The following is a 123,213-nucleotide window of genomic DNA, read 5'->3' on the forward strand; positions in this document are numbered from 1 at the left end:
TATAACCACATCTCCATAATGGCTATAAGATCATACCCACTAACCTCTATTTGTGCTGTTAATTAATTTATTTTGTTCCAAATACTACGCGCATTTAAGTAAAGAGCCATTAATTTTGCCTTTTTACCATTTTTTTCCCCCTTTGACCCTATTTGCTGTTTTATTTTTATGTTTGTACACTCTGTCCCTTCCTGTCACTCTCTGTGTATCAATACCTGCAATGCTGCCATATCCTTTTGCTTTGTTAGCCTTCGTATCCCCTCTCCAGAACCCTTCCACACCCACTATCAACATCCTGGAGGTTACGATTCCTACATGAAATGTTTGTCATCATTTGTGTTCAACAGCATTCATTTGCACTCATTTTATATCAATTGTGCTTAAAAGCAGTTATTAGCTATTATTTAACATCAATTGCACTCAAAAGCTATCATTTAACTATTATTTGACATCATTCAAATCATTGAGCTATCATTGAATATTACATGTACTATAATTGACATCAATGTCATCAATTGCCCCAAACCACAGCGCTCAAACATTTGCAATTAGCAACATCACTTAAGCATTCAGACACCAAAAATGATCAGAGTTTACTTTCCATCTTTCTGAAATTCGATACCATCATAAAACTGAGCTAACTTTAGAAAAAGCAGACCTTGTTTTGATTAGGTACTTATATGTTTTCTTTATACCCTATAACTTGTGCAGCATAACCGTACCCACACCCCCGCCACGCCACCCACCATGCTCACCCCCTCACCATGCCCACTCACCAAACCCCCCCGCCTTCCCCCGCCACCACCAGAAGCTCAGCGAGACCCAAGCCCTGGAAGGTCGGCGAGGCCCAATCCCCAAGGCCGGGAAGGTCAGCGAGGACAGAAGGTCGGCGAGGTCTGAGGCCCAGAAGGTCGGCAAGGCTTAAGGCTCACTAAGTCGGTGAGGCCCGAGGCCTAGAAGGACAGCAAGGCTCAAGGCCCAGAAGGTCAGCGAGGCCCAAAACCCAGAAGGTCAGCAAGGCCCAAGGCCCGGAAAGTCGGCGAGGCCCAAGGCCCAGAATGTTGGCGAGGCCTAAGGCCCGGAAGGTCGGTGAGGCCCAAGGCCCGGAAGGTTGTCAAAGCCCAAAGCTGGAGACTGCCAGGAAGGGAAGGTTGGGGGGAGAGTTTGGACATGGGTGGGATAGAGGGCAGAGTTTGGAGGCTGATGGGAGAGGGGAATGTTTGGATGCTGGAGGGATGGGGAGAGTTTGGAGGCTGGAGGGATGGGGGAGAGTTTGGAGTCTGAAGGGATGGGGGAGAGATTATACCCTGGTACTGGAAGCGAAGGGGGTGCAGGGGAGAGTTTAGACACTGATACTGGAGGTGGGGTGGGCAGGGGAGGAGGGGTGGAGAGAGTTTAGACCTTGATATTTTGGAGAGTTTAGACCCTGAGACCCTGGGAGTGAGTGGGTGGAAAGTATGGATCCTGAGATTAAAATGAATTAAGAATTGTTGGGGATCGGGTAGTGCTCTCAAGCATGTGCTGTATGGCGGAATAATTTTTTTAGACAAAATGAAAAACTGAATAAATTCAGAAATTGTTTAAGTAATTAACTTCCTTGTATTTTTCAATTCAGATTGCTGAGTGCACTTAATAGCTTTGAGCATGCTGGTTATAGGTTTGAGTGCACTATCAAATTTGATGTCAAATTCATTCCAAATTAGAGCCTTTGATGTCAAATTGTAATTGAGAGCATTCAGTACACTTGAAAGCAAAAAATTATGTTAAAATTTTCGGGTAGGAATTGATGAGAAACTGAATTGGACTAGCTATTTAAATACTGTGGCTACAAAAGCAGATCAGAGGCTTGGAATTGTGTGGCAAGCAACTCATCTCCTGACTTCCCAAAGCCTGTCCACCATTTACAAAGCACAAATCAGGCGTGTGATGGAATAATCTCACTTGTCCGGATGAGTGTGGCTCCAATAAGTCAAGAAGCTTGACACCATCCAGGACAAAGCAACCTGCTTGTTTGGCATGCTATCTGCCACCTTAAACTTTCACTCCCTCCACCACCGACGAACAGGGGCAGCAGTTCGCCATGAGTGGACTGGGAAAGAAGTTTAGCAGAAAAGATGGTTGATGAACAATGGCAAAAATTTAAGAAAATAGTTCTTGACTCACAGCAAAGATATATCCCAGTGAGAAAGAAGGATTGTAAGAAGGGGATAAACCAACCACAAATACTAAATACATGGCAGTGTGCCATTTACAAGATGCACTGCAGCAGCTCACCAAAACTCTTTCTGTTAATGTTACAGATGCCATGACAATTGAGTGCATGCTCCAATTATGATTAAGAGCAGCTGACAGTAGTTGGGGAAAGATTAGGGCACATATATGAGAATCAGTTTCCATGTGTGTGGGGGAACTATGTGGAATGGAGAAGTAGTCTGCACTTATGTTATCCTGAGCTTTGTGAATAAATCTATTTTGAAGACAGATGGGCTCCAGCTTCTTCTTTTGCCAGACAGATGCTCACTGGAATGACATGGTAGCAGAGTACCAATCTGTGGAGGTTTGAAGCTGAATGAAGGGTTTTTGTCACTTTCTTTTCTGACAAATGTGCTGCTCCCTACAACCTCTGGTGAGAAATGGCTGAGGCCCAAAGCTTCATAATTTGCATTAATTATCTACTGGTTTATTTGGAGTCTGAACCACATAGGCAGTGGAAAAATGACGTAGACATGTGGACTCGGGTCACCTCGTTATTCAGGAGGAAGCAAGGTATGGATTTGGCTTTGTCACTACCAGGATAAAGTAAGATGTCAGTACCAAGACAGAGTTGCTGATAGGTGGTCTGAGGAGGGTCACACTTTTAGCCAATTTGTGGATCAAGACAGAAAGCAGGATTGGGCTGGCAGTCATCGGCTTATGAATCCTAGAAATGCATAGGGAAAGATTAATAGATGTTTTTGTGATTCCAAATATCATTATGCAACTAATTGTCCAAAGCACAAAAAGTTGAATCTTTGAGGTAATGCTTGATATGGACAGTTGTGATGCTGAGAACAATGAGGGTAACTGTCCTGAAGGAGTTGTATTGGTTATTGGAAGCCTGAGTCTGGTTTTGGCTGCTTTTTAAAAAAATCATTTATGGGATGTGGGCATTGATGGCCAGCATTTATTGCGCATCTCTATTTGCCCTTGAGAAGGTGGTGGTGAGCTTCCTTCTTGAACTGCTGCAGTCCCTGTGGTGTAGGTACACCCACAGTGCTGTTAGGGAGGGAGTTCCAGGATTTTGACCCAGCGACAGTGAAGGAACAGTGATATATTTCTAAGTCAGGATGATGAGTGGCTTGGAGGGGAACTTCCATGTGGCGGGTGTTCCCATGCATCTGCTGCCCTTGTCATTCTAGATGGTAGAGGTCATGGGTTTGAAAGGTGCTGTCTAAGGAGGTTTTTGAATTCCTGCTTTAAGTTTGGGGCCAACAATTACCAAGAGTGGTCATCCCAAGCAAAATTGCTGAAATAAGTGTTTCTATGGTTTGAACAAAGCTTCCAGAATTTGGTGGTACTTAGTTGGTACTTCTCAGTTTTGTTTAAGTTGGGCTGTCTCCAACTGAAAGGGGAGCCTGCCATGTTTTATTGGTACCATGGCAGGAAACTCTCTGGCATCTTTGATGCATGTTGATGACTTCTTATGAGGTGGTACTAGAGAATTTGAAAAATTTTTACTGACAGGATTAGATCAGAATTTAAGATGTGGAGTCAGGCTTCTGGGGCCTTTAAATATATTGGGTTGGGAATAAGGCAGTATGGGTCTCATGTTACTTTACACCAACAATCTTACTTAAAGTGTTAGCCCTATCATAGTCAATTGTGCCAGGTTCTCACTAAAAGATTCAAATGCTTCCAAAGCTGAGCCAGAGCAACTGTGAAGCCTAGTTCGACAATTGAATTGGCTAGGCACACAAACAAGGCTGGATGCAAGTTGTGATGTCTTAGAACTGAGTACTGTAATAAAACAGCCAAAGGCTGAGGACTTATATGGGAAAACAAAACATTAAAAAAATTAATTCCAAAGCTGCGACCTCTACCAACTAGAAGGACAAGGGCAGCAGATGCATGAGAGCACCACCATAGAAAAGTTACAGTGCAGAATGAGGCCATTCAGCCCATGTCTGCACTGGCCAAAAAAAGAGGCAAAAAAAGATACTAGCAACTAGCTACTCATTTATAATCCCACTTTCCAACACCTGATCTGCAGCCTTGGCAGGTTACAGCACTTCAGGTACAGATCCAGGTACCTTTTAAATGATAAAAACAAAAAAGTACTCCGGATGCTGGAAATCCAAAACAAAAACAGAATTACCTGGAAAAACTCAGCAGGTCTGGCAGCATCGGTGGAGAAGAAAAGAGTCGACCTTTCGAGTCCACATGACCCTTCAACAGAACTGAGTGTAGTTAGGAGAGGGGTGAAATATAAGCTGGTTTAAGGTGGGGGGCGGGGGGAGAGAAGTTGAGGGTGGGGTGGTTGTAGGGACAAGCAAGCAGTGATAGGAGCAGATAATCAAAAGATGTCACAGACAAAAGGATCAAAGAGGTGTTGAAGGTGGTGATATTATCTAAGAAAAGTGCTAATTAAGAATGGATGGCAGGACACTCAAGATACAGCTCTAGTGGGGGTGGGGTGGTGGGACCTGAGAGAACCGAGTGCAGTAAGTCATCAACAATTTCCAGTTCCCTGGCCCCAACCACTTCCTCTTCACCATGGATGTCCAATCCCTCTACACCTCCATCCCCCACCAGGATGGTCTGAGGGCCCTTAGCTTCTTCCTTGAACGGAGGCCCGAACAATCCCCATCCACTACTACTCTCCTCCGTCTGGCTGAACTTGTTCTCACACTGAACAATTTCTCCTTTAACTCCTCTCACTTCCTCCAAGTAAAAGGTGTGGCTATGGGTACCCGCATGGGCCCCAGCTATGCCTGTCTCTTTATGGGGTATGTGGAACATTCCTTGTTCCAGTCCTACTCCGGCCCCCTCCCACAACTCTTTCTCCAGTACATCAATGATTACTTCGGTGCTGCTTCATGCTCTCGTCGGGACCTGGAAAAATTTATTAATTTTCCTTCCAATCTCCACCCCTCCATCATTTTCACATGGTCCATCTCTGAAACTTCTCTTCCCTTCCTTGACCTCTCTGTCTCAATTTCTGATGATAGACCGTCCACCAATACCCATTACAAGCGTACCGACTCCCACAGCTACCTCGACTACAGCTCCTCACACCCCGCTTCCTGTAAGGACTCCATCCCATTCTCTCAGTTCCTTCGCCTCCGTCGCATCTGTTCTGATGACGCTACCTTCAAAAACAGTTCCTCTGACATGTCCTCCTTCTTCCTTAACCGAGGTTTTCCACCCACGGTCGTTGACAGGGCCCTCAACCGTGTCCGGCCCATCTCCCGCGCATCCGCCCTCACGCCTTCTCCTCCCTCCCAGAAACATGATAGGGTCCCCCTTGTCCTCACTTATCACCCCACCAGCCTCTGCATTCAAAGGATCATCCTCCGCCATTTCCGCCAACTCCAGCATGATGCCACCACCAAACACATCTTCCCTTCACCCCCCCCGGCGGCATTCCGTAGGGATCGTTCCCTCCGGGACACCCTGGTCCACTCCTCCATCACCCCCTACTCCTCAACCCCCACCTATGGCACGTCCCCATGCCCACGCAGAAGATGCAACACCTGCCCCTTCACTTCCTCTCTCCTCACCGTCCAAGGGCCCAAACCTCCTTTCAAGTGAAGCAGCATTTCACTTGCATTTCCCCTAACTTAGTCTACTGCATTCGTTGCTCCCAATGCGGTCTCCTCTACATTAGAGAGACTAAATGCAAACTGGGCGACCGCTTTGCAGAACACCTGCGGTCTGTCCGCAAGAAAGACCCAAACCTCCCTGTCGCTTGCCATTTTAACACTCCACCCTGCTCTCTTGCCCACATGTCTGTCCTTGGCTTGCTGCATTGTTCCAGTGAAGCCCAAAGCAAACTGGAGGAACAGCACCTCATCTTCCGACTAGGCACTTTACAGCCTTCCGGGCTGAATATTGAATTCAACAACTTTAGATCTTAAACTCCCTCCCCCCATCCCCACCCTGTTTCTTCCCCCTCCCTTTTGTTTTTTTCAATAATTTATATAGATTTTTCTTTTCCCACCTATTTCCATTATTTTTAAATCTACAACTAATACCTTGTCAGTCTTTCCACCCCACCCCCACTAGAGCTGTACCTTGAGTGCCCTGCCATCCATTCTTAATTAGCACTTTTCTTAGATAATATCACCACCTTCAACACCTCTTTGATCCTTTTGTCTGTGACATCTTTTGATTATCTGCTCCTATCACTGCTTGCTTGTCCCTACAACCACCCCACCCTCAACTTCTCTCCCCCCGCCCCCCACCTTAAACCAGCTTATATTTCACCCCTCTCCTAACTACACTCAGTTCTGTTGAAGGGTCATGTGGACTCGAAACGTCGACTCTTTTCTTCTCCACCGATGCTGCCAGACCTGCTGAGTTTTTCCAGGTAATTCTGTTTTTGTTTTACCTTTTAAATGAGTTGAGCATTTCAGCCTCAACCATCAATCTAGGCAGTGTATTCCATATGTCCATCACCCTCTGGGTGAAAAGGTTTTTCCTCATGTCCTCTCCAGTACTTCCACTAATCAGCTTAAATCTATGCCCCTGATAATTGGCCCCTCAGCTAGAGTCTTTCCTGTCTACCCTATCTAGGCCCCTCACAATTTTGTCCACCTCAATTAGGTCTCCCCTCAGCCTCCTCTGTTCTAAGGAAAACAATCCTCGCCTACCCAATCTTTCCTCATAGCTGCAATTTTCAAGCCCTGGCAATTCTTGTAAACCTCCTCTTATACACTCTCCAGAGTAACTATTATCCTCCCTTAATGTGGTGACCAGAACTGTACACAAAATTCCAGCTGCTGCTTAACTGGCATTTTATAAAGTTCCAACATTACATCTCTGCTTTTTCATTCAATACCTCATCCAACAAAGGAAAGCATTCCATATGCCTTCTTTACCACCTTATCCACCTGTCCTGCCACATTCAGGGACTTGTGGACATACACTCCAAGCTCTCTCACTTCCTCAGCCCCTCGCAATATTGTCCAGTTTATTGAGTTTTCCCTTGCTTTGTCTGCCCTCCCCAAATGCATTACCTCACACTTTTGTGGGTTTAACTCCATTTGCCACTTTTCTAGCCACTCAATCAAACCATTGATATCATTCTGGAGACAGCAGCTATCCTCTTCACTAACTACACTGCCAATTTTTGTCATCTGCAAATTTCCCAATCATGCCTCCCAAATTTAAGTCCTAATCATTAATATATACAATAAACAGCAAGGGCCCCAATGCTGAGCCCTGTGGAACACCACTGGAAACCACATTCCATTTGCAAAAACATCCATTGACTATTACCCTTTGTTTCCAGTCACTGAGCCAATTTTGGATCCAACTCACCACCTTCCTCTATATCCCCTGGGGTCTCACTTTTCTGACCAGTTTGCCACGTGGGACCTTGCCAAATGCCTTCCTAAAATCCATGAGAACAACATCCACTACACTACCCTCATCAATCCTCCTTGCTACTTCCTCAAAAAATTTTATTAAGTGAATAAGTTATGATGTTCCCCTAACAAAAGCATGCCAATGATCCTTGATCAATCCATGTCTTTTTATGTGACAGGTTATCCTGTCTCTCAGAATTTATTCCAATAATTTGCCCACCACTGAAGTCAGACTGACCAGCCTATAATCATGTGACCTATCTGTCACACTCTTTTTAAATATTGGTACAATGTTTGCAAACCTCCAATCCTCTGGTACCTCACCTGTATCTAGTGAGGATTGGACAATGATCCTCAGAACATCCACTATTTCCACTCTGGCTTCCTTTAACAGCCTGGGATACAATCCATCCAGCCTGGTGATTTATCCACCCTCAAGTACTTCCTCTCCCACAATGCTTATCGATCTAATAATTCACACTCCTCCTCTTTAAATATATCTGCATCATCTTACTCCTTAGTGAAGATAGAGACAAAGTACTCATTGAGAACCAAGCCCACATCTTCAGCATCAATGCATAAGTTACCACTGTGAGGAATCCGTTTTTGGAAAATTTGAATGACATTGAATTTTGGGCATTAATTCGGAGCTGTGAATATGACATTCTTTAAGAAACCATGGGTCAACATAGATGTCCAGTGGGGAACACCTGCTGAGGGAAGAGATACTTTGTATATCTAAGTTAACAAAGAACTGCTGTTGCCAAGCTAAAGGCTCCTACTGATTGCTTAAAAATACCTAGCCTAAGAATATCTTCGTCTTTAAAAACGCTCAGGCAGAGTGTGTGTTGGGGTGCTTTGGAAGCGTGCTGCAAGAATAGACTCCTTCTTTCCTTCTCTCTGCCCCACCTGTGTGTTAAACTTGCCTCAGAAATGTCACATCAGGATAACCCAAATATTTTGTTTTGAAAATCTGCAAAGTTGTGACCAGTAAAAGTCATCAAGGACAGTTTCACCAACAAATCCATCTGAAAGAACTTCCAGATCTATTGTGACCAGAATTCTGTTAGATCAACAGCGTGAGATCCCTTTGAATTTTATCCTTTTTAAAGAAACTTTCCCATGCTCCAGCCTCTGCAGGGGATTGTTTGTTTGTCCTGTTTTGTGATGGTGTGAGTGTATAGTGGTTTAAGTGTCTTTTTTTAAAAAGGGGGGAAATTGTTACACTTCTAAACTATAACTTCTATGTTAACCAGTTTATTAACTTGTTTTTAAAAAGTAGTTTATTTTATAATAAATCAATGTTTTTTTGAGTTTACTGAAAGAAGCCTGGTTAGAGTTTTTTTTATGCTGGGAATAACAGTATCAAAGGGTAACAATTGGCCAGTTTTGTGGGTGAATTAAACATTTAATTTAAACTCTCTGCCTTCAGGGAGCTTTCATTCCGCACTCCCCCACACTGATTTCAGCACCCGCCCTCCTCCTGCCCTCTCCCAGGCAGCGCTATGCCTTTCAGCGTGCCTTTCACGCTGACTGGCCGTTAATTGGACAGCCATTGTGAAATCGCAGGCGGCGGTCCGTTCCTCAGCTGCTCCCGGGCCCGCCAATTGCGACTGCCCACTGACCCGAAAATCTTGCCCGGTGTCTTTGTTCCTGAGCGTCCCATTAAACCTGATTGGTTTCAGGGAAGGGCATTGGATCACATCACCACAAATTCTTTTGTGTTGGCCCATCCTTAAACAGGGAGATGTGTGAATGTCCATATTTCATTAGGTATTTGCTTGAGATGTGTTACTACCTGCAGCTCACAGGTCAAAGGTCACATGATTTGCAGCAGCCATTTTAATAGCTTGTTTGTGTGCAGTTTGTAAAAGTATCGGCTGAAAGTTTATGACACCTTTGAGAAATTGAAAGCTATTTTAACAAGTGAACCAATGTTAGCAGTCCCAAACTTTAACTGATCATTCAAGGTGGCTACGGACATGAGCAATGTGGGAGTAGGAGCTGTCTTGCTCCAGGAAGATGACTCATATCAAGAAACCAACTGGCTATTTTTCTAATAAGTTTGATAAACATCAGTGAAAGGATTCCACAGTAGAAAAGGAGGCTTTGGGAATTCTGTTAGCCCCTCAATATTTTAAGGCGATGTCAGTAATGCACACAAGGAAATGTTGATATTCACTGACTGCAATCCACTTACTTTCCTGGAGAAATTTAAAGTCAACAAAAGCTGTTCAAATGGAGTTTACTCCTATAGCCATTGAACTTTAAAAATATGCATGTTGCTGGGAAAAATAATGTAATTGCAGATGATCTATCCAGAATTTAAACAGAAAAAGTGCCACCAGTCATCTGTGAAAGGTCTAGTGACAGTGACCCTGAGGAATTTATGTGAATGATTGGGTGAAGGTCTTTGCTATCACTGCATTTTTACTTTTCTTTCCTTCTATAAAGAACAAAACGAAATAGCAAGGAATTTAATTTTTTCCCTTTTTGTAGGGAGGCATGCCACAAACTTATCAACTATAAATCTGAACTTATGAAGCATAAACTTCAAATGGTTGCTTTCCTCTAACACAAAATGGAGTTGCGGTCAGGTGACCTTCTTTCTTGCCAACCACTGAGCTAATTTTCATGTCTGGACAAGTCTTGCCAAAATCATAAAAATGTAAACAACCTTTCCTGTGCTACATTCTGCATTCCTCCAAAGAATTAAAAAGACTGGGTTCACAATACTGTTGCAGCCTCTGCAATTCCAAACTTGAAATCCAGAAGCAATGGGTGTGAAAAGCTCCATTTTGTCAAGATGGTATGCGGACAAGTGATATCTGGACGCCATTGCGTGACAATGGCATAACCATCAGAAACTTTGAGCACAACAAGAAGACATGAAAGATGAGGGGCAGAATCGTCACAGATTTGCATTAAGTGCAGAAGTGGGTGGGGAAAACGACATTTTACCCGCCAGATGCAATAGAAGCTTTTCACACCGTATCATCCAAGCCCGCTGTATTAATGATGCATTCCCAGGAAACACGCCGTTTCCATGGCGGGTGGACTCTCATTCGCCTGCCCCACCATCTCCTCACGACTTCATCACACTGGGCGCCGTATTTAAATTGCAGGCGCGTACAGACCTCTCAGTGCTTCCAGCCCACAACTGCTGCATGGAAGACATGGCCCCGAAAGGCAAACAGACTGCTGCCCCCAGGTTTAGTGACGGGTCCCTCGAGTGCCTTTTGAAGGCCCGCCGTGATATCCTCTACTCCCACTCTGGCTGCAGGAAGGGCAGCAACGTTACCAATCCAGCATGGGAGGTGGTGGCAGTGGTTGTCAGCGCCAATGCCCTGCAAAAGAGGCAGCCACCCAGTGCCATTACAGGATGAATGGTCTCATCCATTCTGCCAGGCTAACTCACTCTTCTCATCACACTTGACTCTCACGCTCACAAACCTATCACACATACACAGGGATCTCACACCTCAAGGGATAACACCACTAACTCTCACACAGACCCTCACATCTCCATTAGGCTCATACCCTCTCGAGCTTGCGTCCTCATCCCACCTATCTCCGCTCACCACACAAACATTCCACACAGTGTCATGCATCCTGCTCACACTCTCTCCATCTGTTTTTATGCAGGAGAAGCCTGCTCACAGCAGGAGGGAGATGTCCCAGACCTGGGGTGCAGTGGCCCACATTAGACCCCTCGCTCACTTTGAGGGACATGCCATTGCGCTGACTGATGAGGATGTGGACCCTGCCTGTGGCGATAGTGATGTCGGTGGTGAACACCCACCTGAGAATCCTGCACCATATCATCCCTCTCTCAATGCAGTGAGTGTTCAGTCTCCTGCTTTTGACTCTGCTGACATGCACTAATTATCTCTAGTTCGGTTCACAGGGAGCACTGCCAAGCAACCCTCAGCCAGCCAGTCCCTCAGCTCCATCCAGGTCCTCACCTCCAGCCAAGAGGACACCTCCTTCATTGAAGGGCTGGAAATAAGCAGCCTGGAAGACCTGTCACAGCACTGACACACACCTCGGTGGGACATAGATCTACAGCAGGCTCGTGTTCGCAATCTGGTGGTCACCCCACGGACACGCGACCGCAGCAGGAGGAGGCAGGTTCAGCAAAGCACCCCAGCACTCGGAGGAAGGGGCATCTGTGAGGTCAGATGACGAACCTCTGGATTAGGTCTTCCAGCTCATCCTGGAGAGTCAGCAGAAGGCAGGGAACATCACGCAGAGCTGTTGGAAGCCCTCAACAGAGTGGCTCGCGAATCGGAGGAGTGCGTCCGCCTGCTCTCTGATGAAGTGGTGCCTATATGTTTGCACATGGAGGTCTCCATGGGGAGGATGGCGGACACCATGGAAACCCCGGTCCAGCAGAACACAGAGATGTATGCAGACCTAAACTCCACTGCGGGAGCCATGGGTGAGTTCCTGCAGTGGCAACACGAGAGGGAAATGGGGCACCTCGATGTCCCTCCAGGTGCTCCTTCCCCTCAGTGAATCAGACTCAGGCACCTGAAGGGAGGGGGAGCAGCAACTAGACATGCCTGGGTCATCCACTCAGTAATCTCAGAGGCTATCCGCTCCCTCTGAGTCCCCTTTGCCCATCAACCTCGTCCTCTGACAACACAGAGGGAGCAGCCGATGCAGGAGTGATTCTGGAGGAAGAAGTGTGTGTGTGTGTGTGTGTGTGTGTGTGTGTGGCAGGGCCTTTCAGAGGCTCGTGCAAGCATTTTCCCATGTATATGGATCCTTCCCGTATCACACTCATCTCAATGTTCTGAGCATTTTCAATACTGCCGGCTGGCGTTCGCTTTCAGTTGCCCATCTGAAGGGGGAGGCGATGGTGTAGTGATATTGTTGCTGAACTAATAATCCACCTTGTTCGACCCTGGTTTGAATTCCGCCACAGCAGATGCTGGAATTTGAATTCAATAAAAATCTGGAATTGAAAGTCTAATGATGACCATGAAACCATCATCAATTGTTGTAAAAACCCGTTTGGTTCACAAATGTCCTTTAGAGAAGGAAACCTGCAGTCCTCCAGGCCTACAGCAATGTGGTTGATTCCTAAATGCTCCCTGAAATGGCCTCACAAGCCACTCAGCTGTATCAAACCACTACAAAGTCACAAAAAAGGAATGAAACCAGATGGACCACCAGGCACTGGAAACAACAACAGCCCTGTCGACCCTGCAAAGACCTCCTTACTAACATCTGGGGGCTAGTGTCAAAATTGGGAGAGCTGTCTCACAGACTAATCAAGCAACAGCCTGACATAGTCATCCTCACGGAATCATATTTTATAGATTATATCCCAGACACCACCATCACATCCCTGTGTATGTCATGTCCCACTGGCAGGACAGACTCAGCAGAGGTGGTGGCACATTGGTATACAGTCCGGAGGGAGTCGACTCTGGACCCCATGAAATCTCAGAGCATCAGGAAACCTTCTGTTGATTACCATGTACCGCCCTCCCTCAGCTGCTAAATCAATGCTCCACCATGTTGAACACCACTTGGAGGAAGCACTGAGGGTGGCAAGGGCATAGAATTTACTCTGGGTGGGGACTTCAATGTCCATCACCAAGAGTGGCTCGGTAGCACCACTACTGACTGAGCTAACTGAGTCCTAAATGACATAGCTGCTAGACTGGGTCTGCGGCAGGTGGTGAGGGAACCAACAAGGGGGGAAAAACATACTTGACCTCATCCTCACCAACCTGCCTGCCACAGATGCACCTGTCCATGACAGTATCGGTGGGAGTGACCACCGCACAGTCATTGTGGAGACAAATACCCGCCTTCACATTGAGGATACCGTCCACCATGTTATGTGGCACTAACACCGTGCTAAATGGGATAGATTTCGAACAGATCTAGCAACTCAAGACTGGGCATCCATGAGGTGCTGTGGGCCATCAGCAGTGGCAGAATTGTACTCGAACAAAATCTGTAACCTCATGGCCCGGCTTATCCTCCACTCTGCCATTACCATCAAGCCAGGGGATCAACCCTGGTTCAACGAAGAGCGCAGGAGGACATGTCAGAAGCAGCTCCAGGCATACCTAAAATGAGGTATCAACCTGGTGAAGCTATAGCACAGGGCTACTTGCGTACCAAACAGCATAAACTGCAAGTGATAGACAGAGCTAAGTGATCCCACAACCAACAGATCAGATCTAAGCTCTGCAGTTCTGCCAGATCCAGTCACGAATGGTGCTGGACAATAAGACAACTCACCAGGGGAGGAGGTTCCACAAATATCCCCATCCTCAACGATGCAGGAGCCCAGCACGTCAGTGTAAAAGATAAGACTGAAGCATATGATACAATCTTCAGCCAGAAGTATGTGTGGATCTCGGCCTCCTCCAGAGGTTCCCAGCATCACAGATGCCAGTCTTCAGCCAATTCGATTCACTCCATGTGATATCAAGAAACGGCTGAAGGCACTGGATACTGCAAATGCTATGGGCCCTGACAATATTCCGGCAATAGTACTGAAGACTTGTGCTCCTGAACTTGCCGCGCCCCTAGCCAAGCTGTTCCAGTACAGCTACAACACTGGCATCTACCTGGCTATGTGGAAAATTGCCCAGGTATGTCCTGTGCACAAAGAGCAGGGCAAATCTAACCTGGCCAATTACAGCCCCATCAGTCTACTCTCCATCATCAGTAAAGTTAAGAATGAGTTATCAACAGTGCTGTCAAGCAGCACTTGCTGAGCAATAACTTGCTCACTAACGCCCAGTTTGGGTTCCTCCAGGGCCGGGCCAGTCCTCTCCTGACCTCATTACAGCCTTGGTTCAAACATGGACGGAAGACCTGAACTCCAGAGGTGAGGTGAGCGTGACTGCCCTTGACACCAAGGCAGCACTTGACCAAGTGTGGCATCCAGGAGCCCCAGCAAAACTGGAGTCAGTGGGAATCACGAGGAAAACTCTCCACTGGTTGGAGTCACACAAAGGAAGGTGGTTCTGGTTGTTGGAGGTCAATCACCTCAGCTCCAGGGCATCACTGCAGGAGTTCCTCAGGGTAGTGTCCTTGGCCCAATCATCTTCATCTGCTTCATCAATGACCTTCCTTCCATCATAAGGTCAGAAGTGGGGATGTTTGCTGGTTGCACGATGTTCACCGTTTGTGACTCCTCAGGTACTGAAGCAGTCCATGTCCAAATGCAGCAAGGCCTGGACAATGTCCAGGCTTGGGCTGACAAGTGCAAGTAACATTTGCGCCACACAAGTGCCAGGCAATGACCATCTCCAACAAGAGAGATTCTAACCATTGCCCCTTGATGTTCAATGGCATTAGAACATAAGAGCATAAGAAATAGGAACAGGAGTAAACCACTCGGCCCTTCAAGCCTGCTCTGCCATTGAATAAGATCTTGGCTGATCTTCTTGTGTTTTGATTTCCACATTCCCATCTAACCCCTTTGATAATCTTTGATTCCCTTGCCTAGCAAGAAACTATCTACCTCTGCCTTAAAAATACTCAATGACCCTACCTCCAGCACCTTCTGAGGCAGAAAATTCAAAAGTTGCACAACCCTTAGAGAAAATTTCTCTTCATCTCTGTCTAAAAGGGCAACCCCTAATTTTAAAACAATGCCCCCTAGTTCTGGACTCACTCACAAAAGAGGAAACATCCTTTCGATGTCCACCTTGTCAAGGCCATTCAGGAGCTTGTATACTTCAATCAAATCAGCCTTCACTCTTCTAAACTCCAGTGGAAACGAGCCTAGTCTGTCCAACCTTTCCTCATAAGACAACTCACTCATTCCAGGTATCAATCTAGTAAACCTCCTTTGAACCGCCTTCAATGCATCTACATCCTTCCTTAAATAAAGAGACCAAAACTGCACAGACTGTTCGAGGTGCGGTCTCACCAATGCCCTGTATACCTGAAGCATAACATCCTTACTTTTATGTTCAATCCCTCTTGTAATAAAGGATAGCATTCCATTAGCCTTCTTAACTACTTGCTGTACCTGCCCTAGGATGTAGTCCATCGGGACCTGGAGACTTGCCAGCCTGCAACTCCTTCAATTTGCTCAGTATCATTTCCCTCGTGATTTCAATTTCACCAAGTTCCTTTCTCCCGTTCACCACCTGATTTGCAGCTATTACTGAAATGTTTTTTGTATCCTCTATAGTGAACACAGAAGCAAAATATTTATTAATTTCTTCTGCCATTTCCTTATTATCTACTATTAATTCCCCACTGTCATTCTCTAGAGGACCAACACTCACTTTACTTCCTCTTATCCTTTTTAAATACCTGTAGAAACTCTTGCTATTCATTTTTACATTTCTAGCTAGCTTCCTCTCATACTCTAATTTCTTTCTCCTGATTAACCTTTTAGTCATTCTCTGCTGTTCTTTATATTCTGTCCAATCGTCTGTTCTGCCACTCATCTTTGCTGAGTTATATGCTTTTTCCTTAAGTTTGATGCTTTCCTTAACATCTTTATCCAACCACAGGTGGTGGATCCTCCCCTTAGAAATTTTCTTTATAGTAGGACTGTGCTTATTCTGAATACTCTGAAATATCCCTTTAAATGTCTGCAACTGCTTCTCTATTGATCTATCCTCTAGCCTAGTTTCCCAGTTCACTTCAGCTAGCTCAGCTTTCATGCCCACATAGTTGCCCTTATTTAAGTTTAAAACACTAGTCCTAGACCCACTCTTTCTCTCTTTCAAACTGGATGTAAAATTCAATCATATTGTCATCACTGCTACCTAGGGGTGCCTTTACTCTGAGGTCATTAATTAACCCTGTCACATTACACGATACCAAGTCTAACATAACCTGCTCTCTGGTTGGTTCCAGAACATGCTGCTTTAATAAACTATCTCAAACTTTCAAAGAACTCCTTATCCAGGCTACTACTGCCAACTTGATTTTTCCAGTTTGTGTAGATTAAAATCACCCATGATTATTGCCGTCCCTTTATCACAAGCACACAATATTTTCTCTTGAATACTTTGTCCTACACTGTGGCTACTATTAGGGGGCCTGTAGACCACTCCCACTAATGACTTTTCCCCCCTACTATTCCTTATCTCCACCCAAAGCGATTCTACATCCAGATCTCCTGAACCAAGGTTATCACTAACTATTGCAGCAATGCCCTCTTTAATTAACAGTGCTACCCCTCCACCTTTACCTAGCTTCCTATTCTTCTTGAATGTCATGTGTCCTTCAATATTAAAGACCCAATCTTTATTGTCCTGCAGTTATGTCTCTGTAATTGCTATCAGATCATAATTATTTACTTCAATGTGGGCCATCAATTCATTTACTTTGTTATAAATGCTATGTGCATTCAGTTTTGTCTTTTTGTTACCTTTGTAACATCTAGTCTTGACTATTGATGTATTCTTAGGTTTTTTTCTCTCTGTCCCTTCCTGCCATTCTCTGACCCTCATTTCCCATATTACTATTTTGGTCTCCTGTCTGGGCTCTATACTTTGAATTGCTACCTCTACCCAAACTTAATTCCTTACCCCTCTTGTTTAGTTTAAAGCCTTCTCTACTTCCCTTGTTATGCGATTTGCAAGGACACTCGGTTCAGATGTAAACCGTTCCAACGGTACAGCAGCCACTTTTACCAGTACTGGTGCCAGTGCCCCACAAACCGGAAACTACTTCTTCCACACTAGTCTTTGAGCCATGCATTCGTCTCTCCAATCTTATTTGCCCTTTGCCAATTTGTATGTAACTCAGGTAATAATCCAGAGAGGTATCTTTGAGGTTCTGCTTCTTAATTTGGTACCCAACACCTCATACTGACTTTGCAGAACCTCTTTCCTTGTTCTACCTATGTCATTGGTACCTATATGGACCACTGGATTCTCCCCCTCCCACTGCAAATTCCTCTCCAGCACTGAGCAGATGTCCCAAACCCTGGCACCAGGCAAGGAACACAGCCATCTGGATTCTCGCTCTTTGCTGCAGACAACAGTGTCAATCCCGCTCACTATACTATCCCCTACTACAACTACATTCCTTTTTGCTCCCCCTGCTTGAATGGCTTCCTGTACCACAGTGCCATGGCCAGCCAGCTCATCCACCTTGCAGACTTCACTTTCATCCACACAGGTTGTAAGCACCTCAAACCTGTTTGACAATTGCAAAGTCTGAAGTTCCTCCACTACAGTCTGCTTGGTCCCATTACCTGCCTCACTGACCGTCACATCCTCCTGTCCCTCACTGCTGACCAAAACAGATGACCCTATTCTATGAGGTGTGACTGTCTTCTGGAACAAAGTATCCATGTATATCTCCCCCTCCCTTATGTTGCACAGTATCTGCATTTTGGCTTCCAGATCACTAATCTTGATCAGGAATTCCTCAAGCTGACGTGTTTGTCATAGATTGCCTTGGCATCCAAAAGCTCCCACATCTTACAGCTGCAACATAATACTTGTCCCGCCATTCTAACTTATGTTATTTAATTTACCTTAATTACTTTCTTCCTGTGTATGCTACAATTTACTGTGTTTATTGAATGCTGGTACCACTTACAGCTAAGGTTATATGCTTCTTAACTACAAGGTATGTCATCACGCTCTTTAATCCTGTGTCTCTGCTCTCTTTGTGCTCTTTTATCCTGTGTCCCTACACTCCCACCCTACTGCCTTCTCTGCCCTCGGTCATTCTCACCATTCCTTCATACCACACCCACCCTCGGTTTGCTCCCCAGAAGGCATTCATCAGACCACCCCCTTACACGTTCACCTTTTCATCACCTCCCCCCCCAGGAACCTCTTCCCCCCACCCCCCGTTTGGTCGCTCCCCCCTCCTGAGTCCTTCAGACACCATTACTGCTTCCGCCACCCTTGGTCCTTCCCCTCTCCCGATTCCTTCCTCCAGCATTACCTCTTCCTCCAGCCTTACTTTTTCCTTCAGCTTTACTCCTTCCCCCTTCCCAACTCCTTCCTCCACCTTACTCCTTTTCCACCCTTACTCCCTCCCCTGTCCGCATTACTTCCCCCCTCCGAACTCCTTCCCTTAGACTTTCCGCCCCCCTTATACCTACCTCACCAGTTGCCGCCATCTTCCCCCATTACCGCCTCCTCCCCCCATACTTCCTCCCCCTCGACACCTTCATTCCCCATATCCCAACCTCACTGACCACCCCCCCCCCAAAACCCCTTTCTCTCCCAGTCGATCCTAGACCTTCCTCTCCCACCCCATTATTCATTGTGACCACCAATGGTGACTTTCCAACTTCCGTGAGTTGCTTCACAGCAGAGCCATGTCCATGAGAATCCACCCAACATGCCATGGACATTCCTCCAGTGTGCTGTTGGTGTCAGGCTCCAGTGTCTTCTGCTCCTTGGATGTCTGCGATGTGAGCAAGACCCTGGCGGAAGTCCCGACTTCTGCACGGCACACTTGTCAAGACATATCTGCACCAGCATGTTTTCCTGCCGATGATCCAGCGGGGGTGGGGTGATGAGTCTGGCCGAATGGCCTTATAATGATATGCAGATGTATTACAATGAGGTTCCTGACGTCCGATGGCGGAGGAATGTGACCCACCATTGACAAGTTGAGCAGATGATCGTAAACCGGTTTCACGATATCATGAAATCAATTTTTGGCCTTCTCACCATATTGTCCGCTCACTCCACCAAACACACCCGATGGCAGTGGGCACAGAAAAATCCACCCAAGGTTTCTGCTAAGGGTTTTAATAAGGCATATTCTGGTCAGACAGACAAAACGTTTATGCCAACAAAGAGAAAAGACCCACCCTAAGAGCACCTGCTTTTAAGCCACATGAGTCAGGGACTCGAGTTGAACTCTCTACCTAATGGACCATACCAGGGCTCTGCTATTGCACCATGACTAGAATATAATAAGAGAAATCTGCTGCTGTGAACGTAAAATAACAGCGAATCCGCCTTTCTAAGCTGTGTTGCATTCCTACGACACGGAAATAAACCCAACTGTGTATATTCAAAACTTTATCTTTATTGATATTTTTTTAAACTGGACTTTTCTGCTGAACACAGGAAATTAAGATGGCTTCTGCAAGTCAATTGATCACAGGGTTGTCCCTCTGTCTGGGAGCCATCCCCAACAGTCTCAAGAACAAAATAATTATTTTTTCAACTTCTGGAATTTCACACTTCAATGTACAAACCCCTGCAATCAACAAAAGCAGAGGAAGTGCAGCCAAACTGGCTCCCCTATCCTGAACAATCACAAAAGAGGGAGACCGAAACTGGAAGAGATGTTATTAACCACCTTGTCTCTCTCCTCGGAAGAAACAATGGAATTCTGGCCATAAGCATAGAAATTGATTGCTAAGCCGCAATTAACCATTAATAGGCCATGTCACATGACCCAAGCCTCTGGTCTTTTGGACAATTTTAACATTACATCTTTGGGCCTCACAATCAGTCTGCTGTTTTCACATTGAACTGGTGAGCCAAGAAGCAGGCTCCTCCAAGCTCAACAACAACTTGCCCATCTAGCCTGGCTCTACTGGAAGAGTTTGTACCATCGCCTACAGAACCCATTCAATCTCTGCATACCTAATTCAACTGGTGACGTCAGCCCCAACTGGAAAGTGAATACTACAACTCCCCAGCTGAATTTGAATGCCTACATGAAAGAATTCCTCATTGGGCTCTGACTTTGGACTCTGGAACTCACATGAACCAATATTCATTTTTATGTGGTCCTTGTATTGTAAAATTCTTCCTTTCTATCCCCCCCGCCCTGTTCCCCCCACCTCCTTTACAGTGTGTATGTGTAGAGTGGGAGATAAAAGAGTTAGAGAGGAGGCAGGAGATAAAAGAGCGCAAAAGGAGCAAGGGAGGAGCCGAGAGATAAAAGAGCGAGCTGCTGAGGCTGGTGGTGGATCTCAGTGGACCGACCAGATTTGGAGAAAATCAAATGTGACATCATTGAGAACTAGGTAAGTGATTGGTGAGTATTTTACTTGTTTTGCTTATTTACCTTTTAAATACTGGTACAATATATTCATAAAAGTAAGGTTTTCTTCATAATAAGGTTTTTGTAATAGCAGTAGTAAAGCTTATTGGGAGTAGTAGAATTTATTAATTTAAATACATTTTAAAAATTAAAAAACTAAAACTTTAAAACAAAATAAATAAAATAATTAAAATAAATACCTAAAACACATACCTGTTTATTGTTAAGTTGAGAATGTTAAGTAACATGTAACTTTTAGTTGTAGGTGGTTCTAGCTTTGAATACACACAGTAAATTGTAGTATATGTAGAAATTATTCTAAGTTATCAAGAAAGTAATTAGCTAAATAACATAAAGAACAATGACAGAACAGGTGTTATGTTGCAGCTGTGGAATATGAGTTCTTCTGGACACCAAGGCGATCCAGGGCAAACATGTCTGCAGAAAGGGTGATTGCTGTAAAAACCCATCAAACCAGATAGGTTTTTACAACAACGGCTTCATGGTCATCATTAGATTTTTAATTCCAGATTTTTTATTATTGAATTCAAATTCCACCATCTGCCTTGATGGGATTTGAACCCAGATCCATGCCCTGGGTCTCTGAATTACTAGTCCAGTAATAATACCACTATGCCACCTCCTCCCCTGATGAATGTGTGGCTCAAAGACTGGTGTGGCAGAAGTGGTTTCCGGTTCGAGGGGCATCTGTACTGGAGAATGTGGGGGCTGTACAACTGGAACAGTCTACACCTGAACCATGCAGGGACCAGTGTACTAGTGAGCCACATAACTAGGGAAGTAGAGGGGATTTTAAACTTAAAAAGGGGGGACGGGGCGAGGGGTCAAGCTTGGGAAAATGTAACAAATCAAGTACAGTCAAGGCACAAGACCAAAATAGTAATATGGAAAATATTAAATAAGGGCAACCATGTGGGCATGAAAGTTGACTGAGCTGAAGTGAACTGGGATACGATGCTAGGCAATAGATCAATAGAGAAGCAGTGGCAGACATTTCAGAGGATATTTGAGAATACACAGAGTAAGTATATTCCTACTATAAATATAAATATAAATATAAAGGAAGGACCCACCCTTGCCCTGTTCTGAAGGCTAGAATTTCCTTCAGTGTGAGCTGTAGCTAGTCAGGCTTCAGTCAGTGTCAAGCCTTTGTCCATTTAAAAAATAATATAGTCGCCTGGATGAGTATCTTGTTTCCATTGGAGTTTAGAAGAATGAGAGTGATTTGATTGAAGTATAAAAGACCCTGAGCAATCTCAACAAGGTCACTTTATCTTTCTTTTAAATCTTACAAAAACTGTCACTTGCCCGTTCCTGACAATTAAAGCACTCAAGAACAAAAACACCTTTCTTCAAAAACACTGTCTTTGCTCAGTGGATAGGCGAAGGAAAAGGGGACCCTTGCCAATTAGCTCTCCCAAAGGTCAGTAGATTTTTGTACTAGTGGAATCAATCGTTACCGACAGGGGAGATCTCGTTATCTCTAAAGAGGTGCTAATGCCCCCTAGGACTGCAGAAATCAACTTTCAAGGAAATATGCAAAGACCCTTCACATTTCTAAGGCTGCGTTCTGGCCAATGGAGATGATGGGCAGAATTTTCCATGCCTGCTGTCGTAGGGCGTGTTCGGGCATGAGCGGACAATATGGCGAGGAGGACGCGTTTCCATCATCGGACATCGGGAATCTCATTGTAATACCACTGCCTATCATTATAAGGCCAGCCCACTGGAATCATCCCCCCACGCTGGATCATCGGCCCACATGCTTCACACTGGTGTAGAACACATCTTGACAAGTGTGACGTGCAGAAGTTGGACTTACCACCAGGGCCTTGCTCACATTGCGGACATCCAAGGAGCAGCAAATGCTGGAGCCCGACAGCAATGGCACACTGGAGGAACATCCATGACATGCTGGGTGGATTCTCATGGACATGGCTCTGCCACGAAGCAGCTCACGGAAGTTGGAAAGTTACCGTTGAGGGTCTGCTCACAATGGATGATGGTCAAGGGGGCAGCGAGGAAGGTCCAGCTGTGTTTGGGAGAGGAAGGGGTGTCGGGGGTTGCTGAGGTTGGGAGGAGAGAATGAAGGTGACAGGGAGGTGAGTTTGGGGGGGAAACCAAAGTGTTGGGAGGGAGGAACGAAGGTGTCGGGGGGAGGTTAGGGGGGATGAGGGGGTAACGGGGGGAGAAGATGGCAACTGGGGAGGTACTTGTAAGGGAAGGAGTTCGGAGGGGGAATGAGTGTGGAGAGGGACGGGAGTAAGGGTGGAGGAAGGATTCAGGAAGGGGGAAGGACTAAGCAGACAAGGGGCGGTGGGGGGGAGGGGTCCGAGGGGGGATGTCCAGGTGAACATGCAAGAGAGGGCTCTGATGAGTCCATGACTGCCTCCTGGGGAGCGAACTGAGGGTAGGTATGGTACGAGGGAATGGTGAGATGACCAAGGACAGAGTGAGGTGGTAGGTTGGGGGGGTGAGGGTTCAAAGGTATCGGAAGAAGGGATGGTGAGGGTGGTTGGCGGAAGGTTGAAGGCAGACACAGACCCTGGGGCTTGGAAGGAGGAGGTTGGGGAGGTGGATGTGGATGGGGGTGGGATTTTCAGGAAGGAAGGGAGCATGCACCTGGACATCCCTGAAAGAAAAGGGTTGTGGCTGGTAGGTCAGGGAGGGGAGGTGGAAGGTGAAGCCAGGGGGGTCAACAGTGATGGGGAAAAGGAAATGGGTGACTGGGAGAGTGGAAAGGACGGGGGAGTGAATCAAATACTGTAACGCCACCATGCTGTCTAAATCGAAAGTGAAACCAGAGCCGTGGTGGGCGAGATCAGGTGTTGCAAGTGCATGTGATCAGTGGATGGGCGGAGATGCAGGTCAGCTCAGATGGACAACTGAAAACGAACCCTGGCACACAGCATTTAAAATGCTCAGGACATTGGGATGAGTGCAAGATGGGAAGGATTTGTGTGCATGGAGAGTGCTTAAATGAGGCTCCAAAAGGCCCTTCCACACATAAACCTCTCCCTCCAGAATCACTCATTAGCCAGTTGCTTCCTCTGCGGTGACAGAGGGTGCGGTCAAGGGGCTCACAGGCAGTGCCGACTCGGAGGGAGAGGACAGCCACTGAGATTCCCGAGTGGATGATCCAGGGGTGTCCAGTTGCTGCTCCTCCTCACTTCGGGTGCATGGGATCCCCGGCCTGACTCCTTGAAGGGAAAGAGCACCTGGAAGGACGTCGAGGTGCCTCATTTCTGTCTTGTGTTGCCACAGCAGGAACTCACTCATGGCTCCCGCGATGGAGTGCAGGTCTACACACATCTCTGTGTTCTACTGGACCAGGTTTTCCATGGCGTCTGCCATCGTCCCCATGGAGACCTCCATACACGTACATGTAGGCACCATTTCATCAGAGCAGGTGGACGCACTCCTCCAACTCGCGTGCCACTCTGTTGAGGGCTTCCAACAGCTCTGCGTGATGTCCCCCTGCCTTCTGCTGACTCTCCACGGTGAGTTGGAAGGCCTAATCCAGAGGTTCATCATCTGACTCGGACCTCACAGATGCCTCTTCCCCAGCAGTCTTTTGAGTACCAGGGAGCTCGGCCGTATCTATCCCCTCCTGCTGCAAACATGTGTGCGTGCGGTGACCACCAGACTGGGAACCTGAGCCTACTCTGGATCTAGGTCCCACTGAGGTGTGTGCCTCTGCGCTGGTGGAGAGTCTGGGTAAGCGCTGTGACAGGTCTTCCAGGCTGCTTACTTACAGCTATTCAATGAAAGAGGTGTCCTCTTGGCTGGAGGTGCGGACCTGGTTAGAGCTGAGGTACTGGCTGGCTGAGGGTATTGGTTGCTTGGCAGAGCTCCCTGTCATCCAAAGTAGAGATAATTAGTGCATGGCAGCAGAGTCAAAAGCTGGAGAGAGAGCACTCACAGTTGCATTGAGGGAGGGATGATGTGGTGCAGGACCACATAAGGGTGTTTGCCGCCGATCATATCTAAGATCTGCAGTCCTGCCATATCCAGTCGTGAATGGTGGTGGACAATTAAACAACTTGCTGGAGGAGGAGGCTCCACAAATATCTCCATCCTCAATGATGGAGGAGCCCAGTGCAACAGATAAGGCTGAAGCATTTGCTAAATCTTCAGCCAGAAGTGCCAAGTGGATGATCCATCTCAGCCTCCTCTGGAGGTCCCTAGCATCACAGATGCCAGACTTCAGCCAATTCGATTCACTCTATGTGATATCAAGAAATGGCTGAAGGCACTGGATACTGCAAAGGCTATGGGCCCTGACAATATTCTGGCAATAGTACTGAAGACTTGTGCTCCAGAACTTGCCGTGTCCCTAACCAAGCTGTTCCAGTACAGTTACTACAGTGGCATCTACCCGGCTATGTAGAAAATTGCCCAGGTATGCTCTGAACACACAAAGCAGGACAAATCCAACCCGGCCAATTATCGCCCCATCAGTGTAATTCTCGATCATCAGTAAATTAATGGAAGGGGTCATCAACAGTGCTATAAAGCGGCACATGCTTAGCAATAACCTGCTCACTGTCACCCAGATTGGGTTCTGCCTGGGTCACTCAGCTCCTGACCTCATTACAGCCTTGGTTCAAACATGGACAAAAGATCTGAACTCCCGAGGTGAAAGTGAGAGTGACTGCCCTTGACATCAAGGCAGCATTTGGCATCGAGGAGCCCGAGCAAAACTGGAGTCAATGGGAATCAGGGAGAAACTCTTCACTAGTTGGAGTCATACCTAGCACAAAGGAAGATGGTTGTGGTTTTTGGAGGTCAGTCATCTCAGCTCCAGGACATCACTGCAGGAGTTCCTCAGGGTAGTATCCTTGGCCCCATCATCTTCAGCTGCTTCATCCATGAACTTCCTTCCAACATAAGGTCAGGAGTGGGGATGTTTGCTGATGATTGCACAATGTTCAACACCACCCATGAGTCCTCAGATACTGAAGCAGTCCATGTCCAAATGCAGCAAGACCTGGGCAATGTCCAGGCTTGGGCTGACAAGTGGCAAGTAACATTTGCGCCACACAAGTGTCAGGCAATGACCATCTCCAACAAGAGCGAATCCAACCATGGTCCCTTGATGTTCAATGGCATTACCGTCACTGAATCCCCCACTTTCAACATCCTGGAGGTTACCATTGGCCAGAAACTGAACCGGTCTAGCCATATAAATACTGTGGCTACAAGAGCAGATCAGAGGCTAGGAATCATGCAACAAGTCACTCACCTCTTGACTCCCCAAAGCCTGTCCACAAGGCACAAGTCAGGAGTGTGATGGAAGACTCCCCACTTGCCTGGATGAATGCAGCTCCCGCAACACTCAAGAAGCTTGATACCGTTCAGGACAAAGCAGGCCGCCTGATTGGCAGCACATCCAGAAACATTCACTCCCTCCACCACCAATGCACAGTAGCAGCAGTGTGTACCATCTACAAGATGCACTGCAGGAATTCACCAAGGCTCCTTTTACAGCACCTTCCAAACCAATGACCACTACCACCTAGAAGGACTAGGACAGCAGATAGATGGGAACACCATTACCTAGAAGTTCCCCTCCAAGTCACTCACCAACCCGACTTGGAAATATATCGCTGTTCCTTCACCGTCGCTGGGTCAAAATCCTGGAACTATCTTCCTAAAAACACTTTGGGTGTACCTACACCACATGGGCTGCGGCAGCTGAAGAAGGCAGCTCACCACCACCTTAACGGCAACTAGGGATGGGCAATAAATGTTGGCCTAGCCAGCGCAGCCCACATCCTGTGAATGAGTAAAAAAAAAAGGCCTCACCATCACTGCAGGCACAATCCATGTCCTCACCAGTCAGCGCGATGGCACGCTTCTCAAAGTGAGTGAGGGATCTAATGTGGGCCACTCCACCTTGGTCTGGGACCTCTCCCTGCTAATGTGAGCAGGCTTCGCCTGCATGAAAACTGATGGAGAGAATGTGAGCAGGACACATGGCACTGCATAGAATGTTTGTGTGGTGAGTGGAGACATGGACCAGATGAGGAAACGGGCTCAAGAGGATATGAGCCTGATGGAGAGGTGAGGGTCTGTGTGAGAGTTAGTGGTGTTGTCCCTTGAGGTGAGATCCCTGTGGATGTATGATAGGTTTGTGAGCATGAGAGTCAAGAGTGATGAGAAGAGTGAGTTAGCCTGGTGGAATGGATGAGACCATTCATCCTGTAGTGGCACTGGGTGGCTGCCCATTTTTTGCAGGGCATTAGCGCTGACCACTGCTGCCATGTCTCCCATGGTGGATTGGCGATGCTCCCGCCCATCCTGCGGCCAATGCAGCGGTAGAGGACATCATGGCAGGCCTCCATGGTGTGCAAAAGCCGCTCAAGGAATGCGTCACTAAACCAGGGGGTTGCAGTCTTTCTGCCTTTCGGGGCCATCCTGTCTTCTGTGCAGCAGTCCTAGGCTGAAGCACTGAGAGGTGTGTGCACGCCTGGCATGATGAAGCGGCGAGGTGATGGTGTGGCGGACGATTGACAGCGTGACGGCGTGTTTCCTGGGAATGCATAACTAATGCGGTGGGTTTGGCATGATGCAGCGTGAGAAGCCGCCATTGCAGCCGACGAGTAAAACATCATTTTTCCCGCCCGCTACTGCTCGTGCTAATGTGGGACGATTCCGCCCAGTAGATTACAGAGCTCTGAGATTCAGAGGGATCTGGGTGTCCAAGTGCAAGAATCACAAAAGGTACAGTAGGTAATTAGGAAAGCTAATAGAATGCTATTATTTATTTGCGAGGAAAATTTATTACAAAAGTAGCAAGGTTATGCCTCAGTTGTACAGGGCATTGGTGAGACCACATCTGGAGTATTGTGCACAGTACTGGTCTCCTTATTTAAAGAAAGATGTAAATGCTTTAGAAGCAGCTCAGAGAAGTATTACTAGGCTAATACCAGGAATGGGCGGGTTGTCTTATGAGGAAAGCCTGGACAGGTGAGGCCTGTATCCGCTGGAATTTAAGAGTAAAGGGCGACTTAATTGAAACCTTTAAAGTCCTGGGGGGTCTTGACAAGGTGGATGTGGTGAGGGTGTTTCCTCTTGTGGGAGAATCTAGAACTAGGGGTCACTGTTCTAAAAACAAGGGTCGCTCATTAAGATGGAGATGAGAATTTTTTTCTGAGGGTTGTGAGTCTTTGGAACTCTGTTCCTCAAAAGGCAGTGGAAGCAGCCTTTGAATATTTTTAAGGCAGAGCTAAAAAGGGGGTGGGTGAAAGGTTATCGGGGATAGGCTGGAATGTGGTGTTGAGGTTACATTCAGATCAGCCATGATCTTATTGAAAGGGGGAGCAGGCTCAAGGGGCCGAGTGACATACTCCTGCTCCAAATTCGTATGTTTGTATGTAATATGTTGGAGAGGGCAAAGGGACTCTGATACCATTGAGATTTATTAATGGATGCAACATTAGCCATCTCAGGAATCCAGACCAGGAATATATATCCTTTGTTCAAGCCAAGGGATAGATGTGGGAGTTATGTCAAATGACCCCCAGCTGCTCGATCCTGTAATATTGCCTTGTGGAGCTGAACAAAGGCAGTCTGCCATCTTCCATCAACAAATTAGCAACAGAAACAGAGCTCTGGTCAGGTTTAAATTGCCTGGCCCTCATCTATACTGTTTTCTACTGGAACATCTGAACTTTGGTACCAGAGCCTACTGCAAGACTGATTCATCTCTAAGTGCTTCTCCCATAGTGGAAGTCAGCGCTACGGAAAAAAGTGGATCACCCCACATCAGTTTCAGCCAGCAAACCTCCCTGAAGGAATACACCATTAGACTTTTGATTCTGGACTCTGGACTCACGTGAAACAATAATTCTTATTTTGTCTGTGTTCTTTGCCCTGTACCCCTTTCTTTCCCTTATCATTCTTTTATTGTGCGAATGTGCCACGGGCTATGTTGTGAACCCCCTTCCCGCATTTTAAAAAATTCATTCATGGGTTGTGAACATCATTGGCTAGGCCGGTATTTATTACCCATCCCTAATTGCTCTTGAGCAGGTAATGGTGAGCTGCTGCCTTCAACCGCTGCAGTCCATGTGGTGTAGGTACACCCACAGTGCTGTTAGAAGGGGAATTCCAGGATTTTGACCCAGCGACAGCGAAGGAACAGTGATATATTTCCAAGTCAGGATGGTGAGCGACTTGGTGGGGAACTTTCAGGTGGTGGTGCTCCCATGTGTCTGCGCTTGTCCTTCTAGATGAAAGCAGTCATGGGTTTGGAAGACACTGTCTAAGGAGCCTTGGTGAGTTCCTGCAGTGCATCTTGTAGATGGTGCACACTGCTGCCACTGATCGTCGGTGGGGGAGGAAGTGAACATTTGTGGATGGGGTGCCAATCAAGCGGATTGCTTTGTCCTGGATGGTGTCCAGTTTCTTGAGTGTTACTCGAGCTGCACTCACCCAAGCAAGTACAGAGTATTCATCACACTGCCAACTTGTGCCTTGTAGATGGTGGAAAGACTTTGGGGATTTTTGAGTGTGTGTAAAATAAACTAATCCTCCAATTTTACCCTATGTCAAGTTTGCTGTGGGGTTATTAATAGAGGATTGGATAATTAAAAAAACTGAAGGGGTGGGGAAAATACACCACTACTTATAAAAGGGGAAATCAAAAAGCCAAAAACACCTTTCTGTTAATGGACGGGTGGTAAGAGGAGAAATCAGGGCTGTTTTAATTTAAACCGCCTCCTGTCTGTAACAATTTGAAAGAGAGGTGACAGTACTTGAGGACCCAATAGTGCTTTATGTGATCCAGCTAGATCTGTGGTGGATGGATAAACCCGTTGTCCACCATATACATACAAATTTGTGCTCTTTGAACTTAAGAGAATGGGGATGAGGGCTATGCAGGGGGAATGGCCTAGGTGAGAGAGAATATGGTTTTAATGGGATTAGGGCATCAAGATGAAGTTGAAGGTGTGCTTCAGCATATTGGAGCTGTAGAAATATCATGGTGAATGGAGACCAAAAGTTGGGATTGAATTGGGTGAGAATTTTTTCTTGGGTGACATGAGTTCATGGAATGTATTCAAGATCATTTTCCTGATCAATATTTCAAGAAACTAATTAGGGAACAGACTATTGTAGAATACATTTTATGCAGAGAGAGAGATGGAGTTTGAAATCACTGAAAGTAAGAAGTTGCTGGTTGCAGAGGCTCAGGGAGGAAGGCAGTGAAGATATCTCTCTGAGAAACTTGTATGTTACTTTGGGTAGGCAGTAGAGAATAATGATTTCTAATGGAAGGTGAGAGGTGTGGATCAAGGTAACACACTCAAAGTGTTATACTCCGGAAAGATGGCAGTGAAGGATCCAACTGGAGCCAATCCTTACACGCTTTTACACACACAAGCTTTTATTTACAGAGGTTAACATTACAAACATGCATCTCCTGACACAACAACCACAGTTTCAGTCTGTTCCTTTTTATAGGAGCACTAATGAATCTGCAGATATGTCCCCTACCTGCATACAACAAACACAATTCATATTTCCTTCTTCTTAGGCAGATCCCTCGGGATCGAGGATGACTTGCTTTCACTCCGGTTTAATGGGTTCTGAAATGGCTGATAAGTCCAATACACAATCTGCAGACACTGCAGGCAGTTTGTGCTTGAAGGGTTGGGTAGATGGGTTGTTTGGAGGTTTGTGCAATCCCTCCAACATCTCGACTCTGTCTCTGCACATTCCTGACAAAGCCTCTCAATGTGTTCAATGCCTTTCCAGATGCGCCTTCTTCACTTTGGCTAGTCACAAGCCAGGGACTCCCATGATTCAGCAGGGATGTTTGACCTCTTCAGGGATGCTTTGTGGCATCCATAAAGAGTTTCCACAGTCCTCCTAGGAATCTTGTCCTGCAACCAAGTTCTGAGTAGAGTAGTTGCTTTGTGAGTCTGGTATCTGGCTTACAAACCACGTGTTCCGCCCAACTGAGCTGGTTTTGAGTGATCAGCACCTCAGTGCTTGGCTTGGGAGAGGATGCTGCTGTTGGACCACCTTTCTTGTCACTGGATTTGGAGGATCTTGTGGAGGCACTGCTGGTGGTACTTCTCCAGTGCTTTGGGGTATCTGTTGTGGATTATCCAAGTCTCAGATACATAAATGAGCACAGGATCACTGCTGCCTGGTAAACCATGGTCTTGGTCTCGAGTTTGAAGTCCTGGTCCTCAAATATTCTTTTCCTCAGCCATTCGATGGCTGAGCTAGCATATGGGAGGTGATGAAGAATTTCATCAGCTATGTCTGCCTTCGTTGAGAAGAAGCTCTCAAGATATGGGCAATGGTTCACATTTTCCAGGATCTTGCAGTTGATCTTAATCAACAGGGGAGGGGTGAGGAACTTATGTACATTTAACACAAAGGAGAAGAAAGTTCCAGAGGAGTAAGGGGCAGACCAAAGTGTGATCTGTGGAAAGCAGAGGTTATAGCTGATCTCTTGGTCCTATGCAGTTGGAGGAGCGATATGTACATGGAAGTGATTGCCAATATTACTCCTCAGTGCAAATACTGGCGGGAATAATGGTGAAAGAGGAGAATGGAGCAGTTAGGATTGCTGCTCATAAGGATGCAGAGGAACATAGGAACAGAACAAGAGTTTTTCACTATCCATTGAGTCCATGGCTGATCTCCATAAAGCCACCTTTGCCCCATAATCCCTAATGTTTTAGGATAACAAAAATCTATCAATCTCAGATTTGAGATTAACAATTAATCTAGCATTAATTGGGGTTTGCGAAAGAGAGTTCCAAACTTCTGTCGCCCTTTGTGTGTCGGAGTGTCTCCTAATTTTAGTCCTGAAAGATCTGGTAGTTATCTTCAGACTGCACCCAAGTCCTAGGCCTCCCAACCAGCAGAAACAGTTTTTATTTATCTACCCTCTCGGTTCCCTAATATCTTGAAAACCTTGATCAAATCATCTGTCATGAAAGTATAATAATTCTCATAATATTATAGTGATTTATTGTAAAAGTAGGTTAATAGTGGGATTTGGATAGTTTGCCTGTTTGTGTGAGTGTGGGATTTAACTGAATTAGAGACAGCTGGTTTGGAGGCTTTGGTTCATCAAGAGAAGCTAGGTTTGAAATGCTAAATACCTAAACATGGCTGAAGTTTTAGAAGATGAGATGAGAATTTGCATTTCTAGATAAATACAAACTTTGAGGTTGCTCTGCCATTCACTAAGATTATGGCTGATTTTTCACCAACTTATGTTTATATAGTGCCTTTAAAATAGTTAAACAGCTCAAGGCACTTCACAGGACAATTCTAAGACAAAATATGACACTGAGCAATGTAAGAAGTTATTGGGCAGAATTGTCCCAGATTTGCACTAAGTGCAGTAGTGGGCAGGTAAAAGAACGTTTGACCCACTGGCCGTGATGGCGGGTTTTCAGGCCTTATTGTCCCAAACTCGCCATATTTTTTATGCACCCCCAGGAAACACACCATTTTCATGGCGGGCGGGCTCTCATTCCCCACTGCATCACGTTGGGTGCCATATTTAAAGTCCAGCCACAAGCACACATCTCAGAGCTTCCAGCTCACCACTACTGCATGGAAGACATGGCCCTGGAACTGAAGAAGACTGCGGCCCCCAGGTTCAATGACGTGTCCCTCAAGCACCTTTCAGATGCCTTGGAGGCCCGCCGGGATGTCCTGCACCCCAGCTCTGGCCGCAGGATGGGCAGCAACAGCACTAACCTTGCTTGGGAGGAGGTGGCAGTGGTGGTCTGTGTCAGTGCCCTTCAAAAGAGGACTGCCACCCAGTGCTGCAGGAGGATGCATGATCTCCTCCATTCTGCCAGGGTAAGTCACTCTTCTCATCACTTTCAACTCACACACTGTCAAACCCACCACACATCCACAGGGCCCTCACTCACTGCCGGTTCAAGGGACATCACCATTCACACTCTCACACTCACCGTCATTGTCCTCATCCCGTCAATGGGACCACTCACCACCCACACAGGCCAGGCATACTTATCATCTGGCTGGGCAGGCATCCTGCTTATACTTTCTCCATCTCTATTCATGCAGGACAAGCTGGCACACAACAAGAGAGAGAGATCACTGATCGGTGGCGGAATGCCCGAAATCAAGCTCCTCATGGACTTTGAAAACGGAGCCAGCCACCTGGCCGGCGAGGATCTATGCTGACAGTGAGGTCTTCCAAATGTGGGTCCAGCAGTGCAACTTCCATCAGACAACCATGCTGTGAGTGATGTTCCCTGTTTCACAGGATACTGCCATGCACTAATTTATCTCCCCTTGCTTTCACAGGCACGTCTACCAAACAGCCGACAGAGTCCATGACCCAGCGCCTCCAATCCAGCCCCGAAGAAACCCCTGAAGAGGAATCTGGAGGCACCCTCCCTGAAGTCCCATCAAAGCACTCACCCACACCTTTCACCAATGCAGAGACACGCATCTCAGTGGGACCTAGCTTTAGAATTGCCCAGGATCACAATCTGGTGATCACATTGCACCATCTGATCCACAGTAGGTGGAGGCAGAGACTTCCCCGGTTTCTGGCACTTGGGAGGACTGGTGGAGGCCAGAACTTTGAGTCCAAGTCAGAAGACGAGTCTCTGGACTTGGTCATGTCACAGTTGCTGGAGCTGCAAAAGCAAGCTCAGGAACATCAGGAAAGGATGTCTGCTGCACTCCTTAGATTGCAGGGCATGATAGAGGAGTCCTTCCACCTTCACTCTGAGGTGATAGCGCCGGCATGCCAATGCACCGAGGTCAACACTGGCAAGATGGCGGCCGACATGGAGGCCTTGGTCCAGGACTTCACTCCTGCACTGCTGCGCAGGCTCAACTCCATCGCTGATACCATAGTTGGCCTCCAACAGTGTATACGCAAGAAGGGTGCTGGGCAGCTCAATCTCACTCCAGCTACCCCTGCTCCTCAAAGAGTCAACCTGGGGCCCCCCGGCACCCATAGGGAGGAGGATCAGCAGGTGCGCACTCAAGCCCATCCATCCAGGTGATTCCGAGAGTGTCTGGCCAATCCGACTCCCCTCTTCCTGGGCCTCAGCAGCTCCAGCTCCAGAGGGCAGGGAGGGTGCCACTGCCACACAACAGGATCCCAAAAGCAGGCCAGGGCCTTCCAAGTCTCAGTCCTCCAGAGGACATCCACCAAGGTCATCACAGACAGTATGTTGCAGTCAACAGGCTGCCTCCACCTCTGCTGTGGGTGTCCAGGGAGCACCAAGGCATGGCAGCAGGTTTAGGAAAGTTAGGTAAAAGTAGTTGCACAGCCTGGCCATGGGTGTTGATCACCTAATGGGCCCTACCCTTTCCCTGGTTATCCTCTTCCCATTGATATACTTATAGAATATCTTGGGATTTCCCCTACTTTTACCAGCCAGAGCTTTCTCGTATCCCCTCTTTTCTCTCCTAATTGCTTTCTTAAGCTCCACCCTGCACTTTCTGTACTCCACTAATGCCTGCGCTGATTTGCTCCCCTTGTACCTGCTAAAAGCCTCTCTTTCCCTTCTCATCGTATCCTGAATATCTCATCCATGGTTCTCTGGGCTTGTTACTCCTTCCTATCACCCTAGAGGGAAATGTTGAGCCTGTACCCTCCCCATTTCCTTTTTGAATGCCCCCCACTGCTCTTTTGTAGATTTCCCCACAAGTATCTGTTCCCAGTCTACCTTGGCAAGATCCTGCCTTATTTTACCAAAATCCGCTCTCCCACAATCCAAACATTTTTTTTGCAACTTGTCTATTTCTTTGTCCATAACAAATCAATATCAGATAGTCACCAATTAAACTCTCTTCTCAAACAGTATGGGCAGGATTTTACGCGTCAGCGAGCGGGAGCGGGGCCCGCTCGCCGACACGTAAAATGACGCGCGGTGACATCAGGGGGAACTCCCGATGTAACCGTGCCCCACTTAAATTTTCAGGAAGGCGGGCAGGCAGGCCAGGAGCCCCGGTGCAAATTAGAAAAAGCATGAAACCTCGGGTTGAGGTTTCATGTAGGTTTTAAAAATTTTTAAATAAAGTTTATGTGAAAATTATGGACATGTCCCAACTCATGTGACATTGTCACATGAGGGGACATGTTAGGGAAATTTTACTTTTCTATTTTTATGTTTTGTACATTTTGAGCTTATCTCCCTGAGGCAGCATTTAGCCTCAGGGAGATGAGTGCGCTCTTTCGTGTGCATGCGCGAAAGATCGCACTCTCGATTTTGGGATTCCCCCCCTGCCCACACAGGGAGTGCATAGCGTTTCTGTGTGGATGACACGCTAGGTGGGCCTCAATTGGCCCACCCATGTAAGATGGCGCCGCACCTCCAATTGGGGACGCCGATCGGAAGCGCACCTGAGCACTCCCACCCTTCAACTTCCCCCCCCCAACGGGGGGAAAATTTAGTCCTATAAAGTTATTGCATCCTCTGACATTGCTATTCTTGTGATTGTCCTGAAAGCTGAGATAGACAGATGTTTAATCAGTAAGGGAATCAAGAGTTATGGGGAAAAGGAAGGAAAGTGGAGTTGAGGATTATCAGGTCAGTCATGATCTCATTGAATGGCAGAGCAGACTCGATGGGCCGAATGGCCTTCCTCTGCTCCTATGTCTTATGGTCTTAAGTGCAAGACCAAAAGCTTTGACAAAATGTCTTTTCTCAGCATACTCAAGTTCTGTACTACCAAATGACTATGTATAATGCATATATACATAATAAGTGTGTGTATATATCTATGTGTGTGTGTGCATATATATGTATGTGTGTGTATCTGTATATTTGTATGAATATATGTATATATGTGTATTTATATATGTGTGTATATTTGTATATGTGTATTTGTGTGTGTGTGTGTATTTGTATATGTGTGTGTATTTGTATATGTGTGTGTATGTGTGTGTATTTGTATATGTGTGTGTATGTGTGTATATTTGTATATGTGTATTTATATATGTGCATGTATATTTGTATATATGTGTATTTATAAGTGTGTGCATAATATATATGTGTGTGTGTACATTTGTATGTATGTGTATTTATATGTGGGTGGGTGTATATTTGTATATGTGTGTATTTATATGTGTATATATATACACATGTGTGTGTATATTTGTGAATATGTGTGTGTATATTTGTGAATGTGTGTGTATATTTGTGAATGTATTTGTGTATATTTGTGTGTGTATATTTGTGTGTATATGTGTGTACGTGTGCATTGTGTATATGTCTTTATGTGTATGTGTTTATATGTGAATGTATATGTGTTAGTGTATGTGTGTATTTATGTAGATATTTGTATATATGTGTATTTATATGTTTGTGTGTGTATTTGTGCATATGTGTATATATGTGTATTTATATGTGTGTGTATATATATACGTGTGTGTGTGTATATTTGTGAATATGTGTGTGTATATTTGTGAATATGTGTATGTATATTTGTGTGTATGTACATTTGTGTATGTGTATATTTGTGTGTATGTGTGTACGTGTGCATCGTGTATGTGTTTTTATGTGTATGTGTCTATATGTGAATGTATGTGTGTACGTGTATATATGTGAGTCTATGTATTTGTGCAGATATTTGTATATATGTGTATTTATATGTTTATGTGTGTATTTGTGAATATGTGTGTATTTGTATGTATGTGTCTGTATATTTTTGTGTGTATATATGTATGTATACATGAATGTATGTGTGCATTGTGTATGTGTCTATATGTGTATGTATGCGTGTATATGTGTATGTATGTGTGTATTTGTGCGTGTGTGTTTTTGAGCATATATGTGTGTGAATTTGTGCAGATATTTATATATACGTGTATTTATATATGTGTGTATATTTGTATATATGTGTTTGTATTTGTGAATATGTGTATATATGTGTAATTATATGTGTGTATATTTGTGAATGTGTCTGTGTATGTGTATGTATATTTGTATATATATTTGTGTATATTTATATATTTGTGTATATGCAGTTAATACAGTTTTCAAATTATCAAATGACATCTGACATTCCAGTGTCCGTTGAAGCCTCTTGTTCTTTTCTTACTTGTTCAGTCAGTGGAGCAATCACTTGGCTAAAATTTGGTACAAATTTCCGGTAAAACCCACTCATGCCCAGAAATCTCAAAACTTCTTGTTTTGTTGTAGGCACTGGGAAATCAACGATAGCCTTGAATTTCGCATGTCGGAGCCAGCTTACTATGTCCAATGGTATGGCGTAGATACGTAGCTTGCGCTTTTGCAATCTCATTTTTAGCCACGTTCATCACCAAATTAACTTCTTGTAGTCGAGTAAATAATTCTTTCAGATGCTGTAAATGCTCCTCCCACGTCTGACTGAAAACAATTAGATCAATATAAACTGCACAATTGCTTAGATCTGCAATTACTTTGTTTGTCAGTCTTTAAAATGTCACAGGTGCATTCTTCATACCAAATGGCATGTCTTTAAACAGATATAGTCCACCGTGTTACAAAAGCTGATACCTCCTTTGCTCTCTCTGACAATGGTACCTGCCAATATCGTTTAGCAAGTCAATCTTTGTGATAAATTTCGATTGTCCCACTTTCTCAATGCAATCCTCCAACCATGGTATGGGATATGAATCCACTTTTGTCACTGCATTCACCTTTCAATAGTCCACAGATAGTCTTTGTGTTCCATCCGGTTTCAGTACCAGTACAATAGGCGAACTCCAGTTACTGCAACTAGACTCAATGATATCATTTTGAAGCATGAAATCAATTTATTTTTGTACTTGTGATAACTTTTCCGGATTTAATCTATAAGGTTGTTGCCTTATTGTAGATGATATTCCTATACATACATCATGTAAAGCTAAATGTGTCTTTCCCAACTTATTTCTGCAAATAGGTTTGTGTGACTGCAATAGTGTTTCCAAATCACTATGACATTTGCTTAGAAGGTAACTCAACATTTCATTTAAATTTTCAAGCACCCCCTCATTATCAAATTTGATTAGAGGAAAATCAATTTCAGAGTCCTGCACTTCTACCTCTTTCTCATCATCCACCATCACTGATACCTCTTTTCGTTCCTCTTCTCTGTCAAAGTACTTTTTAACCATATTTACATGACACACCTTCTGCTTCTTTTTTCTATCTGGAGTATTTATTAAATAATTTACTTCACTCAATTTCTTTTCAATCCTGTAAGGCCCACTAACTCTTGCATTTAATGAATCACCTAGTACTGGTAACAAAACTAGTACATTCTCTCCAGAAACAAAACCGTGAGTTTTAGCCTTCTTATCTGCTTTCACTTTCATCACTTGCTGTGATATCTTTAAATGTTCCCTAGCCAGCTCACATGCTCTATTCAATCTTTTCCTGAAGTTGATACGTAATCCAGGAGAGTAATTTCTGAATTTTGACCCACCAATTTCTCATGAATCAATTTCAGTGGTCCTTTTACCTCATGACCATAAACTAGTTCAAAAGGACTAAAACCAATCGATGCATTAGGAGCGTCTCTAATAGCAAATAACAAAATTGGAATTCCTGTATCCCAACCCTGTGCATAATTCAGACAATTTGCTCTCGTTATAATTTTTAAAGTTTGATGTCACCTTTCCAAAGCCCCTTGTGATTCCGGATGATAAGCTGTTGACTTAAACTGTTTTATCTCCAAACTGTTCATTACTTCCTTAAACAACTGTGACATGAAATTTGACCCCTGATCTGATTGTATTTCTTAAGGTAAACCGCAACTTGTAAAAAATTTAATTAACTCCTCTACAATCTTCTTAGCTGTAATATTTCTTAAAGGTATCACTTCAAAAAACCTGGTAGACACATTAATTATTATCAATGAATACTGATTTCCACTTTTAGTCTTAGGGAGGTGTCTTACACAATCAATCATGACCCTGGTAAAAGGTTCTTCAAATGCTGGTATTGGGATTAAAGGCGCCGGTTAGTCACTGCTTGTGGTTTTCCTGTTATTTGACATGTGTAACAGGTTCTACAGAATTTGACTACAATAAACAATAAAACCCCTTTCATAGTACCAGTTTTATTAGTAATATAAACATATTGCTTGGTATCTGCTAGATAGGTGTGAGTTTTCACCCCATTTTTGAATGCTTTATTCAAAAAATGCAAATGCATGCTATCTCTCTTACATATCAAAACTAGTACACATCAAAGCACCCAGACCAGCTGGCTTTAACCCAACTAAGACACACCCACAGACTAAATCCCTATTTTAAAAGAAAAATATTTTCCAATATTATTATATACATTGCTAGCTTCATGACAGTGTATTTGTGCATTTATGTATGTATATTTGTGTATATGACTGTGTGTATGTATTTGTGTATATGTGTGAGTATATTTGTGTATGTGTGTGTGTATATTGTGTATGTATATATTGTGTGTGTATATTTGTCTATGTGTGTGTATATGTGTGTATATTTGTATGTGCGTATATGTGTGTATATTTGTGTATACGTGTATGTATATGTTTAATTGTGAATATGTGTGTGTATCTGTGAATATCTGTGTGTGTATATGTGTATATTGGTGTCTATGTGTGTATTTGTGTATGTTTGTAAATTATTGTGTATATTTGTGTGTGTGTATATTTGTGTGTGTATATGTGTATGGATGTTTATATAAACAAAAACAAAATTACCTGGAAAAAGTCAGCAGGTCTGGCAGCATTGGCGGAGAAGAAAAGAGTTGACGTTTCGAGTCCTCATGACCCTTCAGCAGAACTGAGTGAAGTTAGGAGAGGGGTGAAATATAAGCTGGTTTAAGGTTGGTGGCGGGGGGGGGGGGGGGGGGGGGGGAAAGAAGTTTGGGGGGGGGGTGTGGTTGTAGGGACAAGTAAGCAGTGATACAGATGATCAAAAGATGTTACAGACAAAGGAACAAACAAAGGATGTTTATATATGTGAGTATTCATCTGTGAATATGTGTGTGTATGTTAATATGTGGGTGTATGTGTGTATTTGTGTATATGTGTGTATTTGTGTATATCTGTGAGTATATTTGTGTATGTGTGTATATTTGTATGCATATATGTATATATGTGTATGTATGTGTATATTTGTGGGTGTATGTGTGTGTATTTGTGTATATGTGTGTATTTGTGTATATCTGTGAGTATATTTGTGTATGTGTGTAAATGATTGTGTATATTTGTGTATGTGTGTATATTTGTATGCATATATGTATATATGTGTATGTATGTGTATATTTGTGGGTGTATATGTGTGTATTTATGTGTGTGTATATGTGTGAGTATATATGTGTATATGGGCAGGATTTTCCCCTCGTCGGGCAGGAACGGTGGGTGGGCCAGGGAACAGCCGCGAGACAGACCTCCGCCCGCAATTGGGCTCCAACCGCAATTTCACACTGGCTAGCCAATTAATGACCAGCCAGCATGAAACGCACACTAAGCGCCTCAGCGGTGCGAGGGTGGGGGCAGGAGGAGCACGAGGACTGAGGTCTGCACATGCGGAGGGAAGCGGGCGCTGAAAGCTCCCTGAAAGCACAGAGCTGCTTCAGGGAGTTAAAGAATTTTAAATATAAGAATTAATTTTTCATGAATTATATGAATATGTCCCCACATGTGACTCAGTCAGATGAAGAGGGACATGTAAGAAATTATATTAAAAAAAAATTTTTTAGGCACCGTTAGAAACCTCATCCCGTCCATGGATGAGGTTTCGTAAAAAACGCAAAGGCCATCAGGCCAATTTGTCCACCCGCCAACCGAACAGTTGAGCGGGCAGCAAAAAATACAAATGAATTAATTGCTTCAGGGCCTTAATAGGCCTCTTAATTGTCGGCAGGCGCGCGTGAGAGGCGAAAGATCGCGAGAGTGCACAAGGACGTTTTCTCTCCCATTCGGGTCGTGCGAGTGCCCACCAATGGGATGAAAAATTCTGCCCTTTGTGTGTATATTTGTGTGTGTGTGTATATTTGCGTGTGTGTATATTTGTGTGTGTGTATATTTGTGTATGTGTACATGCGTTTTTAAAAATTAATTCAGGCGATGTGGGCTTCGCTGGCTGGGCCAGGATTTATTGCCCATCCCTAGTTGCCCTTGAGAAGGCGGTGGTGAGCTGCCACCTTGAACCGCTGCAGTCCATGCGGTGTAGGTACATACACAATGCTGTTAGGAAGCAAGTTCCAGGATTTTGACCCAGCGACAGTGAAGCAACTGCGATATATTTCCAAGCCTGGATGGTGAGTGACTTGGAGGGGAACTTCTAGATGGTGGTGTTCCCATCTATCTGCTGCCCTTGTCTTTCTCGATGGTAGTGGTCGTGGGTTTGGAAGGTGCTGTCAAAGGAGCCTTGGTGAATTCCTGCAGTGCACCTTGTAGGTGGTACACACTGCTGCTACTGTGCGTCAGTGGTGGAGGGAGTGAATGTTTGTGGATGTGGTGCCAATCTGGCGGGCTGCTTTGTCTTGGACGGTGTCAAGCTTCTTGAGTGCTGTTGGAGCTGCACTCATCCAGGCAATGGGGAATATTCCATCACATTCCTGACTTGTACCTTGTAAATGGTGGCCAGGCTTTGGGGAGTTAGAAGGTGAGTTACTCGTCGCACGATTCCTAGCCTCTGACTTGCTCTTGTAGCCACAGTATTTATATGGCTAGTCCAGTTCAGTTTCTGGTCAATGGTAACCCCCAGGATATTGATAGTGGGGGATTCCGTGATGGTAATGTCATTGAACATCAAGGGGCCCTGGTTGGATTCTCTCTTGTTGGAGATGGTCATTACCTAACACTTGTGTGGAGTGAATGTTACTTGCCACTTGTCAGCTCAAGCCTGGATATTGCCCAGGTCTTGCTACATTTGTACATGGACTGTTTCAGTATCAGGATTGCTGGGGCCTTGACAGAAATCTTTGTATCCTCACTGGTTACGGGTTAGGTTGCAGAGGACTGGAGAATGGCTAATGTTGTTCCATTGTTTAAGAAGGGTAGCAGGGATAATCCAGGAAATTACAGGCTGGTGAGCCTTACGTCAGTGGTAGGGAAATTATTGGAGAAGATTCTTCGTGACAGGATTTACTACCATTTGGAAGCAAATGGGTGTATTAGTGAGAGGCAGCATGGTTTCGTGAAGGGGAGGTCGTGTCTCACTAACTTGATCGAGTTTTTCGAGGAAGTGACATAGATGATCGACGATAGAAGGGCAGTGGATATTATATACATGGATTTCAGTAAGGCCTTTGACAAGGTCCCTCATGGCAGACTGGTACAAAAGGTAAAGTCGCACGGGATCAGAGGTGAGCTGGCAAGATGGATACAGAATTGGCTTGGTCATAGAAGACAGAGGGTAGCAGTGGAAGGGTGCTTTTCTGAATGGATAGCTGTGACTAGTGGAGTTTCGCAGGGATCAGTGCTGGGACCTTTGCTGTTTGTAGTATACATAAATGATTTGGAGGAAAATGTAACTGGGCTAATTAGTAAGTTTGCAGATGACACTAAGTTTGGAGGAGTTGCAGATAATGAAGAGGATTGTCAAAGGATACACTGGGATATAGATCAGTTGGAGACTTGGGCGGAGAAATGGCAGATGGAATTTAATCCGGACAAATGCGAGGTAATGCATTTTGGAAGGTCTCATACAGGCAGGAATTATATAGTAAATGGCAGAACCCTTAAGTGCATTGAAGGGCAGAGGGATCTGGGTGTACAGGTCCACAGGTCACTGAAAGTGGCAACACAGGTGGATAAGGTAGTCAGGAAGGCATATGGCATGCTTGCCTTCATTGGCAGGGTTATTGAGTATAAAAGCTGGGAAGTCATGATGCAGCTGTATAGAACCTTGGTTAGGCCACACTTGGAATATTGCGTGCAATTCTGGTCGCCACATTACCAGAAGGATATGGAGGCATTGGAGATGGTGCAGAGGAGGTTTACCAGGATGCTGCCTGGTCTGGAGGTTATTAGCTATGTGGAGAGGTTGGAGAAACTCGGATTGTTCTCACTAGAGCAACGGAGATTGAGGGGCGACTTGATAGAAGTTTACAAAATTATGAGTGGCATGGACAGAGTAGATAGTCAGAAGCTTTTTCCCAGGGTGGAAGAGTCAATTACTAGGGGACATAGATTTAAGGTGAGAAGAGAAAACTATAGAGGAGATATGCGAGGCAAGTTTTTTATGCAGAGGGTAGTGAGTGTCTGGAATGCACTGCCAGAGGAGGTGGTGGAAGCAGGTACAATAGTGGTGTTTAAGAGGCAGCTTGACAAATACATGAAAAGGATGGGAAGAGAGGGATACGGACCCTGGAAGTGCAAAATGTTTTAGTTAACGGGCAGTATGATTGGTGCAGGCTTGGAGGGCCGAAGGGCCTGTTCCTGTGCTGTACTTTTCTTTGTTCTTAGTTCTTTGTTCTTTGAGTCACGTATGGTGCTGAACATTGTGCAATCATCAGCGAACATTCCCATTTCTGACCTTATGATGGAAGGAAGGTCATTGACGAAGCAGCTGAAGGTGGTTGGGCCGAGGATAGTACCCTGAGGAACTCCTGCAGTGATGTCCTGGAGCTGAGATGACTGACCTCCAACAACCACAACCATCTTCCTTTATGCTAGCTATGACTCCAACCAGTGGAGAGTCTTCCCCCTGATTCCCATTGACTCCAGTTTTGCTAGGGCTCCTTAATGCCAGACTCAGTCAAATGCTGCCTTGATGTCAAGGGCAGTCACTCTCACCTCACCTTGGGAGTTCAGCTCTTTTGTCCATGTTTGAACCAAGGCTGTAATGAGGTCAGGAGCCATGCGACCCTGGCGGATCCAAAACTGGGTGTCAGTGAGCAGGTTATTGCTAAGCAAGTGCTGCTTGATAGCACTGTTGATGACTCCTTCCATTACTTTACTGATGATAGACAGTAGACTGATGGGGCGGTAATTGGCCAGGTTGGATTTGTCCTGCTTCTTGTGTACAGGAAGGATGTGATTGCACTGGAGGGGGTGCAGAGGAGATTCACCAGGATGTTGCCTGGGATGAAATGTTTAAGTTATGATGAAAGGTGGATAGACTTGGGTTGTTTTCGTTGAAGCAGAGAAGACTGAGGGGCGACCTGATCGGAGTGTACAAGATTATGAGGGGCATGGACAGGGTGGATAGGGATCAGCTCTTCCCTTTAGTTGAAGGGTCAGTCACAAGGGGACATAAGTTCAAGGTGAGGGGCAGGAGGTTTAGGGGGATGTGAGGAAAAATATTTTCACCCAGAGGGTGGTGACGGTCTGGAATGCACTGCCTGGGAGGGTGGTGGAGGCGGGTTGCCTCATATCCTTTAAAAAGTACCTGGATGAGCACTTGGCACATCATAACATTCAAGGCTATGGGCCAAGTGCTGGTAAACGGGGTTTAGGTAGGTAGGTCAGGTGTTTCTCACGTGTCGGTGCAGACTCAATGGGCCGAAGGGCCTCTTCTGCACTGTGTGTTTCTGTGATTCTGTGATTCTGTATGTGTGTGTATATTTGGGTACATGTGTCTCTATATTTGGGTATATATGTGTGCGCATTTTTTTGTGTATGTGTGTATATGGCCAGAATTTTCCCATTGGTGTACGGGAGTGGACCCCACACGCCGACTTGTAAAATGATGCAGGATGACGTCGGGCGAGCGTCCCAATGTCACTGCGTGCCATGCGATATTTAGGAGGGTGGGGGACGACATTCTCCGATGCGCGCCTACCATTAATCACTTAGTTAAGGCCCTTGAGGCAGCAATTGACTGCAATTTTTCGAGGCCCGTGCGATCTTCAGGACGTCGCACAGGCGCAACGGGCAGGCAAGTAGGAGACATTTGTATAAATCTCATCCATGGGCAGGATAAGAGTGGTGAGTGGGGTCGCAAATGTTATCTTTCAGGTATTTAAGTGTGAAAGTTATTGATACTTGCCTGTGTGAACAGGGATACTTTAAAACTCATACCAGGTGCTTGGACAGGAGTAAAAGCCTTCAGGTCAGGACTCTGCAGTAAAGATCATTTTTGGGGCCTGCAGCTTTCAGGAAGCCTTCCCTTAGCCTGGGAATGGGCGCTGTGCTCTTCACTGGGGCACCTCCTCCGAGGAGGAAGGCAGGGTTAGAAGGGGGAGGAGGCCAGGAGTCCACATTCAGCCTCCAGGGGAGCCACCTTTTGGAGGAGAGGCGCAGGCACAAGGGGTGCAGGGCCAATAGGAAGTCCAAGGAGGAAGGGGCCGCAGAAGACGCCACTATCCTGCTGCCAGGGTTTACAGGCAGTGAAGCAGCTACCTCAATATGTCTGAGGTGCAGTGCTGAAGGAGGCTCCATCTCTCAAGGGAGACAGTCAACTCCATTTGTCAGATGATAGACCCTGACATCTCTGCAAACTGTGTGGGTGGGCACCCCATGCCAGTGGCTCTGAAGGACACAGCTACTCTCAACTGCTATGCCTCCGGCTCTTTCCAGGGGTTGGTGGGTAATCTCTACGGAGTCTCCCAATCAGCTGTCCACATTTGTGACAAGCAGGTGACAGACGCTCTGTTCAGGCATGCATTGACTTTCATCCACTACCGCTGGGACCAGGCCAGCCAGACACAGTGAGCCAGAGGCTCCGTGGCAATTGCTGGCTTCCCCCACGTCCAGGATGCAATAGACTGTACACATGTGGCCATCAAGGCGCCAGCAGGTGAGCCCAGTGCCTTTGTCAACAGGAAGGGCTTCCACTCCATGAACGTGCGTGACTCCAGATAGTGTGTGACCACAGGATGCTGATTCTACAAGTCTGTGCAAGGTACCCAGGCAGCTCCCATGACGCCTACATCCTCAGACAGCCCCAGGTGCCGGGGCTCTTCAGTGCTCCAGTCCTTGATGGATGGCTGCTGGGTGACAAGGACTATCCCCTCAGAAGGTGGCTCATGACGCCTCTCCGCCATCCAAGAACAGAAGCTGAGCAGCGGTACAATAGGAGCCACGCCTCCACAAGGGTTGTGGTGGAGAGAACCAACAGTCTTCTCAAGATGCGCTTCCGATGCCTGCACCGCTCAGGGAGTGCACTCCAGTACCCCCCAGATCGTGTGACACTGATACTGGTTGCATGCTGCGCTCTCCACAATCTGGCGCTGGAAAGGGGCGACGCAGTGGACGAGGAAGACGTAGACGCAGTTGCTCCAGCTGCACATGATGAGTCCAGCAGTGAGTCCGTGGATGAGCACGCACAGGAGAACGCTGAGGGTGTAGACACTGACCCAGGCATACTCCAGGGAGGCAAGGACACCTGGGAGGCTTTAATCTAAAGAATCTTCAGCTAGCACACCACAAATGGACCTCCAACACATGCCAGGGCTGCAGGCTCCATACTCAAAACCTGAGTGCTAAATCTGCCTGGATAGGGACATTAATTAAGGCCCTTGTCAATAAAGCTCAATCTCAAACAACTCACTCATAACATCATGGGTTCCTGTCCATCTGCAGAAGTAAAGAATCACCCTGAGGCATGGCAACATATCAAAATTTATTGAGAGAACAAATGTAACTTCATAAACCAAAAAAAAAAAGGGTGTTGGACATCACACCAAGTCTTCAATAAACTACTATGGGCCAACATAAAAGCACCAGTGAGAAACCTGTGGTGTGCCTAAGGTGCCTTAAATTTACGTTTCCGGGTGCTACATCTAGGTGCTGTCCCCTCGCTGGCACTGGCATCTTAGACAGCCTGCTCACTATGCTGTCCTGTTGGCCTTGATGACGCCGTCCTCTGGCCCGTGGAGCCTGTGCTGGCCCTGCCTGGGTGGGAGTAGCCAGTTCCACAGCTGGCTTCTCCCCAGTTGCCGCAGCCTCATCGGATGCCACGGTCACTGGCAGAGGGGTAGAGGAACTGCAGCCCTCATCTGGAGCGCCCTGAGAGGAGCCCGCAGAGACAACAGGCAGCTGCTGCGCCGACATGAGGTCGCTTCGGACCTCCCTGCTCACCGAGCTGGGATACTTGGTGCCCAAACCATCTCCCACACGGGCAATGACCAGCCGAGGTCAATGCCGCTGTGAGGGCTTGCAGGTCAGAGCGCAACCCCAGGAGGCCCTGATTGTTCTCCTGGAGGAACCTCTCCACGAGAGTCGCCACTCTCTCCATGGAGGAAGCATGGCGCTCAGCCATGAAGCTCATTGCATCGGTGATGCTCCGCGTGGACTCCTCAAGCATGGGCACCATGCCACGCATAGCCTCGTGTATCTCTGCCAGATCCTTCCGCATACCCTGCTGCACTTCCAGCATTTTCTGCCTCATGGACAACTGCAGAGACACATCATCAGCCACTGACCAAGCATGTACCTGGTCCCCAGCCGTCCTCCCGCTGCCAGCGCCCTGGGCACACTCTGTCTCTGCCCGCACCTCAAGCGAGTGTGAAGTGCCCTCACTGCCGTGCCCCGGGCCACTAGCCGAATATCAAATTCCCACCAAGGTGCTAGTATCTGCACTGGTGCCTGCCAGGCAGAGGTGTTGTGATGCTGGTGAGCGGATTTCCTCTGGGCCCTCAGGTGTGAGAGGTGGCCCCTCTGCCTCCTCCACCCGGCCCTGCTCTGGTGCTGCTGAAAGGAAGAACAAGGACATTTGATTAGTTACAGTGCAAACAATGTCAATGTGCATGCCTGTCCCCTGTATCATTATGCCCTCATCGTTCCATAATCAATGGTCAACCCATATTGCTAACTTCAATCACTGAGCATTCAGCAGTGCCATGGCATTTGGGACACACATGGTGACCTGAGTGCTCGCCAAACATTCCTCCCCGTGGCACCCCAGCCTCACCGCCACCGGTGGACCTGGGCACATGGCGCCTCTCCAGATCCATGGCCTGCTGTTCAAAAGGAGTGAAGATAGCCAACTGGGCTTGGCCTCCGCCAGTCCGCATCTGCTTGGCGGATTTGTGCGCAGTCTCCTCCTGAAAAGGAGAGAAGAGCATTGATTAATTCACCCTGTACCTGAATTCCCATCGCATCCCTGCCAATCCAATTAGAGTGGGACATTGCAGGACTCCAGTTACTTGTTACTCCGCAACTGCTGAACACTCATCCAAAGAAGCCAGGGCTGACCCCCCACCCCATTGCCCAAATTCTGCCTCCTTCACATGTGGCACCACAAGGTGCAACTTTGCTAAGCAAGGAGGCACAAGCATGTGGAGCGCAAAGACCAGCTGATGGATTGGTGCCCCGCCACTTGGAAGCTCCCCTCCCAGCATGTTAGCACCCTGACTTCGACATGCTTCCCAGTTCCAGCACTCTGCCTAGGTGCAGATCCTTGACTTTCACTCCCATTCTATACTCTGGGTGTCAGTGTCACACATGCTGTGAGTGGAGAACCCATCCTAGCTCAGCCCTAGGCATGGGCAATATCTGCTGGCCTACCCAGCGAGGGATACATACTGTGAGGGATTCAGTGCAGTTAGTTACTGTACTCAGAGTTGCTGGGGTCGGGGGGGCGGGGGGGCAAGGGTGACGGCTGCATTAAATGACCTGAGCCAACATGGTATTCACCCTTCCCAAGCACAGGAGGTCATTGAATCTCTAGTGGCACCCATGTGCGCCGCACCACATCATGGGAGCTCACACTCTCGGCCACCTCCTCCCACGCACGTTTGGTCAGGTGAGGAGGCCTCTGCCTCCCGTCCCTCAGAATCAGGACCTCCCGCTGCGCTACCGCCTCCTCCAGGAGGGCAGCTAGGTACTTGTCGGAGAAACACGGGGCACACTGCCCCACTGGCCTACCCTCCGGTCTGGCCTGCCCCGCTGGCCTACTCTCCAGACTTGCGTGATGCACAGTAGCCCTCTGTTGTGCTCTTCTCCCGACCATTGTGAGCACCCTTAATATAAACAGGTCACCAGGCCACCATTGGACCCAGCGGTTTGTGCACGCCCACCACCACCCACCCACTCCTGCCATCGTTGGGAGTCGAGAAATACGCTGGGCGGGCCTTAATTGGCCCACCCGCGTAAAATGGTGGTGCGGGAGGATTGCGAGCGTAAAAGTCTGCGCATGCGTGTGGGAGCACGCATTGAAAGCTCCCTGGAGGCAGGGAGCTGCCTCAGGGAGTTGAAGATTTGTAGAAAAAGAAATAAAGATTTCAAAAATGAGAGAAACATGTCCCCATATAAGACTCAGTTAAATGAAAAGGGATATATTAAAAATTATGTCTAAAAATATTTACTTTTTAAAAATTACTGCTCGAAACCTCGTCCCGCCCGTGGATGAGATTTCATAAAATATCCAAGGCCCCCTTGTCCGCCTGCCAACCGTATGGTTGGATAGACAGCAAAAAATTGCTTTTAATTAACTGATTAAGGGCCTTAATAGGCCTCTTAATTATCAGGGGGCGTGCTGCCGACTCTCGCGTGCGCCAGCCAACCGAAATATTGCATGAGTGCGCAATGACCTATTTTACGCCTGATCGGGTCAGGCTTGCGCCCACCCGTGGGACGTAAAATCCTGCCCTATGTGTGTCTATATGGGTGTGTATGTCTGTGTATATATCTGTGTTTTTGTGTGTGTCTATGTGTATAAGTGTGTACATTTGTGTATACGTGTATCTGTGTGTAGATGTGTGGGTATATATGTGTGCACATATGTGTGTGTGCATATGTGTGTGTGCATATGTGTGTGCATATATCTGTAGATATCTGCGTATATTTGTGTATATGTGCGTGTTTCTTTGTGTATATGTGTATGTATGTTTGTGTGTATGTATGTTTGTGTGTGTGTGTGTGTGTGTTTGTATGTGTGTGTATATACGTGTGTGTATATTTGTGTAAAAGTGTGTGTGTGTATATTTGTGTGTATGCGTGTGAAAAATTGCTTTTAAATAATTGGTTAAGGGCCTTAATAGGCTAAAGGGGGCGTGCTGCCGACTCTCGCATGTGCCCTCTGACTGAAATATCGCGCATGTATGTGATGACATCGAGACGCTCATCTGACATCATTCCGCACTATTTTACACCCTATCGGGTCAGACGCACACCCGCCCGTGGGACGTAAACTCCTGCCCTAAGTGTGTGTATATGTGTGTGTATGTTGTGTCTCTATGTGTGTCTATATGTTTGTATATGTGTATAAGGGTGTATATTTGCTATACATGGGTGTATATGTCTGCATGTATTTGTGTAAATGTGTGTGTATATATCTGTATGTGTGTATAAGTGCATAAATGTGTATATTTGTGTATGTATGTTTGCGTATATGTGTATTTGTGTATAAGTGTGTGTGTATGTATGTGTATATTTGTGTATGTGTGTGTGTTTGTGTGTATATTTATGTGTTTGTATATTTATGTATATATTTGTGTATATTTGTGTGTATGTGTGTATATTTGTGTGTATGTGTGTATATTTGTCTGTATGTGTGTATATTTGTCTGTATGTGTGTGTGTATATTTGTGTATATTTCTGTTTATGCATGTGTATATTTGTGCAGTTGTGTATATAGAAACATAGAAGCTAAGAAACTAGGAGCACAAGTAGGCCATTCAGCTCTTCGAGCCTGCTCCACCATTCATTATGATCATGACTGATCATCCAACTCAATAGCCTGCTCCCGCTTTCTCCCCATACCCTTTGATCCCTTACGCCCCAAGAGCTATATCTAACTCCTTCTTGAAAACATACAATGTTTTGGTCTCAACTACTTTCTGTGGTAACGAATTCCACAGGCTCACCACTCTCTGGGTGAAGAAATTTCTCCTCATCTCAGTCCTAAATGGTCTACCCCATATCCTCAGACTATGACCCCTGGTTCTGGTCTCCCCCACCACCGGAAACATCCTTCCTGCATCTACCCTGTCTAGTCCTGTTAGAATTTTATAGGTTTCTATGAGATCCCCCCTCATTCTTCTGAACCCTCCAGCGAATATAATCCTAACCGACTCAATCTCTCCTCATATGTCAGTCCTGCCATCCCAGGAATCAGTCTGGTAAACCTTCACTGCACTCCCTCTATAGCAAGTACATTCTTCCTCAGATAAGGAGACCAAAACTGCACACAATATTCCAGGTGTGGTCTCACCAAGGCCCTGTACAATTGCAGCAAGACATCCCTGTTCTTGTACTCGAATCCTCTGGCTATGAAAGCCAACATACCATTTGCCTTCTTTACTGCCAGTTGCACCTGCATGCTTACCTTCAGCGACTGGTGTACAAGGACACCCAGGTCTCGTTGCACATTCCCCTCTCTCAATTTATAGCCATTCAAATAATAATCTGCCTTCCTGTTTTTGCTACCAAAATGGATAACCTCACATTTATCCACATTATACTGCATCTGCCATGCGTTTGCCCACTCACTCAGCTTGTCCAAATCACACTGAAGCATCTCTGCATCCTCCTCACAGCTCACCCTCCCAACCAGCTTTGTGTCATCTGCAAATCTGGAGATATTACATTTAATTCCCTCATCTAAATCATTAATACATATTGTGAATAACTGGGGTCCCAGCACCGATCCCTGTGGTACCCCACTAATCACTGCCTGCCATTCGGAAAAAGACCCGTTTATTCCTACTCTTTGTTTCCTGTCTGCCAACCAGTTTTCTATCCATCTCAATACACTACCCCCAATCCCATGCGCTTTAATTTTACACGCCAATCTCTTATGTGGGACGAAGGTCGAAAGCCTTCTGAAAGTCCAAATAAACCACATCCACTGGCTCCCCTTCATGAATTCTACTAGTTACATCCTCGAAAAATTCCAGTAGATTTGTCAAGCATGATTTCCCTTTCATAAATCCATGCTGACTCTGTCTGATTCTGCCACTGTTTTCCAAGTGCTCAGCTATTAAATCTTTTATAATGGACTCTAGAATTTTCCCCACTACCAACGTCAGGCTGACTGGTCTACAATTCCCTGTTTTCTCTCTGTCTCCTTTTTTAAATAGTGGGGTTACATTAGCTACCCTCCAATCTGTAGGAACTGTTCCAAAGTCTATAGCATCTTGGAAGATGACCACCACTATTTCTAGGGCCACTTCCTTAAGTTCTCTGGGATGTAGATTATCAGGCCTTGGGGATTTATCGGCCTTCAATCCCATCAATTTCCCCAACACCATTTCCCTACTAATACTGATTTCTTTCGGTTCCTCCCTCTCACTAAACCCTGTGTTCCCCAACATTTCTGGTATGTTATTAGTGTCCTCCTTTGTGAAGACAGAACCAAAGTATGTATTTAGTTGGCCAGCCATTTCTTTATTCCCCATTATAAATTCCCCTGTTTCTGACTGTAAGGGACCTACATTTGTCTTCACCAATCTTTTCTTCCTCACATACCTATAGAAACTTTTACAGTCAGTTTTTATGTCCCCTGCAAGCTTACTCTCGTACTCTATTTTCCCCTTCTTAATCAATTCCTTGGTCCTCCTTTGCTGAATTCTAAAGTGCTCCCAATCCTCAGGTCTTGTTTTTTCTGGCCAATTTGTATGCCTCTTCCTTGCATCTAATACTATCTCTAATTTCCCTTGTAAGCCATGGTTGGGCCACCTTTCCTGTTTTACTTTTGCGCCAAACAGGAATAAACAATTATTGCAGTTCACCCATGCACTCTTTGAATGTTTTCCATTGCCTATCCACCGTCATCCCTTTAAGTAACGTTTCCCAATCCATCATAGCCAACTCGCGCCTCATACCATCGTAGTTTCCTTTATTAAGATTCAGGACCCAAGTCTCAGAATCAACTACGTTACTCTCCATCTTGATGAAGAATTCTATCATATTATGGTCGCCCATCCCCAAGGGGCCTCGCACAACTAGATTGCCAATTATTCCTTTCTCATTACACAATACCCAGTCGAGGATGGCCTGTTCTCTCGTTGGTTCCTCAATGTATTGGTCCAGAAAAACATCCCATATACACTCCAGGAATTCCTCCTCTATGGTATTGTTACTAATTTGATTTGCCCAATCTACATGCAAATTAAAGTCACCCATAATTACAGATGTTCCTTTATTACATGCGTCTCTAATTTCCTGTTTAATGCCATTCCCAACATCACCACTACAGTACTCTATATACAACCTCCACTAACGTTTTTTGCCCCTTAGAGTTTCTTAGCTCTACCCATACAGATTCCACATCGTCGGAGCTAATACCTTTCCTCACTATAGCGTTAATTTCCTCTTTAACCATCAATGCAACTCCACCACCTTTTCCTTTTTGTCTGTCCTTCCTAAATACTGAATACCCCTGGATGTTCAGTTCCCATCCCTGGTCACCCTGCAGCCATGTCTTCGTAATCCTGACTATATCATACCTGTTTACATCTATTTGACCAGTTAATTCATCCACTTTATTGCGAATGCTCCTCGTGTTAAGGCACAAAGCCTTAAGGCTTGTCTTTTTAACATTACTTGTCCCGTTCCCACTATTTTTCACTGAGGCCCTGTTTGATTGTTGCCCTTGATTTCTCTGCCTATCACTTTTCTTAATCCACTTTCTGTCTTTTGTTCTTGTCTTTGATTCCCCTTCCTCTGACTCCTTGCATAGGTTCCCATCCATCTGCCAATTTAGTTTAAACCCTCCCTAACCACTCTAGCAAATTTTCCCCCTAGGACATCAGTCCCGGTCCTGCCCAGGTGTAACCAGTCCAGTTTGTACTGGTCCCATCTCCCCCAGAACCGGTCCCAATGCCCCAGGAATCTGAAACCCTCCCCTTCACACCATCTCTTCAGCCACGTATTCATCCGATCTATCCTGCTATTTCTACTCTGACTGGCATGTAGCACTGGTAGTAATCCTGAGATCACTACCTTTGAGGTCCTACTTTTCAACTTACTTCCTAACTCCCTATATTCTGCTTTTAGGACCTCATTCCTTTTTTTACCTTTGTCGTTTGTACCAATGTGTACTATGACCACTGGCTGTTCACCCTCCCCCTTCAGAATGTCCTCTAGCTGCTCTGAGACATCCTTGACCCTAGCACCAGGGAGGCAACATACCATCCTGGAGTCTCGTTTGCGGCCACAGAAACGCCTATCTATTGCCCTTATAACTGAATCCCCCATAACTATTGCATTCCCACACTTTTTACTCCTCCCCTGTGCAGCAGAGCCAACCGCGGTGCAACAAATTTGGCTGTTGCTGCTTTATCCTGAGAGGCCATTGCCCCCAACAGTATCCAAAGTTTTGCAGGGGAATAGCCACAGGAGATTCCTGCACTGCCTGCCTTGTCCTCTTGCTTTGCCTGGTGGTCACCCAGTCCCTTCCTGCCTGTGGACACTTAGCCTGCAATATGACCACCTCTCTATATGTGCTATCCACGATACTCTCCGCCTCACGGATGCTCCATAGCGTCCCCAGCCGTTGCTCCAGCTCCAAAACCCGGGTTTCCAGGAGCTGCAGCTGGAGACACTTCCCGCACACATGCTGGAAATGTGCCCGGCTTCCCACATAGAGCAGGAGGAGCACACCACAGCTTTGAGCTCTCCTGCCATGACTTACCCCTTTAAATTAAATTAAACCTTTTGGAAGATACTTAATATCAATGACTCTCGAGCCCTTCTTCCCTGCTCCTCGTTATTACAGAATAAAGCCCCTACAAATGATGAACCACAAAATAAGACCGTAAAAACTATAAGCAATAAAAGTAGTAAGTGCTTACCCAGCCATACTCGCGATACTCAAAGGATCACCCCGTTCGCTCCTCACCGAACTCCCTCAGTCACCCCTGCTCTCCCAGCTTCTCTTCAACTCCCGACTCCTCTCGCGCTCCTTTTCAACTCCCGACTCCTCTAGGTGCTGCTGACTGCCTGTCCCAGAGTCCTCCTCTCGCACTCTTCTCCACATATGTGTATGTCTATTTGTGTATGTGTGTGTATACGTATATATATTTGTGCAGTTGAATATATGTGTATGTCTATTTGTGTATATTTGTAAGCGTGTATATTTGTGTATGTGAGTTTGTGTGATATGAGAGAATTAGAATGTAAACGGAAAGTCAACTTTAATTTTGGAATAATAAAAAGACATATTTGTACTGATTCAAACTTATCCTGTATAAATGCCCATTCAACATAAAAGCACAAATGATTTTTATTCATTTGTGATATGTAGGTTTTGTACAATATATGCTTAGTTATGATTTTATTTCCTTCTCCAGGCCAAGCATGTTGGATGCTCTTTTGCTTTCAAAAGAAAACAGGTAACACGGCTTCCCATTCCTAGAGTAGAAAAACAAAACTGCTGAATTCCCATTGTTTTAATCAGTCAAAACCACATAGGCACCACAAATTATGAGTCAGGGAAACCTGTCCTGAGCTCACCTGAAGTTTGAAAGGTAGTCATCACGTACCTCGATTTCAATAACATTCAATTATTATTATTGGTCTGACATCGCAACGAAGGGTGGCCAATCCGCTAAGTGAAGGGCGGGACATCTCAGTTGCAGGTTGGGGTTTTTTCGTTGTTGGCTAAAACTTGCGTTTGGAGTGTTTTAGTCCATTCTGTTTGCAGGAAAAGGCCAAGCGGGATGAGAAGGCGGGTATGGAGAAGTGGAGGAATGTTGAGTGGAGAATGGGTTGGGGAGGGAGAAGAAGGTGATGTTAGTGTTTGGGACGGGAGAGGAGAGCAGAGGAGATGAGATGAAAGCGCTAAAGTTGAATTGACATTTTGCTATTTGTTTCTGCAGCTCCACCAATGGAAAGCGCTGTAGCCGAGCCTGGCTCAGCCTGCATCCGGGTCTCGGGTTGGCCAGCTCGCTCTCCGGGAGGGCGAACAACATGGCGGAGGTAAGGAGACGGCGGAGCGGGGCCGGGGCCGGGCCGAGAGACCGGCCGGAGGAGGAGCAGGATGGGCAGCCGAGCGGACCCGCAGCCTCTCCTCCTCCCCCTCCAGCAGGAAACGGCCGCGGCTCCGACAAGCGGCGGGAGTCGGTTGGATAGAGATGGATGCAGAGAGGGAGGGAGAAGCGGTACCGGCGGCGGCTGTGAGCGGGGAGGGGAAGGGGGCCGGGTGGGGTTGGGTTGGGGGTGGTGGGTGATGTGGAAGCTGGGCGCCGCAAGGCCCCGGACCCTCTCGGTCCAGCGCAAGTCCCTGTGCCGAGGAGGGAGTGAGAGTGAGCGTCGGACGCAGTTTGGCTGCCTCTCGGCTCCGGCTGCACCAGGAGGAAGCTCCGCTGGCGGCGGCCCCAACCCCAATAACTTTTAGTTTGTGGCCAAGATGCAGCGCAGCGGAATCCGGCCGGAGAGAGACTGGGGGATGTGGAATCTGCAAAGAGACGGAGCGAAAATAGGCGGTGAGGTGGAGGGAGAACGGGCAAAAGGAAGGAGGAGTGGCAGAGAAGTGGAAAGAGAGAAAACAGGTACTGTAGGTTAGACAAGAAAAGGGACAGAAGTGTAGACAAAACAAGTAGAGGAATCAGATGGGAGAAGGCAGATAGGATGGGGCGAGGGGCATAATAAATAGGAAGTACAACCCCTCCTGCTCCATCATTCAGTACGATCATGGCTTGAGCATCCATCGGCCTTAACTCCACTTTCTCGCCTGCTTCCCATAACCCTTGATGCCCCGAGAGAGCAAAAATCTGTCTACCTTAGCCTTAAATACACTCAATGACGGTGCATCCACATCTGTCCGGGGTGGAGAATTGGAAAGATTCACAAACGTTTCTCCTCATCTCAGCCGTAAACGATCGGCCCCTTATTAGGAGACTGTGCCCCAGTGTTTTAGATTCCTCAACCAGGGGAAACAACCTCTCAGTATCTACCCGGTCAATGCCTTTCAGAATCTTGTATGTTTTTTATTCTTTCATGGGATGTGGATGTCACTGGCAAGGCCAGCATTTCTTGCCCATCCCTACTAGGCCATTTCAGGGGGGCAGTTAGGAGTAAACCATTTGCTGCAGGTCTGGAGTCACATGTAGGACAGACCAGGTAAGGATGGGAGATTTCTTTCCATAAAAGGCATTAGTGAAACAGAAGAGTTTTTATGACAATCATTGATAGTTGCCATGGCCACCATTACTGAAAACTAAGTTCTATATTCCAGATTTTATTAATTGAATTTAAATTTCATCAGCTGCCATGGGATTTGAACCCATGTCCCTAAAGCGTTAGCCTGGGCCTTTGCATTACGAGTCCAGTGACATTACTGCTACACCACCATCTCCCCAATGTTTCAGGAGATCGCTTCATTCTTCTAAACTCCAGAAAATATAGGCTCAATTTACTCAGCCCCTCATCCCAGGGACCAATCTTTTGAACCTTCACTGTACTGCCTCCAATGCAAGTATATCCTTCCTTAAATATGGAAACCAAAACTGTGTGTATTACTCCAGGTGTGGTCTCACCAATACCCTGTACAATTGTAGGAATGTTTCCTTATTCTGTACTCCAATCACTTTGCAATAAAAGTCAACATGCCATTTGCCTTCCTAATTGCTTGCTTTGTTTGGATGCAGACATTTTTTCCTTGTATGAGTACACTAAAGTCCTTCTGAGCATCAATATTTACAAGTTTCATGCCTTTTAAAAAATATTTTCCGATTCTTACCAGAGTGAATAACCTTATGCTTTCCCCCATTATACTCCATCTGTCACCTTGTTGCCCACTCACTTAACCCGTATGTCTCTTTGCAGCCTCTTTGTGTCCTCCTCACAGCTTGCTTTCCAACTTGGCTTTGTATCATCAGCAAACTTAGATACGTTACCCCTATACTCTTCATTGAAGTCATTAATATAGATTGTAAATAGCTGAGACCCCAACACTGATCCTTGTGGCACTCCACTGGTCATGCCTGCCAACTTGAAAATGCCCTATTTACCCCAACTCTCTGTTCCCATGTTAATATATAATCCCCAACCCCATGAGCCCGTATCTTGGGTATGAACCTTTTGTGTGGCACCTTATTGAATGCTTATTGGCAGTCCAAGTGTACTAAATCTATTGGTCCGCCTTCATCTACCCTATGAGTTACATCCTCAAAAAAAATGAATAAATTTGTCAAATAAGATTTCTCTTTCGTAAAACCATATTGGTTTTGTCTGATCATATTATGAGTTTCTGAGTGCATTGTTAAACCTTCCTCAAGAAATTCTAGCATTTTTCCAACTGATGCCAAGCTACCGCCTAGAGTTCACTGTTTTGGGAATCAGGCAGGGGGAAGTGAAAGAAGAAATGGGTGAATTGGGTGAGCATAGGGTGGCAGGATGAATCAGGAGGGGAGTGAAATGGAGAGGAATCGGTAGGGGAGAGGGAATTGTGCGGTGAGGGGGAGGGAAATCGGGGATGGGTGAGGGGAATTCGGCATGGAGAATTGGGAGGGGGATAGGGAGAAAAACAACTATATTGGAGAGCGAGAGAGGTGAAAACTGGGCAGACAACAAAAAGGAAAGAAAATGGGCAGTGAAGGGAATGAGGGGGAGCATAGGCAGAGGGGAAGGTCAGGGGAACAAGGAGGATGGCAGGCTGGTACAAGGGCAGGGGATTAGGGATGAGAGGGAGAAGGCACTTGAGCTGGCAGGGGCAAGGAGGTGAGGGCAGTTGAATGGACAGGGGCAAGTGGGAGAGGAGACAATAGCCTGCATTTATATCAAGCTTTTAATACAATAAAACTTCCCAAGATGCTTCACAGGATGGTTATCAAACAAAATTTGACACCGAGCTACAAAAGGAGATAAAAGGACAGGAAGAGCTAACTATTGAGGAGAATCTTAAAGAGGAGGTGCAAGGCAGAGAAGTTTAAGGAGGGAATTCAAGAGCATAGGGGCTAGGCAGCTGAAAGTACGACTGCCAGTGATATTAAAATCAGGCTGGATGTGGAGATGCACAGTTGACTCTTGAGAGTTGTAGGGCTGGAGAAGGTTACAAAGATAGTGAGATGCGAAGTCGGGGACCAGTGATCCCTTTAAGCCTCATAGTAACCCAAAAGTTCCTGCACAGGCCGCACACAAGTCAACCCCTTTCACCACGCAAAAAATTTAAAAGCCTACACACTTAAATTGCTACAAAATAGAATTAGAGGATTCGTTATTATGGAAGAATTTAAAAACAATTTTAAAATGGAAGCATTACTGGGTCAATATAGGTATGCACAGGGGTGATGGGTAAGCAGGGCTTGGTGTGTTGGGTTACAGGCAGCAGAATTTTAGGTGAGCTCAAGTTTATTTAGGGTGGAAAATGGAACGCCAACCAGGAGAGCTTGGAAATAATCAGCTTCAGTGGTAACAAAGGCATAAATAAGGGTAGCAGCAGCTGAGCAGAGACAGAGTCTTGAGTCGGACAAAGTTACTGAGGTTGGAAGTAGTCTGTTTTGGTGATTGTGAATATGTGGTTGGAAGCTCATTTCAAAGTCAAGTAGGATGCAAAGCTTTCAATCTAAGGCCGTGGTCAGGGAGGGGGATAGAGTCGGTGTTGAGGACCAAAGACATGGCTTCAGTCTTCCCAATATTTAATTGCATGAAATTTCTGCTCATCCAGCACTAGATGCCGACATGCAGTTTAACAAATCCGACAGTAAGAGGGGCTGATAGTGGTGGTGAGGTAGAGCTGGATCCTGTCAGTGTGGATATGGAACCTGACATGCTTTTGACTGAAGTTGCTGAGATGCAGCTTGTAGATGAGAGATAGGAAGGGGGCAAGTGTATATCCTTGGGGGATTCCAAAGGTAACGGTGTGGAAGTGGGAAGAGAAGCCAATGCAAGTGCTTCTCGGTTGGGGATGGAGAGGGAGTAAGGAGAGCCAGTGAGATGGGCATGGGGAGGTAATTGGAGAGGTGGAGTGAGAAAGCAGCCAGAGGAAATTAGAGGTTGAGTAAATGTCCAGCTAGAGGTGGGAATTGGATATAAAATGACCAAAGAGAGAAGAGAGAAATATATAACAATTGGGGAAGCAACTGGGAGAAAATCATTGAGGAGAGGAGGCAAAAATAGTAAACATGGTGGGAGATATGAGATGGAAAACAGCATTGAGGGGAAAATGTGAGGTTACGCACTTTGGCAGGAAGAATAGAGGAGCTGAATATTACTTAAATGGAGAAAGACTGCAGAAAGCTCCAGCACAGAGGGATTTGGGGGTCCTCGTGCATGAATCCCAGAAAGCTAGCATACGAGTTCAGCAGTTAATAGGGAAGGCATATGGAATGTTGGCCTTTATTTCAATAGAGAAGTCTTGCTAAAACTATACAAGGCACTAGTTAGATCACAACTAGAATACGGTGAACAATTTTGGTCCCCTTATCTAAGGAAAGATGTACTGGCACTGGAGGCAGTCCAGAGACAGTTCACTAGTTGATGGAGGGATTTTCTTATGCTTGGGCCTGTAGTCATTGGAGTTTAGAAGAATGAGAGGTGACCTTATTGAAACATATAAGATTCTTAGGGGGCTTGACAGGGTAGATGCTGTGAGGTTGTTTCCCCTTGTGGGAGAGTCTAGGACCAGAGGGCATAATCTCAAGAGCGAAGAGTCACCCGTTTGAGACAGAGATGAGGAGGAATTTCTTCTTTCAGAAGGTAGTGAATCTGTGGAATTCTTTACCACAGAGGGCTGTAGAGACTGGGTCGTTAAGTGTATTCAAGGCTGAGATAGACAGATTTTTAATCAGTAAGGGAATCGAGGGTTATGGAGAGAAGGCAGGAAAGTGGAATTGAGGATTATCAGATCGGCCATGATCTCATTGAATGGCGGAGCAAATTCGATGGGCCAAATGCTCCTACATCTTATGGGGGAAAGAGCATTTCCTTCAAAGAAAGGAGAGAAATAGAAAACTGCCTAGAAAAGGATATGGGAGAGAGTGATCAAACTGTGAATGGAGTGGAGAGGGGTGGAAAGAAAGAGACAGAAATTATGAAGGGGGATAAAGGCAGACAGCAAACATCTGGGGAGAGGGATGGGGAGAGATGATAAACAGCTGGGAAGAAAGAATATAAAACAGAGAGGAAAGTAGCTGGAGTATTTGTGAGGCAAGGCAAGTTTTAAGGCAATGCATATGGGTGCTATCAAACAAATTATGACACCGAGCCATGTATGAAGATGGGGCAGATAACAAAAAGCTTTGCCAAAGAGATAAGTTCAAAGGAGCAAATAAAAAGAGGGAAGTGAGGAAGAAAGGGGGAGAGGTTTAGGGAGTGAATTTCAGAGCATCGGATCTTGGCAACTGAAGACACCAACTGTACTGTCATTGTTTTGTGCAACTGCCAGTATGATAGAATATGAACTAAATGGACCTTTGTCTTTTTATTTAGCATTTTCCTTTCCTAACAGCACTGTGTGTACCTACACCAGATGTAACAGTTCAAGAAAGTGGCTCACCACCACCTTATCAAATGCAATTAGGGCTGAGCAACAAATGTTGGCCTTGCCAATGGTGCCTCGTGTGCCATGAAAGAATTTTTAAAAAATTCTTGAGCATAACAGAGGTGTAAGGTGAGAGAAGAGAACTTTGGAAAAGAGGTAGAAAATATCAGGGACGAAAGGTAGAAAATAGCTAGAGGGAAAGAAAGTAAGTTAGAAAATACAGAGGGGTAAAGGATAGCAAATAGTGATGAGGAGCAAAGTAGTGAATAATCTGGTTGGAGGGAGATAAAACATTTGAAAGAGAAATATCGAAGGGAGGGTAGAGAGGGAGCAGGAGAGTGAGATGGCTAGAAAGCAATGGACAGCTGCCAGAGAACTAAATGGAATAGAAAATGGTTACTTGGAGGGGCAGGGAACAAGATCGATTTTTTAAAAAGTCCTCAGAGTGAAATAAAAAAATGGGCATAGAGAAAGTGAGAGCAGGATAATAAACTGCCAGAAAGCAACATGTGGGTTTAAGAGCAAAGAGAGAGAGATAGAAAAGAGCTGAAAATAGTTAAGAGGAAGGGAGAAAGGAAGAGAAGACAGTTGGGGAGCAAGACATAAAGCCTATGAGTGAGAAAGCAGCTGGAGTTTGGGCAGGGAGAGCATGAGCGATGGATAGAAAACTGTCCCGCAATAGATACAGGTAGAGAGTAGCAACACGAGAGAGGGAAAGAAAACAGCCCAAGGAAGAAAGAGCAAGTTACAAGAAGAACTGGGGAGGGGAGGAAACGAAAAGTCTTTGTAGTGTGGGAGAGCAGAAACAGCTGGGATAAAATATTCATACAGCAGGGGAAAGAGAGAGGATGGTTTGGGAGAGCGAGCAAACATTCAGAACAACTTGGTAAGAGACCATCAAAGCAGTTGAAAGCAGATTGAGAATAGGAGGGAAATGTGTTTATAACAAATGAGGGGAGATTATTCAAATCAGCCAAAGGGAGAAAGTTTTAACAGAAAATTTGTGGAAAAAGCATTTTTAAAAAACAAGGACAGTGATGGGGAAAGGAAATGGAGTAAATATTTTAATCTAAGGCAAAAATGAGGGAGGAATGTTTAAAATAGGGAGGGAAGAATGGGAGAAAATCTTTCAAGAGCTGTCTAGTCGGTGTAAAAAAGAGAGAAAAAGTGTTCTGAAAATATATATAAAATAGTGAGGAACATAGAGAAGGAGGAAGTACATTACAAACAGCCAGGTACAGGGAAATGGGGATGCAAAAACAACCATTCAGAAAAAGGTGAGCTAAACAATAGCTGGAGAGACTAAAACAAAAGCTGGAAACCTGAAATAAAAACATAAATTGCTGGAAAAACTCATCAGAAAAGGCAGCATCTGTGGCGAGAGAAGACCTTTCACCAGAACTGGAGAGACTAGTAGGGTAGTAGACTGGAGTTATAATAATATTGAACTATAAATCCAAACTTTAAACAGAAAATAATAGTGAGAAGAGTGAAAAGGCGAGATGATGTGGGATCATGAAGAAAATCTGACCAGAAGGGGAGATATTTTAAAACGAGGCTGACCAGAGGGATATTTTAAAAATGTCGGCCAGTCTGGGGTGGGGGAAGAGAGGGATTTTGGAAATGCAATCAGAGGGAGACGGGGAGGTGGAAGAGAAAGAAATGAAATATCTGGACTTGTATCCAAATACAATCAACAAACTATGGAAAAAGATGATGATCTGAAGTTTCTGCTAGGTTGCTCTGGTATTTGGTGCAATTTGACTAATGGTACCCAAACGGTACTAAAGATCAAGAAATTTCAAGTGCTAACCCACAATCTTTTATATGAATTAAAAAAGTTGAATGTGGGAGAAAGCGTGAAAAAGCATGTTCAAAACAACTTGGGAGGGGTGGGTGGGTGGGGGGCGGAGAGATTCAAAACAGCTCAAAGGCGAGAAAGATTTAATAGAAAGAGAATATGAGAAGATATGGAAGCTGGCCTGCCCCCAAAGTTGGAGCTACCCCCATACTAAATTAATTGTCATGATGAGTTTCTGCTAATTGTGCCAGTTTTCAGACCTTTGAAGGTGCTCTTTATAATATCTTTTCTCGACACAAGGGTACTAAAAGGTACCTTTTTTAAAAGCTTTAATTTTTTTTTAATGTATGAAGAACCTAACTACTGTGCACCAGTGAAGTTAATAAATGGTTTTGTATAGCTTTTTAAAGTCATTTTTAGTTACTTAAAATCAGATTTTTCTGGTGGTGGGCTAGGCATTGATTTTGTTTTGATAGACCTAATTTCAGCTGTATTAATACAGCATTCTGTTCCATTCTTAAATATATCGAAAAAAAATTTCAATACAAGTTTCTAAAAATTACTTTTACAAAGTATTGGTTCATGGAAGATTCTACTTTTGACAATATGCAAATGAGTTTGAGCAACACAAAAGTCACTTCTGAAAACCAGTGAAATTTTTTCACATTGCCAGTTGCGGCCAAAGGAAATCCTTGTCCCGTGTGTTCAGTGTTTGGCATATTTTATGCAGGAAAGCTGAATTTGTTTTTTTTAATTAATGCGTTCTAAAAAATTTTGTTTCAGGCTTCCTATGGAAGTTCGAGTCCAGGTATGTGCTGATCTACTTCACTTCCATTCCTGATCCTAGTGGGAAATCGATTTCAAGGTGTTTGGGTGCGACCTTTTGTTACGTAATATGGTTTTTACGTTTTACTTTTTAAAAATTGATTTGGAATAAGTAATTTAGACTGTTTCTGGCTCCATCCTGCAAAGTAGGAGTAAAACACAGGATTTGATCATATGCTATAACAAATATATTACAATTGAAGATCATGCATACACAGTTAAATGTGTTTGAGAACTGTTATGTGAGCAATTGTATTTTGATTTCATTCTTGAGCAAAGCCTTTTACTTTGCAATGACAAAAAAAATTCTAGATTTCATCAGATTAAGAATGATTGATTGTATTGTTCAGCTTTTGTTAAAACCCTTTCCGTTGTTTGGTAGTATTGGAGAAGATGTGCAGTTCTTTAACTTTTGAACATTCACTTTAATCCATAAACGCACAGACACTTGTTATCTTCCATTAACTCACTTGATGTCTAGACTGCTCTTAAAATTAGGGTACTTAAAACAGAATGGTGGGATAAGAATTAGAATAAAAATATTCATACTTAATATCTGAAAATGTAGTATAACAATGGCAACCTCTCTTTCAGGCAAAGCAACTCTTAAGCTTTTTATTAAATTTCTTGGCTGTGGCATTTAATCAGCATGTATACTGATTGCCTCTTGCAAATCTGAAAAAATTAAGATACTGTTCAACGTATGAGGGAGGAACAAGAAGAGATGCTAATTTAATTCACAAGAAGTTGAGGCAAGTGATGCTTAGGTTTATTATAAGATTTTATTTTGAGATGTTAATTAGACTTCATAGCAGAACACCGACTGTAGATACATTTGAGCTTGACAGGTTTGTCATGTTTGTGCCCACTTACACATGTACTATCCAATGCAAATTTAGTTACAGTTTGGGTCAGGCTGCATGTGCATACATGGGGGAGACAATAGCATACTGACAATGTCACTGGACAAGTAATCCAGAGGCCCAGGCTAATGCTCTGGTGGCATGGATTCAAATCCCACCATGGCAGCTGCTGGAGTTTCATTTCAATTAATAAACCTGGAACATAAAGCTACTCTCAGTAATGGTGTCCATGAAATTATCATTGATTGTTCTAAAAACCCATCTGGTTCACTTTGGGGAAGGAAATCTGCCATCCTTGCTCAGTCTGGCCTACGTGTGACTGCAGACCCACAATAATGTGGTTGACTCTTAACTGCCCTCTGAAGTAGCCTAGCAAGTCACTTAATTCAAGGGCAATTAGGGATGGTCACCAACCACTGGCTTTGCCAGCAACACCCGCATCCCATGAAAGAATAAAAAAGCTCTTCAGAGATGTGGTTTTCCCATTTTCGTCAATATTCAATGGGTATGTTTCTTGAGTAAACTGAGCATATGTTTTTAGGTACCTAATTCCCAGGTACAATAGATTTTCCCAGTTTCTTTTATATTACCCAAGCTAAATTAGAGTACAGAAAATTGATTTAATGGTGAAGCAACCCTCAAGATTTAAAGCTAGTTAAAATAACATAATATTAAGGCAGTGTAGAATTTTATTTCGTTAAAAAACCAAAAATGGGCCAGCATGAGTCCAGTCTGTTTGTTGATTAAAAGGGCTCTTCTACTATTACTGTCCACATATCACACATGTCTCAAAATGAATTTTAATGGTCATCTACTGTTCAAGGAACTTATTGCTTTTGTTTACATGTGTTTTTGTAACGTGCATGAACAGTGTGTGTGCATGTGAAGGGAAATTCAGTTCTTGAATAAGTGATAACTAAGTTGGGGATGTTGGGTTCAGACTGTAGAAACAATTTTGAGGTTTGACATTTCCTGAACACATTCTGCTGATTTGTATATTATTTTTTTAAAGTGCATATTCAAACTTGTTTGCATAAATTAGTTAATTTGGATCTGATGCGTTTTTACATATGGGAAGCACTCTGATTTAATGCTGTGCAGCCTGTAGAATTTAATTTGTATTGCAGGTTTGTTTGATGTCATCTTCTCTCTAAATTGAAGTAGGTGTTTAAGTAGTACAGTAGTCCTGGAACTTTGGATATCATGTCAGAAATTCACTTTACATCCTTGTGACTATGTAGTCATTAATGGCCTTTGCTGTACTTTCTGGCTTCAGAAACCTTTAAGCTGCTAGCATGTGCACAGTTGGGATAGCAGTGGCAGGCAAGAAGATAAAACTAGTTTAGCATGTAAAATGTTTTTATTATACCTCCAGATCACCACCCCTTACTTTTTTAAGCCTTGTGTACTATTACAGTTTTATGTGGTGGTGCAGAATCAACTGTGGAAAATCATAAGCCATAATGCTAGGCTTGATGATGGAGTGATGGATTCTTGCTTTCTTTCTCATTCTTTGAGAGGATCAGTGTCCTGAAGATGGGTATTATTCATAATTTACTATTCATAGTTCAAGCACTGAGTCTAACCTTTCTGGAACTGGAATGATAAATATCCATACATTTAAGTGAAACTCTTGCTTTGACTTATTGATTGAAGTATGCTACCACTCCAGTTCTTTCCACAATTGTAATTCTTTTGACCATTTTAATGCCCTGACTTGGTTTACTGGGTGAGGTAGAACAGGTTTGCTACCCAATTCTCTTATTTTGTTGCCTTTTTGAATGTGTTGCTCAGCTTCATAGCCAGGTTAATCCCTCTGCTCTGATTTTAATCGAGAGATTTCTCCCATTGCAACCAGTGGGAAATTCCATTATTTGTGTTTATTCCTTTGCCACTTTCAGACCTTAAGGATGGAGGGGGGATATATTTTAAAATTATTTTCAGGCTTCCCTTTTCCTTCCTCTCTGTAGACCTCCTTTCATGCTTTCCCTATGATGTAAACAATGAAGAAATTTTATGGAGTTCATTTGAAGGGGAGAGCTAACCTGAATTTCATTCTTTCCATCTTTGTGGAAGTGTGGATGACTGATTTGAGGATTGAAAGTTTTGGTGAGGATCAGGAAGCCATCTGCATGGAAATTGTTTAAATTATCACCTCAGAATTGTCAGAAAACTAATTTCAAAATTGATGTTTTTTCGCACCTCTGTCATTCATGGCAATCCAAGATCCCAAAACAGCACTCTTGGCATGCACTCTTAAATTTCCTGGGTATGTTCCATTATTTGTGACTTTTGGGCTGCGATTGGTAGAATTCAAGGCTGTTATTGGATCAGATTAGACTCCAATCCATTCATTCTTGTTGGGATTGACTGATAATTTCAATGGACTATATGAAGATGACTTTGAGCTGCCAATAAGAGGGGAGGGTATTGGCTTTTTAGCAGCTCAGTATTGTGCTCTAGTCCTCTGGCATAAAACAGTCTGAATTTAGAAGTCTGCTTGAATTGAGTTGTATTAGAATCATGGAAAGATAGTGCACAGAAGGAGGCCATTCAGCCCATCGTGCGTGTACCAGTTGATGGGAATCTATTTGAGGTTTAATCAAGCTCAGTTGCTAGTGACCTTTCTTGCCCCGCCCTCCATTCCCTACTCCTTTTTTCTTTTGATGCTTGTTTATAGTGTTCATTCTAAGGACTTTTAATTTTCTCTTAATTGTGTTAACCTTTTTTTGATTTGGGTATTTTAGGAGTTTTCTTTTGCATGTTTAAACGTTAATCTACCTCACCTCGCTCTCTTCTCTACTTCCTTCTGCCTTTGAATTACACCACTGTTTACTTAACTATATATTCATTTGTATAGAGAAGATTTTTTAAAGTACATTTTGGCACTCCTTATTTAATACCAAAAGAATTACACGTTTTTTTACATTAAATAAGTGATATCTGGATCCATCTAATTCAAACCAAATAGGTATATAGTTGCCTAGTATAAGTTAGCACAATACCTATTTTTGAAATGATTAATATGCTAGAAAAAAATGTAAAACTATATCACAGATTTAGTATGTTCATTTAATTGTTTTTACTTTGTAGTTGGCTCATTGTCTTCTGAGGATCATGATTTCGACCCTACAGCAGAAATGCTAGTGCATGATTATGATGATGAGCGAACACTTGAAGAAGAGGAAATGTTAGAGGGAGGGAAGAATTTCACATCTGAAATTGAAGATTTGGAAAGGGTATCTAAAGTTTTTTTCTTGAAGTAAATAAAGCTTAAATTCAAACAGTTGAAACAGTGCTGTTCAATGTAACAAAATTGATCAATAGTTTGTCTACTTTAAAATAAAGATTAATGTTGTAGGAGTGCTTTCTGTGATTTAGGGTTAAAAATGTGTGCAAAACAGCTGTTGGTCCTCTTGGGTAGCATTCAGACATAGTTTTTATAAAATAATTTGCCTTATACTCTACACACCTGTTGCCTTCATACAAGGCTAATAATTTTGTTATACTTTAAGTAAAAGGGAAGGCTAAGAGAGTGTCATTAGAGGAAACATTCGATACTTCCTACCTGTTCAGCTTTCTCAGTCTGAAGTACAAGCCCTCTCACAAATGGTTGAACATGGGCCAGTACTTAGTGACATGTCAGAGGAGTGGCTTTGGGTTTGATCAGATATGATTGATTTTCATTATTCGGCTAATTGCATTTAAAAACTGATAGGTAGTTACATGTTTAGTTTCTTTCTAATTGTAGATTGAAGAGTACTTTGTACAGAATTCCTTTTTCTTAAGTTTAACATTTGAGATATCTTTCCCATAGAGAGTATGAATCTTGCTGTGCAGGATAAGGGCAAGTGCTCACTGAGGAGAGGGAGAATCGGAGATCCAGTCACCCTGGGCTAAATGTATGCACTGCCTGTTCTCAAGCCAGGAAATGTTTGGAGCTGGTCTTCATGTTGTCCTTTTGGCAAAGCAAAGTACTGAGAGCTATGAACAGAAAAAGAGGAGAAAGCAAATTAGCTATTCCTCTTTGTAAGAAATTAGATGGTCTGTTGCTGCCTAGAACAAAGCAGTCCATATCCAAGTATGATGATCCCTCATGCTCAAATTTCAGGCCGGGGTTTCCTGTGAAAAGTTTGTGGTGTCAAAATTTCTTAAAGATACAAATGAAACAAGGAATAAGTGCCTAAAGTTCCTCTATTGCTGGAATCAGTGAGTGTACCAATCTCTATAAAGTTGAGACCCCCACCACCTGCAAGTCATAAAATAAGAACATAAGAAATAGGAACCAGAGTATGCGATATGAATGCTCGAACCTGCTTTGCCATTCAGTAAAGTCATGGCTGAACTTCCAAATCAACTCCACTCTCCCACCCTGTCATTTGATTCCTTTGGTGCCCAAAAATGTATGTCTCAATTTTGAATACACTGAGGGCTGTGGATGTTCAGCCAATGAACAAAGAAGTTTCTCCTCACCTCTGTCCAAAATGGCCGACCCTTTATCCTGAAACTGTGAACCTAGTTCTAGATGCTTCAGCCAGGGGAAACAGCCTCTTATCGTTTACGCTGTCAAGAGCTCTTAGAATGTTATACGTTTCGATGAATCACTCTTTCTCCTGAACTCCAGAGAATATAGGCACACTCTGTTCAATGTCTCCTAATAAAACAACTCCTCATCCCCGAATCAATCTAATGAAGCTTCGTAACTAAGGCACTTGTATCCTTCCTTTTGGTAAGGAGACCAAAACTGTACACAGCACTCTAGCTGTGACCTCATCAAAGCCCCATTTAATTGCAGTAAGACTTACTCTTACACTCCAACCCTTTTCAATGAAGACTAGCATAACCATGTTCTTTTCTAATTGACTACTGTAGTTGTATGTTAACTTTGTGATTAGCTTGCAAGGATACAAAAATTCTTCTGAAAACCTTATCTTTCTCTTTTTAAAATAATATGTTTTTTCCATTCTTACTACCAAAATCGATAATTTTGCACTTCCCCACATTATAGTCCATCTGCCAGCTTTTTGCCTGATTACTTAGCCGATCTATATTGCTTTGTAGCCTCCTCACAGCTTTTTTCCCCATCTAGCTCTGTACTATCAGCAAAGTTGGATATATTCCACTCATCCCTACTGTTTTCTGTCCATTAACCAATCCATGTTAATATATTATTCATAATCCCATAAGCCTGAACCTTGTATAACAACCTCTTGTGTGGCATCTTATTAAATAGCTTCTGAAAATCTAAATGTGCTACATTCACTGGTTTTCCCATCTCTCCTGCTAGTTACACCCTCAAAAAACTTGACAGATTTGCAGAACACAACTCCCCTTTCATAACAGTGTTGACTTGACCAAATCATATTGTGATTTTTTTCCCCCCCAAGTGCTTTGTTGCCATGTCCTCGATAGTAGATTCCAGCATTTTCCCTACTATAGATTGTCAAGCTAACTGGCCTATCATTCCCTCTTTTCTGTTGCCTCTCCATTGTTGAACAGCGGGCTCACATTTGCTGCCATTGAATCCCCAGGGACCATTCCAGAATCTAAGGAAAAAAGCAATGCATCCACTTTCTCTTTTAAAACCCTAGGGTGTAAGCCATCAGACCCAGGGGATATTTTTGACCATTAGTTGCTGCAGGAGTTTTTCTTAAATATGAATTGCTTCAAGTTCCTCATTCTCATTAGACTCTTGGTTCTTTGCAATTTCCAATGTTTTGTATCTTCTACAAAAACAGGTACAAAATATTTGGTTAACATCTCTGCCATTTCCTTATTCCCCATTTAAATTTATTCTGTCTTTGTCTTTAAAGGACCCAACTTGAATTTCACTAATTTCTTTTTGCATACTTGTACTCTTATAAGTTTTTTTATATTTGCTAGTTTACTTCATTCCATTTTTTTCCCTCTTAATCAATTTCTTGGTTACCCTTTGCTGCTTTTTAAAACCCTTCAATCCTCAGCTTGCCACCGTTTTTGGCAATGTTATTGACTTATTTTAATCTAATATTATCACTGACCCCTGTAGTTACCACTTACCCAGCAGATGCTTTGTTCCTCAATAGAGTGCATACTAGTTAAGAATTATGAATTATTTATTTAAATGCCTGCCACTGTTTATCTACTGTCATGTTCTAAGCTAATTTCCCATGTACATCAACAAATTTGCCCATCATTACTTTGTTTAAGTTTAAGACCCTGGTTTCAGGCTTAACCACATCACTTTCAAACTTTTTATGAAATTCCATCATATTATGATCACTCTACCCCAAATGATCCTTTACTATAATGCTACGAATTAACCCCGTCTCATCTCGCAACCTAGATCTAAAATAGCCTGTTCTCTAATTGATTGCTTAAATGAATTCCATAACCCTGTCTGCCAAGCTACTTTTGCCAATTTGGTTTACCCAGTCCACATGAAAGTTAAAATCACCCATGATTATTGCATTACCCTTGTTGCATGCTCCTCTAATATCCTGATTTATAGTCGGTCTAACACTATGATTACTGTTAGGGGGCTTATTCCCACCAGTGTTTTCAGCCTTTACAAATATACAAAATAATAACAGAAGTAGACCATTTGGCCCCCATTTCAAATTCCATATTTCACCTCTTTTCCCCCCCCCCACCCCGATAACCTTAAGACTCTTGTTAGGCAAGGAAATCATCTATCTCTGCCTTAAAAATATTCAATGACACTGCCTTCTGAGGCAGAGAGTTCCAAAGTCACTCAGCCCTCTGAAAGAAAATATTTCTTCCTATCTCTGTCCTAAAAGGGCAACCCCTAATTTTAAAAGTGTCCCCTAGTTCTGGACTCACCCCACAAAAGGAAACATCCTTTCGACGTCCACTGTGTCGAGACCGTTCAGTATCTTATATACTTCAATCAAGTAACCCCTCACTCTTCTAAATTCCAGTGGAAACATGCCCAGTTTATCTAACTTTCCTCATAAGACAGCCCACTCATTTCAGGTATCAATCTAGTAAGCCTCCTCTGAACCACTTCCAACACACATACATCCTTAAGTAAGGAAACTAAAACTACACACAATGTTCAAGATGTGGTCTCACCAATGCCCTTTATAACTGTAGCATAACATCCTTACGAGAGGAATTGAACATAAAAGTAATAAAGGATGGCATTCCATTATTCTTAATTACTTGCGGTACCCGCATTGTAACTTTTTGTGATTCATGCAGTAAAACACCTAGATCCCTCTGCACCTTGGAATTCTGCAGTCACTTTCAGTTTAAGTAATTTTTTAAAAATTATTTTGCCAAAGTGAACAACTTCATATTTCCTCGCATTATATTCCACCTGACAGATTTTTGCCCACTCACTCAACCTATTCATATCTGTCTGCAACCTCCTTATGTCCTCTTCATACCTCTTCACATGCTTTCCTACTTATCTTTGCTTCATTTGCAAATTTAGCTATCATGCTTTCACTCCCCTCATCTAAGTCATTGATATAAATTGTAAAAAGTTGAGGCCCCAGCACAGACTCTGCAGGGTTCCATTCATCGCATCCTGCCAATCAGGAAAAGGCCCATTTATGCACACTCTGTTTTCTGCCAGTCAGCATGTCTTCTTTCCATGTTAATATGTTACCCCCTACACCATGAGATTTTATTTTCCACAATAACCTTTGATGATGCACCTTATCAAATGCCTTCTAGAAATCCAAGTACAGTACATCTACAGGCTCCCCTTTTATCCACAGCACATGTTACTCCTTCAAAGAACTCCCATAAATCGGTTAAGCATGATTTCCCTTTCACAAAACCATGCTGATTCTCCCTGATTACCATGGATTTCTCAAAGCGCCCAGCTGTAACATCCTTGATGATCGCTTCTAACACCTTCCCCATGACAGATGTCAAGCTAACTAGCCTATCATTTCCTGTTTTCTTCCCCCCTCCCTTCTTGAATAGAGGGGTTATATTTTCCACTTTCCAGTCTCGTGGGACCTTTCCAGAATCTAGGGAATTTTGGAAAATTAACACCAACACGTCACCTACCTCATTAGCCACCTCTTTTAAGACCCTAGGATGATGTCCATCAGGACCCGGAAACCTGTCAGACAGCAGCTCCATCAGTTTGATCAGTACCACTTCCCTAGTGATCATAGTTTCACCAAGTTCCCCCTCTCCCTTCCACCACCTGATTTACAGCTATTACTGGAATGTTTTTTTCTATCTTCTGTATTGAAGACAGAAGCAAAATATTCATTCATTTCATCTTCCATTTCCTTATTATCTACCATTAACTCCCCATTGTCACTCTCTAGAGGACCGACACTCACTATACTTACTTTTTCCCTTTTTAAATACCTGTAGAAACTCTTGCGATCTGTTTTTACATTTCTACTTAGCTTCCTCTCATACTCTAATTTTTCTCTTCTGATTAATCTTTTCGTCATTCTCTACTGTTCTTTATATTCTGACCAGTCATTTGGCCTGCCACTCATCTTTGTGCAGTTATATGCTTTTTCCTTAAGTTTGATGCTTTCCTTCAGTTCTTTAGTTAACCACTGATGGTGGGCCCTCCCCTTAGAATTTTTCTTTATAGTAGGAATATACTTATTCTGTGTATTTTGAAATATCCCCTTAAATGTCTGCCACTGTTTCTCTATTGATCTATCCCCGAACCTAATTTCCCAGTTCACTTCAGCTAGCTCAGCTTTCATGCCCACATAATTGCCCTTATTTAAGTTTAAAATACTAGTCTTAGATCCACTCTTCTCCCTTTCAAACTGAATGTAAAATGTGTGCTTACCCCTCCCTACTCCTCTCTTCTGGCGTACTTTGTCTTGACCCTATCTGTTCCTTAGGCCATACTCTATCGTATGAAATTCTTTCCTTAACATCCTTTCCAATCTTTTTGCACTCCTACGCTGTGTTTACTCTTTGTCTGCCACCTGTAACACATTAAAATGCTTCTCTACACACGAGTGCTATAGAAATACAAGTTTTTCGGATTGTTCCCGGATTGTGCATCTTGCTCTACCAAAATCTAGTTGGTATAATGAGTTCTAATTAATTTCCTTGGCATTTATTGAACAGTGGCTTTTATTTTATTGTTCATTGGATGTGGTGATGCTAGCAAATCAGCGTTTATTTCCCCACAGTTATTGAGAAGGGAATTGCAGAATTTTTGACCCAGCAATGAATAAGGAATGACAAAATATGGCCAAGTCAGAATGTTGTGTGACGTAAAGAGAAACTTTTACTTCGTCTTGTTCCTATGATATTGCTGTTCTAGGCTTTGAGTCATCGAGGTTGAGGGGCTGGGAGGTGTTGCTGAAGTAAATTACAAGTGTGTGTTAAATCAATTGAAAAATTTTTAACTGAAAATATCATCATGTTAAGACTTTAAATTGCAGCTTTTTATGCTCAACAGGAGAGCAACATGCCACTTGATGATTTGCTGGCACTTTATGGATATGAACCTCCAGTAATAGAAAATGAAAATCCAGGGAGTTCGCCAAGTGAGCTTGCTGATGAATTACCTGACATGACTCTTGATAAGGCAAGTGAAGTAAAGCCCATCTCTTTGTAGCAATGTGTACAAATAGGCTTGAAAAAACTTGATGTGCATTATGAATTATGTCTAATAAATAATATTCCTTTTTACCTGAACCTAATAGGAGGAAATAGCAAAGGACCTACTTTCAGGTGACGATGAAGAAACACAATCTTCTGCTGATGACCTGACCCCATCTGTCACTTCTCATGAAACAACAGATTTATTTCCCCGACACTTAAGATGTAAGTTTATGGATTAGAGATAAAAATAGCTTGATCAAATACCTTGGGGCTAGAGTGGGAATTTTAAAAGTTGTTGTAAAATACCATTCATTCCACCAGGTAAGCTTTGGGGTGTAGTAAAAAGTGACAAGGAATTGGCATGTTATATTGCAAAATAAAATTTAACGACTGTGTGGACAAGCTAAGAAACTAATCTTTGTTTCCCTTCCATCAAGTTAAACATGTAATATTTACTTTGTGTAACTGCAAGGTATTTTTAAAAGTAATAAGTAAATTTGGTGTGAATTTCACTCGTACAAAATTACTTCAGACTTATGTGCAACCATATGCAAAAATAACTGACTAAACTCATAAAGTGCTGGCCAGCCACAGTGGCTAGACATAAAACCAGTGGATATATTTTTGCCATCTTCCACAAGCATCATGTATGAACTACTGAGGTCAAACCTTCATTCCTAGCAACTATATTTTTGGTTTTCAGGAGGCAGTGGGTACCACACCAGTTCAATACTCGCAATGTACCTACATTTCCAAATCAGCATGTATACTCTCTTGAGGTACATGATTCTGAATCATGTGGGTAATTGTACGTGATGTGTGATGCTTGTTAGGGAATGTGAATGCCATCTCAGTAATTGTTGGGTGGGTGACGGGGGAGTTATTGGAAGGTCTGTCCTTTGAAAATTTGAGTTTATTAATTAATTCAAACATTTATGATCTTGACAATGCTATCAGTATATTTTTCAAAGTTATGCTCGTCGGGGGAAGTGATTCTGTGCTGGAATGGAATATTTCTATACTTCAAGCTCCTGGTATTAGCACTTGAGTTAGAGCAAAACTGTCTAAACTGCCACACCCTTAACCTTTCACCTCCGATGTATCCCCAGCACTATACAGAGTGACACTTCACAAAGCAACTATCCTGATGGCCTCTCTGAGATTTTAGTGGCAGTTATTAAATGAATTTGTGCTTTTGCAGTATGCAATTATACCCACAAATAATTGTATAATATCATTTCAATCTAACCATTGTACCTGTTGACGGAGAATCTCATCTTGTCTGTTTGGATGGAATTGGAAGCCAAGTCTCACCGAAGAAAAGTGTTGCAGCCCAGGAGTTGTCAGTTTTCAGTCCTTTTAGCATTGTGAAGCTGTTTTTTGTAAAAGTTGCAGTGTTGATTGAAGTATGTGGGAGCTTACATTTTTGCTGCAAACATGAAAACGAAGAACAGTATGTACGGCCCCTTGACATCATGGGCTGTACTTGAGATACTTTCTTTTGAAGCAAACATTTCACAAACTTCTTTTGAAATTTATCAGTTTCTCTAAACACATAATTCAAAAATAATCCTGTTGGATCAATAAATTGAAGTACTTTTTTGCAAGCTGACATGAGCTGACAAACAGCATCCATACCAGAATACAACACTAAAATTGGGAATCTAGTCTGTGGGTTGATTTGTGTATTTGGCTAGACTCTGATCACTCATGAAAAGTAAATTAGTTCAGTCTTCTATTCATCTGTGGTAACTTGCGGGAAGAAGAAATGAAGTACAGAGACTGTGGATCATACGTTTCCATTTAAAATGTGTGTATGTGAAGTTATTAAATCTCAGAATTAAATTGCAACTTCTGCGATCGGGATAAACTGAGCATTGGTATTATATGTGGGTTATAGCTGTTGCCATGCCCAAGGTGGAGGTTACATAAGCTGATCTTTATTTTTAAAACTAAAACCTGATATCCCAGGTGGCAGTTTCTGTCAATGAAAATTTTTAAAGATAGGCTATAATAATTTATTCTTCCTCATACTGTGGGATTCTATCCAGATTTTCAGTGATGAGAATAGCTATTTAAAATGCCTTTTTAGTTGAGCTACATTCGCCATTGTTTTCCTTTCCTCAATCATTGCAAGACTCTCCCCTCATCTGATGTGTCGTAGAGTTTCCCCCAGCAGCATAAAATCACGCACCACTATTCTCTCACATGGTTGAGCTCTGTGTTCTCTTGTTTTCCAGCTTGGAAAGATCATTGATCTTCAAGCAAGTTATCTGCTGGTTTTAAACATTGCACAAAATGTAATGGCATCTTCGTGGTGGCAGATGGCCACTTCGGGTTCTTGCAGTTATGTTTGAAGCACAACATGACATTGTGCACTATATGATTGGACATCTCCTCCCGCACCAGACGGGAGAGTCTTCAGCAATCCTCCAAGAAAGAGTCCACTGCAGGAGTGAGGTCTGGGAGCCAGGTAAGTTGGCCCCACCACAAACCTGCTCCACAGGTGCCAAAAAGCATGGTCCTTCTCAGGTCACCACTCCTGCTGTGGCTCAGCTTACTTTGGTGCTGGCTTGTATGAGGAGTCAATCCAGCCTCGTGCCAAGTAAGCTTGGTGTCAGGATGCCACCTTTCACTTTTACACCACCCATCCAACCCTTTTTATTGAGAGGAGGTCTCAGACAACTATACAGTCATGTGCAGCAGTTGGTCAGCCATCAGTCCTTAACTGCACCACTTCTGCTAGTTGAATTCTGTTTAGGGATAGAAGCTGGTATTGACATATGCTCCATTGCTGGCAGAATTTTTTCTTTGATAAACTACTTGGGCTGAGTGAAAATTAGATCATGTTGCTGTCCAAAAAATTCTTAACAGATGCTACTACATTTCCCAATGCCAAAGTAAATTGCAGGGAGCTACCTCATGCTGACATGCGCTCCTGTTCATGCACTCCTTTATTTGAAGGTGAGACTTCATCCATGATGGGACACTCTTTAAATCCTCCTTATAGCCTTTCTCTGGCAGCGTAACCAGGTTAGCCTACTTGGGTTCAAAGGAGACAAGAAATTCTCACTTGGTACCTTCACATTTTGTTGTTCTCAAATTCCAGAATCTTAATTATTAACTGGACTGGCGGAGAGCATTGCCATTTTTACTCCATTGTGCCTGTAGTTGCTAAGCATCTGATGGTGCCAAAGAAATCCCGTTTGCTTGTGATGAAAAAAGGAGAGGTTTTTGGATCCAACTTTGCATGTTAAGCTTTGTCCAATCCTTCATGGGTTGTCTTGGCCATTGGCTAATGTTTTTCTTGTGTGTGGCAGTTTACATGCAGGAAGCTTCTGAGATTTCACATTTAGAAAAAGAGCTTCTGAAACACATTTTTTTCTTTCAGCCTCCGCCCCTATCTCAAGTTGTGCCCATTTTGTGCCGCACTTTCATTTCGATTATTAACTTCCACAGTTGCCTCTCAAGTCATATCAAGGACCCCAATACAGCAAATTCTCTTGCAAAATTGTGGGGTTTCTCACAGCCTAGAGAAACCTCTGAATTAAGTTTTCTTTTATAGCACACTATATTTGAAGCTTGTGTGCTACTGTAATGCAGTCATTAACCTGTCTAAAATAAATGTTTAATAACTGCATTAAAATAGTGACCAAAGAAATTTTACACAAGCATGTTGATCACTGGGTTACAAAGGAGGTTAAACCCCTTGGGTTTATATGGACCTTATTTCAGGTATGTCCAGGGTCTACATTGATTCCAGATGTGCAGTGTGCTGATAACTGGGCGGAGAGCAGAGTGTATGTTTGTGCTCTTCAAGAGGAATGCAACACCCTTCTGTTTTGGAACCTAATGCAATTGAGGCCAGGTGCAGAGCAGAGCAGAGCAGAGCTTCCATTACTCCAATCAACAACACACTTTTAACTGCAAGCTTAGAAGCACCCCCTCTGCTAGCACTCCACCTCTGTTTTCCTTTTCAGATTACCACAACAGGCATTCTTAGGAATTATGTTTTTATAAGGGGCTGGAATAACAGCAAAGCTTTGTGTATTCTGGGCATGTTGATTGATTTACTTTTGTATTACCCAGATGCACAGTTCTTGAATTCTCATTTAAAATCTTCTCTGCCAGTCATCTCAACACCAATCACTTGTATTCTGCTACTAGAGAATCTAAGCATCGCCCTATGACATTCAATGGCATTACCATCATTGAATCCCCCACTATCAACATCCTGGGGGTTACCATTGACCAGAAACTGAACTGGACTAGCCATATAGATATTGTGGCTACAAGAGCAGGTCAGAGGCTAGGAATTTTGTGGCGAGTAACTCACCACCTGACTCCCCAAAGCCTTGTCCGCCATCTTTAAGGCACAAGTCAGGAGTGTGATGGAATACTCTCCACTTGCCTGGATGAGTGCAGCTCTAACAACACTCAAGAAGCTTGACACTGTCCAGGACAAAGCAGCCCACTTGATTGGCACCACTTCCACAAGCATTCACTCCCTCCATCACTGACGTATAGTTGCGTCACACTGCTGTGTGTACCATCTACAAATTACACTGCAGGAACTCACCAAGGCTCCTTAGACAGCACCTTCCAAACCCATGACCACTACCATCTAGAAGGACAAGGGCAGCAAATACATGGGAACACCACCACCGTTCCTTCACTGTCGCTGGGACAAAATCCTGGAACTCCCTCCCTAACAACACTGGCTGTGCCTACACCACATGGACTGCAGCGGTTCAAGAAGACAGCTTACTACCACCTTCTCGGGGAAAATTAGGGATGGGCGATAAATGCTGGCCTAACCAGCAACGCCCACATCCCATGAATGATTTTTTAAATAAAACTAATGCCAGATGTCTGCTTGAACCTTGAGTTGAAGATTCAGAAACTGTATACTCTTCCGATTCAAGTTTCAGTTTCCCATGAAAAACTTTGACCTAATAGCAGTTGAATACTTGTCGGGTTAGGTTAATTTACCATATGTAATAAGATGTGTGAGCCCAAGGCCTTTTAAAAATTGCATTTTCTTGCACCTGTAAGCAAGAATCTACTTCAAAAATTCTGTTCCAGGAACAAATTAAACAACTGCAGTGCTTGCCAGCTACTGCGTTTGAAAATTTAAACTTATGATCATTATTGACTTTAGATCTGCAATGATTTTACTTGCTCACTGCAGGGTTGTTGTCTGAGCTTAAGTGTAATATCCATCATCTGGACCAACTAGGCTTGTCTAGATAATGAAATGCTATGGTTACTAGCTATCCCTCCAATGGAAACTGGTCACCTGGTGTACAATGATTCATGATCTTGATGTCCTTTCAGTTCTGGAGTATCTTAAACATTTGCTCAACTTAAACCTGTTGCAGATTTTATAAACACACCTTTTAAAGAACGTTTGATTGGGATTCACTCCCCTATATTTTCTGAAGTCTTTGTGTCAGCTTTTCTTTTTAGCTGGCTGTTAACTAGAATGCAGAGTTATGTTAAATGCATTTAATTAATTGTGTTTGAAGCAAAGCTTTTTGAATGGAAGATTGTTCTTATATCCTTAATTTTGATTTTGACAGAAGTTAATGAACCCCAAATGATTTGGTATGAAGAATATCCATAAATTGCATACTTTTTAAGTTAAGACAACTTTGAAATATCAACAGTAATAGCCAACACTTATTTGATTAATCCATTTTTTTTAAAGTGGAAGAACAACTTTTTCCAGTTCCACTGCATAATGTCAGAAGAGCTTTTTTAAGTTTTAAATTAAGGTTGTTCATGAAACTAGACAGTTTATATCAGATGAAAGTAGTGATGTCTCTTATTTTCAAACTAAGACTGGCAGAGTGCAGCTATCTTTTCTTTCCTGCTTATCTGCGGTGCTGTTGCTTGAAGCGGTCTGCATACTTATTAGCATGCATTGTTTTGATATGGTAGTATTTTGGCTGTGGGCTTTTGTCCAGGCAAGCAAGGGTTCCTGCTTGAAAGTCTGATGAAGCATACTCTAGTGATGCAAGGAGGATCATGAATTAGCAAGAAAACTGAGATGCTATTTGATTCCTAATTAAAACAATTATTTATCATTGAAATATTGCCCCTTCTGTGTAAATGATGGTTTCATTCAAACATATGCAGGAACAAAAAAAATGTGGTTCAGACTGCATAGCTTAGTTTTGGTGCCATATCTGTATTCCTTTACTCCTTGTTGAATCTGGAAACTGTTTAATGATTCAATAGAATCCATGTAGATGAGAATCTATCCAAAGGTTAACAGTTATAATTAGGTATAATTGCTGTTTGAGATGTATTTAAGTTTCTGTTTTTGTCTGCTTTCTGAGGAAAAGTTGCTTTACTTAAGATCAGCTGGTAAGTTTATCTCTTGGCTTGAGTCCCTAATGCCAGGGAAAGGGAGGCTTTTTTTTTCTAGTAATTTAGAGGCTTCAATGGGGTAAATCTAGAACTAATCATTAACTGGCAAAGCCAGTGATGTAGATGTCTTATCAGCTGCTCCTCTGAAAACCAACCCCAGTATGCAAAGAAAAGAAAAGGGCCTGCTGAGTTTTCTAACTTTTCTTTACACACTTTTTTATCACTCTGAGAGAAGCTAGAAGACTGCCTTTGTCACTTTGTTCCAATGTACTTTGTCATGGAGTAGTAGGATATTAGTACAAATCAGATAGTAATAGGAAACTGGCTTCCCAATGACAATTTAATTTTTGCCATGCAGTTGAGCAGGTAACATACAGGGTTTAGGTGCTTTCTTACAGGGAGGGACAGTTGTTACTCCTTGCCATGATTATTGACATAGCCCTACCTGGCTAGAAAATGGTCACGTCTGAGAACTGCAGTTTTCTCCTTGTGGCAGTTTTGTCCTTTTTAGGTGACAGGAGTAAGGGGAAATAGATATCCAAATGTATAATTACTGTGGTAGTGATTCAGGGGGTAGTTGCTATATGTACTCAATTAATTTTGAGATAAAACTGGACAAAGTTTATATTTAACTCCTATAGGTAAGATCAGTCATTAAGAAGAATCTCAAACCTGACTTTTAATGTCTCTACTAAGGTGGAAGTAATCTTGGATTGTCAGGATAAATATCTTTTCAAGACCTTTGGAAAAATAAGGCTTCTTAGTTGTTGTTCACAGGATTGAGGTCAAGGATGTTTCTATTCAGTTATACTTAAATTGAGGTCCAAGAATTTCTTCCAGATATGTAGCTGCTTTGTGTACTTAAAAATTACACAGGCTATATCTTTCGCCACATTATTTATTTAACATTGATAATACATTGAAAATCTTAAACACTTCTTCAAACACTACCTCATAACGTTTACCATTATAAAATCTTGTTTATGTTTACAATGTTAACTGCTCAAGTAAACTAGCCAAGTTGGAATTGCATCCTCCCAACAGTTGAGGTGCTCTACAGTTGAAGATGTAATTGCAGTGTGACAAGTTTACACAAATGATATCATAATTTATAATGGAAACATAAAAATAATAAATTTGTGACTTTGGAATTGGGGACTGAATTGCATAGGTGCATACCTTCCAAATATCCCCTGCTTTACCTGGGTGATCCATCTTGGCCTCGTCCTGAGGTCCCCATCACCACAAATGCCAATCTTCAGTTAATTGATTCACTGCACGAGATATCAAGATAAGGGTGAAGGCATTGGATGCAGCAAAGGCTATGGCCCCTGACAATATCATTGTGGTGCTGAAGACTTGTGCTTCAGAACAAACCACACTCTTAGCAAAGCACTTACAATATTGGCATCTACCTGACAATGTGAAAAATTGCCCAGGTATGTTCTGTCTACGAAAACGGGACAAACCCAATCCAGCCAATTATCACCCCAACAGTCTACTGTCATCAGGGAAGTGATGAAAAGTGCCTTTGACAGTGCTATAAAGCGGCACTTATTCAGCAATAACCAGCTCATTGATGTGGAGTTTGTGTTCTGCTGGGCCACCTTGGTCCAAATGTGGAAAAAAGAATTGAATTCCAGAAGTGAGATGAGAATGACTGCCTTTGACATCAAGGCAGCATTTGACTAATGTGGCATCAAGGAGCCTAAACAAAATTGAAGTCAATGAGAATTAGGGGAAAAACAATCCACTGGTTGGAATCAAAGCTAACACAAAAAAGATGGTTGTGGTTGTTGAGGCCAATCATCTCACCCTAGAATATTGCTGCAGGAGTTGCTCAGGGTAGTAACCCAGGCCCAACGATCTTCACTTTCTTCATCAGTGACCACCTCTTCAATACAAGGTCAGAAGTGGGGATGTTTGCTGATGACTGCACAGTGTTTGGTACAATTCCAAATTCTCAGATACTGAAGCAGTCTGTGCCTGCATGCAGCAAGATTTGAACAACACTCAGATTTAGTGTAAAAGATTTTTGGTAAGTGGCAAGTAACATTGTTGCCACACAAGAGCCAGACAGTTATAATCTCCAACAAGAGAGAGTCTAACCATCTCTTGACATTCAGTGCCAATGTCATCAATGAATCCTCCACCATCAGCTTCCTGGGGGGTGGTGCTAGACCAGAAACTTAACTGGACCACTGATACTGATCAGAGACTGGGAATTCTGTAGCGAGTATCTCATTTCCAGATCCCCAAAGCCTGTCCATCATCTTCAAGGCACAAGTCAGGTGTGCAATGGAATACTGTCCTCTTGCCCAGATGAATGCAGCTCCAACAACACTCTAGAAGCTCAACACTATCCAGGGCAAAGCAGCCCATGTTTTTTTGGCACCCCATCCACCACCTTAAGAATTCACTCCCTCCACCACCAGTGTATACTAACAGCAGTAGGTCCAATCCACAAGATGCACTGCCACAACTTGGCAAGCCTCCTTTGACGGCACCTTTGAAACCTCAGCTTCTGTCACCGAGAAGAACATGGGCAGCAGGTGCATGGGAATACCACCAACCTCAATTTCCCCATCAAATCCCATACCACCCTGACTTGGAGCGATATCACTTTTCCTTCCCTGTCGCTGGGTCAAAATCTTGCAACTCTCCCTAGCACCACTATGGGTGTACCTACACCACATGGACTCCAATGGTTCAAGAAGGCAGCTCACCACCTCTAGGGCAATTTATGTCGGCCTTGTCAGCGATGCTCACATGCCAGGAATTAATTTTTTTTAAAAATCAAAAAATCCATTATTTGGATGATTTCTGGACATTGCCTTTAATATTTTTTTCTTGGTTGAGTGTGAATTAATATCCTTGGTCAATAATAAAACTCCCTTCCATCTTGAACATAATGAAATTGATGCATTTTTAATGGCCATTTTCTGACAACTGTCTTTAACTTTCTTGCACATAGCAAGCACTACCTTTGATGGTGATAAAGAATCTGAAGATGAAGAAGGACAGGATGATTGTGTCCCGCCTGAAGACTTGAAAAAGGTACTCTAAACTCAGCATGTAAATTGTTTAATCTGACCTGTAATTTATACCACGAGTTAAAATCAGCAATTCCACTTTGAATTTGCTATACTGCTGAATGAGTGTTTCTTGATAATCTTGTCGGGTATAGTAAAAAGGTTTGTAGGAGCTGTATTTGGTCCTTTAGTTATTAGGGATGAGGTGAAATGTACATACAAATATATGAAATAGGAGCAGAAGTAGGCTATTCGGCCCCTTGAGCCTGCTCCGCCATTCAATAAGATCATGGCTGATCTGTTCATGTATCACGTTCCACATTCTCATCTACCTCCAGTAACCTTTGATTCCCTTGCCTAAGAAGAATCTGTTTGCCTCTGCCTTAAAAATATTAATTGACCCCCCCACATCTCCACACCTTCTGAGGCAGAGTTCCAAAGTTGCACAGCCCTGTCAGAGAAAAAAATCCTCATCTCTGTCCTAAAAGGGCGACCCCTAATTTTAAAACCGTGCCCCTTAGTTCTGGACTGTTCTAAGAGAGGAAACATCCTTTCCATGTCCACCTTGTTAAGATTGTTCAGGATCTTATATTTTTCAATCAAGCCACCCCACATTCTTTTAAACTCCAGTGGAAACAAGCACAGTCTATCCAACCTTTCCTCATAAGACAACCCGCTCATTCCAGGTATCAATCTATTAATCTCTGAACCGCCTTCAACGCATTTATATCCTTCCTTTAACAAGGAGGCCAAAACTGTGCGCACTATTCAAGATGTGGTCTCACCAATGCTTTGTATAACTGAAGTATAACACCTTTACTTTTATGTTCAGTTCCCCTCATAATAAAGGATAGCATTCCATTAGCCTTGTTAATTACTTGCTGTGCCTGCATACAAACTTTTTTTGACTCATGGAGTAGAACACCTAGATCCCTCTGCACCTGGGACTTTTGCAGCCATTCTCCATTGAAGCAATACTCTGCTTTTTTATTCTTCCTGCCACTGTGAACAACTTCACATTTTCCCCCATTATACCTCATCTGCTAGATTTTTGCTCACTCACTCAACCTATCTATATCCATCTGGGACCTCCATATGTCCTCTTCACAACACGCTAGCAGTGTACTAGGTGACCACATGCAGGAAGTTCTGCCAGCTGCAGAAACTTGAGCTCCAGGTTTCAAAGCTCGAGCGGTGGCTGGAGTTATTGTGGCCCATCAACGAGGCTTAGAGCTACGAGGCTAGCATGTCCAGAGATGTGGTGACAGCACAGCTTAGGAGGCTGGAGGCAGAAAGAGAATGGGTGACCACCAGGCAGTCCAAGAGAACCAGGCAAATAGTGCAGGAGTTCCCTTGGGTCCCGCTCACAAATTGGTTTTCCGTTTTGGAAGCTGATGAGGGTGCTGGTTCCTTAGAGGAGTGCAGTCACAGCCAAGTTTTTGGCAACATGAGTGGCTCGGCTGTACAGAATGGGAGGAAGAAGGAAAAGAGCAATAGTGATAGGGGATTCATTAGTTAGGGGAACAGATATGCGTTTCTACGGCTGTAGACGTGACTCCAGGATGATGTGTAACCTCCCTGGATGTCACCAAGCAGCTGCAGGACTTTCTTCTGGGGGAGGGTGAACAGTCAGAGATCATGGCCCACATTGGTACCAATGACTTGGGTAGGAAGGGGGATTTGGTCCTGTGATCAGAGTTTAGGGAGATAGGTTGAAAATTAGCAAGCAGGACCTCAAATGTAGTAATGTCTGGATTACTCCCAGTGCCACGTGCATGTGAGTACAGAAATAGAAGGATAAGGCAGATGAATGCATGGCTGGAGAGATGGCTCAGGAGGGAGGGCTTTAGATTCCTGGGACACTGGGACTGGCTCTAGGGAAGATGGCACCTGTACAAGCGGATGGGTTGCAACTGAACAGAGCTGGGACTGAGTTCCTTGTAAGGCATTTTGCTAGTGCTTTTGGAAGGGTTTTAAACTAATTCAGGGGTGTGGGAACCAGGAGAAGAATATTAGAGGAATGCCAAGGTGCACAAAATACTGGGAAAGACTGAAAGCATTAGTATAGAGAATAGTAAGTTAATAGGTAGAATAGCGTGAAGGAGAAAGTCATGAAGTCTAAATCAGGGTTACTGTGAATGCATGGAGTATAGTAAATAAGATTGGGGAGCTACAGACACAGATTGCCATGTTGTGGCGATAACAACACCTGGCTCAACGAAGGGCAGGACTGAGTGTTAAAAATTCCTGGGCACAAAGTGTTCAGAAAAAATAGGAAAGGAAGGAAAGGAGAGGTGGCAGTATTGGTAAAAGAGAGCATTGCAGTGTTGGAGAAAGAGATTGTTCCAGAGGGTTCAAGGACAATCAATTTGGCTAAAACTAAGGAACAAAAAGGGTCCAATTACATTGCTCAGTGTAGTCTGTAGACTGCCAACTAGTGGGAAGGATGTAGAGGAACAAATCTAGGGAAATTATAAAGAGATGCAAACATTATAGAGTAGTTACAATGGGGGACTTTAATTATCCGAATGTAGACTGGGACAATGGTAGTGTAAAGGGTGGAGAGAAGCAAGCATTCCTAGATTGTGTCAGGAGAATTTTCTACACCAGTATGTGTCCAGTCCAACAAGAAAGGATGCACTGCCAGGCCTGGTTCTTGGAAATGAGGTGGGCCAAGTAGATTAAGTGTCAGTGGGGCAAACATTTAGGAGACAGTGATCATTGTATTGTAAGGTTTAGGATGATGGTAGAAAAGGACAACGGGCAATCCAGAGTAAGGATAATTAACTGGGGGAGAGCCTACTTCAATGGGGCAAGAACGGAGCTGGGCTGGATAGACTGGAATAAAAGTTTGGCGGGAAAAACTGTAGCTGAACAATGGGCTACCTTAAAAAGAAATGGTTCGGTCACAGTCAAGGTATAGTCCCTCAAAAGGGAAAGGTAGGGCAAACAAATCCAGAGCTTCCTGGATGAAAAAGGAGATAGAAATTTAGATAAAGAAGAAAAAGTGTGCTTATGACAGATGGCAAGTAGAAAATACAATTGAGAACTAAGCACAATGCAGAAGGTTCAGCGGGGAGATGAAAAAGCAAATAAGAGCAGCAAAGAGGGGTTATGAGAAAAGACTGGCAGCCAAGATAAAAGGGATTTCCAAAGTCTTCTATTGGCATATAAATAGTAAAAGGAGGAGTAGGGCCAATTAGGAACCAAAAAGGGAATTGCACATGGATGCAGAGGGCATGCCTGAGGTGTTAAATGAATCTGTCTTTACCAAGGAAGCAGATACTACCCAGGCCATGGTGACAGAGGAGGAAATTCTGTCATTAGAAAGATTCAAAATTGATCAAGTAGTGTTGGATAAACTATCGGTATTTTAAAGGTGACAAGGCACCGGGACTGGTTGAGATGTATCCAAGGATATTGAAGGAAGTGAGAATGGAAATTGCAGGGCCACTGGCCATAATCTTTCAGTCTATGGAAGACTCAGGGGAGGTACCAGAGGAATGGAAAATTGGAAACATTATGCCCTTGTTCAAAATATGTTGCAAGGATAAGCCCAGCAATTATAGGCTAGTCAGTTTAACTTAAGTGGTGGGGAAGCTTCTAGGAATAATTTTTTGGGACAAAATTAGTAGTCACATGGAAAAAAAGTGGGTTGATTAGGAAGAGCCTGCATGGATTTCTGAAGGGGAAATAGTGTTTAACTAACTTTCTGGAGTTTTTTTGAAGTGGTAACAGAGAGAGTTGATGAGGGTAATGTTATTGGCATGGCGTACATGGACTTTCAAAAGGCATTTGATACAGTGCCACACAACAGACTTGTGAGAAAAGTTATAGCACATGAAATAAAAGGGACAGTAGCAATGTGGATAAAAAATTGGCTGAGTAATAGGAAACAGAGTAATGGTCAATGGATATTTTTAGGAAGGTTTTTAGTGGCATTCTCCAGGAGTCAGTATTGGGACCCTTGCTTTTCCTGATATAAGTGATCTAGATCTTGGCGTGCAGGGGTCAATTTCAAAGTTTGTGAATCATATGAAACTTGGAAGCATTGTAAACTACGAGGAGGACAGTATAGAACTTCAAAAGGACATAGACAAGTTGGTGGAGTGGGCAGATAGATGGCAGATGAAGTTCAATGCAGTGAAGTGAGAGGTGATGTGTTTTGGTAGGAAGAACATGGCGAGCCAATATAAAATAAGGGGTACAATTCCTAAGGGGGTGCAGGAGCAGAGGGACCTGTGTGTATATGTGATAGATCATTGAAGATGGCAGGACAGGTGGAGAGAGCAGTTAATAAAACATGTAGTATCCTGAGCTTTATTAATGGGATCATAGAGTACAAGAGCAAAGAGGCTATGCTGAGTTTATATAAGATGCTAGTTTAACCTCAGCTGGAGCATTGTGCACAGTTCTGGGTGCCACATTATAGGAAGGATGTGAATATATTGGAGAGAGAGTGCAGAAGAGGTTTACAACAATGGTTCCAGGGATGAGTTTATTATGAAGATTGATTGGAGAGGTTGGGACTCTTCTCCTTGGAGAGAAGAAGTCTACGGGGAGATTTGATAGAGGTGTTCCAAATCATGAGGGGGCTGGATAGATAGGGAGAAACTGTTCCCGCTCGTAAAATGATCGTGAACGAGAGGGCACAGATTTAAAGTGATTTGCATAAGAAGCAAATGCAATGTGAGAAGAAACTTTTTCACACAGCCGAGTCTTTCGAGTCTGGAATGCACTGTCTGGAAGTGTGGTGGAGGCAGATTCATTCGAGGCATTCAAGCGGGCATTGGATGATTCTTTGAATAAAATAATGTGCAAGGGGAAAAGGCAGGAGAATGGCACTAAGTCATAATGCTCATTTAGAGAGTCAGTGCAGCCATGATGGGTTGAATGGCCTCCTGCACTGTAACAATTCTGTGATCCTGTAAACATACTTTCCTACCTATCTCTGTGTCATCTGCAAAATTAGCTGCCACGCCTTCGCTCCCCTCATCTAAACCATTGATATAAATTGTAAAAAGTTGAGGCCCCAGCACATCCCTGTAGAAGTCCACTTGTCACATCCTGCCAATCAGGAAAAGACCCATTAATGCATACTCTGTTTTCTGACAGCCAACCAAGCTTCTACCCATGTTAATATGTTATCCCCTAAACCATGTGCTTTTGTTTTCCGCAATAACTTTTGATGAGGCACCTAATCAAATGCATTGTGGAAATCTAAGTACAGTACGTCTACAGGCTCCCCTTTTATCCACAGTGCATGTTACTCCTTCAGAGACCTCCAATAAATTGATTAAACATGATATCCCTTTCACAAAACCACACTGACTCTTCCCGATTACCTTGGGTTTTTCTAAGTGCCCAGCTATAACCTCAATGATCTATTCTAACACCTTCCCCACAATACGTCAAACTAGAATAGAGGGGTTATATTTGCTACTTTCCAGTCTGGTGGAACCTTTTCAGAATCTAGGTAATTTTGGAAAATTAACATCAACGCATCTACTACCTCATTAGCCTCCTCTTTTAAGACTTGAGGATAAAGTTCATCAGGACCCGGAGACTTGTCAGCCTGCGGCGCCATCAGTTTGCTCAGAACCGCTTCCCTCTTTATTGTAATTTCTCCAAGTTTCTCTCTTCCTTCTACCTCCTGATTTATAGCTATTATTGGAATTTTTTTTGTGTCTTCAATATGAAGACAGAAGCAAACTATTTGTTCATTACATCTGCCATTTCCTTACTATCTGCTATTGACTCCCCGTTGTCACTCTCTAGAGGACCAACATTCACTCTTTTCCTTTTTAAATACCTGTAGAAACTCTTGCTATCTGTTTTTACATTTTTAGCTAGCTTCCTCTCATTCTCTAATTTCTTTCTCCTGATGAACCTCAGTCATTCTCTGCCATTCTTTATATTGTGACCAATCATTTGACCTGCCACTCTTCTTTGCACAGTTATGTTTTTGCCTCAAGTTTGATGCTTTTCTTAACTTCTTCAGTTAACCATAGATGTTGGGTCCTCCCTTTAGAATTTTCTTGTATAGTAGGAATATACTTATCCTGAGTACTCTGAAATATCCCCTTAAATGTCTGCAACTGCTTCTCTTTTGCTCCATCCTCTAGCCTAGTATCCTAGTTCACTCCAGCAAGCTCAGCTTTCATGCCCACATAGTTGCCCTTATTTAAGTTTAAAATACTAGTCTTAGACCCACTCTTTCTCCCTTACAAACTGGATGTAAAATTCAATCATATTGTCGTAGCTGTTACCTAGGGGTGCCTTTACTCTGAGGTCATTAATTAATCCTGTCACGTTACATAATGCCAAGTCTAATATAACCTGCTCTCTGGTTGGTTCCAGAACGTGCTGCTCTAAGAAACTATCTCATAAGCATCTTGTGAATTCTTCATTCAGGCTACTACTGCCAATCTGATCTTTCCAATTAATATGTAGATTAAAATCACCAATGATTATCGCTGCCCCTTTATCACAAGCACCTAATATTTCTTCTTGTACGCTTTGTCCTACATTGTGGTTATTGTTAGGGGGCCTGTAGACTACTGCAACTAGTGACTCTTTCCCTAATATTCCTCATCTCCACCCAAACCAATTCTACATCCAGATCTCTTGAACCAAGGCCATCTTGAACTATTGCACCAATGCCATCTCTCATTAACTGCTATTCCTCCACTTTTACCTAGCTTCCTATTCTTCTTGAATGTCATATACCCCTCAATATTCAGGAGCCCCCATCCTTGCTATCCTGCAGCCACATCTCCATAATGGCTATCAGATCATATTTATGTGCACTATCAATTAATTTACTTTATGAATGCTACGGGCATTCAAATACAGAGCCTTTAGTTTTGTCTTATTGTTATCTTTGTAACATCTAGTCTAGACTGTTGGTGTATACTTAGGGTTTTTTCTCCATGTCCCTTCCTGCCATTCTGACCCTTATTTCCCATATTACTACTTGGCTCTTCTACCTTGACTCTGCCCCTTGATTTGCTACATCGACCCAAGATTGATCCCTCACAGCACCCCCCCCCCCCCCCCCGACCCCGTTTAGTTTAAAGCCCACTCTATATCCCTAGTTATGTGGCTTGCTAGAACACTGGTCCCAGCATAGTTCAGGTATAGACCCTCCCAACCCTACAGCCCTCGCTTTCCCCAGTACAGATGCCAGTGCCTCATGAACTGGAACCCACTTTTCCCACACCAACCTTTGAGCCACGCATTCATTTTTCTAATCTGATTTGCTTTATGCCAATTTGCATGTGGCTCAGGTAATAATCCAGAGATTATTACCTTTGAGGTTTTGCTTCTTAATTTGGTGCCTAGTTCCTCATACTGACTATGCAGAACCTCCTTCCTCATCCTGCCTATGTCACTGGCATCTAAATGGATCATGACAGCTGAATCTTTTCCCCCTCCCGTTAGGTTCTTCTCCAGCCCTGAGCAAATGTCCCGACCCCTGGCACTAGGCAGGCAATACAGCCATCTGGACTCTCACTCTTTGCTACAGAGAATGGTGTCAATTCCCCTCACTATACTGTCCCCTACTACTATATTTCTTTTTGCTCCCCCCACTTGAATGGCTTCCTGTAACACAGTGTCATGGTCAATCAGCTCATTCACGCTGCAGCCTGCACTCTCATCCAAACAAGCTGAAATAACTCAAACCTGTTGGACAATTGCAGAGGGTGACACTCCTGCCCTCTGGGTACTCTTACCTGCCTCAGCTGCAGTCACAACCTCCTGTCCCTGACCACCTTCCAAGTTAGAAGACCCTATCCTAAGGGGTGTGACTGCCTCCTGGCACAAAGCGTCTGGATAACTTTCCCCCTCGAGGAAGTGACAAAGATGATCGACAATGGAAGGGCAGTGGATGCTATATACATTAATTTCAGTAAGGCCTTTGACAAGGTCCCTCATGGCAGACTTGTACAGAAGGTAAAGTCGCACGGGATCAGAGGTGAGCTGGCAAGATGGATACAGAATTGGCTTGGTCATAGAAGTCAGAGGGTAGTAGTGGAAGGGTGCTTTTCTGAATGGAGAGCTGTGACTAGCGGAGTTCCGCAGGGATCAGTGCTGGGACCTTTGCTGTTTGTAGTATACATAAATGATTTGGAGGAAAATGTAACTGGGCTAATTAGTAAGTTTGCAGACGACACTAAGGTTGGAGGAGTTGCCGATTGTGAAGAGGATTGTCAAAGGATACAACGGGATATAGATCGGTTGGAGACTTGGGCGGAGAAATGGCAGATGAAGTTTAATCAGCACAAATGCGAGGTAATGCATTTTGGAAGGTCTCATACAGGCAGGAATTATACAGTAAATGGCAGAACCCTTAAGTGCATTGACGGGCAGAGGGATCTGGGTGTACAGGTCCACAGGTCACTGAAAGTGGCAACGCAGGTGGATAAGGTAGTCAGGAAGGCATATGGCATGCTTGCCTTCATTGGCAGGGGTATTGAGTATAAAAGTCATGTTGCAGCTGTATAGAACCTTGGTTAGGCCACACTTGGAATATTACGTGCAATTCTGGTCACCACATTACCAGAAGGATATGGAGGCGTTGGAGAGGGTGCAGAGGAGGTTTACCAGGATGCTGCCTGGTCTGGAGGTTACTAGCTATGAGGAGAGGTTGGAGAAACTCGGATTGTTCTCACTAGAGCGACGGAGATTGAGGGGCGACTTGATAGAAGTTTACAATATTATGAGTGGCATGGACAGAGTAGATAGTCAGAAGCTTTTTCCCCAGGGTGGAAGAGTCAATTACTAGGGGACATAGATTTAAGGTGAGAGGAGAAAACTATAGAGGAGATGTGCGGAGCAAGTTTTTTACGCAGAGGGTAGTGAGTGTCTGGAATTCGCTGCCAGCGGAGGTGATGGAAGCAGGTACGATAATGGTGTTTAAGAGGCAGCTTGACAAATACATGAATAGGATGGGAATAGAGGGATATGGACCCCAGAAGTGCAAAATGTTTTAGTTGACAGGCAATATGATCGGCGCAGGCTTGGAGGGCCGAAGGGCCTGTTCCTGTGCTGTACTTTTCTTTGTTCTTTGTTCTCCATGATGTGTCGCAGAATCTGCAGCTCAGTCTCCAGCTCCATGACTCTGAGCCAAAGCTCCTCAAGCTGCAGGCATTTACTGTAGAAGTGTTTGCCCTGGATCACACTGGCATCCAGGAGCTCCCACATGCTGTAGCCATGACGCATCACCTGTCCTGCCATCCTTGTCTGTTTTAATTAACTACTCAATTATTTTATTCAATTATTTATTTTATTTTACGTATTTTAATAATCTTACCACACATTCCTGTACTATTTTAAACCTGAGGAATAGAACAGAATTTAACCACTCTCCAGTTACTCACCAAACAGCTAACTTCTTCCTCTGTAGTAGAGCAAGAACTAATTCCGACAGGGGAAGTTAGAAAAAGCACCTCTCTCTCCTCACCAAACTCCCTCAACTCAACAAACTCCCAGTACTCTGTTGATGTCACGCTCCAGTATTATTTACATGAATACATGCAATCAATCTGAATCTACATTGCAACTCCCTATGTAAATGTTCCTAAAGGTTAATTCCTAAATGTTGTTGTGATTTGGAAGGACGCTGCCAGGGATTTTATTTAAATCATTTAAGAGAACTGGCGGCCACTGCAGAAACAAACAGTACAAGATTGTCATATTGTCATTTATTCTTTCAAGATTGGCGTTCTGAATATTTTCCAAAAAAGGAAACATGGGCTTAAGCCCTGTAATCCATTGTGCTAATGTATAACATTAAGTTTCCCTCACGGTGCACTGTAAAAGTCTAAAACTTTCAAATTCCAAAAGTTGTGAAAAATGTTTTCCATTTGCCTAAACATTTGAATAAATCTTTAACATAAGGCTTACTTAATTGCATCTAAATAATTCTATAACTTTTCCAAAGATCGCATTACCTTTGAATCTAACAATTTTTTTATTAATCAAAATGTCATTACTGGATAGAAAGTGCTGTTATGCCAATTACATAGAGGCAGTCTAGTTTGAATTTACTGCTGACTAAAATTACATTCCTTGAGATGATTCTGTCTAGTTCTTGAGGGACAATACAAAAGAAAGTTATAGTTGTGCATTGTTACTGAGCTTTGCTAAATATTTGTGCAAAATATGTAGCTTGTGAGATCCATAGATTAGATAAATTATGAAACTGTTGTTCATGAGTACAATAAATTCAAATGTTCCATTTTAATTTCTGTGCAGATTTTTAATAGTCAAATATTTGGCAAGTTTTTCAGATATTAATGTTGAACTTCATCTGTGCTTCCCATAGATGATATGTCAATTTCCATATATGCTGTAGGTTGTTTCCCTGATTTCAGCTGTTGCGTATAAAGTGATTTTATTTCCTGTGGATGGAATTGAAAATGAGTTCCGATAGAATATAATTCTGAACTCGTCTGATTTTGATGTTTGTACTGCAAAGCATTGGCTTTTACATTTATGTTTTAAGAAACTGCTGTAGACCCAAGGCCTGCTGCAGCATAACGGGGGTCGGGGGGGAGGGGGGGGGGAATTGAAATGGAATCTTGGTTGCAAGTATAAAATATATATTGAGCAACTTTTAGAAAGTAAACCACTTGCAGCAGATCTGTTTGTTGAATTAAAATTATTTAACATCTTTGAACAGAATACCTAGGCAGGGTCCAGTTTGTTGTATATTTACATTATATTGAACTGGACCCTGTCTAATCACCATTTGATTTGTGAAAAATAATTGTTAGCTGAATGGCTATAATGTCAAATTGCCTTTATTTAGGAGATAATGGTGGGTTCAGAGTATCAAGCTGAAATTCCATCCAGTCTGTGCAGATACAAAGATGGTGATAAAGGTAAGGCACATGTTTATGAATTAAAACAAAATCTGTCCTGAAGTCAATTCTAGAGGTAAATATCCAAATTGATACTCCATGGGCATGTTTTTTTTTCTTTTAATCACTATTATTTGTAGATCTCTTGATTCTTGAATATTTATTTTAGCGAGACGGAATGAAGTGGGTGCATTTGGTTAGCCTCAACTTTGAGAATCCCTTTAATAATGCTGCTCCATTGAATGGAATCTGCATAAATCAAGCACTGACTGTATTTTCCCTTCAAGGTACTGGCTCCCTGAAATAGTTTACAGAACATAAATTGAGTATCCTATGAATGAACGTAGTTAGGAAATTAGTGTAGATAACTAGTTAGATTTTGGGAAGTAATTCACAGTGAAGGTGCCCTACTGACTGACCTCCATTTTCCATCCTAGATAAACCTCTGCTCAGCCAGTGCTCTGCTGCCATGTCCTAACTTGCGCCAGACCCTGTTCACCCATCACCCCTGTGCTTACTGGCCTTTGGTCCTGGAATGTCTTTATTTTAATACACTCATCCTCATGTTTAAATTCACTCCATGGCTTTGTGCTCCCTATATTTGTAACCTTCTCCAGATCTGGAATTTTCCCAAGAACTCTGTTTGTTCAATCCTGGCCTCTTGTCCATTCCCCCGCTGCCTTCACCCCACCGTTGGCAGTCATGCCATCAGCTGTCTAGTCTGTATGTTCTGGTTAATCCTATGCTCAATATGTTTTGTATTTTGCAATTGCATGATGTATTGAAAATACTTGCTTCAATAAAGCTTGTAAGTTACTGTAACCTGTACTTTATTTCTAGTCTATGAAAATGAGGACCAATTACTTTGGACTCCCTATTTGCTTCCTGAAAGTATGGTAAAGGAATTCTTGCATGAAGCAGCTAAGAGATCTGCAGATGAGAAAGGTGTTGGTGGTATACCTGAAGGGGCACATGTAAGGGACAATGAACAGGTGAATATTTACTTAATTACAGATCTGATGCATAACTGGTTAGAATTTCATCATGGACTGCATTGATGGCGTATTTCCTATAATGGATTTTGGCTCAAACATGAAGGCTTGGAAACGATATTCCTGGCCACAAGAAAAGATAGGGATGAGAAAGGGGGATTGGGGATGGTGTTAGATGGTGGTCAGAATAATGATCAAAGGTACTGTTATAGCACTAAAAAGAATAATGTCCTTGAGGGTAAAAAGAGAGAATCTGATAGAATTAAGGAACAAAAGAGGAACTATTGCACTACTGGGTGTATACTGTCGACTATCAGTGAGATAGAGGAGCAAATTTTGGAAGATGCAAGAACTGTAGTAGTGTTATAATGAGGGACATTCATTATATTAATATAGACTGGGAAAATAACAGTGGAGTGCAAAGACTGGGAGAAGTTCTTGAAATGTATATAAGGGAACTTTCTTGATTATCTTTCCAACCCAGTGAGGAAGGAAGCAGAGCTGTCTCTGGGGAAGTGGGGGAGAATTTGGTAAAAAGACATGTAGCAATCAAACATGAAAATGCTCAGCTGGGGAAGGGCTCATTTCAGCGAGTTGAAAAGATAAATAGTAAATGGAAGGTAAAACAGTAAATGAGCAATGGGAAATTTAATGCAGGGAAGAGTGCAATATTGCATTTTGGTAGGTAGGCGCAATATGAACCAAATAGTAGAATTTTAGTTGGGTTGAAGGAACAGAGAGATCTGGAGGTTTGTGTGCATAAACCTTTGAAGGCGGCAGGACAACTTGAGATGGCTATTTAAAAAATTATGTGGGATCATTAGCTTTTTAAATGGATGGATAGGGAGTCATTTTAACCTCCCAAAACACATGTGTTTGGATTAGGTGGGAAGTTAAAATGTTTAAAATTTCAAACCAAAACCCAAGGCTGCTTGAATCCATTCACATCCAGTTTTAATGGAGGTGATATGGGAGTGGGGTTTTGGGATGTTGGTAATCAATCCGCTGTTAGGAGGCCGGTCGATCATTGAAACCTTTTAAGGAGGTTGCACGCTGTTTTTAACCTGTGTTGCCCGGGCTTCCCTGACCTCAGGAAACCCGGCTGGTAAAAGCTGTCGAGGGCAACTGGATCCATATGTAAGTACTTATTATGGTACTTGTGAACCAAGAGGAACAGAAATGTTTTTGTTTTCAAATGGAATTATTATTGTATGCCGTGACACAAATGATATTAAGCTTCACATAACAGAATTTAATTTAATATTTAATTTAGTGAGAAGCCTCTTTTCAGTAGCCCTTAAAACATTTTCTGTTTATGTTTACACTTATTTACAACTACATTGAATTGTAAGTATGTGAGGTGAGCCAATTGTTTAAAGAAACTGGGCAATAAATGAATGAGCAGTACTCACTGAAATTATTGGAGACTGTAATAAAGAGGAAACTGGAAAATAAAATGTTGACTCTTAAATTTACATATAAGTGGTGAAAATATTAAATGGGACAAGTCAATAGAAAACATTACGCAACTTCAGGTACCTTGAAGTGTTTAAAGCATGTGCATGGGGTTCGTTCCACTTTATTTATGCATAATACATTTCAATGGCAACTAGCTGACAGGTACAGTATTAATATTGACACCATCAATGCAACTTTTTGAGCAATATCTGAGTTGACTTCTTAAAACTATTCAACGGTGTAAGGAAAACAGCTGGTTCTAAAATGGTAATCATTTGTTTCTGGTGTATTTCCAACACTTGACCACCTTCAGTTGTGAAGTAAAATAGTAAAATTGTTTTATATGTGGATTTAATACTTTTTTTTAACTTTCTCTAGGCACTATATGAACTTGTAAAATGTAACTATGTTGTTAAGGAGGCACTCGGAAGTTACCACTCAAATGTAAAGGCTACACGAGGTAAGGGCCAAGATTTTTGCAGTGGAAAAGACAACGAAGCCCACATTTGCTGTCATCACCCAAACTGACAGCAATTTGGGAGTTCACACGTGCACAAAATAATGCTGAAATCCAGAGGTTGCTGTCACTGATTCTATGCTCCTTCGTAGGGGGGACTATTGAGGTTCCCCTTAGAGTTCAACCCCTAAACAACCAGTGAATTGATGAAAGCTTCCAAATTTACGCTGTTAGTCTCGCTACTTGAAAAAGTATACCTTGTTAAAGAAGGTATAAGTGGGTTTTTAACAACGTCGCAACTACATTATTGCTGCTAAGTACCCTTTATTCTTTATCTTCTTGAGTTCTCAGACCAAAGGCAGGTCCAGGCCACAGCATGACCTCCACCATGGGTATGATGTGGGGACAGGTCCAGAATGGAAATCAAGCCCTGCGCTGTTAAACAACAGAAGTCCACAACAACCATCCAGCCAACTGAGACAACCGGCCCCGCCCCCAGGAGTCCAAGTTGCTGTGGCAACATACAGTTTTACATGCATGTTGTAGCCTGCAGCTATAGAGAGTCGTGGTGGAGAGTCCAATTTCTTTCCATCACCTGGCTGACCAGAAATCTTTCCTGCTCTTACTGTCTGCCATTGGCATATGTTGGAAGGGTTTACAAATTGATACTCAACCTGTGTGGCCACATTATGAATGTCCATCAAGTCCTGGAGTAGGACTTGAACCCTGAGCTTTTGGCTCAGAGGACTATGCCACAAGGCCTCCTAAATAGGTCTTGAGAAGCTAAGCTATTTGTGGAATGCTCAATTTCTCCATTATGACTTTTTTATAAAGAAGTCCACATTTTTAAAGTATTTTAGAAGCTAAAATTTTATAAATAAGCTTTATCTTAATCGAATCATCATTTATTTCACTATCTGAAAATTGATAATGCTTTTAACTTCCCAGTTTGCCATTTGTGAGGATACTTCAGAGAAACATAGAAAATAGGAGCAGGATAGGCCATTCGGCCCTTCGAGCCTGCTCTGCCATTCACCATGATCATGACTGATCATCCAACTTAGTAGCCTGCTCCCGCTTTCTCCAAATATCCTTTTGATCCCTTTCACCCCAAGAGCTATATCTAACTCCTTCTTGAAAACATACAATGTTTTGGCCTCAACTACTTTCTATGGTAGTGAATCCCACAGGCTCACCACACTCTGGGTGAAGAAATTTCTCCTCATCTCAGTCCTAAATGGTCTACCCCGTATCCTCAGACTGTGACCCCTGGTTCTGGACTCCCCTACCATCGGGAACACGCTTCCTGCATCTACCCTGTCTAGTCCTGTTAGAATTTTATAGGTTTCTATGAGATCTCCCCTCATTCTTATGAACTCCAGCGAATATAATCCTAACCGACTCAATCTCTTCTCATATGTCAGTCCTGCCATCCCAGGAATCAGTCTGGTACCTTCACTGTACTCCCTCTATAGCAAGTACATCCTTCCTCAGATAAGGAGACCAAAACTGCACACAATATTCCAGGTGTGGTCTCACCAAGGCCCTGTATAATTGCAGCAAGGCATCCCTGCTCCTGTACTCGAATCCTCTGGCTATGAAGACCAACATCCCATTTGCCTTCTTTACCACCTGCTGCATGCTTGCCTTCGGGAACTGGTGTACGAGGACACCCAGGTCTCATTGCACATTCCCCTCTCAATTTATAGCTATTCAGATAATAATCTGCCTTCCTGCTTTTGCTACCAAAATGGATAACCTCACATTTATCCACATTATACTGCATCTGCCATGCATTTGCCCACTCACTCAGCTTGTCCAAATCACACTGAAGCATCTCTGCAACCTCCTCACAGCTCACCCTCCCACCCAGTTTTGTGTCATCTGCAAATTTGGAGATATTACATTTACTTCCCTAATCTAAAGCATTAATATATATTGTGAATAGCTGGGGTCCCAGCACCGATCCCTGTGGTACCCCACTAGTCACTGCCCGCCATTCAGAAAAAGATCTGTTTATTCTTACTCTTTGTTTCCTGTCTGCCAACCAGTTTTTTATCCATCTCAATACACTACCCCCAATCCCATGTGCTTTAATTTTACACGCTAATCTCTTATGTGGGACTTTGTCGAAAGCCCAAATAAACCACATCCACTGGCTCCCTCTCATCAACTCTACTAGTCACATCCTCAAAAAATCCAGTAGATTTGTCAGGCATGATTTCCCTTTCATAAATCCATGCTGACTCTGTCCGATTCTGCCACTGTTTTCCAAGTGCTCAGCTATTAAATCTTTTATAATGGACTCTAGAATTTTCCCCACTACCGACGTCAGGCTGACTGGTTTATAATTCTCTGTTTTCTCTCTACCTCCCTTTTTAAATAGTGGGGTTACGTTAGCTACTCTCCAATCTGTAGGAACTGTTCCAGAGTCTATAGAATCTTGGAAGATGACCACCAATGCATCCACTATTTCTAGGGCCTCTTTTTCTTAAGTACTCTGGGATGTAGATTATCAGGCCTTGGGGATTTATTGGCCTTCAATCCCATCAATTTCCCCAACACCATTTCCCTACTAATACTGATTTCTTTCGGCTCCTCCCTCTCACTAAACCCTGTGTTCCCCAATATTTCTGGTATGTTATTTGTATCCTCCTTTGTGAAGACAGAACCAAAGCATGTATTTAGTTGGTCAGCCGTTTCTTTGTTCCCCATTATAAATTCCCCTGTTTCTGACTGTAAGGGACCTACATTTGTCTTCACCAATCTTTTTCTCTTCACATATCTTTAGAAACTTTTACAGTCAGCTTTTTATGTTCCCCACAAGCTTACTCTGGTACCCTATTTTCCCCTTCTTAATCAATCCCTTGGTTCTCCTTTGCTGAATTCTAAACTGCTCTCAATCCTCAGGTCTGTTTTTTTTTAGCCAATTTGTATGCCTCTTCCTTGGATCTAATATGCCTCTTCCTTGGGTCTAAATGTGATTGGCTGCTCACTCTGCTTGTTGATATCACTGCTGTTGGATACCTGGAGATTTTCTTGCCTTGGTACCAGATTAAAACTTCTGTTGGGAAAGGAGAAATATGCACTACAGAGATTGCTGTATCTTTGTGGCCAGCCTTCATCGCAGTCAGTGGCAAGTGCTATTGTTTCTGTTGACCACAAAATCCAGCCCGATAATGATACACTTGGAGCTTAAGAATGCAATACTAGTACAATTTTACGTTCCGTGATGCTAATTTCAGTTTGCACAATCCACAGATCTGCGGTCTGCTTGGACAGAAGAGGAATGCAGAAACTTTGAACTTGCACTTCGACTCTATGGTAAAGATTTTCACCTAATACAGGCAAATAAGGTAAGATAGATTTGTGATACATGTTTTATATAAAGCTTAATTTACTGTTTTAAGATTATTTGATCTTGGAGTGAAACTGGTAAGCGTTCATAAAATTATTTTGTAATTAGTTCTTGGGGATGTCAGCATCACTGGCAAGGCCAGCATTTGTTGCCCATTCCTATTGAGAAGTTGGCTAAAGCTTATTTTAGTGTTCATATACCTGATAAACAATTATGGATGGTGGCAGCATCTATATTGTTTATGATGGTGTGGTCAGAGTGGCTGTGGTCTGAAGCATGAATGATGTATTAAATGGTGTCTTTCCTTGTTCTGCTGAATTTAATGAAGACATCTGCAAATCTCTTATCCCAGTGATATTTGATTGTTTGAAACTGATAAGGCATAGTAAATAGTGTTGGAGGGATCTGTTCACAAGGCTAAAGTTTCATTATAGGGCTCTGTTCTCATCACTATTAATGCAGGTTTTCTGCCTTCTGAATAGGGCTGTTTTTTAATTTACCATAGATATATATATCATCTATCCAGTGCAACTTCCATTTATTTTTTGGAAACCTAATGAGCAGCGTCACCAAATGATAGTCGTGAAAATTTGATTGTGTATATTTACTGTCTTATTGGAAGGTGTTCTAGAAATATGGCTTCCTTGAAAAGATGATGGGGTCATCTGCTCATTTTATGACTGTGTGATGGCCAGTGTGACATGGTATGGTGCCTCATCAGGTGCCTTTCCTGTCACCAATGGCACCAAGTCAGGCTGTGTAATGGCCTATTCTGATTGCGATCTGTTTTTTGGCCATGCTCTTGATTGCATTCAATGATCTTGACATAGGAGTACAAATTCATTTCAGGACAAGGCAACCTTTTCAATCTCCAAAGGCTCAAGGCTTGCAGAAAAATCACAGAAAAGCTACTAAATTAACACTTGCTTGCTGCTTCTGCTCTCATAGATGGGAGTGACGTAAGGTAATGTCACTGGACTAGTTTTCCAGAGGCCCAGGCTAATGGTCTGGGTTAATTATGGATTCAAATCCCACCAGCGGCCATGGTGGGGAATTTAAAATTCAATTATTAAAATCTGGAATTTAAAACTGCTCTCAGTAATGTGACCATGAAACTATCATCAATTGTTGGAAAAAACACATCTGGTTTACTAATGTCCTTTAGGAAATAAAATCTGCCATCCTTACCTAACCTGGCTTACATATGACTCCAGATCAAGGGCAGTTAGGGATGGGCAATAAATGCTAGCCTTGCAGGTGACACGCACATCCCATGAAGATAAAACACACTCCAGAGGATGCCCAACAGCTTGTTGACTGCTTTGCCCAAGCCTCAGAATGCTTTGGCCTTACAACAAGACTGCAAAAGACAAGAGATCTTGTACTAACCTGCCCCTGGTTATGACACCATAGACACAATTAACAATACATCCTTCAACTCAGTTCATAAGTTCTGCTATCTTGGCATTATCCTCTGCAACAACACTATGTTGGCTAAAAAAAAATCATCACCTATCGCCTGGCAAGAACAAGCTCAACAATCAGAAGCTCGCTCACAGGCTTTGGAGAGATTGTGGTGTTAGTCTCAAAACAATGATCAAAGTATACCAGGCAGTGGTTCTCACATCATTTCTTTCATTCTTTTTGGCTGTGAGGCATGAGCAACCTATCAGTGTCACATAAAGCAACTAGATGCATCCCACCTTGCTGCTTAAAATCTATTTGCAATATCAAGACAAAACCCCTATCACCGAAGTTCTTGCAAGGTTTTGCATAACTGGTATCAAGTCCATGCTTGCTAGTACTCTGCTTCGCTGGCTCGGCCATGTGGTTTCCATAGAGGATTCCTACATACCAAAGGTGGAATTCTACGGCCAATTGAGGATAGGAACCAGCACCATAGCACGCCCCAAACTCGGCTTTAATGTCTCATCTGCAAGACATTACAGCACTCCCTCACACTTCACTGGAGCATAGCCTTGTGCTGAAGACCTGGAAATGAAAGTCGCTGTAGTCCCAGAGGACCATAGGCTGCTCTCTCATTAGAGAGAGATGACTGGTGGCGAGTTTAACCTGAGGGTCACCAGACCTCAGGTGAGAGGTGAGGTTGAGAAGACTCCATGGATGACTTCAGCCAGTACGAGAATTGAACCCGCTCCGTTAGCGTCATTCTGCATCATAAGCCAGGCCATTCAGCCAACTGAGCTAACCGACCTGGAGTGGAACTTGAACCCACGACCTTGTGCCTGAAAGGCGAGAATGCTGCTATTTAAGCCAAGGATGACAAAGGTTGAATTATTTGCAAGTGAAGGGAACTGATATAGGCGGTTCTTGTTGCCCACATACTCAGAGAAGTTTAGGTAGGGGCAGAAACCGGAGACTTCGAAATTCAGAATCTTCTATCAGCTAATAGATTTATTCTTTTTTTGTTGTTTAAGTATGTAGATTAGCCTGGAGTGCCTTAAGCTTCCATTTCCATTCAAGGTATTTGGTTTTATCTTTAGGTCAGGAGTCGATCTGTGGGGGAATGTGTGGCTTTCTACTATATGTGGAAGAAGTCTGAAAGATATGACTACTTTGCACAGCAAACCAGGTTTGGGAAGAAGAGATACAATCTTCATCCTGGAGTTACGTAAGTAGATAACTGTAGCAAGGCTACTGTGAGTAGATAACAGCTGTTCATGCTGCTAGAGGAGCTAGCTTAAGATAGAGCTGGATGGTTTTGAGAGACTCAAAATAACATCAGTACGTCAGTTACTCTGAAGTACCCCATGTTAATTAACCACCTGTTTGCTATGTAAGAATCTAAGAACATAAGAAATTGGAACAGGAGTAGACCCATAAGGCCCCTCGAGCTTGTTCCACCATTCAGCACAATCATGGCTGATCATCTGCCTTAACTCCACTTTCCTGACTGCTCCGCATGTCATTTGATTCCCAAAGAGACCAAAAATTGGTCTTTCTTAGCCTTAAATATACTCGGAGCATCCTCAACCCTCTGGGTTGGACAGTTCCAAAGATTCACAACCCTTATTGAAGAAAGTTCTCCTCATTTCAGTCCTAAATGATCAGCCCCTGACTTATCCTGAGATTGTGACCCCATTTTTTGGATTCCCCACCCATGAAAAATTATCTCTGTAATAAAGAAAAATACTGCAGATGCTGGAGATCTGAAATAAAAACAGAAATGCTGGAAAAGCTCAGCAGATCCAGCAGCATCTGTGGAGAGAGAAACAGAGTTGACATTCCAAGTCCAACATGACTGTTCTTCGCAACTGCTGCCAGGCCTGTTGAGATTTTGCAGCACTTTTGTTTTTATTTATGCCTCAGATGAGCACCTAGCCTGAGAACAATGTAGCACTTAGTTTTGCACTGGAGAATCTATTTAAGAAAGGAGAGAGAGCGAGACTGACATCAGTAGTAGGGAAGATGTTAATCTCTTATAAAGGATATCATAACGGGACACTTATAAAAAGAAAAGTTAGGATTCGGCTAAGTCAGCATAGATATATGAAAGGGGAATCATGTTTGACAAACCTGTTGGAGTTTTTTGATCATGTGTCTAGCAGAATAGATAAGGGAGAACTAGTAGATGTTCAATGGCAGTAACATTGAATATCCAGAAATCTATCTATTTCTGTCTTGAACATATTCAATGACTGAGTCTTCGTAGCCCTCTAGGGTAGAGAATTCAAAAGGTTCATGCAGTAATTGTAGCCTCAATGAATGTAGTGACTGTAGCTTTAAGACTTACTATGTTGTATAGTATCACATGACAATGTGAACAAATTAGCTCTAAGCGCAGGGAACCTTAGAGTGGGAGTTCTGCTACTTGTGGAGCTTGATGGAAGCATGTAACTGTTGCTGCAGCCTGTAAATAAAGTTCGATGTTTCTAATGAGAAACCTGTCTGGAAAATCAAGCCCATAACAGGTCACAACCCTCTGAATGAAGGAATTCCTCCTCGTCTCAGTCCTAAATGGCCTACCTCTTATTCTGAGACTCTCCCCTGGTTCTATAACCACCTGTCCCCCCAGCCAGGGGAAACATCCTTCCTGCATCTATCCTGTCAAGGTTTATTTGGATTTTCAGAAAGCTTTCGATAAGGTCCACGAGGTGAGTAAAGTTAGAGCACATGGGATTGTAATATACTCGCATGGATTGAGGATTGGTTAACAGGCAGAAAACAGACAGCAAGAATAAATGGGTCATTCTCAGGCTGGCAGGCTGTGACTAGTTGGGTATTGCAAGGATCAGTGCTTGACCCCAGCAATGATTTGGACGTGAGGACCAAATGCAATATTTCATTGTTTGCTGATGACACAAAACTAGGTTGGAATGTGAGTTGTGAGGAGGATGCAAAGAGGCCTCAGGGAATTTAGACAGGCTGAGTGGGCAAGAACATGGCAGATGGAATATAAGGCAGAAAAATGTGAAGATATCCACTTTGGTAGGAAAGACAGAAATACGGAATATTTCTTAAATGGTGAGAGCTTGGGAAGTGTTGATGTCCAAAGGGACCTGGGTGTCCTTGTTCATAAGTCACTGAAAGCTAACGTGCAGGTGCAACAAGCAATTAGGAAGGAAAATCACAGAATCGCAGAAATTTGATGACACAGGAGGAGGTCATTTTCAGCCCATCGTGTCTGCAGCAGCTCTCCAAATGAGCATTATGACCTATTGCCATTGCCCTGCCTTTTCCCCATACCCCTGCACATTGTTTCTATTCAAATAATCATCTAATGCCCTCTTGAATTCCTTGATTGAGCCTGCCTCCACCACACTTCCAGGCAGTGCATTCCGGACGCAAACCACTCGTGAAAAAGTTTTTTCTCACATCACATTTGCTTCTTTTGCAAATCACTTGAAATCTGAGCCCTCTCGTTCTTGATCCTTATACGAGCGGGAACAGCTGCTCCCTATCTACTCTGTCCAGCCCCCTCAAATCTCCTCTTAGCCGCCTTCTCTCTAAGAAGAACAGTCCCAGCTTCTCCAATCTATCCTCATAGCTCAAGTTCCTCAACCCTGGAGCCATTCTTGAAAAACCTCTTCTGCACTCTCTCCAGTGTGTTCACATCCTTCCTATTATGTGGCGCCCAGAACTGTACACAACACTCCAGCTGAGGTCTAACGAATGCCTTATATAAATTCAGCATAATGTCCTTGCTCTTGTACTTTATGCCCCTATTAATAAAGCCCAGGATGTTATATGCTTTATTCACATGCACTCTCCACCTGTCCTGCCACCTTCAATGAACCATGCACATATACATCCAGATCTTTTTGCTCCTGCACCTCCTTCAAAATTTCACCCCTTATTTTATATTGTCTGCCCATGCTCTTCCTACCAAAATGTACTTGTCCACATTGAACTTCATCTGCCACCTATCTGCCCACAACAACTTGTCTATGTCCTCTTGAAGTTCCACACCATCCTCCTTGTAGTTTACAGCAGTCCCTAGCTTCGTATCATCCGCAAACTTTGAAATTGTCCCCTGCACACCAAGATCTAGATCATTAATATATATCAGGAAAAGCAAGGAACCCAATACCAACCCCTGGGGAACTCCACTACAAACCTTCCTCCGGCCTGAAAAATATCCATCGACCATTTCTCCCTGCTTCCTGTTTTTCAGCCAATTTTGTATCCACGTTGCTACTGTCCCTTTTATTCCATGAGCAATAATGTTTCTCACAAGTCTGTTGTGTGGCACTGTATTGAATGCCTTTTGGAAGTCCACGTGCACCACATCAACAGCATTACCCTCATCGACCTTTTCTGTTACCTTTTCAAAAAAACTTCAAGCTAGTTAAACATGATTGCCCCTTATCTTTGCATATTTTTCCATGTGACTACTAATTCTATCCCCAGTATTTGTTTCTAGATTCTTTTTACTGAAGCTAAACTGACTGGTCTCTAATTGCTGGGCTTATCCTCACAACATTTTCTGAACAATAGTGTCATGTTTGCAGTTCTCCAGCTCTCTGGCACCTCCCCTGAATCTAGGAAAGACTGAAAAATAATGGCCAGTGCCCCTGCAATTTCTACTCTTATTTCCTTCAATATCCTTGGATGTATCTCTTCCGGTCCCGGTGCCTTGTCAAATTTAAGTACTGACAACGCTTCCTCCTTATTAATTTTGAACCCTTCTAGTGACAGTTTCCTCCTCTGTCACCATGGCCTGTTAGCATCTAATTCCTTGGTAAAGACGGACGCAAAGTATTCATTTACTACCTCAGGTATGGCCCTTTCGTCCATGTGTAAATTCCCTTTTAGGTCCCTAATAGGCCCTACTCCTTTTACCACCCTTTTATATGCCTATAGAGGGCTTTGGGATTCCACTTTATTTTGGCTGCCGGTCTTTTCTCATAATCCCTCTTTGGTTCTCATTTGTATTTTCTACCTGACACCTGTCAAGTGCACACTTTTTCTTCTTTATCTTAATTTCTATCTCCTTTTACATCCAGGGAGCTCTGAATTTGTTTGCCCTACCTTTCCCTTTCGATGGAAGATACCTCAGCTGTGCCCGAACCAATTCTTTTTTGAAGTAGCCTATTGTTCAGCTACAGTTTTTCCCGCCAATCTTTCGTTCCAGTCTATTTGGCCCAGCTCTATTCTTGCCCCATCAAAGTCGGCTCTCGTCCAGTTAATTATTATTACTCTGGATTGCCAATCGTACTTTTCTATCATCCTAAAACGTACAATACAATGATCACTGTCTCCACTGAAACTTGATCTATTTGGCCCACCTCATTGGAGACACTATGCTGTAGGAAGTTTTCCTGAACATAATCTATGAATTTTTGCCCCTCTCCACCCTTTACTCTACCGTTGTCCTAGCCTACATTCGAGTAATTAAAGTTCCCCATTATAACTACTCTATTATGCTTGCATCTCTCTGCAGATTTGTTCTTCTGTGTCCTTCTCACTAGTTGGCGGTCTATAGACTACACCGAGCAATGTAATTGCACCTTTTTTGTTCCTTAGCTCTAGCCAAACTGATTCTGTCCTTGAACCCTCTGGAACATCCTCTTTCTCCAGCACTGCAGTACTCTCCTTCACCAATGTCGCCACCCCCCTCCTCCTTTCCTATCTTTTCTGAACGCCTTGTACCCAGGATATTTAGCACCCAGTTAGGGGAGCTAGGCCTCTGTTATCGCCACAACATCATATTTCCACATAGCAATCTGTGCCTGTAACTCCCCAATCTTATTTATACTCCGTGCATTCGCATACATGCATAGTAACCCTGATTTAGATTTTGGTACTTTCTCCCTCGCCCTGGCTCCAACTTTAACTTACTATTCTCTATCCTGGTGTTACCTGTGTCTCCCAGAATTTTGTGCACCCTGGTACTCCTCTCTAATATTCGCTCCTGGTTCCCATATCCCTGCCGAGTTAGTTTAAAACCCTCCCAACACCACTAGCAAAATGTCCCGCAAGGAACTCAGTCCCAGCTCTGTACAGGTGCCGTCTTCCCCAGAGCCAGCCCAAGTGTCCCAGGAATCTGAAGACCTCCCTCCTGCACCATCTTTCCAGCCACGTATTCATCTGCCTTATCCTCCTATTTCTGTACTCACTGGCCTGTGGCACTGGGAATAATCTGGAAATTACTATGTTTGAGGTTCTGCTTGCTAATTTTCTACCTAGCTCCCTAAATTCTGATTGAAGGACGACATCCCCTTTCCTACAAAGTCATTGGTCCCAACGTGGACCACGACCTCTGGCTGTTCACCCTCCCCCAGAAGAGTGTCCTGCAGCCGCAGGTATGTTGGTAAGTTGGCCTTTATTGCAAGAAGATTTGAATACAGGAGTGAGGAGTCATGTTGCAATTATATTGAGCTTGGTGAGACCATACCTTGAGTATTGTGTACAGTTTTGGTCTCCTTTCCAAAGGAAAGGGTATACTTGCCACAGAGGACAAAGGTTCACCAAGCTGATTCCTGTCCTAAGAGGAGAGATTGAGGAGACTGGGCCTATATTCTCCAGAGTTTAGAAGAATGAAAAGTGATCTCATTCAAACATAAAAAATTCTTACAGGGCTCGACAGGGTAGATGCAGTAAGGATTTTTGCCCTGGTTGATGGGGTCTCAAACCAGGGGGATACAGTCTCAGAATAAGAGGTAGGCCATTTCGGACTGGGATGAGGAGGAATTTCTTCAGGGCGGTGAACCTTTGGAATTCTCTACCCCAGAGGGCTGTGAAGACTCTATCATTGAATATGTTCAAGACTGAGATCGATAGATTCCTAGATATTAAAGATATCAAGAGATATGGGGTTATTGTGGGAAAATGGCAGTGAGGCAGATCAGCCATGATCAAATTGAATGGCAGAGCAGGAACGAGAGGACCAAATGACGTACTCCTGCTCCTATCTTCCAAAGTACAGTATGATAGTTAGTGATTCTCACTTGAGGAAGCCACTGCTTGATTTACATACGAGCATGAAGCAGGCGTAGGCTACTTGGCCCCTCAAGCCTGGTCTGCCATTCAAAAAGATCATGGCTGATCTCATTGTAACCTCCCACCTACCCCCAATAACCTTTCACCCCCTTGTTAATCAAGAATCTATCGACTCTGCCTTAAAAATATTCAAAGACTCTCTCCCTCAAAAGGCAGTGGAAGCAGATTTCCAAAGACCTACAGCCCTCCTGAGAGGAAAAAATTCTCCTCATCTCCATCTTAAATGAGCGACCTCTTATTTTTAAACCGCGACCCCTAGTTCTAGATTCTCCCACAAGAGGAAACAACATCTCCACATCCGCTCTGTCAAGACCCCTCAGGATCTTAAAGGTTTCGATCAAGTCAACTCACTCTTCTAAACACCAGTGGATACGAGCCTAACCTATACTACCTTTCCTCATAAGTCAACCCGTCCATGCCTGTTATTAGTCTAGTAAACCTTCTCTGAACTGCTTCTAACACGTTTACATCTTTCCTTAAATAAGGAAACCAATACTGTACACAGTACCCCAGATGTGGTCTCACTGGTACCCTGTACAACTGAAGCATAACCTCCCTACTTTTGTATTCAATTCTCCTCGCAAGAAATAAAATTCTTTTAGCTTCCTTAATTACTTTTGTACCTGCATACTAGCCTTTTGTGATTCATACACTAGGACACCCAGATCCCTCTAAATCTGAGCTCTGCAATCTCTCGCCATTTAGATGATATGCTTTTTTATTCTTCCTGCCAAAATGGACAATTTCACACTTGCCCGCATTATATTTCATTCGCCAGATCTTTGCCCACTCACTTAACATATTTATGTCAATTTGTAGCCTCCTTACATCCTCTTCACAACTTACTTTCCTACCTATCTTTGTCTTGTCAACAAATTTAGCAACCATACCATCTGTCCTTTCATCCAAGTCATTTATATAAATTGTAAAAAGTTGTTAAGACAACATTTGCCATGTTGTCTTGCTCCTTTCAGGCTTGGTGGTGTCTTACACCATGAGTTTACCTTGGTCCACCTATGCTAATTTTGTATTTTTTTTCATGGAATACGCATGGCCAGCATTTGTTACCTATCTCTAATTGCCCTTGAGAAGGTGGTAGTGAGCCTTGAACCTCAATAGTCCATGTAGTACAGCTACACCCACAATGCTATTGGGAAGAGTGTTACAGGATTTTGAACCAGCGACAGTGAAGGAATGGCGATATAGTTCCAAGTCAGGATAGTGTGCGACATGCAGGTGGTGGTGTTCCCATGCATCTGCTGCCCTCTTCCAGGCAATTGGAGAGCATGCCATCACAGTCCTGACTTGTGCCTTGTAGATAGCGAATAGACTTTGGAGAGTCAGTAGGTGAGTTACTTGCCACACATTTCCCAGCCTCTGACTGGTTCATGTAGCCACAGTATTTATATGCATGGTCCCATTAAGTTTCTGGTTAATGGTAAGCCCCCAACATGATAATGGTGGAAGTTTCAGCAATGGTACTGCCATTGAACATCAAGGACAGATTTTATTTTCCATTTTCTTGGAGATGGTCATGACCTGGCACTTATAAATCTTTTTTGTAATTTATCAGCCCAAGCCTGAATGTTGTCCAGGTCTTGCCGTATATGGACATGGACTGCTTCAGTATCTGAGGAGTCACAAGTGGCTCTGATCATTGTGCTGTCATCGGTGAACATCCCCACTTCTGACATTATGATGGAGGGAAGGTCATTGATGAAGCAGCTGAAGATGATTGTGCAGAGGACACTATTTGGAGAACTGTCCTGAGGCTGAGATGATTGACCTCCAACAACTGCAACCATCTTCCTTTGCTGGTTATGACTCCAACCAGTGGGAGAGTTCTCCTTCCTCTCTCCTGACTGCACGCCACCCCCAACCCAGTTACATGGACTTCAACTTTACTAGGGCTCCTTGATGCCGAACTCAGTCAAATGTTGCCTTGATGTCAAGGGTATTCACTCTCGCCCCATAATTTGAAAAAATCATTGTTGCCATGCTTAAATAATCTTGCACAGACCTTTGAATGCATGGACTATATAACACACGAGGGGAAAACCTTAAAGGGCAAGTGTTTCCTTTGATAATACTTTCCACTCCAGTGCAGCTTTAAATATAGTATTGCAGTTAGGTGGAGTCCTTGTTATCCAGAATATCAGGTCTGTGTTTGAATTGCTTTAAATTTTAATACCCTGTGCAATAGTTTAATTTTAAGATATCTTTTTAAGGGATTATATGGATCGTCTGGTAGATGAGGCTGAGATGGGAATGTTAAGTCGATCAGTACATTCTCCATCTGTGTGTTCTTCTGTCAGCAGACCAGAAACCATTTCTGATCACAATCTAATGAGCTCTGGACATGAGTTTTCTGGTAAGATCTGTACACGTTTAACGTTTTCAAGCAAAAATTATGATCCAAGAATTCAAATCACTTAAATGTAAACTTGAGTTTTTATGATGATGTAATGGGAGAACACGTTGTATATCTGATGTTCAGCTTTTGTCTTTATGGCTCCACATGTTCTGCTAATTTTGCATGTGCCCCAATTTGATGATGATGAAATAACCTAGGTGTTCTGATGAAGAAGTCATCCATTTGTAAAATGGTAATCTAGTCCAATCCCTCAGGCTCACAAAATGCGAAACAGATGTGCGCATTAGGACTAAGGTTGCCTCGGTTTTCCTGGGTGGATTTACAGGACCTGGGAGCCACATATGGCCTTGGCACAACTAGTTGGACACCCCTGTACATAGCTACCAGGTGAAAAGTTTAATGGCTTATCACTGATTTCTGGCAAGTAAGCTGACCTCTGTCTCACTTTGTGTGAACGGCAGCAATTATCTTGAGATAATTAAGAGCTGCCAGTGCCTGAGAGTTGGTGCTCTCAGGGGAGAGAAATGAGGCAGGGCTTTTTTACTGGATTGTTAGACAACATAAATTAGGTTTACAGATATCGAAGTATACTTCTAGAAAAGTTAAATCTTAAACTCTGATGCTACTTAGAATTGCATAGGGGTACATATACGTGTATATGATGGAGTGGTTCGTTGATGTAAAATACCATGTTGAAAAGACCTTTTTGGAATTAAAAACTAAATGAATGGACAACTTTTATATTCACTGCAGGTAGATCATTAGTGCAAACTATATTCATGGAAAGCTACATTAAATCTAGAGTACTTTCACCATTTTGTTTCTGTGGAATTGTTTGCTTAGATAACTTTATATTTGCTACAGTCTTTTTAAGCCCAGTAGTTTATCCAATAATTCAGTGTATTATACTTCGAACAAAGCCTAAATGTTCACATATCCAGAAATCTGTAATTGTAAAAAAGGAACATTTTTTAAAATTGTAAATTTAAGTGTTTTTTTAAGCGATTGAACAAGAGCACAACTTTAGGTGGCAACATTAAAAGAGGTAGTTCGGCTTTGAGAACTAAATCTTGTACTAGTTTTCAGCTTTCACAGAAAATGGCTGAACTGCAAAACCTTGGTAAGAATCCACGAATTCTGTGAATTTCCCTTAATCAGTCACAGTAAACCAGTGGTGGAAGGTGAGCATGTTATCCAAGATAAAAGCAAAGTACTGCAGATGCTGGAAACTTGAAACAAAAACAGAAAATGCTGGAAAAACTCAGCAGGTCTAACAGCGTTATGACTTTTCTTCAGAGTATATTATCCAATCCTGTTACTGGTAATTCAGTGTCTAAGTCCAGAAGAATACATCGGAAATACACGTGTGCTTGACTGTCATTGGTGTCCCACGGTGATATGATGGATTTATGAATACGGTAACATTTGAAAATACAATAAAATCTAGCACTCAGGTACGAAAAGTAATCAAAAAAGGAATGAAATATTGGACTATAACTAGAAAGCTTGGATATAATGGGGAGCAAATTTTGTTGCAGCAATACAAAGCCCTGGTTAGACTAGTATGAACTGTGTGCATGGTTCTGGATACTGCACCTTGGGTAATTCTGTACTTGGAAGGAATATGGCACAGATTCATCAGAACGTTACCAGGGTTCCAAGGGTTAGATTATGAGAGATTACGTACATCAGGCTTCTATTCCCTTGACTATAGAACATTAATCACAGAATTGTTACAGCCCGTCGTATCTGTGCAGGCACTCCAAATGAGCAATTCACCTAATGCCATTCCCTTGCCTCCTTCCTATAACCCTGTACATCCTTCCCTTTCGGGCAAACTAATTCCCTCTTGAATACCTCCCCCACGCTCTTGGGCAGTGCATTCCAGATCCTTATCACTCGCAACGTCAAAAAGTTTCTCCTCATGTCTCCATTGCTTCTTTTGCCAATTACCTTAAATCTGTGACCTTTTGTTCTCCATCCTTCCACCAGTAGAACAGTTTTTCCCTATCTATCCTGTCCAAATCCCTGGTGATTTTGAATATCTCTATCAATCTCCTCTCAACCTTCTCTTCTCCAAGGAAAACAGCTCCAGATTGTCCCATTTATCTAGTGAGGAAGTTCCTCATCCTTGGATCGATTCTCATGAATCTTTTCTGCACTTCCTATCTAAAGTGGAGCGCCCAGAACTGAACACACTACTCAAGTTGAGGCTGAACCATTGTTTTGTACCCAGCTGAGGCCGAACCAATGTTTAATACGTGATAAGTCATGATTTGATTGAGTGTTTAAGATTTTGAAAGGAATTGATATGGTAAATAGAAAAAAAGCTTTCTGCTGGTGGAGGAGTCGAGGGAAAGGAGCCAAGACCTTAAAATCAGAGCCAGGCCAGTGAAGAGAGACGTTGGAAAATCGCTCATGTGAAGTATGGTACAAGTATGGAAAACATTAGCAAAAAGCATTAGGTGCTAGCTCAATTAATACGTTTAAATCTGAGATCAATACATTTTTGTCAGACTAGGGTGTAAAAGGTTGTAAAAACAAGGAAGGTTAATGGAGTTGAGATGCAGATCAACCATGATCTCAGTGAACGGCAGAACAGGCTCAAGTGGCTGAATGGTCCACACCTGTTCCCCTATGTAAGTGATGCCCTTTTTATATTACTGAGCTGCTTCCATTGGAGTGGTACAGTGGTTCAGTAATTGCACCAGTTTCTATTAGTTTTACTGTGGGATAGATAAAGCAGAATTGGAAACCATACATAGATATGATTTTCAATAAATAATAGCTTCAATAATTTTTTGTTATTTTCTACCTCACACCAGGAAAGAAAAATTGAATAAATTTCTATTTCGTTTTGATGTGCATTCAATGTTATGTCAGCAAAAGCAGCACGCAATTTACACACTCTGAGGTCTCTAATGAAAGACCAAATAATCTGTTTCCAGTTGCACTAGTTGAGGAAGGAATATTGGCCCAGGCAGCAAGAACAGAAGATGAAAAATAAATTATTTGCACTTAATCATAAAATATTCCCTTTTCACGGCTTAATCTGGTAAACTACCTGCTCCTTTTCAAATAGTTCTCTGGAATCTTTTGCTTCTAATTGTGGAGGCAAATAAGATCTTGATTTGATGGCATCTTCCTAAGCACTAGCACATGCTGCAGCTGTATAGAACTTTGGTTAGGCCACACTTGGAATATTGCAATTCTGGTCACCACATTACCAGAAGGATATGGAGGCGTTGGAGAGGGTGCATTGGAGGTTTACCAGGATGTTGCCTGGTCTGGAGGTTATTAGCTATGAGGAGAGGTTGGAGAAACTCGGATTGTTCTCACTAGAGCGACGGAGATTGAGGGGCGACTTGATAGAAGTTTACAAAATTATGAGTGGCATGGACAGAGTAGATAGTCAGAAGCTTTTTCCCCAGGGTGGAAGAGTCAATTACTAGGGGAATTAAGGTGAGATTTAAGGTGAGAGGAGAAAACTGTAGAGGAGATGTGTGGAGCAAGTTTTTTACGCAGAGGGTAGTGAGTGTCTGGAATTCGCTGCCAGAGGAGGTGGTGGAAGCAGGTACGACAGTGGTGTTTAAGAGGCAGCTTGACAAATACATGAATAGGATGGGAATAGAGGGATATGGACCCCAGAAGTGCAAAATGTTTTAGTTGACAGGCAATATGATCGGCGCAGGCTTGGAGGGCCGGAGGGCCTGTTCTTGTGCTGTACTGTTCTTTGTTCACTACACTGAAGCACCTGGTTATATGATAAAACCTTTAATGTGACTTGAACTCTGATCCTTTTGACTATTAGGATAGTGCGCCATTAACTGAGCTAAACTGACTCTGGAAACAGTCATGGTGGTTAAAATAAAAATTATGTAAAAATAAATTTACCAGTGCAATTATTTGCAAAACTGGACCAGTGTCTAAAGTGTACAGCATAAGGGATATAACCTGAACTTATTTCTGATACTTAGTTTTTATTCTACATCATGATTATCCATGTCTTGATACTTGAGTTTAGTCAGCCATATATGACACTGTCCAATTGAAAAGGTAACTATGATAATTAAAAATCACTGGTGTTCACAAGTTGTTTTACATTTAACTTGGCTATCCTTTAAATTAAATTTTAAAGTATAGTTCTTCATTTAAAAGCAACCTTGTGTTGGTATAAACCTTTCAGCTACATTTTTCAGGAGTTAGAATTATTAATCTGTGACGGTGATGGTATTTTGGATAACATCTGTGAATTTCAAAGATAGTAATATTTTGCTTTTCCTTTTTTTTAGCACTGACCAGTGTTGGTACAACATGCAGTGTGGCAGATGTAAACTGTTTGGATTCCTATAATTTTCCTCCGTTAGACAGTTTACACTCGAAGGGACCAACTACCCATGTGCCTGTTTTAATAGAAGAATCACTTGGTTTGCCTACAAATGGTGATACAGACTGTCTAAATTTATTCGAGACTGGATTCTACCATTCTGATTTAAGCCAGATAAGCATGTGCAACGATGAACCTGAAAGACCTACAAAGAGATTGAAAATGGGGATCGCTGTTCAAGAATCTTTTATCAATGACAATAACCTGGGTGTGGATTTCGAGAATCGCACGCATCACATCACTAGTGCCAAAATGTCTGTTTCTGTTGCTGATTTTAGCAGCTTGTCTGGTAGTGAAGCAAATGGCTTCATCAATCCCCATGCACTACACCAGCACACAGCTCTCCAATCAGAGTGACTCCTGCATTGAAAATTCTTATGGAATGGTGGTATGCAGTAACAGTGGACTTGGTGGGTGAGCCATCAAGTTTGTTCAGTCATTCACTGGAAGTTTGAATTTTTTACTATGACATCAGTGATGTCTTTTTACTTATAGAACCTAATCTTGATTTCTCAAGAGTTAAATAGCCATTTATTTTCAGTCCCTAATAACATAGAAATTTCAGAGATTATGTTCACATAGCAGAGTTGGGGACTTAAATTTGAACTTTATGATGCAGTCTTGAACTCTCAAGCCTTTGCATCTCCTTTGTAGCCAGTAGACAAAGGAACCATTTCACCTCCTGACACCAACATTGGGAATCTGAAACAACAGAAATGGCTTCCATGAGTCCACACCACTGTTACAGTAGTGGGTACAGAGGAATACTAATGTTTACAGGTACCTAGCCTTGTCCCTGGCTAATGTAGCATTTTAGAAGTGAACTGTGCATATCAGTGCAAAGACCTGCATGAACAGAGCCTTCTCTCATTCATTGACTTAAAGCAGAGCACTTCAGTTTACAGTGCCGTGAGTGCATCCTTTAGAAGAAAATTGCTGGATGAAGTACAAGCGGGAGGAAGTCTACAGACATTCACTTGTCTAGCAAGAGTTGGGCATGGCTGCCATCTGTAAACGGGTTGCAACTACTGCCAGATTTCTGTGTGCTTAAAAATTCTTCAAGCTTTTATTGATTAGATTAAATATTGAATTTTGTGATAATTGTATATTGATGTTTATTTTTTTTAAAGACTTTAAAGATTGTATTATAGTGTATCTCAAATTGCGCAGTGCATTGTATATCTTATGAGATTTCCTGGGGCAGCTGAAACTGTTTTGACACAGCTTGGGACTTGCCACTTTTAAACATAATTCTAATTTGACAGCCTAGCCAAATTTCTTGCAGCAGTTCATTGTGTTCTGTATAAAATAATGTGTCCGTATCTTGCAGTATATAATACAGTGAAACCTTGATGAACCAGGTTGAAGCTGACTCCTTCGTAATGCATTCCAAGTTTTTAGTCTGTTGTAAATGTGATTCTGAAGATAAAGGTTTTGAAATAAAACACTTGTTAGACTGAAGCAAGGAGCAAATATTCAGTATTGGATTAAAGTAAATATTTCTGATCAGGGATATCTAGTATCCAATTTTACAAATCAACAGAGGTTGAATAGGTGCTTTTATGTGTAAAATTGTTGCTGAGAATTGTCAGCCACTGATTAAAATACCTTGGGAAGTCTCAACCTTATTAGAAGTAGGGAAAACTTAGCATCCTAAAATATATAAGTATATTTTACATATTTACAGTACATGCAGTGTTGTTTCATAGTGTAACATTTTTATTATTCACATAGCTTTTCTTCCTAGAGTTTCTAATTTAAATTGTAGGCCATTAATATCTAAATTTGGGTCTGGGTCTCTGAATATGGCACTGTAAAAATGCAGCTATTAATATACCTAGATATTAGTCAGGTAGCTACTTTTACATTTATTTGTGATGTTAAAAATCCAGGGTTTTACTGTATTGTATTTGAGAAGAATTTTACTAATTTGTGTATGTGGTGTGAAGGTGTTAAGGAGGCCAAGTAATTGGGATACACAACATGATGAACTGCTTTCATTTATTGTAAATATTTATATCCTGTCTGAAAAGAATATCTCTTCCTCTTCCCCACCCCATATTCTTCACAATCTCCTAAAGATTATTTTGTACAGAATTATCACAAAGGTTGGCCTAGTTGGCATTTTAAATGCGCAAGAGTGGGTACTGTGGTTTGAGACTGGGGTTGATTTTCTATGTAGATGAATATAACTGTACAGCCATAATCTAATGGTCTTTCAGTTTTTATACAGGAATCTTATATGATAGACAAAGCTTTAGGTTCTGAAACAGTAAGAGTGGCATAAAGGTACAAGACACAGAAGTAACGGGTAGCCTTGGCTCTTGCCAGTATTGCGTGAAATTGTAATCCAAGTCATCAGCTTCTTGTAGCTGTGTTTATGTGCTGATCTATGCATTTGTCTTTTGTGGGTTTTTTTCTTAATGTTAATTGAACTAGTCATGTATTTGTGAAATGCTATACATATCCCTTCATTTATATATTTGAGTGTGACTGTGGATTTGCAAAGGCTAGTCTGTAGTAATGTTCACACAGATTTATGACTGATCACTCACATCAGTTGCACTTTCTGAAATTTTGAAAACCATTCCTAGTGCATTATAAATACAGAATTTAACTATGCATTCAGACTTTGTAAGTTCCCTTGGTAAACAGAAGTGTGTGATTTTATTACAGGGTTTAATTTAAAATTTCCTAGAACTGATTTGCTTGTGATTTTTAAAAAATAAAGAGCCACAAATCCTTATTGGGTATGTATTCTCTTGCCAATTGCATTGACTAACTCTTCTGACTGAATAATGCAGTAGCATATTTTGTTTGGTGGTTTTGCCAAATAGACTGAAATTTAAACTAGGTTTTTTAACCATCTAGCTAGATCTTTTATTGGTTACTTGCTATCAACTTAATTTTTTACATTTTTTTTTCTGAATTGTGTTTGGCATGTGAAGCAAAATGCTCATTAGCATATATGCTTAACCGAGATCATTGAGATGTGTATGATACTGGTAACTTACTAAAACCAAATACTTGTTGGGAACTGCTATTTTAGAATTTTGTAAGTTTCCTTTTCATGTTCATGTTAAAGAGGGCAATAATTTGAGAGAATGTAATTATGTACAAGTTCTGCATAAAGTAGACTTTTTTCCCAAATTTTCAGTTACAAGTGCCATGAAACATTGCTTTGTTTGTTCTTTCTAAATGAGAATCTCATCATTTAAACCGCTGGGATTTGGAAGGTCTTGCTGTTTATTGTTGAGCTTTGTTTAAAATGCTGGCCAAAGATGATTGTTTTCCATTTCCATGTTGAGAAGTCAGTTCATATACTAATTCATTTGGAAATGTAACAGGTGCTGTTATGAATATAGCAATACTTCACCCAAACGGAGATGATGCTTTTCTCACTAGCCTAAATGATTAGTTTCCTAACATAAACTGCTCCATTTATTTGAAGGTTGTACATGGTTGTTGGCTTAAGAATATCAAAGTCCATACAATTAGGTCATTTAAAATTGTGCAGTTTTCCTTATTGGCTAAGGATAAACATCTGTACTGCAGTTGTCAAGCTTGGTGATATTTATTTTTAACCAAAGTCTGCAGTGTGAATTAAAATTGCGTATTGAAAGCAAAATAGTGACTAGTTGAAACTCTAACTACAATTGCAATTGTAACAAATCTGAAAAGTTGATATTTGAATAGAAGAGGGAGTTTGTACAATGTGAAAAATGTAAACAACTTGGTATTGGTGATCAATATAGACATGCTGATTAAAATGCTTTTGATAAAATAAAAACACCCTGCAATACTGTTCTGAAGAAATGGTGCTACAGCTCCTCTTCTGCTGTATTGTTTCAGAGTTAGTAATAGAACTGCCAGTGGAAATATGGGCTGATCAGTGACAATCAAGACAGCATTTAGTTTTGAAGGTATACAAGGGGAACGCTCTAATGTTGCATTTGGTTTTAATATTTGTATATAAACACTGAAGGTTTTTGTTCAGCATTATTTTGTACTTATGTTGTATCTTGAATATGTGGTGTACACCGTTCCAGAAATAAAAGGTCTGGAAGTCTCATCTTTATTTTGATTAAGTGTAACTTCAAAGTTGATATAAAAATCTATTTAATATTTTAAAATTTACCCAAAGAGACAAAATGTCATGTCCTTAATTACATTTAAGAAGCCCAAGCAAAATTTGAAGTATCATGTTCAACACTAATCACTGCACCAATATTTGTTGATGATTATAATTTGTCTGAGCAGATGTACAGAAGAAAAATCTGTCTAATCTCCAGACAATGAATAGGAACTATTAAGTGTAAAGTTTATTAATACTATTGCGACTTGGCAGATTTTTACTAGTGCAGAGAGCTTCATTGGAATTTTGGGTAATATTTCTTAGTTTTACGGTAACATGCTATCATTTCTTTCTCACAGCCAGAGCTGTGCTTTTACATATTTGAAGGCTTGCATGGAAAGGTTGTGATATTCTTAAATGCTGTATACAAAAACTATTCATCCATTTGCAAACCCGATTTGATTCTGTAATGGATAGATTTATTGTATGGTTAACAGTGCCAAGACAATATGTACAATGCTCAATGTCTCTGCACCAGAAAGACACTTCTTTTTTGTGAATAATGTTTACTTTTTTGTATTACTGATTCTTGTTGGAACATGTATGTACGATGAGAAATTAATTTTTTAAAAACTTTTTTTGGTAATGATCAGTGCTCTGTTTGGTTATGGAACAACACACACGGTGTGGATGCTTGTGCCCATCAGTTAATCAGGTGCCTTGGGCACCTTTGCACTACTAAACATTGATTCTTATCCTGGTTCTCCAATTTTGGGAGCTGAGGATTGGGTTAGTTTCCCTGAGTGTTTTTCTGGTAGCTGATTTTACATTTTTGTAGTTCGAGGATAACTGTAGCCAAACACCTCTCGAGAATAAGAACTCTTAAAGCACAAAAACTGCACTTAAGGCTAGTACATTTTAAATGTTCTTGGTTCTCTTGATAAAGGCCTTAGAAATTTATCAGTACTGTCAGCTGCCTGTTGCAGAGCTGTTCCCACTTTTTGATGGCACTTTACAGAAAGGCACTTAAGCTAACATCCTGGATTGTGGATCTTTTCATCCTGTTCATTATTGTGCTTAGATCATATTAATAACCTAAAAACTAAACTACTTGTGATGAACTTCGATGCCAAATCATTCTTTGTTCATCAAGTTAAGAGCCTACTGGAGGCTCAGAACCGCAGGATGCTTTAGGGTGGTTGGTTTGAAGGCATGACCTCCTGACACAAGTTGTCCAGCTTACAGGCCAAGACTGGGAAGCAATCCTTTTTGAGTTCTGACGGGAAATAATGTGCAGCAGTGGTAGAAGCACTGACAATGGTGAATCCAATCCTACTAGAGGGCCTTGGGGTTTTCTTTGAGAGATGCATCTCATGTTCCAATAAGAGGGACTGGTACAAGGTATTTTTTCAAAATCTGACTCCAAAAATATGTGGATAATCTATTTGGGCTGCCCAAGGAGCTTTGTGCTGTGACTCCCTGTAGTTGAAATGAATGGCCTGCTTAACTTTGCTCTATAATCATTTACAACATTCAGAATAGACTCCCATTATTGTATTAAAACAAAAAAAAACTACTGCGGATGCTGGAAATCCAAAACAAAAACAGGGTCATGAGGACTTGAAACGTCGACTCTTTTCTTCTCCACCGATGCTGCCAGACCTGCTGAGTTTTTCCAGGTAATTCTGTTTTTGTTTCCCATTATTATATGCCTTTCAGAAATATTCTATTGTATGCTGGATTTAGAACTACTTGAACCAACTGTTACAAATACTACATTCAGCTTGAAATTAACCAGGCAGGTTGTGCTATATATGCACTGCAATATTATTCCTAAAAGAAACTTGTTTTTAATATGGCCATTTTTGTTTTAAAGATTCAGGTTTCTGGTAAATTTCGATCTTGATTGGAGCTGAAAGCAGTTTTTAAGGTTTGATGCTGGCACTAATGTTTTCTTAAGCCTCAGCTTATACCAGTGTGGAAGTAGGCTGTGACTAGACTGTTCGAAACCATGACACCTAGCTTCAAATGGCAAACACTGGCATATAACCAGAAATGGAAGATTTCTTCCAATGGAAGAGCCCTCTCGTTCTTGATCCTTTTTACGAACGGGAACAGCTGCTCCCTATCTACTCTGTCCAGCCCCCTCAAATCTCCTCTTAGCCGCCTTCTCTCCAAGGAGAACAGTCCCAACCTCTCCAATCTATCCTCATAGCTCAAGTTCCTCAACCCTGGAACTATTCTTGTAAACCTCTTCTGCACTCTAATGTGTTCACATCCTTCCTATAATGTGTACACAATATTCCAGCTGAGGTCTAACAAGTGTCATGTAAATTCAGCATAACCTCCTTGCTCTTGTACTCTATGCCTGTATTAATAAAGCCCAGGACACACTATGCTTTATTAACTGCTCTCTCCATCTGTCCTGCCACCTTCACTGATCGATGCACATATCCACCTAAATCTTTCTGCTCCTGCACCCGCTTAAAAATTTCACCCCTTATTTTATATTGTCTGCCCATGCTCTTCCTACCAAAATGCATCACCTCACACTTTTCTGCATTGAACTTCATCTTCCAACCATTTGCCCACTCCACCAACTTGTCCAAGTCCTCTTGAAGTTCCACACTGCTGTCCTCACAGTTTACAACATTCCCAAGCTATGGATCATCCACAAACTTTGAAATTGTCCCCTGCACACCAAGATCTAGATCATTAATACATATCAGGAAAAGCAAAGAACCCAATACCAACCCCTGGGGAACTCCACTACAAACCTTCCTCCAGCCTGAAAAATATCCATTGATCATTTCTCCCTGCTTCCTGTTTTTCAGCCAATTTTGTATCCACGTTGCTACTGTCCCTTTTATTCCATGAGCAATAATGTTTCTCACAAGTCTGTTGTGTGGCACTGTGTCAAATGCCTTTTGAAACTCCATGTGCACCACATCAACAGCATTACCCTCATCGAACTTTTTCTGTTACCGCTTCAAAACAAACTTCAAGTTAGTTAAACACAATTTCCCCTTTAGAAATCTATGTTGGCTCTTCCTTATCAACCTATACTTTTACCCAACCCTGAAGTTAAACTGCCTGGTCTGTAATTGTTGGGTTTATCCTTACAACCTGCAGCATTTTGTCTCTATAACCAAGAAAAAGGTTCATTGTTGTTATCAGGAAACTTTAACGAGTGTCTCTTTCGTGCTAATACTAAAGCAAAATATGGCAGATGCTGGAAATCAAATAAAAACAGACAATGCTGGCAGTACTCAGGTCAAGCAGCACCTGTGGAGACAAACGGTTAACCATTTGAATCACTGAAATAAAAGCAAAAAACTGCGGATGCTGGAAATCAAAAACAAAAATACCTGGAAAAACTCAGCAGGTCTGGCAGCATCTGCGGAGAGGAACACAGTTAATGTTTCGAGTCCGAATGACCCTTCAATAGAACTAAGTAAAAATAGAAGAGCTGGTTTAAGGGGGGGGGTGGGGTGGGACTAGTATAGCTGGATAGAGGGCC

At 42.9% G+C, this 123,213-nt stretch overlaps 1 protein-coding gene across 6 annotated transcripts; it reads left to right on the forward strand.

Annotated features, from left to right (window-relative positions):
• The first annotated feature begins 54,957 nt into the window (after positions 1 to 54,957).
• Positions 54,958 to 120,339, forward strand: LOC144684997 (mesoderm induction early response protein 3-like). 6 transcript variants are annotated; one of them, XM_078549513.1, is made up of 15 exons: positions 54,978 to 55,063; positions 55,211 to 55,310; positions 63,398 to 63,422; positions 64,034 to 64,191; positions 67,396 to 67,541; positions 73,709 to 73,837; positions 73,956 to 74,076; positions 83,204 to 83,286; positions 94,078 to 94,150; positions 94,970 to 95,121; positions 96,958 to 97,039; positions 100,298 to 100,392; positions 102,899 to 103,026; positions 111,086 to 111,228; positions 115,524 to 120,339. In XM_078549513.1, exons 5-15 carry the CDS (start codon positions 67,443 to 67,445, stop codon positions 115,973 to 115,975), a joined length of 1,557 nt encoding a protein of 518 aa, XP_078405639.1. In that variant the 5' UTR covers positions 54,978 to 55,063; positions 55,211 to 55,310; positions 63,398 to 63,422; positions 64,034 to 64,191; positions 67,396 to 67,442; the 3' UTR covers positions 115,976 to 120,339. The 6 variants fall into 6 exon arrangements, with proteins under 6 accessions (XP_078405671.1, XP_078405639.1, XP_078405630.1 ...); XM_078549545.1 differs by lacking the exons at positions 54,978 to 55,063; positions 64,034 to 64,191 and adding an exon at positions 54,958 to 54,970; XM_078549504.1 differs by lacking the exon at positions 64,034 to 64,191.
• Positions 120,340 to 123,213: the final 2,874 nt, after the last annotated feature.

This window comes from Cetorhinus maximus, chromosome 1, assembly GCF_964194155.1.
Source record: "Cetorhinus maximus chromosome 1, sCetMax3.hap1.1, whole genome shotgun sequence".
Lineage (NCBI taxonomy): Eukaryota > Metazoa > Chordata > Chondrichthyes > Lamniformes > Cetorhinidae > Cetorhinus > Cetorhinus maximus.

Excerpts from the sequence above, each read along its gene's own strand:
- LOC144684997 (XM_078549545.1), top strand. Across the intron at positions 67,542-73,708 it reads AAATTGAAGATTTGGAAAGG|GAGAGCAACATGCCACTTGA; the intron begins GTATCTAAAGTT and ends TATGCTCAACAG. Across the intron at positions 97,040-100,297 it reads AAATGTAAAGGCTACACGAG|ATCTGCGGTCTGCTTGGACA; the intron begins GTAAGGGCCAAG and ends CACAATCCACAG.